Here is a 115,377-nt window from a genome sequence, read left to right as displayed (position 1 = left end):
TGCTGTGCTACAGTGTACTAGATAGCTACGTGCGGCTATTCTAGCACATTTGCTTTCACACTTATCTCTACTGCAATCGCACAATTTCCGAGGGTCGAAAAACTTTCATTATGCTTGCTCGTGCGAGCACTTTAGCAGTGTGCACATCAGCTAAGCGATGGATGCCGTACTCCGGACTCGTGTTAAAGGATTCGCAACTAACAAGCTTCGACCATGATGGTGACACACCGCGAGGGTGTGCAACTTGGGAAGCAGGCGACTTGTTTGTCAGATGTTGCTGCTTGGACCTTCAGTTGTGTCACCAGCAGATACCAATCAGGCATGCTGTTGTCCTCAGTGATCCGCAGCGTGCTAAGTGAGTGCGCTCGTCATGGAACCCCACGGCAGCCACAGTATCTATGCTACACTGCAGACACAGCTACAAACAGTTGTAGTGGCAACCTACATGCATGACAGGGCTGGGTGCGCACTCGTGCTCAAGTGCTCCAGTTTGGCCATGCTATATGGTGTGTACCAGCTTTGGCCTGCACCAGCTTGACGAACGGATAGTAGCCACATCCAAATTGTGCACTTTGCGCAACAGCTGAATACAAATTGAAGTCTGCCAAGGCCATCTAGCCGAGTGTGCACTAGCAAGCGTAAGTCTGGTCCGAACTTAAAAAGATTTGCGTGGTTCAAGGTTAAAATTAAAATTAAATTATGGGGTTTTACGTGCCAAAACCACTTTCTGATTATGAGGCACGCTGTAGTGGAGGGTGAGTACACGGGTGTTTTCGCATTTCGCCTCCATCGAAATGCGGCCGCCGTGGCCGGGATTCGATCTCGTGCTGAGCAGCCCAGCACCATAGCCACTGAGCAACCACGGCGGGTGTGGTTCAAGGTTAGATGACTGTTCAAAACTAAACGAAATTAGTGAGACCTGACGGCTACAACACTGATAAGCAGTGTGGCCAATGTTGCATTAGCAGATGATGGTCGGTAATAGTATGATAGTCATACTTCTGGAAGTACGTAATTTTTTTTGAAATTGGAAACGCTGAAATGCAGATTTTTGCTTACATCAGGCAGTTTATTAAACTGCATCATACACAGTATATTTATTATACTGTGCATATAAAGCGCACTGATCCAAGCACTCTTCTTGATTGATGTCAGCTATTGGCCAATAGAAGCCGTGTTTGGGAATCTGCTACATGAAGAAATATGGCAGCACATAAAGAGTGAGGAGGCTTCTGTTGAAAAGAGAGTGTTTGAGAAAAAGGTGACTTCATGCTCTGCTTGCGAGCTCCATGCGCCATGCACGACAGCAAAATTTGTCTGAAATGTTCACAGCAGCGTATGCTATCTGCAGACTATGTTTTTCACTGACAATATGCACAAGACACACCAACCACACATGCACTTCTTCTACAGTCACACATTGCTTCACGAGTACGCATGCAGGAACACACAGAACACATCCTGCGTGCGGACGGCCCGACCGTTTCATCCGCAAGTTGGTCAAAAAGCAGAAAGGACTCGCATCGTTTTTAGAGTTATGTTGCAACAATGCAGCGTGTTCCACGTCTGTCGTGTCGTCAACGTTTTCGTCATGACGTGCAGCTCTGGCAGACGACACTAACGGTGGAGTGCCCCCTTCAGTCAGCCCAAGAGAGAGTTTTGCTATGAACATCAAGGCAGTGGTTGCACCGCACGCAATTGGAGCTGGACACAATAAACTCATCCAATTTTGTGCAGTCCCTGGTTTGCCAAAATCGATGCACTGTAAATCGTTCAACGCCATAAAGAAAGTGCACCTCACTGCTACAAAGCCAATGGCTGATAACCTGGAGTTGGCTCAGAAAGTAACAGCAAGGGAAGCGGCATCTGCCAATGTAGCTGTTATGTTTGATGGCACTTGGGAGAAATGAGGCCACAAGAGCCATAATGGCATAGGCACAGCCATTTCTGTGGAAATAGGGCTTTAACTAGACTTTGAAGTTTTGTCCAACTACTGCCAGAGTTGCAGTACATGCAAGCCATTTGAAAGCAAAGAGGAGGAAGAAATATGGCAAGCTTTTCAATATGCCAGTGTGCCAAAAAAATGTAGACTGCTCAGCACCTGCCATGGAGACTAATGCTGCTGAGAGGATATGGAAGAGGACTGAGTTCTCCAGTGCTCCACTGAGGTTTGCAACTTTCTCAGCAATGGCAACACCAAGGCTTATACAGCTGTGTCAGCAGCAAAGGTGTGTGGAAGTGTGCCCATCACAAAAGAAGACTGCACCAACCATGTAGCCAAGCGGCTTAGGCTGCCCTATGAGAGCTCAAAATGCCACAAGGATAGAAGCTTACAGATGCAGTCACTCAGAAGCTACAGAGCTACTTTCAAGCATAGAGTTTCCTACAATATACTTAAGGGAACTCTGGCGCTGCAATCATTGAGCCACCATGGGAATGATGGGAAGTACATAGCTTTGTCTCATCTTCGTGCTTGTGGATTCGAACATTCTTGTGGCTTTGTTTGTTATGCTTTATATGCCTTCATTGTCGTAAATTTCAGAGCAATCTATACTCTTCGAAGAGCATTTATTAGAATTTTTCAGGGGACCTTTCGGCATGCGACCCTTCCAAAACATTTCGCGGCTAATCCACTAAGGCAGAGCGCATGCGCTGTCGCTCCATGAAAAAGGTGGATTATTGTATGAAACCACATGCTTTCAAGTAGCCATCACTGTCAACAGAGGAGGCGTGCGTGGGATGTATTGTACAATCTGGGCATCATTCTTCCATTCATGCTCAACACATACCGCCAAGAGCCGTAAGTTTTGTCCAGATGGTGAAGACTCTGGGTGCAAGTTAAAGCGGGCAGAAGCAATAGGTCAGGCAGCCCCAGCACACACTCCGATTCTCGCAAACAGCCAGGGCAAGACAATACCACCCACATACAAAAGGCTAACAGAGGAACGGCTACTGACTCGCTGTGTCAAGGGGGAAACTCAAAATGGTGCAGAATCATTGAACAGTAAGACTTGGCTGTTGTGGCCCAAGACAAGGTTTGCTTTGCGCACAGTTGTGGAGATGGCAACAGCACTCGCTGTCCTGTGGTTTAACCAAGGTCGCAAGGGCTACAAACAAGTCCTACAGGAACTAGGAGTGCTTTCCTCAAAGGAACTAGTTGCGATGAGCTAAGATTGTGACAAGAGAAGGATTTCAACCATGCCAATGAATCTGACAGCAGAGGTAAGGTCTCATCATCACCGTTTAGCTAAGGAGGCTTGTCTTGAGCATGCGGCTCACAAAGACTACGTGGGAACAACATATGGTGCGGTGAAATTCTAAAGCTGTTCACTGGATCTGGATACCCTGGCCTGCATTGTGCGCAATTTTCATGTAGATATCACTGCTACAACAGAAATAGACAAGTGTTATAATTGCCAATCTTGTTTAACAACTTCATATTATGGGCCAAACATGGCTTTGTTTACAAGATTTCATGTACTTATTATGGTCCAATCAAGACCACATTTGGTGTGCATAATTTTTAATATGTGTAGAATGCACTTATCTAGGTTTTAATGCGATCAGATTATTTTTAAGGATGAAACTTTTCAATATACTTGGGCACCAGCCACTGAAAACCAAGCACCAGATATAAAATTCTCTCAAAATGTTGCCTGTCAAGGGAATGACGTTATCTTGCTTATCAGCACTCAGCGGAGTGTTTGGAACAAGAAAAACCAATCTGCATTGCTCTATCATGCGAACTGCTATGTCCAGCAGCTGCACAAACATGCACTGTTTCTCACTTATGCATGGCACTTTGGACATGAAAGCATTGAGCTATCCTAAAACTAAAAACAGATTTGGAATGAGGAGATCAAGCTCTAAGTCACACACAATTTCCATTCACATAGCCTTAATATTTAAAAGAAAAGGTTTGTGAGGAGAATTTCCCCTTGATAAATGTGTGAGAGATGTGCCTAGAGGTACTGGCGAGCGATGACTCGCAGAAAGTTTCCCCGGCGCACGTTGGCAGCTTCTCGTTGAATCTCTTCATTGTTGCTGGCATTGAGCTCAAGCAAGCCCATGCAATGTAGTGCCTTCTGGCGGGACTCTACCTCGCCGCGCCGTGTGTGCAGGTGCACTAGGAACTCGAGCAGTGTTACATCAAACACGTGCTCATAGAGCGAGTCACAGCTGTCCTGGCACTGGCGCTCGTTCAGGGACTTGAATGCTGCACCATAGTCTGGCTCTTCCATCAACTGGCAGAGCAGGGCAGCCTGCAGTGAACCAGTGTATGTTACTAGACAGAGCCTCAGGAACACTGAAATATTAAAGCACCCTACCTACACTAAATTTTTTGAAAACTTCATTAGAACCTTAATCAATAGGCACTCAAGACATAAAAATACTCCCACCGTCTCAATAATAAGACATTATTTTCATTCTCCGAGAACACAAGATATTAATATAGCACTAGATCACTGCTAACGTTGATAAAACAGCCGGTATGCTGTGTATTCAAAGGGAATCAGTGATGTCATTTTGAAGGAGGCAAGTGCTTTCCTAAAATTAAATAAATATAATTATATTACAGAGCATTACGTGCCAATACCATGATAGGAGTATGAGGCATGCTCTAGTGGGGGACTCTGGATTAATTTTGACCTCCTGGGGCTCTTTTGAAATTGTTCCTAAAAGTGGGAATCTGCTCGCTGTGGCTACCATAACTGTCTCATTCACGGTGGCCACAAAATAAGAAACCAGGTGCACACCCAAACTATTCTGTGGAAGAAAAAAGTGATATAGTAGCTTGCCAGGTGGTCTGCCTCCCTAGGACTGCGTGGGCTGAATGGTGGTATGTCATTCTTCTGCTGAGCTCGAGGTTGCAGGTTCGATTCCCAGCTGTGATGACCGCACTTAATAGAGGTAAAATACAAAAACACTTGTGGTGCTTAGATTTAGGTGCACGTTAAAGAATCCCAGGAGGTCAAAATTAATCTGGAGCCTTTCACTACGGTGTCCCTCATAAGACGTTGTGCAGTTTCCGGATGTTAAAACCCACAACTTTTTTCTCTTTTTTTTTTTCTATTGCAGCTTTTGGACTCAAAGTAGGTACAAAGCAGGGGATGCATGCACATGTGCTACTTTCCCATTCTTGCTATGAGTGCATGAAACCAACTTGCCCCCCTCTTAAAGGGCAAGACTGGCCATCTTAAAGGCAGCACTTCAGTCATGCCAGAAACCTACTTGTGAAGTTGTGCCCATTACCAACCATAAGAAATGCACTGGTGTGGAGTGGACTGAATAAATTGTTTTAGACATGCAGAAGGGTGGACAGCTGAACTAGTTGGTATATATTCATAGTACTGATACAATCATTAATGAATTGTTTAACATCTTTGTTTAGAAACAGTCAAACTGCTGACTTTTTGGTGAATTTCTAACCCTGCTAATGAGGCTAATGCTCTCAATAAAGAGTTTTAGCTTGTCCACTTGTTACAAAAATACTGGGTTACAGTAAACATAAACGCCAGTAACAATGCTGGCAGCAACATCTTGTGATGCTACGACTAACAAAATGTGAAACATTTTTTGTGTTACATGGGCATTATCGTGGAAGCAATATGAAGCAACAGGGACTGCATGTTGTCGACTGCATCGCTGCTAATGCTTTTTATCAGCAGATGAGTAGCATATGGCCAGTTACTGCAATAATAACTGCGTGTCCTCTCTGGTTAAACTCAACACCACAAGATGGTGTGACCAACCAGGCTGCTCACGCTTATGCCCTTGGTAACCCAGCATTCTGTAAATGATAATTATATATATACGGAAAAGCTAACACTTTTTAATGCTACTTGGTATGCTTTGATTGCAAAGAAATGTCTTGATACTGTTGTGGGGCACATGTCAGATTTTAGCCTGTTACCTTGAATACATGCAGTAGTATGTTGCATCTGATGAAGGATGTCAGCAGATTTGGCAATATATTAGCAAGTGTGCTCTACTGAAGTGAGGCACCATGTCAGCTGTCATGTGGTCATTTCAGAACACACCATATTCCTACATGACACAGTAACTTCTGTAACATGATAAAACTGTTACCCGCAATATATGGATGTGTGTAGTTTTTGCAAGCTACATTATTGGAGCTTGATGCAATGGAGAGCAAAAAGCAAACACGGAGTACTGAAGGTTTTGCTTGTCAAGTGGCAAGTGTGTAGAAGGTTCCTATAATAAAAACAAATTTTTTGTGGTGCAATTCATGCAATGAAGCACTAAATGATGCACTAAAATCACTAAAGAGCTGGAAGAAGACAAAGTAAATGATACTGTTCCCATATGCTGACAACCCCATTCTATATGCATCAGTTTATACTGGGTCATGTCTGACCAGCTTGTTGATAGCTTTTTAAGTGTCTAGTGCCATATTCCCTAGGTTCCACATGCACAATCTTCTACATAGTCCTTCACTGCTTAAGCCACAACTGTGTTACAAGCAATGTGGATGCAGGGAGCTTACCCAGGCTACTACATCCAGATTTGTGTTTACCAAGCAAAGGATGTATGGAATATTTACACCATACACATATATAGAATGAGGCATGCCATCATGTTGCAAGAATGACCACGTGCAAATGCTAGTGCTATGAAATGTGCAAAGAGTTTAAAGACAAATTCCATGTTTGCGAAAAGGAAAGGGTGTAGCTTAGGTTTAGCTGAAAATAATACCGTACATATATGCAATAATTATTCACTTCCTTTCTATTTCCCAGAATGGATGATAATCTTCAGCAATAAGCTTTCACAAACTCGCCTCAGTGTCATTGTCTTGACTTTTTACAAGTGTCACATACAGCGTTTTCTTGTAATTTTGCTAATTATGCCCACAAGCTAATTTGTGCACTTCACACAAAAAGGATGGCCATCTCGTTTCTCCACACTGCAAATGAAAGCAGTCCTGTCTCATTTCTGCAGCTTGTTGATAACGCTTGGAAGGGAATATTTTTGAATTTCAACAATTAGGCAAATAAACGAGAACAAAGGGGGGGTTAACCGAGGGGCCCAATTTTTATTAGTCACATCATGAGAAGCCAACAAACACTGACACCGAGGACAACATAGGGGAAATCACTTGCGCTTAATAAATGAAGTAAATAAACGATACATTAATGGAAATTAAAGTGGATGAAAAAACAACTAGCCACAGGTGGGAACCAAACCCACAACCTTCGCATTTCGCGTGCGATGCTCTACCAATTGAGCTATTGCGGCACTGTTTCCCCATCCACTTTTCTTGGGTATTTATGTGTCCTAGTAGAACCCTGGGAGTGTTAGCCAGCACCACCCCTCACAGACCTTGGCGGCGGATGTGGAACGTCTTTTTTGCCGCAGGCGTCACGAGAACGTGATCTTTTTTGGGTGAAGGCAACTGGTCAATAAACCCACGCATGCTACCTGAAGGCGTCAATGTTGCCGGATTCGAGACTCTCGTTATGAAATAAACGAGAACAAAGGGGGGGTCAACCAAGGGGCCCGATTTTTATTAGTCATATCATGAGAAGCCAACAAACACTGACACCGAGGACAACATAGGGGAAATTACTTGACTTATTAATTAATTACTTATTTAAACGAAATGCAAAGGTTGTGAGTTCGGTTCCCAGCTGCGGCTTGTTGTTTTTTCATCCACTTTAATTTCCATTAATGTATCGTTTATTTACTTCATTTATTAAGCACAAGTAATTTCCTCTATGTTGTCCTCGGTGTCAGTGTTTGTTGGCTTCTCGTGATATTACTAATAAAAATCGGGCCCCTCGGTTAACCCCCCCCTTTGTTCTCGTTTATTTCATAACGAGGGTCTCGAATCCGGCAACATTGACGCCTTCAGGTAGCATGCGTGGGTTTATTGACCAGTTACCTTCACCCAAAAAAGATCACGTTCTCGTGACGCCTGCGGCAAAAAGGACGTTCCACGTCCGCCGCCAAGGTCTGTGAGTGGTGGTGCTGGCTAACACTCCCAGGGTTCTACTAGGACACATAAATACCCAAGAAAAGTGGATGGGGAAACAGCGCCGCGGTAGCTCAATTGGTAGAGCATCGCACGTGAAATGCGAAGGTTGTGGGTTCGGTTCCCACCTGCGGCTAGTTGTTTTTTCATCCACTTTAATTTCCATTAATGTATCGTTTATTTACTTCATTTATTAAGCACAAGTAATTTCCCCTATGTTGTCCTTGGTGTCAGTGTTTGTTGGCTTCTTACAATTAGGCAAAGTTATACAGTATCAATACTTGTTACTGGGCTAGTTGGTTCATCTTATTATGCAAAGTTAAGATGCTCTTTCCTGTCCTAAAACATTTTTTCTGGCCTTCGTTGCATCTTAACTTTGCGTAATAAGTTATACAGTAAAACCTCGTTATAGTGAAGTTGTAAAAGCTGGAAAAAATCACTACATCAGTACCATTGCTATAGTAGCAGTAGTTCACTATTTTGCCCTTTCTGTAAAAACAATAAAATTTTTCTAAGTACAGTCGATTCTCATTCAAAAGAGTGCAATTTTGTTCTTTATTGAAACACATATTACACATCTTTGGCTATGTCCTTGCATCTAATCATCTGAGCACAAACTTCGCAAAGCTGCTTCTACTTGTCAAGAAGAAACAGAACACTCTGCTTTGACATAATGCACAGTTAACTGGTGCAATGCAATGTGACACTTGTAGGTAAGCACCAGACAGCCTCACAGAGACGGTTTGTGTTGCCTAAGGATGCATGACATAACATGCAAGATGCGGACCAATAGAACGGAATGGCTGCTATCATTCAATGTAGAGACGCTGCCATCAAGCGCATTGCGATAGGAAAGCCCTGATAATTCAAGGCAGCCAGTGCATGCATGAATTGTTGCCGTTACAGAAACCGCGAGTTGAAACTTCTGTGATTGGCACTGTTTACTTCATTATCATCAGGAAGTCAATTTCTTTGTGCCTTCCTTTTTTCTATTTATTATTTTTTCATTATTTGTCATAATTGTCATTCTGAATTATACTAAATAAATGTATTTTATTTTGCATATACATTTCTTCACTGCACCTGTCTTTATAATACCAATGAAAAACTATGTGGATGTCTATGGGAGTGTATTCAGGACGGGCGTTTTTCTTCACTATAGCTATATGGAGGGTCACCAAAACGAAATTTCACTACGAGTACTATTTCACCACATGCTATTTAAAAAGTTAGTGAATAAAAATGTTTTACGTTTAATGGTGCTAAGATCAAAGTAAGTATCAAGGCAGTAAACAGTTTGCATGCCAACCTGTGTGTGACACTGCAACTTGCTACAGCAGTGAGCCATCTTCTTGTACATGACATCATCAGCAAGGGACCTTGGTGGGGGCTGAGTGAAGTAGTCAGTACTCATGAGCAGGGCAGTCAGATACTGCTTCAGTGCTGCTGAATGGTGGCCTTGAGCTGTTACAAGATGGAACAAAAATACGCCATACAGCATGACTTTAACATGAAACACAAAGAAAAGGCCCTCCCACAGGTACAAATGCAATGACAGACACCTGGCCTTAATTACAGGTTGTAATTATTTCAACATAGTGTCACATACCAGCACTTGAAGAACCATACCACTAAATGTGGTTACAGAAGTATGCGGTATGAAGCTAATGCACATGACAAGATTTTCTCTGTCAAGGTTTTTTTTTTTTTCCTTCCATCTGCTTAGCCATGCGCATACATGTGTGCGCGCGCAAGCCCATAAACACACATGCAAACACACACACATACCAGGTTTTTCATTACCACATTTTTAATTCTTTTGAGAAAAATCATGTTTGTTTAGTTCAATGTGAGCACTATCTTGAGATCATTTATTTAAAAATTTGTAATGCCCTATGAACTTGCAAGTTGTGCAGAATAATTTTTACTAAGTTATTATTCTGACCCAGAAATGCTAAACTTATTCTGAGTTCAATGAGAAGCCACTGTAATGTGAAGCCACTAATCTTTCATAACTATTATACTTTATCAGTATTCCAATTTAAATTGTTTTTAGCAAGGAGAAATAAGTACTTTTTAAGTACTCTTTTCTTTAAAGAAAAAATATTTTTTTATATGAAATAAAGTGACATTACAGGCTCTGTAGCTGCGTATACTAGCTGACAAAACTACTTAGCGAAAAAATAAAACAAGCGGTTTGTTAAAATTCTGAGAAAACTGGAAAATATAGGGTTTGTGGTATCAATTATGCAGTGTAATCCAAGTAAAAATAAGCAATATAGAGCATTTTATAGCATGACTTGTTGCTAACTTATCTACAAAGCTTTAAAAAGCAAAATTTGTTCCATGTGAGAAATAAAAAAATTGGCCGACGATTACGCTTCTTAGAAATGCGATCTTTGAGTGCAGCTGCTGCCTTATTTAAACAACAGGCAAGCGCATACAGAACACGCAGTGCTGAACAGAGGCCGTTCTGCATTTCAGATTGTGTAGCACACATCGCGATCCGCCGCGATCCGGCGCTGCGCGGAGAAAGGGGGTGAGAGGATAGGCGAGAACACGTGATCTGGCTTTGGAGGACAAGGGGAAAGCAAGACTCGAATCGCGCGCGAGAGATGGCAGCAGCAGCGTGTGCAGCTAAAACAGCGTGCGAATGATGGCCTAAGTTACGGTGAGGCTGATGGTGACGCGAAACGCGGGAACGTGCGCCAAAGAGCTGCGCTCTAAACTTTGAACTAAACAATCGCAAAGTTGTAATGAGCTTGGGAGTACTCCTGTGCTAGGGGGTTACAATCCCATGCTTCACGTGCCAATGTCCTCAAGTATGACATCCATTGTGCTCTGCAGTGAAGTGGTGGTATGTTGAGCATGGCATAGAGGCAAACTTCAAAAATTCACATCACACTTAAAATATATATCAAAATGAGATGACAGAAATGGAATGCCAACAAATGGACCTATGAAATGCACATTGGGTCGTTTACTCGTACCAGCTCAGTTCGCAAATTGGGTCTGAAAGTGGACTATATCAGACATATTGGTATGTTCGTTTATGCTTTTTAGAAAAAACCTTCTCTGTACTAGTAGAATAAATGTTTACTGTACAGTACAGCTCTAGAGCTCAAGGGTAGTTCAGAGAAATAAGTTCAATAAACAATTCAACAGTAGTTTTGACAGTAAGAAATGGTCAATTTGACAAGTATTCATTAAAATTTGGGACTCTCCAGGAACCCTTCCCTGCCAAAGTTGTCTATAAACACTGCTGCATATTTTATTTATTTATTTATTTATTTATTTGATACCGTCAACCCCGTTCTTGGGGTCATTACAGGGAGGGTGATGTGTCAAGAATACATTATACATAATTTTCATTCTATGTAACATACAAATTCACTGACGCTGTTGGTAGTTAAGAAAACAAGGAGCAAAGAACAGTAGTTTTACAAAGAAAAGTCAACAAAAATGCTTGTAGCAAAATTTAGTACACATCTTCGCAAAAGAAAGTATCTAATGCATTTTCGAAGTCGGCAGACCCCTCGTTGCTCACAACTACATTAGGCCATCTGTTCCACATTTCAATCGTGTCAGGAAAAAAGGAGAAACAAAAAGCATCAGTACATGTTAGATAAGGTTGGATAGCTCTGCTATTGTTTAGACATTCGCGTCTCCTTCCTGGAGGTTGTAGATATACATCCTTGTTTAGTATGTTCGCCCACTCATAATTTTGAAAGGAAACTTTAGCCTATGTTTACGTCTGCATTCCTCCAGAGGCTCTAGTTCACAAGATTTTAACAAGGCTGTAACGGACTCCGTCTCATATTGAAGACAGTCATATCATATATATCAGACATATTGAAGACAAATCTTTTACAGGCAAAAGTTGTACAGTGCTACATACACCAAACTATAACCTTTAGAATAACTTTCTTGCGGCGCTATGCTCTGCATACATCAGCTAGCCTTGAATGTGAAAGAAGTGGCAAGAAAAAACATCACACACACACACAAAAGATGCAACGAAGTTATACTATCTGGGCTAACAAGTAAAAAACATCAACTTCGCAACTAAACAAGCTGAAGATTTTACTGGACATGGGGGTATAAGAACATTCTCTCATTCATTGGCCAAGAATGATTTGCAGTGACAAGAAGCACATTTAGTTCATTTTTGTGGTAAAAGCAAAATGAGGAAAGACTTCTGGTTGCTCATATCTATACCTGCAATACATTTCAGCTATTATATTTGGATTGTCAGAGTTTGCCACTATACGGGAAGCAAGGCACTGCTACTTGTACTGACAGTGTAAACCCTTTCAGTAGGTGATAAAATATGAATTGAAAAAGGCAACATGTTCACAGCACCAATTAGGTATTACACCAGAATTTGAGATACATGGTTTGCCTTGTGCCTTAGCTACGTCATTTTCTGTGCCTTTGAAGTATATCAAAAAGGCTGTGTATTAGTGGCCATAGGACATACCATAGGAGAAGTCTGCCAAAACTTTAACCCATCCAGCATGGGAGTTGTTTGTTGCCAGGCAGTGTTGTAGTGTGGCATGAAACACATCAGTCGCTGTTGACCGACAATAGTTTGACGGGCTGCGTGCACCAAAGAGAAAGCATTCTTAATGATTAAAATCTATAGATCATAAGCAGTCAAAAGAGAGCCTTAACTGAGTTTCTTAAAAATGACAAGTGAAATACTTCACGAGACCCTTTCTCAGTTCATATGCATAACTTTATGTACAAGCCTGTAGGTTTAAAGAATAGTCAGGCTCATAGTATGTGAAATGCTACTTTTACATTGAAAGGTTGCAATCACATACTAGTGGACAACTTTTCTTGGCTACGAAGTGAAGGCTACAGCACCAAATCGCCCCTCCTGCATCGCAGATACAAGTAGTCCAGCAGTTTTGTTCCCATTTTTTCTTACGTGCAAAATAGATCCCAATATTGTTTTTTTTACAGAATATATTTTAAATTATATGTAACATACTCTAGCCAGCTACTGATATTTGGTTGTGTTTTTAGTATGCACTTCCAAATTTTTGCACACGCAAGACTGTCACATGTTTTACGCATTCTTCAAAGGCAAAATGGAGCCTGCGTCTTTTGGTGAGTATTTGACACATGCTGTCTTGCTTGTCAGCTCCCCTGAGAGACAGATGACCAACTTCAGCAACAAAAAAATGTTGAACCACGCAAAATAAGTGTTTCCAGTGTCTATGCAGAAATCAAGCGAATGCATCTGGAAATCACCAATGTTAGCATGCACAAATGAGTGAGCGAGCTGACTTATAAGCTGTGGCGGCAGTATCAACGCGTTATGTACCTTTACATACCAACACGGTATCGGTTATGCATCTTACTCCTAACTGCATCTTATCCACTTTGCATCTTATAATGCATATTATTCCACTTTGGGACTCCAACACAGGCTGCCATTGCTCACTGTTCACAACTCGATACATATCGGTTGTGTTTAACATTGAATAGCTTCAGAAATTCACGCTTACTTCATAATTTGTGCTTTCACTAAAGCAAAGGAGAATGCAAGGTCAGTAAAATCGAAACCAAAAGTGGTCCCGTACTCGCCTGGACTACATTGCGTACAATACATGTACAGAAGCTCTGCCCCTGTAGCTTTTGCTTCACAGTCAAGAAAAGTTGTCCATGAGTATAACAGCATGCCTCTTCCGCAATGAAGTTCCTATGCACTAGCATCTCTCCGCACTGCTGCAAGCAACAATCAACAAGGTGGGAAAGCTATATTGATGCTGTCATAGATTTTCCATTTTAGCAGAGTAAGCTATGCTGATCAAAAGCTATATCTATGGCATGAAAATAAGTTACGAGAGCAGCTGCACCTTTTATATAAAGCATCTATGCATTTCAGCTCTACGCAAACTTGTAAATTTGTCACCAATGTTATACTGAGGTTTTCAACTATGCTGATCATGACCACAGTACGCTCACCTGCTAATCACTGTCGGCCACAGCTGTGGGTACTCCAGGCACACCTCAGACCCACTGTCCTCCTGTAAAACAACTGGCCTCTGATACAACCACTTGGAAACTTTAAGGTACTACTAGTTATGTGCTGCTGCAGTTTACCCTTCATTGTTATTTAACCCCACAATGTCTAATGTATCACTTTGACACGCTGAGTTTGGTACCTCAAAATACTTATTAAAGTGCGCGAAACTTAACGCAAAACCCATAGTGGCATTTTTGTCACGCTCTAATGAAGTTTTTCTCCAGTTCCGGATAGCTCAACAAACCAATTACTATACTAATTTACAACTCAAGATGTCATTTTTTTTTCCTTCGTATGAATGTACTCTACATGGCCACAAATAAAGGTGAACAAGTTGTTTTAATTTTATGTGGTGTGGAATGGTGTTTGAGCTTTGTGGGGTTAAGCATGCACTGTGATGAAAAAGAAAGGAAAAAGAAAACATTAATAAAACTAATACAAATGAAAAAAAAAAATGGTTTTTAGAAACAAAAGCCATATACAAAAGTACAATGTGCCGTGCGCACATTGTTATTGTACTTTTACAGCACTATCAGTGTTATTTGCTTTTTGCCAGCTATCAATATATTTAGTACCAGTTCCTAAGCAAAATGCTTTTACAGCATCAGATTTTGATTACACCACGAGTCTCGCAGTGTCTGCTGCAGGAGACCCGCCATTACCATACGTGCACAATACACGGAGCACAATGTTGAATTGCCACAATGATCACTGGTTGATCCACAAATTGCAACAATGTCCTACAGATAGGCAGCCAACTCTTAGCCATGTCCTTCGGTCAACAACTATCAACTGCGTGTGCCCCTATCAGCATCACCAACATGTTTGAGTTGTAGCTCAGATTAGTGTAAGCTTGCACAATTTAACAGTTTTGTTTTCCAAGACTCATCACTTTTGCTGCCTGCTTGAGTGCCAACAAGTGCATGTGACAATATATATACTGGATAATAATGAATTATTTTGCTTTTAGCAAAATGACGACTGGAAGAGAATGTATGTTTGTGTGCATAGTACAAAAATATAATTACACAGATGAAACAGCTGAAATAATACAGTTGTACCTCCTTATAATGAAGCGCCATCGCACATGAAAATGCCTTCATTATACCCAATATTTGTTATAAGCACACATGCAGATATCATCAAAAAAATATTTCGATCAGGTCTATCTGAAAGAAATGCAAAATGCAAGCTGAATACCTCCGATGGGCCCGCAAAGGGTCTCCTGCAGATTTTGATGAACCAACAACATCTTACCATGCCGATATGAGGCATGTGAACAACAATGAATTATACTTGAACCTCGTTATAACAAAGTTGAAGGGGGAGCCGACATTGCTTTGTTATATCCGTTACTTCCGTTACATCCATTACTGCCATTTACTGCAATACGTGCCCAATGAGGTGCACAACTGTAAACATGGAAATAAGATGACAGCTTTGCGGTCCGCGGAATCGCTACACGGCCACGTATGAAATTAAATTTGAATAAAACAATAAAAGAATCTTTGGCATGTGCAACACTCGACTTAGCACCCGACATGACAACCTTTAGATAGCTTCTGTTCTATTGTGATGGTCTTTCGCATCCGCTTTACACATGGATTGTTGTGGTTGAGCAGCACGTGGCATACAACACAGTGCTCCGCTGTGTGATCGAGGAGGTAAGCAAACTCGTCAAGCGAATAGACCAGTCTTGCTCTACAATGTATTTTACGAATGTACGAATTTTGAACCGCTGCATTGAATGAGTGCCAAACCCCATGGAAAGCGATGTACTCAGCGCACAACTGTTGGGTATTTTTTGGTTTTGGAAGCGAATATCACTCGTCATATCCATTGGCAGGACAATTTTACTTCGTTAAAACGAGGTTTTAAACACATGGATCTCTATGGGGATTTCAAGGGGATTTTAATTTACTTCGTTATATCCTGTTTTGTTATAACGAGGTTAGAGTGTAGATACACACGCTCTGCGCTGTTGCGAGTAGGCGACCATGCATTCGGTGTTATTGTACGGGATTGGCACATTGGCTTGCCGACTGCGGTTCAACCATGTTAAGCCACTGGCCAAAATGTGTATGCTGCCGACCGACATTACAAACATGGAGGGGACAGCACATGAATCCATACTCTGCTACTATGGCCGCCAGTCGAGCCAGTGCATCTGGTCTCACGCTCGATCGCTGATAAGTCTACAAGTGCGAACATATTGGCAGCGAGCTTCCTGGGACGGCTTGTCAACAGCCACTGCACCAGCCGCACTGCATAGGCTGCTAGGCCTAAAAAATTATGGGGTTTTACATGCCAAAACCACTTTCTGATTATGAAGCATGCCGTAGTGGAGGACTCTGGAAATTTCGACCACCTGAGGTTCTTTACCGTGCACCTAAATTTAAGTACATGGGTGTTTTCGCATTTCGCCCCCATCGAAACACGGCCGCCGTAGCCGGGATTCGATTCCGCGACCTCGTGCTCAGCAGCCCAACACCATAGCCACTGAGCAACCACGGCGGGTGGCTGCTAGGCCTAACCAGTGCTGCTTCGCCGGGAGTTGGCAACTAAAGTGGCGATTTTTTGCCAGTCAACATGGCGGCAACTTTGTTGATGGCCACCATGTTTACTGCTTCGCACGGATGGTTCATGCCTGAAACATGGCGTGGCACCCGAAATTTTGGTTACTGCTGCTATAGATTATTGCTAGGGGTAGATGGCGGTGCCACAGGATCGAGCAGGTCTGAAAAATCAGGCACCTGAAAAATTGGTTCGCGACTATATTTCACATTTCTGCTGGCAGAATATATATATTCAGGCACGAAAAAAAAAAAAAAAAAAAAAAAACTTCGCTATAACCGATACCGTTTTGGGTCTTGCATTTTCAGTTCTATTATAGCAGGAGAATACCAACCTTTACATTTACTTCGTTATATCCAATATTTCATTATACTGAGGTTTGACTAATATTGTAGCAAACAGGAACTAATATAAGAGCTTGGTACATAATGGAGAAACAAAGAAAAAAAAAAAAACATCCTGTGAAGCACAGTCTCCAAATGGCATATTTTCCCCACCACCCTATGTTCATAATAAAATGTGCAGCGATTGGAAGGTCTTCCTCAAACTGATAAAGTGGAGGGCAGGAGGTCACTATGCTTTATGAACATTCCTTAACAACTGCTGCACAAAAATTTCATAACGAGGCACTTTCAGCACAAACTCAAAGGCACTGGAATTGAAAGGCTATTTCTAAAGGAGTTCCTTAACGCAGGAATTGCCTAGGAGCATTAATGAAGTGCAGAGGCTACTTCAAGAGGTGGTGCTGCCCTTGGCTAAGCAGAGTGAAGAGTGAACAAGTCAAGGTATGTTGATAATTAAGGGGGTCACTGTTCTTTGCCAAAAATTTATAAACTAGGAAAAACTGTCCAGTTTATGTTTTCTTGAAATCCGTTGTGGTAGTAGAGCATGCCAGAGGGAAAAGACTTACCCTTAAAATATTATATATCCTGGCAAAGCATGACAACAGTATTGTCAAAGCCAAGTTGTCCTTGTTTAGAAACAAGAAAAGAAAAAGGCAGTGAGGAATTAGACATGCCAACACACACAGCCTATCCCTTATCATAAATTTATACTGTAACCTGCACAAGTGTGTGCGTGCAAGCTATAGAGTCAAGCTTCTACCTATGTTGATTGCATTAAATCAAGCCCTTTCTCAGTAAATGCTTTATAATTCAACAAAACTTGCAAGTAGCCAATAAAGGGTCTTTTACTTGTAAATGACGTGGTTGCCATGCCTGTTTAGTTACAATGAACACAAAGAACAGTGTAGAAGCACCATAGCCAACAGATATGCAAAGCAAGATGCCAATAGTGAGCATTGATAGCATACATTTATATACTTGAAAGTCTGCAAGAGAGAATGTTTGAGGTAGTGGGAAGCAACCCACAAACTTTGTGAATGTCTTGCATTTCAATGTGACCTAGTTCATGACCCAGACATTCCAGTACCAGGCAGCTCAAGAGGGACTGTGTGGCAGCCTGTACATGCTTCACCTTTCTTTCATTTGTTAAATTTCTCGCCAGCTCCCAAACAGCCTGAACTAATTTCTTGCATTTTTTGTTATCATTCCAGAAGCCAAGGTTCCGAAATTCGCACAAGATTAATAATATTGAAAGTGTGACTTCATTTTTAAGTCCTTTGTTACCACAGCTATTCAAATCAGTTACAAACGAATTACAATTTTAATCTATGATTTCAGCAAGTTGAAACTGTTTTCAGACATGGAAACCCATGTCACACACCATGGAACACCATCTAATTGTTAGCCCAGGAAACTGGCTTTCTGAATCAGTTGTATTGTGTTGCAGTGAAAATGTGATATCTTTATGTACTAAACTGAAGTGCATACATAGTTGTGAAAAAGGGCGTTGGGTTCACCTTTGACCACATCAGTAAAACAAGTGTGCCACTTGCAATTGCGGTGCATAAACATTGGAGTGTTGTGACCGGCATGCCAGGGCACCCCCTTCTTTTACTATGAAGTGGTGAAATGCTGTGTGTGTCTATTTATAGAACCAGCTAGCCAGTTTTCAGATGGATTAGCCTGTGACCTCACAAAACACAGACAAGGAGGTGGCATGGCAAGCGTAAGAAATACATTGTAGTAAAAAAAGGAAAAGAAGTAACTGCAGTGTGCCACAATCCTCTCATGTATCTTATAAATAGAGGACAGCAACAGGTGTAGCAGACCAAGTAATAAGAACAAAAGCTATTATTGGAGTTGCTTGCACCACAGAGAACTGCCAGTCACCACAGGGTGGTCCAACCTAATACAGAATGCCTAATCTGTATTCAAACAACAATTACTGAAAATCTGCGAGTTCAAATCTCAATGGCAGACACCTGCTTGCGCTAGTAGTACTAGTTCTCACGTTGAATATGCGCTTTCATAATTTAAAAAATAATAATTTAAGTACAAAACAGTCGGTTAAAGACCTCGAATGCAAATCAAAGGCTCCTTTTCACACAGGCCACCCCTGTCTACAAGCATGCGGTAGGCATTGACATGTTTGTAAGCTGGGAAAAAAAAATCCATTCCCCAGTTTCGGAGCCAGTACTCTTGATTATAAAAGTCATAAAAGTCATGGATGAATTGACTCACCTTTAGTTGCTGAAGAAAAGAATGGAATGTATGCCTGGGAAAGAAAAAGCCAGAAAATATTAAGTATGCCAGCCTTCACATGTCTGCCACTGTGAGAAAAATACTATTTCCATTTTATTTATTGCCATAAAGATATCGTCACTGGGAGAAAAGCTGAGGATAACAAACAACATATTGATCACTCCCTGCCTACCTTCATGGTAACTTTACACCGTACTACATCAGTTAGAAAACAAATGCATTCCACAAGTATGAGCTAACAGTGCTATCTGATGAAATCAGTCTTATGCAAGCAGGTTTATTCTTCTAGTATTTAGAAATTATGAGGTTTAACATCTCAAAACAACTCACAGGCTATAAGAGATGCTGTAGTGGGGGCTCATCAACCAACCTGAGTTCTTTAATGTGCACCCTATGCGCAATATAAAAATGTGGTCGCAGTGGCTGGAAGTTAAATCCACGGCCTCATCCTCAGGAGCAGAAGGCGATAGCCAATAAGTCAGTGCAGCATTTGCTCTATTTTAAACTTTTTGAAACAACAAACGTTAGTTTTCGAAATTAAAAACGAAAAACAAAACAATGAATCACGGGAAATAACTGGAAGGCTAATAACACCTAATAACACACTCATCAGAGTTTCCTCTAATCTCTGAAACAATTGATAACCTTTACCTATATTGTAGTTGAACATCTCAATTGATTGCATTGCATTTGTGGGATGCACGCTACTGGTTGTTACTACTGTGCACACAAGCTGGCAGAACCGCAGTCACACACAGCATGTGGCTGGCCACTTGGTCTTTTCCCTGGAATTTTGCCAATGATACTTGAAGTATAGGAAAGTTTTCTTTTTGGTATGACATTGTTTCCCCAAACTGCAGCATACAATGTCACATGTCAATGCGACTGACATTGTCCAGAAAATGATAGAGAAAAACACACGATGAGGCCTTTGCCACAACCTTCGCCCGTAAAGCCATATTCTATACAGTGACTCAGATGAAAGGAAATAATAAAATGAATAATAAAAAGCAGAATCGATGCTCAATGGGACTTATGGCTTTTGATAGACTTCAACTAATCTCCTCTCTCAATAATTCTACACTACTAATGACAAATAAAGCACCTGAAATGCAATCTTGGCAGTTCAAATATGTGCTTAGTTATTATGGCCTCAGCTTAACTCGTAATATGTATGGTTTTGGCAAGCAAAACTCCAGAATACTCTATACTTTATAAGATTCTGCACTATTAAAAAAGAAAATGTGCTCAAAGGGGTTCATGAATGACCTGCGAGAGGTTCAAGTGGTGTATTTAATGTATAAAGGTTTAGATGCAGTGATGTAAGGACTCCCGCCCAAAAGCTGCATAGTGGGCTATGATAAATGGGTACATGTCACAGTGAAGAAATATGGTTTAATTCTGTATGCTTGGGAACCTTACAGCAATAGCAATTAGAGCCTACTGAGCTGCGTTTATGGCACTGGCACCATTCTGTCCTAAAAACTGCGACGATAGGATTATCATGGTTGCTTTTAGCGTTTTGTATTAGCAGCAATAGGCTAAAAGGAATACACCAAAGAAGAAATCCCTTGTCAATTCTGCAAATCCTTTGCATTTCTCCCATTTCCCTAGGAAATACTTGACATGAAATAGTAAAGAAGACTTGAATAACAATAATGGCTGTGCAAGATAGCCTGCATGAAGTATGCTGCTGCACAGTAGCTCTGTGCTCATGATTTAGCATTTGAAGTGAGATTGTGGATGCCTTTAGGGTATGAGTTCAGGATCACCTGAAGGCTTTCACGCAGCCTGGGCTGCTGACTGTATTATTGATAAAACAAATATCAACACTACTCGGCAAAAGGAAATTCTATTTCAGGCGACTGGACAAGTACCTTCATATCTGATGGGCCAGCTACATACAAAGGACAACTTCAACCTGATAGTGAAGTACAGATTGTCTGCATGCCACTGTGTGGTTTAGTGCAAGTGATATTGCATGAATCACTGTGAGTCTTATGATGCTTATTACTGGACTATCACTAGGCAGTTTTAGGTTTTGCATACTAAAAATTAGGGGACGCAAACAAAAGAACGCAAATAGGACATGGGACTTTGGGTGGGCAAAGATGCTTGAGTGCCCTATATTACTAAACTCCCTACTATCACTGCTTGATACTTTGGACGAAGTTGCAAGTTTTTAACCTGTATCGTAACACCATTACGCAGGCACTTTTCCATCCAATTGTAGCAATTTCAGAAATTTCACAAATTGGCATTTCACTTACTTTTCTATCACTTTATCGCTACGGTCGAACCCAGTTGTAACATGTGGCCATCAAAACACACATAACAGTCATGGCACGACGACAACGTACAGTAAGCCTCTGTAAGTGTGAGCCTTGCCTATTAGTTATGGTGAACATACAGGCATTGTAAAGCCTCTTTCACAAGCTGCGATTCAGTCGTGCAGCAATGTGAGTGGGACTTACTGAGCGCATGCTTCGAAGCCTTCATGCAGGAGGCTGTAAAGAGCTGATGGAGAGCACAGAAATGAAACAAAGGGAGGAAAGAAGAAAAGAAAGGAAGAAATGAAAGGAAGAAGAACAGTCAAGCACACCAAGACCTGCGGTAATGTGGAACAGGCACACAATGAAAGAACATCAGAATGGTTGAGAAACAATTCTGATGTGTTCATGAGAAATGTGCACAGACAGAAAGGTTGTTCATGAAGTGCAAGGTTTGCGTGAAGGTAAGCACTACACTGTGACATAGATAAGGGCCTGGAATTGGTGCAGCTTAGCAGAACAGAAACTTGAGCAAATTGCTATTGACTGAATATGATGTACTGAACCGCAATAAATGTGACACAAGATTAAGGAAACACAGACAAAGCACTATAGAGAAATAATGCTTATTTGAAGAAATCAAACACTTATGTAAGCAAAGAATGGCGAGTATGTAGATACAGGATGAACAAAAAAGATAAGACTCATAACATTATCATGTGGCATTTATAAATACAGTTTCACCTTGGCACTGCAATACCAAGGAAGCTGGTTTTATAGGCAATGTCATTTTGTCCACCTGTGAAAGAGTCCCGATGCACCTTAAGCACGGTGGACCAAAAGTACCGTAGCCACAAAGGTGCAAGCGTTTCAAAAAGACATTGGTATTGCCATATTAAGAAAGCTACAATGTAAGGATTCTTTTTTCTGCAGAGTATGAAGTGCAATGAATTTGCCCTGCGGTCTAATATAGTTGCAAAACGGAAAGAAAGAAAGGCTGTCAGACAAAGTATATGAAAAAAATTTGATGCCTGCAGGCATAGTATATAAGATACCCTGATGTGCAGTCGATGCTACATTGGCCAAATAGGGCACTGTGTCAATGAGTCCCTGGGCAAACACAGCTATTCATTGCGCTGCTTCTCCTCCCCATGTTTGAAACTGGAGAAGCATTGCACCATGTGTGGATGTCAGCCACTCTCTGAAAACAAATGTGTTTTCTATTGCCATCTTGACACGAGTACAAGAGAGATCGCAAAAGCATACTTCATTCATTCTAACCGCGACACGTGTGTAAGTCAGACTTCAGCTATCCCTGTGCCAAGATGAAACTACCTTTACAGATGCCACATACCAGTGTTGTGAGTCCCGTTTCTCTTACCTTTTTCATTGTTCTTCTATGTGCATACCCAGCATTCTTTGCATACATAACTGTTTGATTTCTTCCAATAGCCGTTAGTTGTAAGTGTAGCACTTCATCTGTGTGTTTCCTTTATCTTGTCTCATGGCTATCTATCTTGCTACAATACATCATGCTCACACTTGGCGACTGCAAGTTCACTTAAATCTCTGAAATATCCTCAGGGAGCTTGCGCAGTTTATGAGCTGTGATAAAGAACATGTTGCCATATTGCATTAACTTACAGTCATCATTGGGAGTGCGGTGCACAGGCAGTGCAGGACCTCTTTGCATCAAGTACACAGTAACTTTCTTTTAGAGGGGTCCTGAACAACTTTTTATCGAAGTCGAGACATGCATTTGAAGTTACAATAGGCTATTTCAGAAATACCTAGCCAAAAATTTACTTCAATGTGTTCAACAGAAGCAGAGTTATTGGCAATTAAACATCCCCTTCACGGTGACTTCACTCCTTCTTCAATGACTTGCACTGCGAAGGCTACAGCGGAGCTGGGCATGCCCACAATGCTCTGCCTACTGAACTTCACCGTGTCGCCCAGTTCAAAGTTGATTTTGAATGTTCATGTAGATGCCACTGCTTCCAATTTTGGCAACTATGATGGGCCAAACGCAGTTGTCCTCAACAAGCCGCAGTATCTAAGCTGTGTAGCACACCACAGCTACACGCAACAAATTTCAGACAGAAAAAAAGGTAAGGCATTTTCTTTAAACGAGAGTTCGCGACCAAAGATACCCTTTCATGCCATGTCGACGATATCTTCAAAACGGTGGTTTGAAGCAAAGCTCGCGAAGCTCTTATGCCACTCCGCCAATGTGGCTGATGGTCATCCAAAACACGTAGGACAGCCTTATCAGTGGACTGCTCAGGTATCAGCAGTACCGCCACCCACTGTTACTCCCGATACTGTGTGCTCCCTTCTCCCCTGCGCATGGGGGAAGACAGTGCGCATTAAGCCACCATCTTTCTCAGCTAACTCTCGCAGGGATACCGATCACACTTGGACTTTATAGACACCGCGAGGCTTTGGTGTTCAGTGCTATGCCGCTACTCACTTTTATGACTTATTTCCACATGAGGCAGGGCTAATTGGCTATACTACAAACAACAAAGCAACCGTCAATGCAACACACACTCAATGTATGCACATCCGATGAATATGCGAATCAGAATACTTCGATACGAATGTGCAGTACGCTGTACTGACCCCACACTCACCAATTATGAGCAACAAATCAGGCAGCGCACGCCATGAGATTTCTAAGGCCATGACAGATTGAATCCAATACTATCGGTGAAGACGCTATTCCACTTTGGTGGCCACTCTATGTCACGTGTTGTGTGTTTTGAGAAGGGCATTGGCAAGTAACTGCATGTAATTCAACCATTTCACGATCTGCAACCACAGCAGTTTGCATTTGTTGTCTCGGTATTCCTTCGCGGTGGCAGTGATGTTTAATTATATTGAAATCATGTATAAACAGACTTCTTTATATTGAGGTTCAAATTACATGGTGTTTTATGGACAAGAAGTTATAAAATATTAGAGACTATGTTATATTCAGAATTTCATTACATTGAAGTTCGTTATAATGAGGTTTAACAGTAAAAGTGCAGAAGAGCATCAAATCCACCTGCTTTACCGGTGGCAAAGCCATGGTTGTTTTTGTATGTTGCTGGGATCTTACGCATCTGCCAGCCAAGGGTAGTGGCTTCTTGCTAAGTGTAGTGGCTTTCTGTGTGTTTTTCTTTAGTTGTGATGCTACACAGGCAACAATACAACATTATAATTTGTGTAAAAAAATTTACCTTCAGTTGTCAAATGCAGCTTTCACTGCCAATAATTAAGGTGTTTCAATGAAACAACTCTTTGGAGCAACCCAATAAGGTAAACGAGGGGTATTAGAGTGAAAAAATTTGTTTCATGTTTCTTTCAAGTTGGCTGCCCACAGCAGCCAGACAGCCTTATTATAATGGATGACACTGTGCAGCCGCATTGTAACAAGCAGCTCATTTTATAATATCATCCTCCTCATCATCATCATCAGCAGCAGCCTGGTTATGCCCACTGCAGGGCAAAGGCCTCTCCCATACTTCTCCAACTACCCCGGTCGTGTACTAATGGTGGCCATGTTGTCCCTGCAAACTTTTAATAGCACATCAATATAGCAATATAGCAATATAGCAATAAGGAATATAGCACATCACAAATGCAGTGATATCATGGTTGCTCATGAGCTGTAAGTGCATTAGACAGTAATGCTCAGCAAACATGCCTGTCGTGCAGACATATTATTCTGTGTTATGGACACATAATGTAAGACACCCTATAAAATATGTAATCTGACGCTCTTAGGTTGCTATTTAGCCAGACAAGGTCTCACCTGCTTAGTATAGGTGTGGCTGTGTCCTGCTGGGCACCATCTTTGACAGCGGCCGTAGCAGTCCTTTTTTGCTGTTGGCTTTCTGGTGCTAACAGCATTGATAGTACTGCGTAATGGACATGGAGAGACATGATGATTTTAAACTATTGATAAACACGCTGAAATAGTGAATTCTCTTCCCCGTATTGAATACAAACATTTACAAAAGAACTGGCCTTAAGACATTAAATAGAATAGCAAATATTTGTTCCATTTTAAATAAGTTCACGAAGAGTCAGACAGATGCTATATGGTAAACTATGTTTATTAGTCCATCAATATACATAATGCTTTTCACAGCCGAAAGCTCATGCAACTGAGTAGCTTAAAACAATAATTGGTGAACAGTGTCTACATCTGGTGTCCCTGAGACAATAACAGTAAAGAAAGAAAGGAACTACATGTGACAAGATGCACATTGAGAGCTTAGTTCATTATATATTGCTGTAGGCTTTAAAACTACCATTGATATTATACAGAGAAGCAGCTAGACACAAAGCTGAACCTTGTAATAACGAAATCGGCGGGGAATAAGAAAGAATTCACTTTCGCAAGAATTTAGTTGTTGCGAAATGAGACAGCAGAGACAGGTAATGCGTCGAAGAAGAAAACTTTACTGTCAAAATTTCGTTAGCCTACTTTGGGAAGCTTGCTCAAGGATATAGAACCACATTGCCGACAGTACAAAGTGCACCGTATGAGTCAATCACGTTTGCAAGATTTTGCATAACTCGAAATCGGACACAGAGCAACAGCGCTCAATGCATGCAGCAGCATTTCACCAGAGCACGTTATCATCTGTAGGCGCCAATGCGTCTGGTGCCGGTCGCAAGAGTGATCGTATCTTGTATACACCTGAATACAATTGATCAAGATTACGGCCCCTTCATGCAAATCTATGTCCGGCGCCAAATCCGCATGCGATGCCTGTTGGGTGGCACCAAAACCAGAGTTCTTGAAGCAAGGGATGTGTATACCCGGACAATCGCTCAATCACGGTCCGATGTAGGGCACTTCATCCTCCGACCACCATCTCAAGCGCCATAAACAATTCCACGTCGGTGGGACGTGGACTTGCTTATTTTTGCAGCATTTTTCTCACCGAGGCGCACATTACACACTGCACTAGGTGGGCAAAAGCCATTGCCACATGTCAGTAGCAACATGCATGCGATTTCAAACGGGCGATCAACAAACAAGATGGCGGCGATCACATGTTTCCAGTGCACGGGATCGCTTCCGACGCTTGGTTGTTTTTGTAAACAAAAATGGCAGCACCCACATAAGTGTAACGTGGTGCTATTTTACACAATTCTAGCGTAAAGCAATCACATTAGAGCACATTTTGGTGCCTACTAACCTTGCGCGAGTAGGTAATATGCGGGGGTTACATTCCACTTCTGCTTAAAAGCTGACTGGAAAAGGACCCTGATGTACAAAGTAGTACACCAGAGCTCTACAGTTTTTGTTTTTAGCCAAAAGCACTTAACCATTCCTATATATTTTTGTTTCCTATCAGCTGCATTTTCTTTTCACGCTACCTGGTAAGGTGAGAAAAATTAAACAGGAAGGTGAGAGAAACGGATAATTATCAAGAGCACTTACATAGATCCCAGAGCTCTTGGGCAATAGAACGGGTAAACTTGTTTAAGTAGACGTCTTTGCAGACTGCTGCCAGCGCCTTCGACAACTGCAAAGCAATGCACTGTGTTAGCACACGAGCAGCTTGCATGACTAACAAAAATGTGAGCTTAGAAATTGATTGCAATGCAGACTAAAATTTCAACAGGAAATATTCATGTTTAATTCAATTCAACTTGAGTTTATTTCAAGAAAGCTTCCTGGAAATGACCATGGGCTAAAGGCTTTGTTTAACAGCTTGACTAGGCCCATAACTTCCATAAGGCAGCGACAAACTGGCATTTTTAAGTAAAAGAAGTGTATAGAGAAGTCTAGCCAACATATATAAAGTGCCAAATTAATGAAGACACAGAAATGTAGCACACATTCAATACAGTACTAAATAAATGGGAGAGAGAAAGAGAAAAACAAAGGCAGAGAAATTTATACATAGACGCATTGAAAGCCTCTGCAGCTAAATGATCCAAAAATATAGTTAACACATAAAAGTAAACACGAAGATATCCTAGCAACACTGGAGAGTAAATATAAAAGCATTACACAATACTTAAAGCCATGTTACTATATTCTATAGCAAGTTTGAAGCAATGCAACCATAAAGAGAAATGCCAGTTCTAGAAATAAGTTATACCATGCCTTATACCTTATACCATGTTCCTATGTATCACATACAGCCCTTCCTGTTACAATCCCTGATGGGATTCATAGTATCAAGAAATGAAATTAAAGTTAAACCTCGATATAATGAAGTAGGTAAAATCAGCAATTTGTTTCGGCTTATCGAAATTTCGTTGTAGTGAAATTCGACCTTTTATGCAGATAAGTACAGCCGCTGATGGATTTTTCTTACATGAAAAGGGGCTGCAGTATTTTAAAATTATCGGGCAATCTAAGAAGGCAAATTTGAATGAGAAAACAATTTTGATAAATTTGGGAGTTGGCGATGAATGATACGATTTCATGCCATGTACGTCGATGATATCTTCACATCAATGGCACACTTCAAGGCGAAATTTGGATATAACCCGCCCCTGACTTGACTGTTAATTTTCTTAAATTTTCTTGTGCTGGTTATACATGAAAAAATATGGTATCAAGATTTAGGCAGTCAAAAGCTTTACTAAAATAAATAAATAAATAAATAAATAAACTCCATTAAAAGAAATTTCTTTTCAATGTTCTTCGATACTCGTTCTTTTTCAATTATAACACTATTGATTCAGCGCAACAACTTTTCATGTCTACTCATTGGCACATTAACGTTTACAACATCACTATATTTTTGGATTCAAACATTTTAATTCTAACAAAGATGATGAATACTAGAAATTAGTGATACGGCTGTGACTAGTGATGTGAACAGGCAACACAATGCCCTGTGCAGCTCCTTTCATACAGCAAAACATGCTTTGAATATTTAAAGCAGCAAGTCAAGCAAGTGAAAATTACTCTACAAAATATATCCTAATCAAAATTCTGTGGCTAGAATTTCGAAAACTAGAATTTCACAGGAATTCGGTCCAACGGTTGCTTGTCCCATGAGAGCAACTTATAAAGACTTCACACTTCAACCAAGCCTTGGTTTGCATAAACAGTGCTTAAAGTATAGGGCTTTTAGAAGTAGTGAGACATCTCAGTGTCTTCATACACATCATATTAATGTGTATGAAGACACTGAGATGTCTTTATCTATATAACTTAAAGAGTCCCTGCACCACATTTTGAAAGTATGTTAAAAGGTGTTATAAACAAACCATACTAGAAACAAGACAATGCTCTCATGAACACCTAAAACAAGTATTACTTGCGCAAACCAAGGAACAATTAGAAAAGCTTTAAAATTAGCTATGTTTCGCTGCAGTCTTTTCGAATCTTAGTCATCTTTCAATGTATCTGAAGAATCAATAGAGGGCAAGGATTTTTCGCCAGGTTGCTAATTAAGTAAGTAGAAATTATTTGCTTTGGCAAAAACAAGAAACTAATTTGCAATCCTGTCATTCTTCATATCACCTTTTCCTCTATAAAAGAAGATGAAAAACCACTGCTTCGAAAAGCACAAAAATTCAGTCTCCAATCAGTGACTTGTCTACCAATGCTGTAACACCTCCCTCACTGTGCTAGATTGTCTCATCGCTGCAGTTTTGTTGACTGCCTCTAAAATTGCAGTTGCACGCTTTGTTGCACATCTGTGTTTATGAATTCTCCACAGGTGTGGGGAATTATTTGAATGCAGGCTCAAGTGTTATCATTAGCTATTCTAGGTCTGTGTTTTGAAATGTGCAGCATAAATGCTGCATTTTTGTTGCACTTTACACACAAGCTGAATGGAACACCCTTCAACAGTCACAGTGATCAGAATGAATGTGAAATTTTTATGCACTAGTGAAGTCACTGGTTGCAAGGGAGAAGAAATCGATATTAAATTTTACATCAAGTGTTGCAACATGCTGAACTCTGGCAAGTATCCTTAGAGTCCAGTGGACAGCTGCTGGGGCTTTAACAAAAATGCAATGACAAGATATGTGCACTTGCATTAGTAATTGTTGATGCACACACTGAGGCACGAGTATTAGAGCCAGTAGCGAGCAGAGTAGCGAGGAATGCAAGCACTCCTGCAATTGAGAGCCCAGCCATGTAATACAGTTAAACCTTTATATAACAAAGTATATAACTTTTAATAACCTCTTGTCTATATAACACCATGTGCTTAGAACCCCAATATAACGAAGTGTGTTTGTATGCAATTTCAATATAACAAAATTTCACTGCCGCCACAAAGGCATGCCGAGACAATAAATGGAAACTTCCGTGGATGCAGATGGTCAAATGATTGAATTAGAAGTGGCTGCTTGCAAATGAGCAACTGCCGAAGTGGAGTCTCATCGTGTTCCACATAAAGTCCAAGTGTGATAAGATCCTATCACACACTGTGTGCTTTAGGTGTGAGTGAAAATGTGTGAGGGTGAGACAAGAAAGATGGTGATTTCATGAATGATGCCCTCCCACGTGAGCAAAGGGAAGGAAGGAGAGGGGAGCGAGCTGCGTTAACGCAATCAAGCGCGAGCGAGGGGGTAGGGGGTAAGTTGGCGTGCATCTGGATTTCTGGCGCACGTCTCGGCCGTGGCTGCGCATGCTTGTAAGCGCGGCTGATGGCATATGCAGCCGCTGCTGCATGTATAAAGAGTGAGCATGCAGAGACGGCGTGGCACCATGTAAGCTGTCTACCTGCACATTTAGTATTGGAAGTTGCATAATCTCAAGTTTCGGTGACCCGTTGGAGCGAGACGCAGGCGAAGCACAGGCTCCTCGCTGTGGCACTTTTGCCGATTGCGTTGTCCCAGTACGGGCGACGACATCAGCTGCAGGGGTGGAGTGCACACAAAAATGTGGCTGGCTTCGCTTAATTTGTACCGCCGATGTGAAGATATTGTTGACGTATGTGGCATGAAACCGTTATCATTCGTCACTGACTCCCGAATTTATTAAAATGAATTGTTTTGTCATACAAATTTGCTTTTTTCAATTGCCCGGTAATTCAGAAAATTCTGCGGCCCCTTTCCGTCTAAGAAAAACAAATTGGTGACTGTACTTATTTGCATAAAAGGTCGCATTTCGATACAATGAAATTTCAATTAACTAAGCAAATTGCCAATTTTACCGACTTTGTTATATCGAGGTTTAACTGTACCATGCAGTTGTCCCTTCAGCTAAAGCAGGAAATCTATGAAATGTGGTGTTAGATAGGTGGCATTTCAAAACTGCAACATGCTCCACTAAAAGCTACTCCCTCTACTTGCTAACGGGTGTTATGGCACTGCAGTCAGCTCATTTTAGTGGCGATTCTGCATTACAGCTTGATGCGGGAGCACACAAAATATACTTGAGCCAACTTGAACAACGAGCCTTGTTGACGGGTACATATGGCTTAGTTGCTTGAGTTACTCCAGCGTGTAAGCCAAGCGAGAACCTTCGAGTTAAGCAAGCCATTAAGAGCCATTGAGACCCTAAATTGGCCTCGAGCTCCACCACTGGAAAAGCTGGCGCCACCGTCGGCGTGACGTGCTAGGAGGGATCACGTGGACATAGTGGCCGCGTCGGCTGCTTCGGGCGCGCCGAAGCGAGCTGAAAACGAGTTTAAATTCCCTCGTACGCTGCGGTTCTCATTTAGCGGCGAAATTTTCCCGCTTCGAGTGTCTCCTTTACAACGCTTGAAAGCACTACAATAGGTAGTGGCTGCCTTTGAAGGCGCGCGACATGGTAGGCTACTGCTCGGTGCCGCAGGGCCGGACGCACGTAACGGAGGCCGGTGTCAGCCTTATTCACAGGTAGCCGCAGGACAAGAAGCTGTGTGAAGCTTGGCTCGCGAAACGTAAAACCGGCAAACAGTCATTGGCTACAACTCGGGTATGCAGCAAGCACAGACGCGAGGAAGATTTCTGCTACGGCGCCCGGTCTGCGATGTTCTGAAAACGCGCACTGAGACGCACGCCCGAGTCCGCTGCCCGACTAATGTCATGACGGTTTGGTCTATGAACTTGTCGATACTATAGATACTGACAAGTTCAGTGGAGTGGAAAGGCAGCGGTAAGAAGCACATTTAAAGAAAGCATGGCATATGGTCATGTTTATGTTATGAATTAATGCACTGGATTACAAAAAAGGAGCAGCGGGAAATTGCACGCTGAGAACGCCGATAAACATACAGTGCGGCGCAACTCGAGAAATAGTATCGAAAGGTCAAAGAATTTAGAAGACAAAAAAAGATTGAATCGTCGCGACGGCACATCACAGTCCCCGGAGGCGTCGAAGTCTCTACAATGAAATTATTTTTGAACAGCTCTGATAGCGCCCACGCAACAATAGTTGCTTGTATACTGTCAAATGCTCATATTCTGCGGCCTAAAGCTCATGGCACGGTGCGAAAACGCGCGCGCGGAGAAAGCGAAACAGTGCGCGGACAAGCATGCAGACGCGCAGTCGGTCGCTGCGAATCTGCGCGATCGCTGCATTGAGGCTTCATTCTATTACGCTCCATTTAGTTATACAAACACTATAAGAACATATTTCACATAGTTTGCTCTCAGCGTTTACCTACCTTTCACGCAAGAAGCCGGTTCGGGAGACTCCATCGCGGCGACCGCGCGCAGTGGCGTTCACTGTACGTATTCGGTAAGGAGATGGCGGCTGTAAACGATTGTGTGCTTTCAGTTTGCCCAAGATTATTATTTAGACAGTAAGAAACTTCTCTCGTTTCGAAAGTACTTCCAGAAATGTCCGGGAGAGCTCGCGCGTGGTGTTTTCAGTGAGCGCTGACAGCAAAACCTATGAGGAGCGCGCCACGTGATCCCTCATACTACGCCAGCGAGGCGCTTCCGATAGAGGGCGACTCCGTAACTCCTCGCCGCCAATAGTGGCCATAACGTCATACATCAAATACAGAAGAAACACCATGCCACAGGAATGTAGTGTGAGCAGAGCACTGGAGGCAATGGCCCTCTCCTCCATAGCCTCCAACAAGCAAACCAAGGAGCAAGAGCACTTCAAGAAGAGTTGAAGGGTAACCTTTGATTGCCAATAACGTCATTCGTATGTAATGCATTCAAATACTTCTTGCTCGAGGACACTCATAAGGTGATGCCCTTTCATAACAAAAATGTTACAAAACTTCTGTAAAAGAATGTTGCAGGTCTCCTCAAGCATTCTTTCTCCTCTACATACCCTACTGACCAAACATTGAGTGGAATGTTACTCAGATGAGACTATCATGAGCTCACCTCAAATACACCTATTGCTCCTCTCTGCTGTTTCTCAATCTCAGAGAAGACATCCCACTCAGCCAAGTTTATAAGCAGTGTGCAGCACAGTTCAGCCATCTCTTGACATGGTCGATAATCTGAATATAAGAAATAACAATAGTTGGTAAAGCAGGCTACGATGGCTGGAAAAAGTGCAAAGACAATACTAATATATAAAAGACATAACTGCCTTAACAAACTTTACACAAAAATTTCATGGCCAGCCACAATCATCCATGCTTTGCAAGAAAATGTATAATCCTGGAATTATGCAAATGACAGCACAGAAAATATCAAGAGATCCTTGCCAGTGCTAAAGCATTCAAAGTAAGAATAATTAAATTCACATGAAAAGCACAGGGCAGACACAGAGGAGCCACACGTCAAGCAGCTAAGTGGTGCCATCTCACACCCTCCAGTGCTTGACAAAAGGAGTGACTAACTTCTTCTGTTGTGAAGAAGTTAGTTTGAGGTGAAGTTTGAAGTTAGTTTGATTGTGAAGAACCCTGCCTCCTGTTTCAGCCTTAAAACACACACACACATACACTCATGCATACACAGAAACACCCAAATACATGTGTACTACTACATCTTGCTACAACAAGTAACTACATGGTATACAAAAAGGTAAATTAAATATCAATGTTTTAACAAGGTATTGGAAACATATGCAGAAATATGCCCGAAGATGTTCTATGGTACAGCAATACAAGAACACTAAGACTTTGGTCAGCAAATAATAGAAAACAGTGCTTTATTGAAAATCAGATATGTTTTCCAGTGTATGTTCATCTACATATTGAGGTGCAGAGACAAGGCCTAAAGAAGGAGGACAGAAGAAATTAAAAATAATTTTCATCTTCAATTCAGATGTTCAAGATGACATTTGTGACGGGTGCAGAAGAGTAAGGCAAAGCTTGAGAAGGATGCCTATTGTACTAGAGTAAAAAACACAAGTGGACAGCTTGGTGTGCACCATACATTACCTACGTACTGCATGGCCTCAGATGCAGTACATAGGTACATAGGGTCAAAGTCATTAACCAAACGTTTGCATATTCATTTGACATAGGTTTCTAGCCTCTCCACAAGTTGCACAGCGTACCAACATATAGGCTACAGCTACACAAAATGTAGCTACAAAGCAGTAATGGCACAAAGTGGTCACCTTTGTCAGCCTCAGCATAGAACGCAAGTAAGGAGGTGCGAGCCAGTTGAATAAGATCTGTGGGCATGCGGGCATTGGCTGGTAAGGGCAGTGACTCAGCTGCCTGCAGGGCCTCTGTGTAGCGCATCTCAGCCACCAAAAGTGCTGCCAGGCGGCGCCACTGTGGAAGACGCAGTTCCGCCTCCACCGCATGGAACAGCAACAGTGACGGAGCGAACAACTGCAGCAGGAGGAGGAAGACAGGTGATGGCATCCTATACAGACTGCAACTGCACTGAATGGCATATGACTCAACAGGATTAAAGTTTTGCACTTCATGGTTAGTGCTTTATTTCTGCACTAGAGCTGGACTTCATAAGTTATGTGGCCTATATCACTTTTTATGATGAGACAGTGTCCAGCCAATCTGCTCTCTTTGCTCCTTGTGCATACTCATTTGCATACTATGTTGGGCAAAGTTTCACCAAGCTAGGTTCCACCACACTGTACTTTATGCTTCCAATGCTGTTAACTCCAGCAGAGTCATAGAAGGCTCTGGTTTCTTCTGTTTCAGCTCTCCATAAGTAAAATGCTATAGACCAATGTTTACTAAATGCAAGAAGATCACCGGAGTCATGCAAGTATACTGATTAAAGAAGCTCTAGTTAGTTTTCTCACGGCTCTACGCTTATATCATTTTGCATAGCTAGGGACTTGTTTCACCCATTTCTTAAAAATAGCTGCTATATTAGTTATAAGGATTGGATATTTTAGGTTATGGCTCTGTCAAGCAGACTTACGTTAGCAGAAGGTTGGTACAACCCAGTCATGGGCGAGTTTACATCTGTTATTCGAGCTCGTTGTGGTCCAAATTTGAATTATTTTTTTTCCAGCAGGCAAACATGCATACTATATGATAACATAAGCTTAGTAAAAAGTTAATAAAGAACTGAATATAATTCTTTTTTTCTTTTCTTCAAAAGAAATAACTACAGCAGATGTAGAACTAAAGATTTTATTGATCACCTTGAGGGAGCGCAACTCAAGGGCTTTTGCCAGATGGACAAACATGCGGTCTTGCCACTGCTGTGGAAGGCCTCGATGAAACTCCCGCAGGTTTTGAGTTAGCTGCCACTGTGAAAGAAAATTGTCTTTTTAAGTTGAGACACTGCTCTCTGTCATTTGGATAACAGACCCTGTTCTGTGGTACACATCCTATTTATTTTATGCACTGAAAATTTGGTTCAGGGTACAGCTTCTGCTCAGTAATAAGAGAAATCAATCAGGATTTAAATATAGCTGTGATTTCATTCAAAAACATTGGATTTCATCCATCACTGCCACTTCATCACAAACCAAACCCACAGAGACTACAAGCACACCTCTAGATTGCTTTCTAGTTGCAAAAAAAGAAAGAAGAAGAAGAAAACACTGATTACAAGTTGTGAATCCTACTGCCCCTGAATCCATTAAAAGGTTTTTAAGTGCATAAGTCTCGAACATTTGTCTGCATTGATGTTAGTGAAATCTGCAACATGGGGCACAATATGCATCCACAATACTCTAGTCATTTGCTTCATAACTCTCATCACAACACTGCTTGAAAATCCCAACACAAGCTTCACTTGCTGCACAAGCTGCTACAAATAGCTTGCATATGTACAGGCAAATATGTGTGCTTTAAAACCAATTCGTCAGGCCACGTCCATGCACCACGTCGTCCTCACGCCAGCTAATGCAGCGATTAGAAGCAGCAAATATAATGTGAAAGCGCGCTGATGCCATCGCGTCCACTTATTCAGGACTTTGACAAAGGGCCACAAAGCATAGGAAGAGGCAGCACACAGGGTAATACATGCTTGGCTTGATGTCATCACATGTAGCTCTATGCTAGACGGGGCAGCGGGCACAACAGGCCCGCTTCCACTGCCACATTACTGTGTATCAGGGATGCCTGGCATAAAACAATGAGAAACAACATCTGCCTGCCAAGTGTGGCGTCTCTCAAAAAAATTCTTGGCTACACCACTAGTAGGCAGCGCAGTAAATAAAATGATACAGTGGCTTCAGTTTCGTATCAAACACTAGAGCCACAAGCAGTTTCAAACATCATGTTTTTCTAAAAACGAGAAAGACAGAGGAGAAAAAAAAAAAGTGCGTTGAGGGAGGATTGTGACATAGTGAATATAGCATACCGTATTTACTTGAATCTAGGCCCATAGTTCTTTTTTGAATAATCATATACCAAACTCTAGGGTCGGCTTAGATTCGAGGATTTTAAAAAATGCGCCAGTTCTAATTGAAATGGATAAATATGGTGCATAGCTAGCACCATCTAGAAAAATCAGTATCGTAGCCACTACTAGCTGCACCAGTAGCCAACTCAAGTACACGAGCGACGTCGCCATTTTGGCCTGTGTCATATTGGCGTGCGGCATGGCGTAATAAGTGTGGATGCAAAGAGCCAAGTGGGAACAAGACCAAAGCATAGGCAAGGTGCAAGCTGTGTGGCATCTGCTGTCAGATGCACGAACGGGTTATATTAAAACCCATAGAATGCTAGTTCTGAAAAAATGGTTGTGCCAACTTTTCATGCTAACTACTAAGAATTGTTAAATTCAATATGTAAACTTTTAAAGCAAACTACTCAGAATTGTTTCATTCACTATAAGTGCTTGTCCTGAAAGACGATGATGGCAGATGCAGCACGACGCAGGAAATAAGAGGGCACAAGGGTTGGCGGAAGAGAAAAAAAAGCAGAGGACACGAGCGAGCGGGAAGCTGCGGGCACGAAGGCAGATCGAACAAGCCGAGGAGGTTTGTGTAACGAGTCCTGAGAGGGCTACCCGGGTATACCACTGGGCAGCCTCATGACCTTTGTCTGGCTGGTTCCAGTGCTCTCGGAGTTCCAGCACTACCAAGGATCCTGAGCCACCACCCAGCAGCTTGTTACCGCGTCATCACCATCGCCTACCCAACCCAAGCCATCGCCATCACAAATGGTGTGCCAACGAAGATTGAAACCACACATGAGTGAACTCAGTTGGGCTGTATGCCACGACGCCCAGACTTCATGAGTTAGCGGGCAAGTGGCGGGAACGTTGCAGTGTGCCACGTCGTAGGATTTTGCACATTAGAAGACAGTCCTAATTTGTGCTAAGGAATCTTGTTTGTGGCTGTGCAAGAGTGCCGTGTTGTTAATTATAAATCCAACTGTGCAACCAGTCTGATTATCACCTTCGAGTCCTTCCTCACTGCACCTCATGTCAACAAACGTGATGGCCCACATTATTACCACAGCAGGGATCTAGACAAAAACATGTCCAACTTTCTGCCAATGCGCAATAAGTTCAGCTTGGGTACCCGCAAACCATGGTCATATGGTCAACCACAAAAACTTCTGGAGCATGGGATCTATGAAAAAGCTTAATATCCTTGCAATTTCGCCATTCTGCCTGAAATTTAGGTGAGCAATGTGAGCAATATCTATCGCACCTTTGATTCAAGGATCAATTTCCCTTCAGTTTTTCTCAAGCCCGAAATTTAAAAAATGTTTTCAATTGGAGGTTGTGTCGCACACAATATGAATTGACCGTGACTACCATAAAGAGACATATGTAGAGTAATCAAACAAATGCTGCATCAGCAGTTGCCATTGTCTGCCCACCTGTTTCTGTTGACATGTGAGAAAAGAATTCCCCAGCATAAATAAAATTGAATTGTACCTAGTGCAGGTGATGACATGGCAATAACAGTGCTGATTTGACAAAGAGTGCACCCACAGAGTCCGTCTCCTGCTTCTGGGTTAGATAGCACTTATCAGCAAATGCACAACTGAGCATAAAGGTTTACTAAACATGACTTCCACAAAAATTCAATATTACTCCCTACTTTGCCACTCAGCCAGGAATCCAGGTAAGCAATAAATTGGCTATATGGGGGAGTATCCTCCACACCTTTCAACCTGAACACAGACACATCCTCAGCACCCTTCACAAGAAATGCAGATGTGTTGGGTGCATTGATTTTTTTTTCCCAGGTCGTGCATGGATAGATGCTGTAACTAACCAAGAAACTATTTTTCCACTTTTTTTTTTTTCATTCCATAGACTACTGCAACAAAAGCTTCATTTAAGGTGTCATTTCATCAGCAACATTTGAGACAACACACTCACATAAAATGCACCATCTCCACAATTACTCATTGCAAGGTTCTGATGCTTCATTAAATTGAAGTTATTGTTAGCACAAAGTTCTGCAAAAATACTTGAATTGAAGAGCAAGAGAGGTTTTAATGATCAGAAAGAAGGAAAATGCATTTACTAATACTTTAGCAAGTTAACTTATTTCAACACAATCAATAAACTTGAATAAGTTATGACAAAAGCAGTGACAGGTGCACTAAGTACTTTCCCAAGGAGAAAATACATTCAACAGAAATCATAAAGAGATAAAGTAGGAACATACATGCGAGCTTAGTGATGTCAACCGAACGGGAGGTGAAACACCCTGGAGCAATTTGATGTAAGAGAGAATCTCTTCTGGGTCATGTGAAGCCGCAAGTCCACTCTGCATGCTTCCTATATTTGTGGCTGTGTTTTCTGTTCAAAGAAAAATGAGTTCAGTTGCACTTTTCACTCTGCAGACTTCAAGAGAAGGAATAAGAATTATATTAGCAACTCAGAAGGTTCACTGCTTATAGTACGTATACTGTTTACACCTCCGTTGCCTATCTGTTGTGCATACAGGGTAATTCAACTACGTTATTGGAGGTTATCATCCCAAAGTAATATTCTGAATTTTAGTTGGCCAAATAACTTTTAATATATTTATAAATTCCTCAAATGCTCCTGTCAGGGGTATTATATGAAGGGTGGGCTGGTTTATTCAAGAAAAAAATGTCTTCGACAGTGGCCTTGAAGTGCGCCGTTCTGGAGTGGTGCATGGCTTCTTCTGGCAGATCATACCAGTCCTCTGCAGCCTGGACAAAAAGAAAGGGGGGGGGGGGGGGGGGGCAGAGATGCGAAGACGAACGTGCGGGTGGAGGATATACAGCTTTCTTGTGACAGATGCGCTAAGAGCGGCGATGTCCAGACAAGATTGCAAGTTGACTAGCAGCAGAGTGGTGGAAATTGTGATAAAGGCATTGCCTTGCAATTTTGCATCTTAGTTCTAAGTCATGCAGATTACCTCGAAGTTTTAGCTGAGACACGCTGCTGTAGTAGGAGTAATCATTATAAATAAATCTGGCTGCATGGTTTTGAATACATTTGAGTAAGGTAGAAGTCAGATGTAGGCCACAAACTGTGCATGCATATTCTAGTGTGTGCAGTGCAGTAGTTAAGTATGCTAGTAGTTCTACAGGTGGTGAAGAGAGTTTCAAAGAGCGACATAAGTTACCCTGAATGCATATAGCTTCGTTACCTATTTTCGTTATATGCTCTGGCCAAAAAACATCAGGGTTAGGGTGATGCATAGGTATTTCAAAGATTCAACTGGGGAAGTTGGTGCATTGTTTATAACGTATATAAAAGCAGGGTAGAAATGAGGTTGATGGGAAGGGACCAGAGATGTTCTGTTAGTGTTCAGTGTTCAGAGTTGCCTTCACCCAGAGAGATCATGTACTTGTGATGCCTGCGGCAGAAAGGATGTTCCACATCCGCCGCCAAGGTTAGTGAGTGCTGGCGCTGGCTAACACTCCCAAGGTTAGTTCTAGTAGTAACACATAAATGCCCAAGAAAGTCGATGGGGAAACGGTGCCACGGTAGCTCAAATGGTTAGAGCATCGCACGCGTAATGCGAAGATGTGGGGATCGTTCCACACCTGCAAAATTTTTTTTTTCATCCACTTTCATTGTCATTAATTTATCATTTCTTTAATTCAATAAGTAAGTACAAGTAATTTCCCCTATGTTTTCCTTGGTGTCTTTGTTGGCTTCTCATGATTGCACCATTCTTGTATTATGTCCAAGCCATACTGAAGAATATTGTGACCTAGATGAATAGTAGGCAAAATTATATTTAGAATATACATACAGAGAAGTCACAACCAAGATGGCAGAATAACCACAACCACGAACATACTCTTTCGATTGTCCTCTTTGTCATCCTGCTGAGCGTGTTCTTCAGAATGTGGGAATGGCCTGTAACATAGCCCCCAGTAGTCGAAATGCTGTCTCGGCACTTAGACAAGGGAAGGGCTGCAGGCTGAAACGTATGGCTTGAGACGGGACACATGCACGACATCGGTGGGGGGCACTGAAGATGACGAGCGACCATCCAAGGGGGTTATCTCATATGTGACCTCGGTGAGCTGGCGTAAAACCTTGTAAGGCCTGGAGTAGCGGGAAAGAAGTTTCGAAGACAGGCTGACGTGACGGCAAGGGGTCCAAAGAAGGACCAAGGAGCCTGGTTTGAAGTGAACGGTTCTGTGGTGGCCATCGTAACGGGCCTTTCGAGTTAGCTGCAAGACAGAGAGACGGTCCCGTGCGATGTCACGAGCTGTTTGAGCACAAGCAACAGCGTCACAAGCATATTCTATAACAGCATACGGAGCTGATGAAAGTACCGTATAGTGCGGAATATAGGTCGAGGTTTTTTAAAAAAAATATTACTAAAAGTTCACCCCTCGACTTATATACCGGCCCTTGGCACAACATTAATAGTTGTCTGGCAACATGTAGGAGCGCAGACCGACGCGGCCCAACTCGCGGGCGCCGCGCGGTGCACCCGGAGCTCGAAGACAGGGTGGCGGATTTCGTCCGCGAGCATCGTGCCAGATCTTTACCAGTGACAGCAGAACTCATCCGCATCAAAGCTATTGAGATCGCCCGAGAATCCGGACTGCCCCACGAACAATTCAAGGGTTCCATTTATTGGGTTCGTCGCTTCATACGATGCAAGGGATTCGCCCTTTGACGGCGCACATCAATCTGCCAGAAGCTGCCAGAGGCATACGAGGACAAGCTGGTCAAATTCCAGCGCTGTGGCATCCGTCTCCAGCAGCAGCATGGCTACATGTTGGGACAGATCGGCAACGCTGATAAAACGCCGGTGTGGTTCGACATGCCGTCGCCCACCACAGTGTGCGAACACGGCGCAAAGAAGTCAAGCTTCTTTCTACGGGGAACGAGCATTCGCGCTTCACGGTGATGCTCACGTGTACTGCAGACAGCAGAAAACTGCCCCCATACATAATATTCAAGAGGAAGACGCTGCCGAAAGAGGCTTTGCCGGGGGATGTCATTGCGTGAATGAAAAGGGCTATATGGACGAGGCCCTCATGCTCAATTGAATTAAGACCGTCTGGAATCGGCAACCCGGCGCACATGCTTGTCTTGGATGCCTTTCGCGGGCACTTGACCGCAGGTGTGAAGCAGGCACTCCGCGACGGGAGGACGGAACTCGCCGTCATTCCGGGAGGCATGACGTCAACACTTCAGCCACTGGACGTCGTGCTCAACAAGCCCTTTAAAGACCGTGTCCGTGAACAATATAATCAGTGGATGGCCGGCGACAACCCGATGACCCCAACCGACCAGCTGTGCAGGCCGCCTCTCGCCACTGTGGCCACATGGGTGTCGCTGGCTTGGCGCTCGCTGCCTGACGATATGGTGGTGCGGGTATTCAAGAAGTGTTGCATTAGCAACTCCTTGGATGGCACCGAGGATGACATGTTGTGGGACGCAGCCAGTAAAAGCAGTCGTCTTCGGACGAGAGTTCAGACAGCTTTTAAACGCATGAGCAGGTGACGACTCTGGCGGCACCACTAAATAAAACGAAGTTTTGTGCCTTATAATTTTTACGTTGACTTCTTTGCTTCAATGTAAGGGGGTCGACCTATATTCCACGTCGACCTATATTCCACATTATACGGTAGTGTCTCAAAGGGCGACGTGGGGTGGTGGCCAAACAAGAGATAAAAGGGGGAGAAGCGGGCAGTGTCGTGGCGGGGCGAGTTGTATGCGAATGTCACATAAGCCAAACTTTTGTCCCAATCACGGTGACCTACTGAAACATACATAGATAGCATCGTGACGAGCATGCAGTTGAGGCATCCTGCAAGCCCATTAGTCTGCGGGTGGTAGGCAGTGGTTAGCTTGTGATGTATGAAACAAGAGCAAAGAATATCATCAACAACTTGTGAAAGAAAAGACCGACCACGATCTGTCAGCAGCTGCCGTGGAGCACCGTGGTGGAGGATGATGTCATGAAGCAGGAAGTCAGCAACATCCGAGGTGCAACTGGTTGGCAGTGCCCATGGGATGACGTATCGTGTTGCATAGTCAGTAGCTATGGCAATCCACTTGTTCCCCGAAAGAGAGGTCAGAAATGGTCCAACGAGATCAAGGCCAATGCGGTAGAACGGACTAGTTGGAATGTCGATAGGCTGAAGTGGGCAGGCAGGCTGCAAGGACAGGCAGGACTCGCAACCAGCAATGTACCAGGGCACAGAAGGCCTGGCCAAAAGAACCAACACCACACACGCTCGTATGTACAGGATACTCCGAGGTGGCTGGCTGTTGGGGCATCATGGAGCTGATGGAGAAGAGTAGAACAGAGGGTATTAGGTACTACGAGCAGAAGCTCGGGACCGTTGGAGTTGGTATTGCGATAGTAGAGAATATTGTCGGGGAGCACAACCAGCTGGAGGGTTGGGTCGGAGTGATTAGAGTGTAGACGGTTGATAATAGACCGCAAGTTTGCATCACTGAACTGTTGATTCCGTGTATCACTCAAGTCAGAGATGGCGAAGATGCAGGTCAGAATCATGGGCAGTAGAATCGGGAGGGTCCACGGGATGATGTGATAGGCAATCAGCGTCCTAGTGCATGGCACCGGACTAGTAAAATACATGAAAGCTGTATTCTTGAACCTTTAGCGCCCAGCGACCAAGTCGTCCAGTCGGGTCTTTGAAGGACGAGAGCGAGCACAGCGCATGGTGGTCCGTGATGACAATGGTGCGGCCAATCAAGTAGGGTGGAAGTTTTGTGACTGCCCAAACTAGGGCAAGGCATTCGTGTTCAGTGATCGAGAACTGGCGCTCTGAAGGGGAGAGGAGGCAACTGGCTAGGCGATGATGCGGTCTTGGCGTTGTTGCCACTGTGCAAGAACAGCACCGATGCCATGTCCACTGGCGTCGTTTCGTATTTGTGTTGGCACTGTGGAGTCAAAATGCGCCAAGATGGGAGTAGTAGTAAGCAATCTGGTGAGCATGCCAAAGGCATCGGCTTGTTCAGGACCCCATGAAAATGTGATTTCCTTCTTCAGGAGCTGTGTTAGCGGACGGGCAATGCCAGTGAAATTCTTGACAAAACGTAGGAAGCTCTGGACGTATTTAGTCGAATGCGGAACAGGGAACTGCTTCCCGACACAAATTTTGTCGGGATCAGGTTGGACGCCATGAGAACTCAAACAGTACCCTAGGACAGTAATTATACGATGGCCGAATCAGCACTTCGAAGAGTTCAACTGAAGACCAGCATGTCGGTAAACACCAAGCACTACCAATAGGTGAGTCAGTGGCTCTCAAATAATGGTGAATAAACGACCACATCATCTAGATAACAGAGGCATGTCGACCATTTGTAGCCACGAAGCAGAGAGTCCATTATTCTTTCAAACATGAGGGCATTACGTAAGCCAAAAGGCAAAACTTTAAATTGGAAAATACCATCGGGTGTAACAAATGCAGTCTTTTTGCGGTCCAGACCATCGACAGAAATCTGCCGATATCCTGAGTGGAGGTCAATGAATGAGAAGTAGGTAGACCCGCGAAGACAGTCGAGGGCGTCATTAATCCGTGACAGTGGGTAGGCGTCCTTATGCGTGACTTTGTTCAGGTGACGGTGGTTGACACAGAAACGCAAGCTGCCATCCTACCTCTTTACTAGGACGATAAGTGATGCCCAGGGACTGCAGGAAGGTTCAATGACCTTTTTGATGGGCATCTTGTCGACCTCACGCTGAATCACTTGACGGTCAGCATGGGACATGCGATAAGGTCGTCGTCGAATGGGGCTGGCGTCTCCAGTATGAATTCGATAAGTTACAACGGATTTGTGGCCCAATGGACAATCATCAAAGATGTCACAATAGGAAATCAACAGGTGCTGGAGATCGGCACTGTGTGCAATGATGAGGTCAGGCGCTATCATTCTGTCAAAACTGACATCTGCTGAACTGGATGAGCAGGTGGCCATAGCAGAAGACGAAGAATTGTCTGCAGCAAATGCAGAAATGGCATGCTCATCGAAAGAAGGAACATTGGTCAGAGCCATGCCTATTGGGATAATTTGCGCGCACCAGCTAAAGTTTAAATGGGCAGTGAGACTGTGCTATTACTGACAGTAACGAGAGTGTGGGGAATGGTAATATTTTGGGTCAATAGAACATCAGATATTGGAGCCAACAAGTAATCACCATTGGAAATGGAAGGTAGGGAGGTCAAGTTCACGTACATAACAGCCTGAGGTGGCAGCCGAATGTGATCGAAGGAGCACAAACGCGGTTGACGTGTGGGCGGAGCGTCCAAGTGAAGAGGCAGGTCGAGCTGAAGCACACCACTTCCATAATCAAACAGGGCAGAAAGGGCTGACAGAAAGCACAGGTCAAGGATGAGTTCATGGGAGCACTGCTTGAGCACAGCAAGTAGTACAGTTGTGGAAGGGTTGGCGACACTTACGCATACTGAGCATATTCCAAGTACAGGAAGTGTTCCACCATAGGCAACACGGATTGTTGACAACGTGGCTGGTGTGAGGACCCTCTTCAAGCGATGACGAAGCTCCGAACACATCACAGATATCTGTGCACCCGTGTCCACAAGAGCAGCAATGAGTACAGCGTCCACATTAATGTCTATTAGGTTACGTCTAGTCGGCAGTGTGGTCTGAGGATTTTGTGGACAGGTCATTAATGCAGCGTCACCTCCGGGTGCTGCACTGTCTAGTTTTTCCAAAGGCAGACATTTAATCAGCGACGACGGGCGGTGGAGTTGAGGCAAGCTAGATGATGGACAATGTGAGTGGCGAACGGGACTGGTGTCCACGCGGCGATGGTGAGTGTCTCTATGACATGGTGGGAGCATCATTGCTGGTGGCATGCAAATGTGCGAAGTGAGGTTTGAAACGGTCAGAATTGCTCTCAGGGTGATGGTTACGGGCATAGGGCACATGACGAGGCCAGGAAAATGGCTGTTGCAATAGCGGACGATGTGACCTATACGATGGGAGCTAAAGCAAATAGGCCGGTCATCGGCAGTCCTCCATTCAGGTGGATTGTAACAATGTAACGGGGGCCTCGGGCGTTGAGCATAGGTCAGCCGGGCGTGAAGAAGCATCAGCACACACAGAGTGCACACCAGCGTTGGACAGCTCCTGACGAATGATGCCTTGGACGAGTGGTATCATCGGGGACGTAGACTCAAAGACACTGGAGCATCTGGAAAGAGGAGACATGGCCTCAATTTCACCTTGGACATCCATCTTTGTGACATTCTCCGTGGTGAGCGGTACCTGTGGTGCAGGTATGTCTTCACACGACAATGTTGCTGTCATGTTGGGCAGTCACATGAATTGATGGCCGATGCGTCAGCTTTTGGCGTTCTCAAAACGCTTGCACTCCCGTATGATGGAGTCGACCGTGCTGCAGTCCTTTCAAATGAGCAGATTGAATGCATCATCTGCCATCCCTTTTAAAAAATGTCCCACTTTTTCTGAATCCGTCATGCCATCTTCCACTTTGCGACAAACGGCCAGCACGTCCTATACATAAGAAAGATAGGACTCCGTAGATGTTTGTGTGCATGCCACAAGCGCCTTCTTCGCCGCGGCCGTATGACCAATGGCCTTTCCAAACAGGTCATGCATCTTTTGCTTGTAGGAATCCCAACTTACGATTTCAGCTTCACGATTCCTGAACCAGACCTTTGCCAGCATGACCGCATGACCGTATTGTCCCATCGGTTGTTTTTACTTACACACTCTTATAGGGCCAACCAGTCATCAATATCAACGTCATCGGTTCCTGAAAACATGCCTGGATCTCTATGCTGCGCAAGGACAACCGTTGATGTTGCCGCCACTGAGGAAGAGGCCGCCTCTTCTGCCATTGTGGAGAAATCCAAGCGATGGCTGCTGCGGCGCTCCGTAAGAACGAGTTCTTACCCCACACTTCCACCAAAATGTGACGTAGATAAAGGGTAGGCAAAATTATATTTACAATATATATGCAGAGAAGTCACAGCCAAGATAGCAGGATAACCACAACCACGAACAAGTTCTTTTGATCGTCCTCTCTGTCATCCTGCTGAGCATGTTCTTCAGAATCAGGAATGGCCTGTAACAATATTAACAGACTCGATAACATAATTATCAGCGAACAGACTTATGGTAGAGGAAATTCTGGCTGGGAGGTCATTAAGATATATATAAGAACTGAAGTGGGCCCAGAATGGTGGCCTGTGGGACTCCGGAAAGTACAGGAGAGTTAGAACAGCAGTGGTTATTTGAGAACACAAATTGCTGTCGATTAGTTGAAAGGCTACGTATCCATTTATAAACTAGTTTATCAAGATTTATAAGCAAGAGTTTTAACAGTAGCTTGTTATGGGGGACATTGCCAAAGGCTTTCTCATAATCTAAAATCAATGTGTGAACAGGTATGTTAAGGTCAATATTGGAGCTGATGCCGTTAATAAAAATGGGTAATTGTGTTTCACAAGAAAAAGGTTTTAAAAACCCATGCTGAGATGAAGGGAAAAAATTGTTAGCATGTAGGAAAATCATGATATGAGAGAAAAGAATGTTTGCCATTAGTTTAGGACAAACCAAGTGAGAAAAATAGGTCCATAGTTGAGACAAGAAGATGAACCTTTTTTGAGTACTGGAATAATTTTGCCTACTTTCCGATCCAGCAGCACCACTCCAGAAGACAGTGACTCTTGAAATATGGTAGAGAGAATGACACTTCTAACCTCTTTGGGGTTTTTAAGAACTTTGGAGTTAACACGATCTATTCAAGCATAAGATGACAGCTTAATTAAGAGAATCAATTAATTTCATGATACTGTTAGGTTCAAAAACTGTATCTGGCATTACAGTGCAGTGGAAGTCCAAGAAATATGGGAGGTCACCGTGAGGCTCCTTTGAAAATACAGAACGAAAAGTAGCATTATGTTTTGAAGCGACATCTTCGTCAGGAATAGGGACATCATCTTCATCAAACAATGATATTGATTTCTATGGTTTCACATTAAGAACATTTTAAAATTGGCGGAGGGTGTTATGTAGCAATGAGTGTTCAGTCTTATTGGCGAGTTATTGGAAAGTTTTATCAACGAGTTTGTACTTTGCCCAAACAAGTGAGCTGTTAGTTTGTTTAGCAATTCCTTTTGTTGAGACATTTTAGCATGTTATTAAACGTGGGAAAATATGGACGTTCCGTGATAATTATAACAGGAATGTATAGGTTGCAGCATTTTGTCTTTAAATGCACCCAGCTGTCCAGAACTGAACGCCTAGATATCTGGTCCAAAAAAGGGAACACTAAAATTTGTTAATTTTTCGGTAAATGCGGCATAGTTTCCCTGGTCATAAAGCGTGATTTTCTTTTTTACTTTTTTAGGATGTGCAAGTCCTGAATGATACGAACCATGGATTATAACAGCAAGAAAACTTTGTCAGTTTAAACTCATTTAATGTTTCTCTCATCCATCATACATCCAGCATGAAGGTAACTTTAGGTCTCCCTTTTTAAGCTCGGCAGAAAATTACACTACTGTGTTTTCTTCAGAAAATAATAAATATCTATGCTCAATATTTTGAAATGGAAATAATTGAGATGTAAACTTTTCCCAGAACCTTCCTACCTAACATCATCAGTTTTATGAATCAAGCAAACAACTAGCCCACCTAATAGCATTATTTAAGTTTTCCTTTTATGTCATCTCCTGACATGCTATGCCTCCACTCTTGGTGGCATTCCAGTAAAGTTAATAATCTCTTTCATTGTTCCTTTAAGAAATATATAATATATACAGGGTGTCTACCAAGCTGGCATTTCCAAATTCCCCGAGTTTTCCCGGTTTTCCCCGAGTGCGTTTTCAAAATTTCCTGAATGACACAGAACTCTGTTCGATGTCAAGAGGGGCTGACACCATGTCACCTGATGTTGTCACTTTCTAGTAAGCATGTTAAAAAGAACAAGAACGACTTATTCCAGTTTGAATATTAAGCAGTAGAGTTTATTTTATTCAAAAAGAAAACAGAAGGGAGCAGTTAGTAGAACGCACAGCGAATAAAATATATCCGAAAAAAATAGTAAAACTCATTGCAAATCGAGTCGAACATATTCAAATATGAATAAAAAAAGCAGATGCATGCAGAAACAAATATTTTCGAATATCAGCTATTTCTGTCAACTGATAGCGAGCTCAATGATATGAGACCCCGATTTTGCCACAAGTGAGATTCTCTCTCAGCAGCTGGAAAGTCAATCTCAACTGTCTTGACATATTCTCAGCCTGCGCACAACCCCTCAGCGTTGCGTTTCATTGTTTTAAAAAGTTTATTTCGGTTTGGATGAGGGACCAGGGTGTCTACCAAGTTGAGATTTCCAAATTCCCCGAGTTTTCCAGGTTTTCCCTGAGTGCCTTTGCAAAATTTCCTGAGTGACACAGAACTTTGTTTTATGTCAAGACGGGCTGACACCATGTCGCCCGATGCTGTCACTCTCTAGTAAGCATGCTAAAAAAATAAAAAACGACCTAATCATGTTTAAATAGTGACTTAATCTACTTTGAATATTAAGGAGTAGTGTTTATTTTATTCATAAAGAAAAAAAGAAGCGGGGAGTTAGTAACATGCACAGCGAATAAGATATCTTCGAAAAAAAAAAATGATAAATTCCATTGCAAATCGAGTTGAACATTCTCAAATACTAATAAAACGGAGACGCATACAGGAGCAAACTTTTTAGAATATGCGCTATTTCTATAAACGGATAGCAAGCTCATAGGTATGAGGCCCGAACTTTGTCAAAATTGAAATTCTCTCTCAACAGCTGGTAATTGCCAACCTCAACTGTCCTGACATACTCTCAGCCCCCCAGTTTATTTTGGTTTGGATGAGGGACAACTGCATCTCGACATCAGCCAATACTTTGTTTTTTGAGCTCAAGCTCCTTCGAAGAAGCGGCAACATGCTTCCTTTCATGTATTTCTCAATGCATAGGTCCTTTCTGTTGTCATGCTCCTTCCACCGCGCGTTCGCCTGACAGACCTAATGGTGCAGACAAAGCCCTAATGGTGAAACAAGAAATGAAATTGATTTCATACTTTTTGCCAATCCCAGCATAGTGCAGGATGTAGAAGTGATAGGGAGGGTAAAGTGCAGTGATCATAGGTTAGTGAGGGCTAGGATTCACCTCAATTTGAAGAGAGAAAGAGTAAAATTGGTCAAGAAGAAACAGGTCAACCTAGAGGAAGTAAGGGCAAAAGGAGACAAATTCAGGCTGGCACTTGCAAACAAATATGCAGCCTTACAACAGAGAGATGAAGATGACATAGAGCTAATGAATGAAACCGTAACTAGGCTGGCTTCAGAGGCAGCAATTGAAGTGGGAAGCAAGGCACCAAGGCAACCAGTAGGCAAGCTCTCCCAAGTAAAAAAGGACCTAATAAAGAAACGACAAAAAAAGAGTGTCCAACTCAAGAGATAAGATAGAATTCGCAGAACTGTCAAAACTGATCAACAAGGCGAAAATAAGTGATATTCGAAACTATAACATGAGAAAGACTGAAGAAGCCGTAAAAAATGGATGCAGCCTGAAATCAGTGAGAAAGAAACTTGGCATAGGGCAAACCAAGATGTATGCACTAAAAGATAAGCAGGATAATATCATCAGCAATCTCGAAGATATAGTAAAAGCAGCGGAAGAATTCTGTACTGACCTGTGGAGTAACCAGAGGAGTCAGGATACCTCCATTAGAAACAGTAATGAACAGGATACAGAAACTCCTCCTGTCACTAGCAATGAGGTCAGAAGGGCCTTGCAAGACATGAAACGAGGAAGAGCGGCAGGAGAAGATGGAATAAAAGTCAATTTAATCAAAGATGGAGGAGAAATAATGCTTGGAAAACTGGTGGCTCTTTATACCAAGTGTCTATCGACTGCAAGGCTCCCAGAAAACTGGAAGAATGCAAACATTACACTAATCCACGAAAAGGGAGACGTTAAAGAATAACAAAATTACAGGCCCATTAGCTTACTTCCAGTATTATATAAAATATTCACCAAGACAATCTCCAATAGAATAAGGGCGACACTGGACTCAAGTCTACCAAGGGAACAGGCTGGTTTCAGGAAAGGATACTTTACAATTGATCACACATCCTTGTCATTAATCAGGCAATTGAGAATTCCGCAGAGTACAATAAGCCTCTCTATATGGCTTTCATAGATTACGAAAAAGCATTTGATTCAATAGAGATACCAGCAGTCATAGAGGCATTGTGTAATCAAGGAGTACAGACAGCTTACGTAAATACCCTGGAAAATATCTACAGAGATTTCACAGCCACCTTAATTCTACACAAGTAGGAAGATACTTATAAAGAAAGGGGTCAGACAAGGAGACACAATCTCTCCAATGCTATTCACTGTGTGAGTGGAAGAAGTATTTAAGCTATTAAACTGGGAAGGCTTAGGAGTGAGGATCAACGACGAATATCTCAGCAACCTTTGATTTGTTTCAAAAAGAATATCTTAGGCTCACATTCTGTAAACGACTATTCATAACAAAACTGAAAGATAAATTATGTTTAATATTGCCTTTTTAAAAACTGTTTTACCTGTCTCCTATTTCAGTTCTTTCTTAGTGTTAATACCATTCTTAGTGTTATGAGGAACAGTTCAAGGCACAAGCAGAAATGACACCCTACTAGACGTATTTTGTTTTTGATAAATGAATTCCTTCCATGCTTCTTTTCTCCACTCCCGATCACAAATATGTATACATATAACAAATCCATCACAAGGCAAGTTTGGGTATAGTAAGGGTAGGTGAACATTCATAGTTCAGAACACAAATTCAAACTCACACATTATCAGTATTCAAAAATGAACTATGCAATATTTGCGAATACTTCAAACAAATAAAATACTTCACAACAACGGATTGTTAAAATCTGGTTACTGGTCTCCATTTGTTAAGGAAAATATCACAAATTATCAGAAGTGAAACAACGACGAAAGTTTTGCAGAAGCAAAATGAACCATGCAAGCTTTGTATAGGTTTTAGCAGCGGAAGCCTACATGATGGCTGATTTCTACTTGTGGTCTATCATTTAGTGTTTTTGGCAGTGTATACAGTGCATAAGTCCTTGAGTAGCTTCTAGAAAAGCTAGTTATACAGCAGCAATGCAGCCATTCATTCTTGGAAATTTTGTTCACAGCCAGGCTCTAGAAATGTTAAGCTATTTGAGCAGTTTTTTTTAAATGACAATTAGTGATCTTGTGTTTAAAATTGATTCTTTGTCCCTGATAGCTATTGTTTTGCACTAGACAGTACTGGTATGGTACCTAATTATACCAAAATAAATATTCTTGCTTTAAATACATACAGGTCCATTTGAATGTTCGATACTTACTATTCATATTCAATACATATTCGAAAAAGTTGATACTCACCCATCTCCAGTATACAGAATTGCCTAATATGTCGAACCATCTTTATTGCACAAACGTGCTCATTATAACAGGGTTCGACTGTATTCACGAGATGTTAGGCATGAACCATGTCAGAAAAATTTAACGATCATGTGGCATCAAAAATTTAAGGTGTCCTTATACGGTTGACTTCCATTAATTCAAACCTGACGGGACCGATGAAATCAATTGAATTATCCCACAGATGTAATTAAACAAGATGCAGAAACAATGCCCAAACACAGTGATGCTTCAGTTTAACATGCCTCGGATTTAACACACGTACACTTTTTTTGCATCCAAAGTAGAAAACTAACAAAGAAATGACATTAAGGTTCCTAAACAAAGTAGACATCTAACGAGCACTTGATTTTTTAGCAAGAGAAATGAGCAAGGGCCTAATATGTACTATACCACAGCGATCGGGTTCCTAAAGTCAGCTTCGCCGCAGCACACTCGTGTTAGGCGGTAAAGAATACAAATGTTGCGAAGGCGGCTTTGGTTTTGTGTCCGATAGCACCGCATACGCTATTTTCGGCTCAAGTTTATGAAAAAAATAAAGGAAGGGGGGGGGGGGCGCAATACAATGGGGTAATTACCGTAATTAGACATTGTGATCTATGGCTACTGCTTGAAAATCGCCCTATGGCAGGCCTAAAAAAGGCGTTTTCGACAAGAGATTGACATGTGTTCAACACATTCGTTGTCCCCAAGTTTCGCCAAGACAAACGCTGCCACTAAAGGGGTCGCTATAGGGGTCACCATAGGGGTCAGGTGCATGTGTGCTTAGTGGACAAGTTCGAATTATTCGGCAAAGGCCAATTTGAGAATCGAAATAAGGAAAGTTTGGGCCCATGAAAATGCATTGGTGCAGGCTGGGATCTTTGGTAGGGAGCTAATTAATGCAAAACCTCATTAACTGGAGTCAAATTAATGGAAGTCTACTGTATATAAAGAAACACAATGAAGAAATATTCGGTCAAACTAGATTTGATGATTACATGATCGGAATTGCAAAGAGGTCAATCTCAATACTAGAAGAGGTTTGACAAGCTAGAAATGATATAAAAATGACATATGGGTGGCATAGCCACCTCCAAATTCCTATACTAGCTCCTCATGACATCATGGGAAAAAAAATTAATTATGGGATTTTATGTGACAAAACCACAATTTGATTATGAGGCATGCTGTATTCGGGGGCTCCGGAACAATTTGGACCACCTGGGGATTCTTTAACGCGCACTTAGATGTTTTCATGACATCATAGATTTTGGCACCCTGTGATCTGGGGGCTAGGTAGTCATTATTGAAAATTCCACAGAATATGGAATTCATTCTGCGGAAATAACATTTGGCAAACAGCAATACGAGGGAATACTCATCCAGTCTGAATTCTTTTATATATCTTTTACATGCACACTTTCAAAGACCACTAAAATCAACAATTGCTGAAATCTGTGAGCTCACACAAGGGAGCCAATAGAGCCTGCGAATTTGACCAGTTGTTGGCTTCAAATGGCTACTGAAGATGTGCACGTCACAGGGGTAATAATGCTTCCCTTTAGTACCTGTTAGATGTCTAGGGTAAATCTTCGGACATACAAAAACAATGTATTTCATTGCCCAATACTTCAAGAAAGGTACAATTTTTTCGCTTTCTTAACCTCTTAGAGCTGAAAGAAGAAATGTTATAAAATAATGTTTCCACACATCAGCTCGGTACTGTTTGGCATCACAAATACAGAGAATGGCTGCGAGTGCACTTCACAACAAAAAATATGCAGATCCAACCCACAGCTTAGAATCTATGTGAAGTGAACCTTTCATGAAACAGTTAATAAAATGCTATAACTTCGCCCATTTTCTTCCTGCGGCTTTGTCGTAAAGGAAACTTGTGCACGCATGTGTTCTCCCGTTATGCAATGCGACACATGTGGCGATCATATCAAAGAGCTCGTTGGCATTGGCACAATAGAAGTATATGTGTGATTGTGGCATAATGGTTAGAACATTGGGCTGCTGTGCTGAGGGACAGAAGTTCATTCCCATCACCAAGCATGTAATTAAATTTTATTTGTGACAGCAATTATATGGATACTTCAAGCACATTTCTGCTGTTGCCATGGTCGTGATGTTTCGTGTAAAGTCCAAACATGATAACATCGTTGCCGCGCGCTGTATGCTGTATGTGCAAGTGAAAACTTGCAAGGGTCAGCAGATGACAACAGCTCAATCTCACACGTGTGAGGGAGGAAGGCAGGACAGAAGTAAACCCTTTTCCGTCATGCACGAGCCCCAGGGGTGAGGCGAGGGAGGGAAAGAGGGATGGTTTACTGCGTTGGCTGCTACTTACAGCGTGGCTGCGCAGGTGCCGTATCTTGAACGCAATCTGCGACATGGACAAAGTGCGCACCCGCGCAGGCCTCATCTTCAAAGTGATCTGCGATGTTGGTAAAGTGCGCCTAGTGATGCTAGCCTCGTATGCGTTGTGCTTTCTTTGTTTCATTCGCGTTGAAGCGAGAGATAGCATGAAGGTCAATTAGCTCACTGCTGCTGCCGCGACTCCTCACTCCAGCGTTTTGACCGCAAGTTTCCAAAGTCATTGAGTAAGATGTGTTCCTGTTTACCTATGTGCGCGTGACACCACGCTTGTTAATATAGTTAATAAGCGAATGTTTACAAGTTAATACGGCCGATAAAGTTAAATTAAATTATGGGGTTTTACGTGCCAAAACCACTTTCTGATTATGAGGCACGCCGTAGTGGAAGACTCCGGAAATTTCGACCACCTGGGGTTCTTTAACGTGCACCTAAATCTAAGTACACCGGTGTAATCGGATTTCACCCCCATCAGAATGCGGCCGCCGTGGCCGAGATTCGATCCCGCGACCTCGTGCTCAGCAGCCCAACACCATAGCCACTTTCCATAGCATGGAAAGTGCGGCCGATAAAACTACTATTCTTAGTTCATTAAGCTGTCTACTAATTTGCTATCGCAATAGATGCTTCGCCTTTCAGGCAAAACTGTGACTTTTTGTTCAAAGTGTGAGCTATACGACAAGACAGCAGCACCTAGCAGTCACAGTCAGAAAAGTCTAGGAGGATCCGCAAAAAAAAAGCCTTGCTTTGAAACAAGGAAGCCAAAGCACAATATTGATTCACTGACCAGCAAAGAAGACCCTCTCCACAGGAATCTTTGGTGGGATTTCACCTGGCGGGGTCACCTGCTCTGATGGGAAGTACTTGCACATCACACCTGAGCAGGAGAGTGCTTTGGCTACATCCGTTGAGGTATTGCACAAGTACCTGGAACGTGATGCGAAATTAAATGCAACATTACTTGCACATCACGTGTGACATAGCAGGGCAGATCAACCTTTCCCACTATGAAAAGTGCTGCCATTAAGCTGTGGCTAGGTCTCATCAATCAAGAACTGTTGGACTAATGTTCATATGCTTAGACTGGCCATTATGCAATGCAGTTTGCACACTGTTGTGTGAAATCTCTTGGCTGCTTTAATTAAATAAAATGGCATTACTTTTCTTTTCTTTAATTGAAATGAAAAAGAACACAGTCATAGCACAATGATGATGGCTAGTCCTTTTAGACAACATAACTTGAAAAAGCAAATGAAAAGACCAATGTGAATAATATAAATAAAATTGCAGGGGCCTAACAAGCTGTTGCCACCCACAAAACGAACAGCATCTGACATAATGACAAAAACAGGCGAAATGCTGTTCAGAAATGTATACAGAGCTTGGATTAACAATGGCCGAGACAATTACATGAAAAATTACCTGTTATACACAAAGAAAAAGCCCAGTTTAACCTCATTATAATAAATTTGATTATAGCCATACATGGCCTTAACTGTAAATATTTTACTACAGCTTCAGTATATAGGCCTCGTACACTGTGTCAAGCTTCACATGAAGCACCACTGGTCAGAAGCAGTGCCAATGATAGGCTGTTTGTGAATGCACAGTTGCCTTATGAGAGCATGGGGCCTTGCCATGTGGTTGTGAAATCCAGGCAAAAAATAAGAAAATCCTCTGTATTGCTGTTGTAGTTGCCAGAACAGCTACAGAAAGAATGCTGGAAAAGTTCTGCCAATAAAATCCTATGAGTTTCCTTGAAAATCACACAAAAGTGAAAGAGTGCAGCATTGGTTCACAACTGTCTACAAACAATGTTAATAACACCCATTTATCCCAAAACTGTTGAAGGGTATTTGAAACAATTTTTGTTGTACCTAAGAGTACCATCTAAACATAGAGAGTGTCTCATAGAATTGATGGTATGGTATGGTGAACTTTATTGGGTCTCAAAGAATTGTTGCTTATTTTTATTTATTTTCACATACTGCAGCCCTAAGTGGGCTATAGCAGATGTGGTATTACTACAGTATAAGCTTAGAACAAACAAAAGCACCAGGCACAATGCAGAAATTTCGAAAGGCATATTTCCTAATGACAGAATAAATGAACAGACAGATTAAAAACTCATTTAGTTGTAAAACCACTGGTGAAGCCTAATAAGGAATTCTCACAAGCTACACGTGGTTAAACATTACTCTGCTGCTCTCGAGCCATGGAATATACCATGTTCCCATGGCTGTGTCCTTCTTCATTGAGCACAATGTCATGTGGTGACATGTGCGTTGTCTATTTCCAGTTGACATGAACTGAGCGAAGCGAGTGTTCCTGCATCTCTTTCCATGTGCCGTATATTCTTATCTAACAGCCATACTTCTAAATTTGGGCCTAAATATTTCAGAAAAATATCTGTGTTGGCCACACATTCTTTCTTGCACATGCACACATCAGCTGCAGCCCCGCAGTGGTATCTCCATGCAGTACTAAGATACGTAACGGTCTCCCCTTCGGTTGTTATTGCGGTTGATGATCTTTTGGCTGGAACTTGTCAGCTTAGCAGTCAGAATCTTTACAAGACTTGTTTCCCATTGCCCCAGAGTTTGTTAACATTCTTTTAGCATTTAGCTTGGAAATCTCAGCTCTTCATCATGCAACCTTATGCATGGTGTGACATCTGAGTCAGCCTCCGAGGACAGCTTCACCTCTGAACAACGCAGTATTGGCACGGCTCACAGGCATATTGGTCTCCTCTTAGGTTGCTTCCACAGTCTTCGACTAAGCACAAGAAATTCATATCCCAATGCTGCGCAGCTTGTCCTGTAGCAGTGAATGAATACATCTTCAATCACAAAGGATGGCCATAGGCTTTAGTAGGGAGAAGAGAAAGGGCACGTCGATACTAATATTGACCCTGCGGGCCAGCTTCTACAACAAAGTTTCACACTGCAATTAGAGCACTGCATGTGTCACTTGCGCGGAACAGCCAGTCATTAAAGGCCGCAATTTGCCCGTGAAAGGTAGGGCAGATATGCAGAATGTGGGTTCCCAGGACATGCCCATAAATAACACCTTGGGTCCGCTGGTGCGGTATCGACCCACTAGTTGTTCCCTGTGACCCTCACGTCGCCGTCTTCTAGTTGACGGCTAATTGCAACACCGTAGCAGCATGTATTCTTGTGGTGGTATTCTGGGGAAAATAAGAACACCACCACCTGACAAGGAAGTTACGTTCAACCCATCCCGAGCCAGTAGTGCTTCGCAAGCCCTGGAGGAACTCCAATGATATGTGGACCCTCTGTTCTAGTCTGTACGATCTTCTGGAGTTTGGCGATTCCAGAGTTTCAGTGGAGCTCTTCTCTCTTTTACAGAAGTGTGCTTAGGCAGTGTAATTGCCATTCAGAGACCCATGCGGTGGAGGTGCTCCGGCTTTTCAATTTAAAGCTTCACGAGCTTGAAGCATGTGGTGCCGTAACACGCCTTGGAGGCGAGTATAGGTTGCATCATGATTTGGGCGCACAGCGCAGTACCTATGCAATGGTGGACAATGCGCTTGGTCATGTGGAACAGTTGGTGCCACAGCGGTTCAAGGGACTTGAGCCATGTAGTTGCACCACTCTGTTCCTGAAGAGTAATGCTGCTGAGGATGCACATGACTTCGTCGGGCACTTGTTTAATCTCAGTGATAGCAGGGAAAAGCCACCCTTCACATTCCTCCAGCATTCCTGCCAAAAAATGCGCAGACATTCCTCGCGCGAGGGTACATATTTTATTTATTTATTTACTTCAATAACCTAAAGGCGCTAGTCGGCATTACATAGGGGGGGATTTCAGGTGAGTACATACATATCATTTATAAACAATACAAATCGAAGACAAGAATGCTAACAACAAAACAAGAAAAAAGAAACAGCAAGTTGATTTGAACCAAGGTGTCCAGAATGGCATAGTTAAAAAAAAATCAACCAAATCCATTGAAGCCGAGTATAGACCATTTTGTTAAATAGCCATTAAAACACTGATCATATATACAATGGAAAGAACACTGCATATAGCATACAAGACCGTGTATGAAACGAAGACAGGCAGATACGGGTAAGCAATGTTTTTCATTTTGTAGATAGCCCAAGCGTGCCGAGTGAAATATTGAGGGATTTGATATCTCGGCAATGTTGGACGGCAGGGAGTTCCATTCACTTATACACAATGGTAAAGGTGAATTTTGGTATGTGCTTGTGAAATCTATGTATACCATGGTACCCATGGTCTCTGTTTTTCATATATACTGCACACATTGGTGCGCTGAGCTTTCTTCAGTCCGAAACTGCTTGCAACATACGTGGGCACTATCATATTACCGGAGAAGTACCATACCTTTTTCATCACACACCCTTATGTGCTGTGCAACATCCGAGATCGCCTCCAAGCACGGCTCCATCTTAAAACATGTGCACGAGATGAACCAGATTCCAGCTACTCCAGCTCCACAGCTGCATGCCAGTGACGACGAATGGGGTAGCAAAGGAAGCTAAACTAAAGGCTTCCCAAAGTCATTACATCTTGGTTTTTCAAAGCAGATACAAATTTATTTACTTTTTGCTCGTATGTGGGTCATCTCTACAAAATTCAGGTCCATATTTATGGAAAAAAAAGTGGAGCCGTTACATACGAATACAGTCGGCTATGTTCATTTATGAACGTCAATGCATGTCTGTCAACCCTTTTCAGTTTAGTCAAAAAAATATATTTTGCTGTCCAAGTCCCCAGGACCATAAAACCAATCTTAGTTTCAAAGAAAAAAAAATTGCCTTTGGCAAAAAAATGTGAAAGTCTCCACTGAGCTGAAACCGGTTTTTGTAAATTGCGCAAAAATGCGATTCCAATGAAATTCTAGAAAAAAATATTGTAGCTGTGGGTCTGAAAATTTTTGTGACAGGCTGTGAACAGCGTGCATTGACAAAACGGTATTACCTTGCAGCGTTGGTGTTGTTTAAGAACAAAATTTCAAATACGGCACACTGTTCAATAATGCTCCAATTTTAGATCTGTTGCTCACATGTATAATATTCAGAATTTTCAAAATTTCCCAGTACATTGCAAGATATTAGGTTAACAAGTGTGCTAAATATAATTGCCGAGAGTGACATCAGACGCTAACCAAAAATGCTTAAAAGGCAATGTCTCTAAAAATGCAATGTTCTGAAAATCAATTAAAATAAAAGGCCATCTTCGGTTTTCTTTAAGCTCTCCAGAATTAAAGCCAAGCATGTGTCCCAACTCAATCTGCAAAAACATGTTGCATTATTTTTGCAAGATCGGAGTTATAAAGCCAGAAAAGTGGTCAAATTGACGTTAACACCCTAACCACGGAAATGAACGAGCATGTAGCTATAGTTGCCAGGGTCATTATTTTTAGGCCTTGAATGGGTTCTATTGTAGTCAAGAAACAAGAAATTCACTGCAAAAAAACTAAGAGTTGCTTTAAAGTGCAAATTTGTACACCTGCATATTTGTACCTGTCATAGTTTTGTTCCTGGCGAAAAGAATTATTGGAAAACATCTAGAGGTGTACTCGAGTAGGGTTCTCATACGAAACATTTTATTCAGCCCAAACATACACAGGGTGCGAGACAGGCAGTGGAGTGAGAAAAAGAGAGTGGGTCCAGGGAGAAGTACACAGGCACAAATGCCAGCGTGCCCTGAAGCTGTTATGGGTTTTTTGTTCCTGGTGCAGCATCCTTGCTGTTTTGGTTGCACATGGTTGGTGGAGTGTCTCGCACAATGAGTCAGTGGCGGCCGGAGCAACCGTCGTGGAGTGGCCACCACATGGATATGACCACAACGGTACACAACACTTCTCACACCTAATAGTGCAATGATGGGTGCTAACACCCAGTGTGAAGTTTTCCTTGTTATGCCAGTATCACTGAGCATTGAATTTGTTTTGCTGGCCAATATTTATTGATTCTACTGTATAGACCGGGCATGGAAGAAATTCAATAAATGTCTTTCTACGATGCCCTTATTTCGTACTGATTGTTTTTCTCTCATACAGAAATCTTGGGCTGGGGAAGCATTGCTAAGAAATACTTCTGCTTGATACATTTTCATTACGCTCATTACTGCTGGCCATTAGCTGCACCTATTTCAGCAGTAGTTGAACAGCAGCTTTTATTCCCACACTTGCTTCTTTGGAGATTAGGATGTTCTTGCAACAAGCAATTCGTGGTGCTCTGGGTTGTTGCACGTCCACTGCCACAAGTACCAGGACTGAATTTCAGGCATGGGATGGACGCACTGCCAGTTCTTTGTTTTCATTTCCCTGAAGACTTTCAAGTCCGCACTTGGAAGGTGAATCAACATCGCATTGTGTAGTTTTGCGTTTAGATTGTCTACCATATCTTTCCGACCTTAAAAACTGATGTAACGAGCCCACAGAGGTTGTTTAGGGTTGTGTGGTGCTTGACGACGCCCCCAATTCTATCGCAAGCGTTCTTGCCATGCTCTACTGTGGAAAATAGACATTTCACTGAGACGCATTTGGTCCTTGTAAGTTCGTGGAGCTGGTATCTGATCTTGAAACGGTTTGGTGCGCTGTCACTGACATGCGTGACATGTGCATATAATAGAGAAATGTCCTTGAGCCACCTGTGCACCTTTACGACAGCGTAGAATGTGTGGACAGAATCGTGGGTGGTGTCATCACTAAGAGCGCAAGTGTGTCTTCCTTTTCTAGTGGTGATGACACACGTGAATGCGGAAACTTGGGTTTTTTGCCAATGATATGACTGAACTGGTCCTGGCAGGATGACGGTTCAGTTTCCTGCAAAGTCAAAGTGAAGGAGGACGCAACCTTTCTCAAGGGATTGTTTTGCTTCACTTATGGCTTTGACCTGAATGCATCGAATGTACTTATGAGGCACCCATTTTTTTAAGCACTCTTGAAGGTGTCTCACAAAAGCGTCAGGACACATTTCTTTTTTGATATAATCTCCTTTCTCCCAGGTTGCAAACAAAACTTTCTCTTTTTCTGGGACTCCTAGGTCTGTTGCCTTAAGAATTTGAGGTGTCGAGCATGACTCACACCAGCAAAAAACACTGCGAGGATGGCAGGTCACATAGAGTCAGATCACGAAGGTCTTTGATGCTCCTTATCTGAACAGTGGCCATTTCTAAGGCACATGCACTTAGCTTGGCGTTTGCACAGTACGTGCAGATGCAAACTTCGTGAGTCCGATGCCTGTGTAAGGGTGAGCCACTTTAAACACATGAAATGGTTCATGAATGAACCTGGTCAGTAGCCATTTTGAAACATACTCTTTCTTATCTTTAGTGCTGTAGTTCAGTGCCGCCTGGATGTCTTCTGCACTCAGCCTCGTTCTGGTGTAAAGGTCCAGACTTGACCACACCCCAAGGATGTCTCTGTATTTCCTGTAATGCTGGATGAGGCGCCGAGTTGTGAATGGTATCACCTTTTGAATCAGTTGGTGGGAGGGATTCACTGAGAGCAGTGTCAAGAGGCAGAAACGTTCATGGTATGAATTGCAGGAATTGAATGTGTCCCTCAGGTTGCAGAGCCACTCGTGACACGCGTTGCAGGTTTCAGCCGAAGCACCGGGTTCCTTTCTAGTTCTGTACACTGCAGTAAGGCCAGCAGAAATTGCCCTGGAGACAGCAACCTTGATCTCCACCTTCTTGCGCCTGGTGTATGGCTCCTGACAATGTCATTTCACCTTTGTCAGCCTCTTCACAAGTAATATGATTGTTGAGTGAACTTTAGCTCAACAGCAGTTTGCTTAGGAACAAAAATTTCGTCAGGTTCAGACGCATCTGGAAACTCTACAGCGATATGTTTAAAGTGACTATAGCAGTTCTGACACAGAACATTGGTTTCTCGCCGCAGAGAGCTTCTTCTGGCTTCATTAACAAGGTGATATCCAAATTCTTCACATGCCGAAAGTTCAGCTTATACATAATCTTCTTCGCATGCCTGTCCAGATAATCAGCGCAAGACGCTCACCCTTTGAGCTGTACCACTCAGCCATCAATCTCAGGGGAGTAAACGGTGTGCATGTATACTCACATAGGTTCCTCAGTAGAGGACTGCCAGATAGTCTATGAGGGACGGCCATTAAAGCTGCCTTTTGTTGCGACTTCAACCTTTCTAAAGTGTATAGACCAGTCTTCTCTCTCTTTTTATATTTGCCCTTTCCTACAGTGTGGACCAATGCAGTGTTAGAGCTGCATGAGCACCACCTGTACCGCCACGCCCAATCTGCGTAATTAGATTACTGCCATGCCATGTAGTGATAAACATCTGCTATCAGATCCATTCCGAATTTGTATATGCACACTGTTCATAGTGTGCTACCAAATTTTTTCAGACCCTCAGCTACAAGTTTTTTTTTTTTTTGGGGGGGGGGGGGATCTCATTGGAATCTCATTTCCGTGCAATTCGCAAAAACTGGTTCCAGCTCAGTGGAGACTTCCGAACTTCTTTGGCGAAGGCAGAATTCTTTTTCGCAGAACTAAGATTGGTTTCGTGGTCCTGGGGACTCGCACAGTAAAACATATTTTTGGGGGGCAAAATTAAAAGGGGTCGGCAGACATGCACCGACGTTCTTAACTGAACTCACCCAAGTAGTTTTTCTAATTTCTGCAGTGATGATGGCTTCAAAATGAAGCTTAACTGCAAATATTGCATTTTCTACAGTGTGCAGTTGCTGCAGTTTACTCCTTGTACACATATACAGCACAAAAACAAAAGTGCTGGTGTCACTCATATTTCTGTCACTAGAAAAAAAAAGGGCATTGTTGCACCAATGTTTGCACCTCTGCATCTCACTGGCGGCCATAACAACTGAACTACCATATATATTTGTATAAGGGCTGCCCTCATCTACGAGCCGCACTCCCCCTTTGGAGGGCAAAATTTTGGGAAAAAATTCAAAACGTCCTGCCGAAAAGCAAAGTTAGTTCCGTTGCCGCTAGATGATACTAGTTGCTTTTCCGTCGACGCCACTAAGGCCAGCACCACCATGCCATTATTTCTTTGTGTGATGCATCGTCTTGGCTGTGTTGGCAGTGTTTACAGACAGTGCCTCTAGTGAAGGGAGCCCTGTTTGGCTCAATGCTGGTCATAGACAATGGGCCGGCATTTGAGGTTGTTTACTGCAGCGTTATGTCATTTGCGCCTTTCTTACCCTCTGTTACAGTTGAAGACATTTAGTGCAAAACAGTGCAAACAACCTTTAGCGGGCCGTCATAGGCCTGATTCGTGTAAGGACCACACCCAGACAAGATTCTAGAAAAAGAAGTGCAGCCCTTATGTGAGTACATATGGTATTGTTAACCTTTGTCACATCCTTTCTCACCCCCTCTCATTGCTCTGTGTATCCCAACAAGTCTACTAAGAGCCAAGCTTACTGGAAGAGTCCCTTTCTGAAATTATTTTTCTCACTTGTACGCACAAATGCAAGAGTAAATTTAAACGTCCTCAGTAGACAATCTGCATTCTCAGGTGGAAGCGCAGCAGTGGTTTGGGGAAATGCCTATTTTTGTTGCATATGTGTTTTTATTTTTACAGGTACACAAATTACTATGCATACATATACTATTGAAAAAAAGAAAGCTTAATAAAGTGTAACACCTGAAGTAAACCTGTTGACACTGCATGGTAGGCCAATTAGATTACTCACCCATGCTACATAGAACGGGCAGAGGCAAGTGAACACGCAAGGAGAAGCACCACTGCAATCTGCAGCGATGCAGATGTTTAAAACCTAATAAATTACACGGTTTAAGCATAACACTTAAAATTAGCTCTTGATGATTACAAGTACCTACCCTACACACCACCATCAAAATCATTTCAGAGTCTTTTTGATGCTGGTCTATGTGCCTTATGTACTAATACACAACACTTCTTGCTCTTTAATAGCCCCAACAAAGTTCCATTATTTTATAACACTACTGTTCAATAACAATGAGGTTCAAGTGTTTTAAATTATCTGAAACAAAGACAAGCAATGAGAAAAAAAAAGCGTGCTCACATACCCTACGAAATTCCTCAAAAAGTCCATTTGTTTTTCGTTCAGTGTTGGGATAACAGCATTCAATGCCTGGTAAAAAGAAAGAAAGAAAAAAAAGAAAACAGTAAAAAGTTGTCAACAATTTACATTAAAAAGTATAATCACCTTATGAGTAAACACATTTCTATTTTATGGTTTCAAGTGATACCAAAATAAACTAAGAATATTAATGTCATTGAGATTTGTATTGAAACTCAAACTTAAATGGGCCCTGAACTACTTTTTATCGAAGTTGAGGAATGCATTTGAAGTTAAAATAGACTATTTCAGAAATACTTTGCTGCAAGTACTTCAACGCGTTCAGAGAAGCGGAGTTATTGGCAATGAAATGTCGTGTACGATCCCGTTCGCTGCGCTCCCTTTCCTTCCTCAATGCCTTGCATTGCGAAGGTTACGGCGGAGTGGAGAGTGCCCACAACGCTCCGCCTAATGACTGTCACCGTGGCGCACAGTTTAAATATGATTTTGGATGTTCACATAGATGCCACTACCTCGGATTTTGGCATCTACGACGCGCCAAATGTAGCCAAATACGGTTGTCCTCAGCAAGCTGCAGTGTACTCAGCCAGTGAACTTGTTGCAGCACCCCGCAGTGGCCGCGGTATCTACGCTATGTAGCAGACCTTAGCTACGTGAAGCTGCGGTACATATGTGTAGTGCTTGCTTTGTGCATGAACGGGGCTTGAGTGCACACTTGCGCTCATATGCTCTAGGTTGGCTGCGCTACGTGGTGTGGACAGGCTTTGTCCTGCACCAGCTTAATCGATGAATAGTGGCCACATCCAACTTGCACATTTTGAAATACTATCAATAGCTCAATACGAAGTGAAGTCTGCCAAAGCGTCTAACCAGGAGCGGCAAGGAGTGAGCGCACACTGGCAAGCATGAGTATCGTCTCACCTAAAGTTTTGCGTGTCTCGAGGCTAGTTGACCGTTCAAAACTAGTCGAAATTACCGAGGCCCGACGGCTATGACAGCAATAAACAGGGTGGCGAAAGTTTAATTCCCACACAGACGGCCGCGGCCAAGCATGACCAGATGATAGTTGACTTTTTCCCGAAGTAATTATTATTGAAATTCGAAAGCAGATTTTTGCTTACTTCAGCCTGTTTATTAAGCTGCATCAATAAATATACACAGCAACAGCAGCAAGAAGTACCCTGATCCAAACACCCTTCTTGATTAATGTCAGCTATTGGAAAACAGCAGCTGGATATGGGAATTTACTATATTAATAAATGATGCATCCAGAAAAGAGTGAGAAGCAGGCTTCTGTTGAAAAGAGAGCATTTAAGAAAAATGTGATTACATGCTCCGCTTGCAAGCTCCACGCACTGTGAGCGACTGCAAAATTTGCCTGAGATGTTCACAGCAGTGTATGCTATCCAAGAACTGTGTTTTTTCACCAAAACTAAGGGGTAGTTCAGGACCCCTTTATATTTACAAAAAGAGCCACATGTGAGAAAAGCTTGCAATGGCTGGAATGCTAGATGGTGAGTTAGGATGGTAGACAGGCGAGTGTCGGAAGTTATTAATATGTGTCATGTAAAGCAAGGGATATTTTCCTGAGGCTTGCAAAGTTCTTTTCTTCACATGGCAATGATAATTGACTGCTTCCACTAAAACACCTTTAAATGATACCTCCAAATAATGTTGCTCCTATTGAGTAGAATATTGGAAATCACTACTGAACATTTCAGCATGTTCCAGTCACAAATATTGCCCACTAAATAGATGTAAAAACTAATTACCTAATAATGATGACGATGATGATGATAAAGAGAATGGATTATTTCCACAAACAAACATAGGATTGTGGGGTAAATGAGCGGCACAAAGTTACTAAAAGGCAACTTGACAAGCCCTAAACTTCCAGACAGCTGTAGCAGGACAGAAAAATATATTGTGAGCATAGTGTTTGTAAAAACTGTATACGTCACTGACAAGGAAACAGTACGATAAGACATACAATTATGTACAATAATATAATACACAATACAGTCAAAACTCGCAATAACAAAATCCCGAGACAACAAAATTCTCACAACAACGAAATATTTTCATATCCCCGACGAACGCCCATAGGATTATCAAATTATTATCCTATAAACTTGTGTTCTTTTAAAATGGTAGGGCACATTGGTGCATCTTCAGGACAAGGTCTGAATATACTAAACCCCGTTTTTTGGGGAAAGACCACAGCGACTTTTTCTTCAGTGGAGAAACGAAAGCCGTTTTCGGCTACTCATTGTGCTAGTTTATTTAAGAGAATTTGAACTTGTCGTTTACTGGTTACTATGTTAGATCCTCAGCACGCAATTTGTAGAACATCAACGTATAATGAATGCATGAGAGAAGATGGAATTATTTTATTTACGGAGTTCATTTTCACCCCGAACAGAGTTGCGCTTAGTATACATCCCTACATCCCTGTGGCACACCATTTTCCTGGACGAATATGCGTGAAAATGCTGTTCCCAGATGGTCTTAAGATGTTCGATCACACATAAAGTCAGCTAGACATTTGAGCATTTTTCCATGGATCCCTAGATCCACCAGATCTCTTAATATGCCAAATCAGCAAGCGGTGTTGTGCGCCTTTTCATGTTCCAGTCGGACAATGTGATCAGTTGTTGAGCAGTTCTTTTTATAACTGCATTGGTGAATGTCTAGTATATTTTGTGTTTGAAGAATGAATGTCAGTTTTGTATTTAGGATGCTTTCATAGGATTTTGATAAACAGCTTGTGAGGGCAATGGGCCGGTAGCTGCTGGGAGGTGTAGGCGGCTTTCCGGCTTTCAGGAAAGGTACAATGATTGCGGTTTTCCATGATTTTGGTATTATGCCTGTATCCCATATTTTGCTGAAGTCTAACAGAGCTTTTACAGACACAAGTGAAAGGTGACAAACATTGAATAATGAATGCAGTCATGGCCAACTGCCATTTCTTTGCCACGGAAAGTACCCTGTTTAATTCTTGAAGTGCTGGGGTGCATTGTAGGGTTCATTTGATGTCCTTGTTATGGGCAATCTCTGTTTCACTGCAGACTATTTGTACTTTTGAAATGCATCAGAGTAGTTCGCTGAGCTAGAAACATTATCAAAGTGTTCACCTAGTATATCAGCTTGTTCTTGTAGGGTTGTCCGATTGCCTGGAGCTGTAAGTGAAGGCACTGTATAGGATGAACAGTCTCCTCTGAACTTCCTCAGCTGATCCCACGACATTTTTGGATGCGACTGAACTATTCATTGAGCACACACAATTCCTGCCAAGATGACTTTTCCACATGCCTCCAGACATATCGCGATTTCGCTATAGCCTGTTTGAAGTTTATAGTTTACTATTAGTAGGGTACCTTCTCAGGATACCCCAAGCCTTATTTTGCTGTTTCTTTGCTTGTGTACACACCGGTGTCCACCAGGGGTTTAGTTTTTTTCACACAATGTTCGATGATTAGGGTATTGCCTTCTCTGCTGCTGCTATTATGACTGTCATGAGTTTTTCATTCATTTCATCTATGTTGAGTTCTGGTGAAAGGACATCTTCAAGTTTTGCGTCCTCCATACATACAGGACAGTCCATATGCTGTAACATCCAGCGATGTGGTTTAGAGTTTATGGTAGGAAATGTGGACGATAGTTTGATGATTGCCGGCAAATGATCAGTTTCATATGAAGTGTCGAAGACTGCCCACTTAAAATCACTAAAAACAGATGGTCAGATTCAGTGAAAAGTAGTGACGAGAACAGCAAGGGAAGGGAGGAGTCACCCGAACAGAGGGCAGAAAGGCAAAAGAGAAAAGCCTTCGTGGCCAAGAAACCAATAGTTTGCTACAACTGCCAGCAGGGCATATCTCCGCGGGATGCAAAAATCCCAAACTAGTGTTGATGTCACTAACTAGTAACGAGGAAAATCTGAAATTGCTAGAACCGTACATTCGAGACCTCGTGGTAAACGGCAAACCGTGTAGGGTGCTTCGCGACTCGGCAGCCACAATGGACGTGGTGCATCCGTCATACTTTGAGGAAGGCCAGTTCACGGGAGAATGTGCTTGGATAAGGCAAGCCGTGGAAACCTCCAGTGTTTGTCTCCCTGTGGCCAAGATTCGTATCGAAGGACCTTTTGGAGTACTAGACACTGAAGCTGCCGTCTCGGCACATCTCCCGCCTCAGTATCCATATTTGTTTTCTAACAAATCTGAGGATTTGCTACGACGCAGGGGAATCGGCTTTAGTGAAGGGATAGTGCAAGCCTTAACTCGTTCCAAGGCATGGGAGCTCGCGGCCAAGGCAGTGTATGAGTGTCCAGTGGTGGAGGAAACGGGTTTGACGGAGGATTCGTCAACCAGCACCAAACAGGACAGCCCTATAGGGGATAATGCGGAAAGTGCACCAGCTAAAGAAAAGGTCAGGAAAGCAGCAGAGCCTGAAATGTCTCGCGAGGCAGAATGCAGAAAGTTATTGAACGTAAGCCCTGCCACAATGATCGCTGAGCAGGAAATGCATAAGGCACAAAGCAATGCTGAGCATTACTATGACAGGACGGCTCGCATGCGACGCTTTGAACTTGGGGAAAAGGTAATGATCCTGAAACCCTCGTTGAATAGCCAAACTGAGGAGATGCCTGTCGACTTTCCAGAGTTAACAGCAGTGACGGAGGCAAAAGACATTCACGAGACCATTGACAAGTTAGTAGAACAGGCGGAGTTGAATCCCAATCAAAAGGCCGAACTGAAGGAACTCGTGTTTGAATTTAAAGACATATTTTCAAACACACCGGGCAGGACCACTGCGATCGTTCACGATATCGAGTTAACCTCGTCGGACCCAGTTCGTTTGAAAGCTTATCGCGTTTCGCCTCGTCAACGTGAAGTCATGACCGCTGAACTAAACAAGATGTTAGAGCTAGGTGTAATCGAGCCGGAGAGAGTGATTATACCTCGCCTCTTAGTTGAGGTCTCAGGAAAAGAGCCGCGACCATGTATCGACTACCGCAGGCTCAATTTAATCACGAAGGACCAGACTTATCCGATACCGCATATTGAGGAAAGGCTTGAAAAGGTGAGCAGTGCTAATTTCATCTCTACGCTCGATTTAGTCTGAGGGTATGGGCAGGTTCTGTTGACTGAGAGGGCAAGCAGGCTTGCGGTGTTTATTTCCCCAATGGGAACTTTTCATCCGAAAGTCCTGCGCTTTGGATTAAAGAATGTGCCATATTGCTTCTCTAGCCTTGTGGACCAGGTGCTACGAGGAATGGAGGACTTTGCACTTCCCTATCTCGATGACATAGCAATCTTTTCTTCATCACGGGCGGAACATATGCAACACCTGCGAACCGCGCTGTGCCGTCTACGAGAGGTCAACTTAACTGTTAAGGCTCCCAAATGCCAATTAGGGCGCGCGGAGATAGCTTATCTAGGTCATGTAATAGGGCAAGGCCATCGTCGGCCTTCCGAGGTTAAACTGACCGCAATAAACAACTTCCCGCAACCACGCACCAAGCGGGACATCTGATCATTCCTTGGCTTGGCAGGTTATTACGAAAGATATATCCCGCGGTATTCCGAGATTGCGAGTCCTTTAACGGATGCTCTCAGAAAAACAGAACCACAAACGGTAAAGTGGGATGACACAAAAGAAAAGGCTTTTAGTATGCTGAAGAACACACTAACGAGTCAGCCAGCGTTGAACGCGCCCGACTACTCTAAGCCATTCATTCTTCAGTGTGATGCCAGCGACAGGGGTATGGGGGTGGTGCTCTGTGAAAAGAGAGATGACGAGAACGAACACCCTGTACTGTATGCCAGTAGAAAGCTTTCAGTTCGTGAGGAAGCATACAGTGCATCAGAAAAGGAATGCGCCTGCGTAGTATGGGCGGTGCAGAAGCTAGCTTGCTATATCGCCGGTTCAAGGTTCACCATAGAGACTGACCACTGTCCCCTCACATGGCTACAGTCCATGTCTACGAAAAACAGTCGTCTTTTGCGCTGGAGGTTGGCTCTTCAACAGTACAGCTTCTATATTCGCTACAAGAAGGGTAAGCTTAACGGCAATGCCGACGGTTTGAGTCGTTGCCCCTAGAGTAACGAAAGCTTCATGCTCACCTGGGTTTCCGTGGCATTTGTACGTTCGTTCATATGTTTTCCGAAGTGCAGCCGATTGTTAGCTGATTTTAATAACCACATCTTAACGCTTTCAAGAGATGGCTGTTTTTAGTGTTCAGGGGGGGGAGGACGCGCGTAGGGAATGGGAAAGGTGTAGCGGGTTTTCTCTTTGTTTTTTAAAGCCGGGTGTGTCTTGGGGGAGGGTGGGCTTGTGCTCGCTGCTTTGTGGTTGTGGGTCCGGCACTGTTCTGGGGTGATTGCTTGCCCACGCAGGAGACGAAAAGTTGCGAGACCTGCTTGCAAGACCAATTTCACCGGACCGGACCAGGGAGAAAAGTCACAAGAGCGCCACGAGGACTGATGACCACTCTCAGGAATCTACCTGCTACGAACTAAGGGTTCGTCGCCTCTAAGGGGGAATTCTGCTAGCGAAACGCCAATCCCTCGTACAGCGGCTGCTGGCCCCTACACGTTGGGATCTTCCTCCCCCGCCGGAGATGCTGTTAGGGTTAGCGATGGTGGCCACCCACCACCAAGCCCAACAAGCGGACGCTAATAGGTTAGAAGAATACCTGCAGACGCCAGTCATGCATTGCTGCTATAACCTAACATAATGTAAACCAGGGCTGGATAACCACACCAGGTTAACCCTTGCCGATGGGAAACTCGGAAGTGAGAAGAAGTGAAGAGAAGACAGGAAAGATTTGAAAGCAAGGAAGAAAGACGAAGACAGAAGAGGAGGACAGGAAAAGGCGACTGCTGATTTCGCCTGGGTGGGTCAATCCGGGAGTGCCGTCTACATGCAGCCAAGACCAAATGGGTTTGTTGCCTCCGCCGAGGGGCTTTAAAGGTCCAAACACACTGCATCGGCTCAACCCCACAGGATCCCCTTTTTCTCATACACGGCTAAGCCACGCACGGTTAATCGCTGGAGGGTCCAACCCTCATGTGCTTGGGTATGTGGTGTTGCAACACACCAAACACCTGCTGACGCAGACGAATTTTTGAAGGTGAGGATGGGAAACTGTTTGCTTTTTAACTACACCAATACAAAACATTTTTAAATAATTGCTGTAGGAGAAGATTTGTGAAGCAGTTCCTTTTCGCACCCCGGACATTGTGCCTCTTTTTTTAAAAGTTGCTGCTGGGCTTTTTTGAGGCGCTATATGTGACCTAGCTGTTCAGTTGCTATCTGTTGGCCCAGCTGTCCTGCATACTTGATAGCACAGGAAATTATCAAAGATGTGCAAATGTTGAAAAGCACCTATGTCTGTCCTTTATACATTCGCATATCATCGACCCAGGAGTTTCTCGTAGTGTGTTTAGTCAACAAGCCCAAGCATGCATTCTACTTCAATAGCACAATGTGATCCAACATCAGCAGATATTTATACATAGAATTATTGATATACAGAATTACTCTGACCAATACTGAATTCATACTCAGCTGTACTAAAATATATTGCTGTCTTCAAGATGAATACTGTTATTCAAAGAAACAAAACAAAAATGCTGACAAACAGTCACACCAATTTATGATACCAGGAGACAATACTCATGAATATGTAAATGATTTAGTGTGGTGTCACTCACCTCACTAAGGAAGATGATGCAGCCCTTGTCGAGAGAAGCAAAGTTCACCTGAGCCCCGCATACAAACAGTTCCCCGTCGATTACACGACGTACACAGTTGCACAGTGACACCTGTGCAGCCACCTCTGTACTGCAGCCAGCAACAAAAGCAAAAGTGAGATATATATGTGAGCTTAATTTCCCACGAAATGACAGATGACAAAGTATTTTGTTTACATGCTGAGCGAATTTCAATAAGAACATATACAGGGATGTTTAGCAAACAAAGACTGGCCGGCAGCAAGCTTTAACACAACGAAAATGAGAAGGAACTGAATTCACTGAATCAGTTAAGTGAAACGCAAGTCAGTAATTCAAGACGTGCGTGTCAACAGCACACTTAATGCAGATGCTAATATACAATCTGGTAAAGAAGGCTACGCTGCATGAAGACTAGTTGTATATGTTGACAGCACAGTCAACGACCGATAATTTGGACTACACAGGGAATGTAAATAAGTCCGAACTATCGAATGTCCGAAAAAAAAAGAATGTATCCAAAAAAGATTATTTACATTTTAAGGCCCCTATGCAAGGAAGAAGTGGTCGATTCATTGCTGCACGCATTTCCGCTTACGTACAACCAAGTCCACCTGTATTTCTGCCAGTTTTGTGTTGTCTCTTTATGCCAATGCAAGGACTGCAAAGGCTCGAGTCAGATCTGCATGTGAAAGCTCTGGAACTCCCGGCACATCATCACCATCATCCCAGTTAGAGTCGCAGTTTGACCATGGGGAACTTGCTCAATTGTTTTGTCATCGTTCAGTGCGGCCATTGCCTCCTTTGCTAGGTGCCTGCAGAATGGCTCGAGCTCCCAACGTAACGGGCCTGCCCTCAGTTGTGAAGAGGCGTCGTGAGGTGGCGTTCGCAACCGACACTATCATCTCCGATGGCTGGTAATTCAGCGCACGGTGTTTACGTGGTCGGTATCGCAGTGAAACCATGGTCAGCACAATCCTTTGGGTGTGCTTTTTAAAGGTTGGTTGCCTGGCTGTCGAATAGCTGTCGCCTGTAATGCATGTAAACATACGCTGAGCTATGGTTGAGGTTAATGGCCTTCGAGATCAGTGCGCACGCATGAAGATTTCGGAGGCCACAAGAGGTAGTGCCCAGTGGTTCCGCCAGCCACATGTGGTGCTCACGACTGACACTAGTGGATAGGATAAAAAGGAAAGGGTTTGGCAGCTGGTTTTCCGCTCATGCAGCAGGCATGTAGTAAATGAGGCACTGGTTCAGCACATGACGACACCGCGCTGTTGACATCTGCGAAGTCTTCAAATGTAACGGCGTCAGGAATTAGCACACCGCAGCTTATCTGGTCACTAATAATGTCCTCATTTGAGCTTGTTGTGGTAGGCGGCAGTTCAGGCACTTCAGTTGTGAAGCCGGGCTCATTCGGACTGCGACTAGACTCATGCGGAGTCGGACTGTGAGAGCACTGTTGGTGCCATTTGACGTGTACTGTTGACAACCTCCCAATAAAGACTTCTTGGAGCCAGCAGAGCGCTGTCTGGAATGCACAGTAAACAAACAAGCAAGCACAGAATGGTGTAACGCTGTCCAGAAGGCAAATTCGAATTCAACAAAGAAGAGCGGGCCATGCGTGGTGGTGCCGGAATGGATGTGATGATCGCGATGTCGATGCAACCTCACAATTCAGACAAAGCCTCCAAGAATGGCACTTGCAGTTAAATCTCTGAGGCGCAGTGCTGTGACCAAGGCAAGGCTTCAGGGATGATGATGTAGTGTGTAATCTCTGAAGCCACACTTGATGTCTCATCAAGGTTGCCAGAGGAGATAATGGCGGCCAGCATATGCTAGAGCCATGGATGGAGTCTGGATGATCGAATGTAGAGCTCGTGGCTGTCCGAAACATTGGTCGTCTTTACACATTAAATCTATGGGGCCATTGACGGTGCCCCGAAGCTGTCCGAATTACCGAGCATGCCCGGATTATCGGTGTCCGATTTATCGGTCGGCGACTGTATTGTGCCACAAGAAGATCAAAATGAAAAGAAAATGTTACCCAGCCGCAATTTGGTGGACACAGACTTCAGCAAGTTCCCTTTCCCACAGAGGAATTTCTTGCTTCACATTGTCCTCAAGAAGCACAGATACTGTTGCCTGCAGAGAAAATAACATCACCGACAACTCCCATAGTGGATAGCAAAGAACATGAAAATGTCAAAACCATGATGGCAAGCAACAGAAATTAAAAACAACCTACCATATATACTCGATTAAGGCTTTTTCCCAAAGAAATCAAAGGTATTACACAAGGCCAGAAAAATTAGACCACCATGGCCCACCTTCATGTAAGGGCCGCACCTCATTAAGATGACGAAAATAAGTGCGGCTCTAACACGAGTACATATAGCACTTCCCGACTGACTTAGGTACGCAATAAAGATTTCACTGGTCTGATATTAGTCATATATCACTAATGACATCACAATGTTACACAGATACAAAAACAAATGTATATGAAATAAAATAAACAGGGCATGAATAAAAACATCAGGTTACAGCAAGGACTCCAGATCTTAAATATTGAATTTTAGTGCCTTTTGCTAAAGACACAAGCTAAGATAAAACCATACTATTTTCTATTAAAATCTGGCCATTGTACACAACTTGTCCAAGAGCATTAACTACATACAGTTGAACCCATTTATAACAATATTTAGGTGCCTCGAAAATTCCATTGTTATAACGGATAATTGTTATAACTGGGTTGCATGAAAAAATCTAAATAGGGTGATGGCAGAGCTGTTGTGAGAAAACTATAATGGCAGGGAGGCCAGTGCCCCTCCCCACCACCTTCCTCCATCCGGTTGCTGATTGTGTTCACTCGTTAACTGCTTCCTAGGTGCTCCGATCGCGTGTAACAAGCCGCGGCTGTTGGCGTTAAAGAATGGCACTGCTATAACAATTGCAAAGAGGGGTCACGTGTGGAAAGTGATATGCAAGCACTGCCGAGGCATTGCTTTGGTGGCTCCAAAAGGGGCCTTTTAAACATTTCAAGAAGGCTGCCACGGCAGCCTGTGAGCTTGAGAAATCCAGAAGAAACGCTGAGGCGATATCGCCACAAGCACCTCGCCACATACATTTCACTGGCTTGCCCGAGAAAACCCTATGTCTGTCAGCCTTGCATGCTTTACGTAAAGCTTACCAACATCCTTCTCCAAGGCATCCAGGTGCTCCACGTAGTGCAGCAGAAGGTTCCTCATAAAAACGAAGCCCTGGAGAGGCAGAATCATCTGCCGGGCCTCCTGTGAGGACAACGTTGAGGCAGTCTGCCCTACCACGTCATCGCTGCCATCACTATCTGATGCAAGCAAGGTCGCGACGATCGCCTCATCAGTTAGAAGCACTTAGTTTCCAAATCTACAGCCATGCCCTTTTTTTCCACCGGCAACGCCATGCATTGCTGATGATCAGCGGGCGGATCATCCATCTTCCGTTTCGGCGGGGAGAAACCACGTGGCCAGAAACAATTTCGACACAACCAACTATGACGAATGCGAGCGATTAAGCTGTTTGCAGAACTGCACTGAATGAGGAGCCAGCGAGCAACATGCGAGCAACGCAGTTGGCGCGGTCCATTCGAATTTCGGAGGGTGGGGTGGCGTAGAGCTGTGGGCACAACCGAGCTGTGCGTGCAACCCATTTGTGTTCGGAGGGGAGGAAGGGCGATGGGAGAGAGGCACGCGGAGATGGCTAGAAAATGAGCACATGGTAGCTGTTGGAGCAGTGGCCCATCATGCAGCGGCTCGAATTTCTCGTATTCGTTTTTTCTTTTCAAGGATTTTGCATTTCACTACCGTTCGGTTCGGACACCCAGCAGCCGAACTTCATCGTTATAACCAATAATGCAGCATCGGGGCATTGTAGTAAGCGGGTTATTTCACCATGGAAAACATACAAAAGTTGACGGTGCACCAGTTTCTCATTGTTGTAACTGATATATTGTCAAAACCGGTATCGTCATAAGTGGGTTCGACTGTATCAGAGAAAGTAATGATGTGAAGTGTTGTTGTTATTAGCACAACAGCAACTAACAGCAACCAAGAGCACATGCACACACAGTGTTAAACACACATAAAAACAAAGCAAGTCAAAAGCAATAATACACCATAGGAAATTTAACCTCAGCCCAAGCAAGTATCTACTAATATTTCATAAAGAATTCAACAAGAAATTTCATTACAGCATCTTACATCATTTTTAGGATTATAATTTTTTCAGAGACCTTCTAAATTATTCCAACCTTGTACTTCATGGGATTAGGGACAGTGAAGACAACCACTAGATCAGTTTAGATAGGTAGATCATTTCTGAAATAATTTATTTACATTTATTTTCCACAAGAAGTTGTTGATTATTAGTGAAGCAAAACATGTCCAGAAGTCACTTTTGAAATCTGCACCCATCAGTAGTATTAGTATTGGCAACAATATGACATCAAAGATTCCCTAGTATTTATTGCTCATTTGGGATTGCAGAAAAAGCCCACTAAAGTCATTGGGTAGTTTTTTTCGCTTACTTCATAATGCAATTAATTCATTTTTTTTTTTATCTTGAATAACTGCCCAGTCCTGAACAAAAGGCGTCGAAATTTATAATGGCACAAGGAGCTGATGTGTAACTTTCGAGATGGCATCAGCACCAGTTTTTTGTTTTTACATCCCCACTCCCAATTTGTGACTTATCGAACCTTTTTTTTTTTTCATAAGACTGACCTATCTGTAATTACAGAAGTGTAATCTACTGATATAACTTAATACATTATTTTTCCTACTAAACAGAAAAGTAAATTGAGCTATATTAGTAAATTATACTACTACAGCACCAAAAAACCACTATTACCATGAGAAAAGGCTTGATAAGCCAGGAAAGGCACAAAAATGAAAGCCGGATGGTGACACTGCCTTGAAGCTTTTGCACCAGTTCGCTATGATGCCATGGATTTTGACAGCATCTGCACTTGGATCTAGGTAACGGTCTACCGGTAAAAAAAGGACTACATTTCAATTCTGAATGACTCGGCCTAGTAAGCTTCGAGAACTTTCTTTCCATCAAAACAACTTAGATATGAGAAGATAATTTGAAATTTGTGACATCACTCTGATGTACTGGCGCTGGGAATTTGGTACAAAATTCAAGGAATAAAAGTTTGGACTTCAGCATCTCTTCTAGTAACCAATCTATTATTGCAAAATAACTGAAATTAAGAGTTTCGGGAAGAATACTTTATCAGCATAAACTCGTTAAGTGTTTCTCTTTAGTGTTATTTTAATGTATCTTTAAGGTATAAAGGCAATAGGAAGTGTGAATGCTGGGAAATGGCTGTCCAATTTTCTGGACATGGTCCACACATACCATGACATGATTATCAACCCTGTAAAAGATGGAAGTAGCTGTATCTCCCATGATGGGGCACTTTCCCAGCTTTCAAAGTGCCATTTAGCTTACAAGGTTATAGAAAATTTATTTTTATTGTATCAAAACTAAACAGTGAATTTTAATTTTTCATCACTGGTGCACAGTTCCACGATTGCAAAGGTCTTATGAAAATTTTACATATAATGCAAGCAAATAAATAGTGATGAACAGAACACAGACTTTAGCTTCGCAAATAGTGCTTCCTGATAAAGGCCGGGCTATTTTACGGGAGATCTTGAGTCGTGTCCATACAATAGAGAGAAGTGGTAAAAATACAGGAGTCTACATAATGGGGCCATCACTGGACAATGTTGGAAATTTTTGTAATACACTAAGAGGTCAACATTCTACCACACAAAGTTATAAAGAGGGTTTAGTAGTAGCCGAGATAGAAGCAAAGAAATGTCATAAAGCAGTAATACAAGCAGTCTCCCTACAGGGACGCTCTCTCTCCAGATGCCTTGAACAGGACACCCCCAAATGACGTTCCTCCATAGCACATTCTCTGATATCAGAGCCAAGAACCCAACTCCTTCTCTTGTTGTGCAGCACATTTATCAAAGTGGTTCAACAAGTTGCGCAGTTCATGGAAATCCCCGAATGCATGTGGGACTAAGACCATTGCGTACAATGCCATCTTGCTCATGAATAGTGTGGCTATTTTGAGCAGAAGAGTGCACAGGCTTTTGTTCGTATCTTCAGCTGTTTTCGTGACATACATTGGTGCAGAGGCAATCACCACTGTGTGACCTACACAACTGTCTGTCAGCAATGCCCAAACCTGGTGAGGGGCACTGTTAGTCCCACACAGCTGGACTTCTGTGGCATAAGCCTAAGCTGTCAAGTAATGTTAGCATGACAGTTTACAATGTGCAGCTTCAATTCCAATTGAGCACAAGTGCACCACGCATGACTACTGCTTAACATCAATGTATCAAATGTGGATTTCCAGTGGCCCAGAGAAAAAGGTCACCTTGCAGTTGCCATGCAAGGTTGCCTTCAGCTTGTCCAGTGGAGAGGTGGCTTTCTTGGTGGTTGATGGACGGCACGCCACACAGAAGCCCTTTAGTCGCTCCATGTTCAGATGGCACACCAACTTCTTCTTTACCTGTAAAAAAATTACAGGGTCTCTTAAGATCTCTCGTAAGAGGTGAACGGCGAAAGCCTACTCCTTCTCCTCTTATCATTCGCCTCTTTCTCTTTACCTTTTCTCTTTCTTTTCTTTCTTTTAGTCATTACTGCTCACTACTAAGCATTTTTAGTCATTTGTAATCAATTGTGGTCGCTACAAGCCGTCGTAAGACATGTTTGTCATATCATAGTCATTACTAGTCATTACAAGTAATTTCAGCCATTACTGCTCACTACTAAGCATTTTTAGTAATTTGTTATCAATTGTGGCCATTACAAGCCGTCATTAGACATGTTGGTCACATTGTCACGTACGAGTTTGTGTCGCTGTGGACACGAGGACATTGGGAGGTGAAGAGGAGGTTGAAGTGTCTCAAAGATTGGTAGGTGGCGTAACCCTGGCCACTGAGCTACAACCTTGCAACGGTATATATTGGAAATACATATATTTTCTCCCCATAACAATATCATGGTCATCAGTAGCCATTTCAGTCATTACTACTCCCTACTAAGCATTTTTTGTCATTTGTAATCAATTGTGTCATTAAACGCCGTCGTTAGACATGTTCGTCATATCAGTGATCAGCAGTCATTATTAGTTATTACTGGTCATTACTAGGCATTTTTAGTCATTTCTAATCAATTATAGCCGTTACAAGTTGTCGTTAGACATATTGGTCATTTCATAGTTATTACTAGTCATTATAAGTCATTTCAGTCATTATTAGTCATTACTGCTTGCCAGTAAGCATTTTTAGTGATTTCTAATCAATTGTGGTCATTACAACAGTCGTTAGACATATTGGTCATATCGGAGTCATTAGTAGTCATTATTAGTCATTACTAGTCATTATTAACCTCTATCAATCTCTATTATAACATTATCAGTCACTAACTGTCACTATCAATCATTTTTCATTCTTTAAACTGTCTTCATATGGCGTGATGACACTTCGGCGGACACTATGGCGGTCAGTTCTGCTGACACCAACTTCACCATTAGCCTAGAAAGGCTTTTGCTTTAATAACATTGATAATAATAGTGAAAAAGAATAAGTGGTAGTATATGTACTCAAGCAACAATGCAGAGGCTATAACAGATACTGCAGTGCTGAGCTGGCCCGGGGTAATTTACTGACTATTTACTGTGTACTACCCTCTTTCATGCTGTAATAATTCAGGAGTCTGTTGTGATCAGACTCCTGAATGCGCGAGTGCATGGCTTGTGTACACGCCAGTGCTGCAATAATGGATAATGGGTCCTCAGACGGCAACATGGGCAGGCATGCAGCAGTTAGTTACTGAAAATCAACACACTGCTGCAATGTAGCCATGGAAGTTGCAGTAGCTGTTGGTAGATGCTGCATGCTGGCTCGTGATTCTTTCTGGGTCCCAACAGGCAACACTCTGCAGTGGTGGCGGGTGTGCGAGCCATGCACTAACCCATTCTGTTTAGGTTTGATGGTGGCAGTCCAAGGTTCCTTCGCCTGGCATCAGCAATTTTAATGTTAAGCCAATCTACTGGTCTGTATATAATTTATCTGGCTCCTTGCTAGGCATGCATTACCAACATTTAGCTCTATATGTTTGCAAATGAAAAAAAAATGACGCATGAAATTTTTTTTATTCACAAAAACGTTAAAGCTGCTCTGCAGGGAAGTCTTTAAACACACCTTTAGCCAGCTTTCCACGCCTTACAGCCATGTGACACATTTGAATCATTTAATCTTTTTTTGGTGTCCTATGTTACGGGTGCTAGTGTCGCTGTTGCCCCAAGCCAATCTACCTGGGAAAGGCATAGCAGATCGCAAGATAGCCAGTGCTCAGACCTGGTACTTCCCCATAATTTTTTGCCATTTTGTTCAGATACAGCATTTTGGAACCAGTTTTCTGAGGAAATTTTTTCAAAACAAAAGGGGCACACTGGCTGAAGAAAGTTCTGAAGCAGCTTTGGGGTAGAAAATTTCATCAGGGAACATCAAAGGTACAAATGCAGTGTCCAATTGCTTCAATACTGCAGTAGTAAACACTATAAATGCAGAACTTTCTTATGACTTCCTAAACCTAGAGGACCAAAGGGAAGGAAGAACAAGAATGACCTCATGTAACAAAGTTAGGTACAACCCAGCAATATCCATGTCCACACTTTTGTATGTATGCTTGTTCAGCTTCTTGAGCTCTTTAGACATGTACTCCCACCTGTGCTCTACAAACCTGATTTCACATGAGTTGATGTATACCTCTTACGCAGACCTGTTAAGAGACAGAAAGGCAACAATGGCACTACTTTTGTGCAAAATGAAAATATTCATAAGGCATATTAAAATTAAATTATGGGGTTTTATGTGCCAAAACCACTTTCTGATTATGAGGCACGCCGTAGTGGAGGACTCCGGAAATTTCGACCACCTGCGGTTCTTTAACGTGCACCTAGATCTAAGTACACGGGTGTTTTCGCATTTCGCCCCCATCGAAATGCGGCTGCCGGGGCCGGGATTCGATCCCGCGACCTCATGCTCAGCAGCCCAGCACCATAGCCACTGAGCAACCACGGCGGGTTCATAAGGCATATTGTTCACATGCTAGCAATATCAGCAATTCTTGCCATCAATGATAGCAGAACTACATCCTTTACGAACTTGTCTGCATTTAGAAAACCCTATGCATAGCACAGCCATGCTATAAAAAAAAGTGTACTTTTGTCTGGGGGAATGAAGAAATAAATTTTTTATCTACTGTTTGCCAAATGGTTAAAAGTCCTGTACTGCAAGCTTGGAGTGCTATTGACAACACATTCAAGAAAGCACCAGTCATCCATAACAAACTGCAATCCATTACAGCAGTGTCACAATTGAATGCACAAAATTTTGCATTCATGGTCATTTTTAAATAGTTTCATACAGCTGAGGAAAATTTCTTTCGTTCACAAGGAAAATTTCCTCAGCTCCAAGGTACAGATAAAGTAATTAGAGAAACTCTGGTCTCTGTATAAGAACTTATAAAATTGTAAACTGCCGACTGCCACAAGTCTTTGGGACAGCTTAGAAAAGTTCAACAAGGTGTTCAACAAGACATGCCAATGATGAGTATCGTTAATATGAAAGGGTGGTCTGGAGAGGAAATTGCAATGACATCTCTGCATGAAGATGCATTCTCTATTTTGACATAAAAACTAACTAGTAAATGCAACTACACATATAGAGGACCCAACATTAGACCAAAGTACTTTGTTTGTACCTACAGTATTTAGCAATGGCTACTCATAATGCATTCTCCACACTAATCCAGAATAGATTAGATCAAGGACAAGAGACTCAGCTGATGTCTAACCAGATATATCATTTCTATTACCCTCTTGAAAAACTATGTCAGCATCTTTCTTTCTGTCTGACATGGATGCCACATGAAAAGTGCCTAAAGAGTGATCCCGGCTATCAAAAACATTGCATGTTTAAAGATGTAATAAGCCAATCTCAGTACCTCCCTCTGTACGCTTTTAAAAAAGTCCACTTAAAGGGGTCTATGAATGACAGCTGAATGGGTCATGGTTCCTTGACACTCAGAATGTCTGGGAACCACTGCCCTATGTGAGGTCAAGTCTGTATGATCTCTTAAAGAAGCAAATCTATGGCTTTCACCCAGGTCCACCATTAAGTGCTGCCGCCTATACCAGGTGTTTCAGTTAACTTGGAGCAGGATTTAGCTCTAGAGAAATCATACCGACTGCATAGTAGCGGCAGTCGTGTGTACTTACAGCCAGTAGTTTTTTCATCGCGAAGTATTAATTAATTGCTATGAATTAGTGAACTTTTAAATTATTACTTGAATTGCAAACATGTCAAATACAAAGTTGTAGGGCACCTTAAATAACCTCCAAATCAAGCATTTATTTCGTGCTGAAGTGTGCCTGGTTGTTTTTTCGAAGAAAAAACAAAAGCCTGCAAGATACGCGAAATATGAAATATATGCGCACTCGCGCGCCGCTGCTCAAGCACCTCCAAGCAACCTTCGAAAGATATATGGCTGCATTCATTTATCACCGCATCGTACAAGGCTTCATCATGTAGGATGGCTCAAAAGATTTTGCAACCTAACTAGCTTGGTGCGATAAGCGTCAACATCTGCGGACGCAGGAATGTTGCGCTCAATCATGAGGCGTTCGGGATAGCTTTAACCTTCGCCTATCATTACACAAAGCTACAAAAAAAATTCAACCAATGCTAAAAAAAAAAAAAGAACGGTGCACAAAAGAGCACGAAAAAAGAAAAAAGGCAGCTCTCAGAAGAACAGAAAAGAGTTACTCAGGAGTTCATTTAAAAAAGAATAAACCAAAAGCACATAAGGCATCTTAGTCGCCCACAAATAAATATCCAAAGGTGCGACTTGTTTAGCCATTTACCCTTTCTCTCTCTTGAACTCAGGAAAAGAGGCAAAGCAAAGCAGTTTTTTACCTATTTCTATTTTTCTCGCAAGCTCTTTTTATGTAAACATAGGGTGACATCATGAAGGTGCGTTAAACAGTCACATTTTACACCAGTTTTGAGCAGTTATTTTCCACTGCCACTTGTAGCATGTGCTCAAACAGGTCACCGTCTGAACCAATACAGTACTTGCTTCTTTCCAACACTTGTGCTGTTGCAGCTTTGACCAGCAATATTTCAATCTTGCGGCAGGCTCTGCTTATTTTTGCCTTTAGGGCATCCGGTGTGGTAATTTCGCTGCTATACACGCAAACTTTCACATAGCCCTACAAGAAGTAGTCCAGTGGTGTCATGTCCGACAACCGTGCAGGCCAGCGTACAGGTCCGTGCTGGCCAATCCACTCTCCAGGAAAAAGCTTGTCGAGCCACGCTCGAGACTGACTACTACTACGATGAGTACCATTGTGTTGAAACCAGATGTTCCGAAGGTGCACAAGTGGAACGTTGTAACAGACGTCGTTCACAGGGCCCTCGAGGATGTCGTTGACAAAGTGTTGCAACGCTAGTGTGTTGTCAAAAAAAATGGGTCCGATGATGTTGCCATCAAAAATACTGCACCGCACATTAAACGACTACTAGTATTCGTGTCGTGTTTGTGCTAGCCAGTGGGGATTCCTATCACTCCAATAGTGCACGTTGCAAAGATTAACTTGTGCATTTCTGGAAAAATTAGCCTCATCCGTCCAAAACACGCGAGTGAGAAAGACTGGTTCTTCTTCACATTTCATGAAAATCCAATTGGAAAAGTCAAGTCTGTTTTCAAAATCTCGGTCTTAAGTTTTTGATGAAGATGTACATGGTACGGGTGCATATGACCTTCTTTTTAAAATGCTCCACACTGATGACTCTGAGGTTCCGGCCTCCGCATTGGCGTCGCGCACACTACCGTGAGGGTTAGCAGCAAAGAATGCCAAAACATCCGTTTCCGCTTCTTGAACTACTGTCACAGTCCTGTGTCGCTTTCTTGTGGAGCTACCCGTCTCATAAAGTACTTTGTACATTCTAAGGGGAGTCCCAATCGGTCGGCCGAAGTGAACGGACGTGTCGCCGGCGTGCTCCGCAACCACCGAGACTACGCGACCTTCACCGACCGCCCTTGACCGCCCTTGCCTGGGCCGCTTTCGCCGGGAGTCGTATGGGAAGCGGCTTTCTCGCCGTTTCCCACCGACCGCCTTTTCTTCCCGGGACTTTGTTGCCGCTCCCCGCGCCTCTACAGCTCTGAAGCAGTTCCAACGCGGCTGCCCCTGCCGAGGCCATAGCTGCCTTGGCGTGTTTTCTACACCATGAACCAAGAGCGCCAAGCGACCAGCTCTTCCGAGGCCCATGTTCTAAACGGGCATGCAAAGGGCCTTCGGCCAATTCACCGCTCTGTTTCGATGGAGCATTTATCTACCGCAACATCATTTTCCAACGAGCAGAAGACGCAATCGGCGACGGAGAACGCCGCCGCGCGTTCCACAACAACAACGAAGACGACCGAGGTGGATACCGCGGGAGTGGCCGCCGATCCCATCGTCGCCAATTTTCCCTCCCAACAGCGAGAGGTGGACACTCCGACCGGGGAAAGGATGGAGGAAGATGCTGCCCCGAACATTTACGACAACAAAACTGACGACGACACAGGTGGCTGTTGGAAGACAGTCATAAATAAGCGACGCATCCGTCAAACGCGCGCTAAGACGCAACCCTCCGAGAACATCTTGGGCATTTCGGACGCCTCCCAGCCTACCGTACGCAAGCGCATTCGGAATCAGAACCTGCCTCAACTTCCTTTGCACGATGAAAAGATAATTCTGCGGCCTCACGGAGGACTTTGTCTCGATAAGTGGACGCGCCCAGAACTCGCCAGTGCTCTATGGAGTGCAGCCGGCTTGACCACCGAGGATCGTCAGGACATCATATTCCGACTGCGACCTCAGCAGAACTTGGCAATCATCAGCACACCCCTGTCACATGTAGCCGACGCATTGTACAAGGTGAAGGAGCTGAACCTTGGTCAGCGGGTCTATCCCATCACGACATATTTTGCGGCCCCAGACAACTCATGCAAGGGAATTGTTCCTGGCCTTTTGCCCGGTACAATGTCTTCCAAGCTAGTGGATGAGCTTGTGGCTCCTGGAACTCAAATACTTCAAGCACGAATGATGGGTCAAACCAACGTTGCGTTGGTAACATTTGAGGGACTTAAAGTGCCTCGCTACATGCGTTTCTATGGTGCAGAACTCCGCTGCTACCCCCATCGACCCCGCCAACTGGTTTGCAAGATATGTCACAAGCTCGGCCATTGGGCTGATTACTGTCCTACGCCGCAGGTGGTCATTTGCGCGACGTGCGGGACTGACAACCCCACCCCGTCACATCCATGCACCCCACACTGCAGATCCTGTGACGGGACCCACCCTACAGCGGATCCAAACTGCCCGCGGCGTGCTAGGCAGACACTAAACAAAGCTTGGGTGCGGAAAGCTCTCGAGAAAGAGCAGCGTGAACTCCAACCCTCCAGCGACCCGACCACAACCACAGATACGGCGGAGACCCGAACGTCGCGTGCCCCAACGAAGGAGACCAGAAAAGTTCAGTCGGAGACCCGTTTGAGATCCCGTCGCAAGTTCAAGCCTCGGTCCCGATCCCGCGAGGCATCGGTGCGCCTCCCAGAGAAGCGCCCTCCTTCCACATCTTCCCAACAACCCTACAAGAAGGCCCTGCAGACCAACGCCCCAGCCAAGGTGACCCTGGTCCCTTCAGTGGTGCAGCGGACCCCGGAGAAGAAAACAGCAATGGAGGCGCCTCGGGAGGTAGGTCGGGCGGGGGGTCCCCCACAGCTCGCTCCGCTCCGTAAATCTCTCCCTACCCCTTCCCCTATTACCAATTCGTTACCAAATCCCGATCCTCTAATAGAAATAGCCCGCCTACGTCCCGACATGGAGGCGCGCTGTGAGCGCCTGCAAAAACAAATGGACGCGCTGGTGGCAGACATGAGCACTAGTATGCAGGCGGCTCTGGACAGGATAGAACGCCAAATGGAGGCCCCTCAAATAGGGATTACGGAGCAAATGAAATCATGTATAGAGTGCACTTTCACACGCATGCAAGTTCCTGAGCTTAGCGGTAACAATGAAAGCGCGCTTTCCGACCAAGGCTCTCGGCCGCAACCTTCAAATGTGGGCACCCGGCGCCCGCATCCCTATGCACGACCGCCTGCTTCCTCTCGCAATGATGATGACGCCGCGTAACGCGGAGCAACTAGTGGTGTGGCAGTGGAATTGTAGGGGATTCCGCAGAAAACGAGATTCCCTACAGCAGTATATCGCCACATCCATGAACCCTTCCGATGTCATCCTCTTACAGGAAATCAATTGCACCCCTTCTTTATCCGGCTACAACACGCTCTCGGGTGTCTCTCCTCTTGTGGGAGCCTCAGTTTTGAAACATGTTACATGTCGCATGCATACCACTAACATTGACATTCCTCACCAAATATTGGAAATAATTACGCAAGGTAAACGCAGCGAGTGTTTATACTCAATGCATACAGTTCCCCCCGTTCACGAACGCACTGTTTTCAGCACCTACTAACAGAATTTGGTAGGTTTGGACGGGATTGTGTGGTGGCCGGCGACTTTAACACTCCGCATACTGCATGGGGTTATGTTAAATCGCAGGCTAAAGGGACCCGCTTATGGAATGCCATCTGTAACATGATATACACACTGCTTACCGACCCAGAGCACCCCACTCGTATGGGCAACAGCGTATCTCGTGACACATGCCCTGACCTTACCTTCGTGCGCAATACCGGCCCAGTCGTTGCACACGGGCCTTTAGAGGAGCACCTTGGTAGTGACCACTACATTGTAGCGACCACCTTGTCATTACGGGGTGCGCGCAGGCCCGAGCGAAATGTGCGTATAACAGATTGGGCGAAATTCAGGGAACGTCGCCAGGACCCACCTGAGCGCCAAGGGTACGAACGCTGGCTTGACTCTCTCGCACAAGATCTAGAGGCCACCACGAGCACACTGCGCACCACAACCGAGACACCAGACATAGACCCGCATTTACTTCATCTTTGGAACGCCCGCAGAGGGTTGACACGACGATGGAAACGACAACACCTCAACCGCAAACTTAGGAAACGTATAGATCAAATTACACGGGAATCTCAGGAGTATGCAGAGATCCTTACGAGGAATAACTGGCGAGGATTTTGCGATCACCTCTCAGGCACATTGAGCACAGCAAAAACGTGGTCGATTCTTCGCTCACTCACAGATCCCACCACAACAAAGGGAAAAACATTTCAACAGCTGCACATCCTAATGCATGAGTACAGGGACGATGTCTCGACACTCCTCAGAGAGCTAGAGAAGCATTTCATACCCACAGGCCCGCCGCCGCAGTACCCTGACTATCCTTATGTAGGCGAGGCGAACGAATTGCTCGATGCAGACATCACATCTGACGAGGTGCGGGTGGTCCTACAAGACTTACACCGCAACACAGCACCAGGAGCCGACCACATCCGATTCGCCACCCTTCGTAACCTCAGTGACGCGGATATTAACCACCTCACCCATATCTTCAATGATTGCTGGCGCAAGGGCATGCTTCCCCAAGCATGGCGACACGCCGACATCACACTGATCCCCAAACCGGGCAAGCCTGTTAAGGTTGAAAACTTACGACCCATCTCCCTAACATCCTGCATTGGTAAGCTCATGGAGCATGTACTCTTGCGGCGTCTGCAGCCCTTCCTCGAAGAAAAATCATTCTTTTCTAACTCTCAATTCGGATATCGGGCTCATCTGTCTGCCAAAGATGTGCTTTTACAATTGCGGGAGGAGGTCATAGGACCTCCGTCGTCCGCCCAAACGAGAGCACTCATCGCCTTAGACCTAAAAGGGGCATTCGATAATGTTGAACATGACCTCATCCTTCGCAATGTTGCACATTCGCACTGTGGAATTCGTATGTACAACTATATCCGCGCATTTCTTCGAAATCGCACAGCCACCGTAGGAATGGGACCGCATCGATCCGGTATGATTCGCCTTGTAGGACGTGGGACACCCCAGGGCTCAGTTCTTTCCCCTACTCTATTCAATATAGCGCTCGCAGGGCTCCCCCGGCTACTTGACCAGATCCCTGATGTCGCCCACGCTATTTATGCGGACGACATTACTATCTGGTCTACTCGGGGTTCCGACGGAGCCATCCAGGACCGACTGCAGCAAGCAGTCAATACAGTTTCCAAGTACGCGAGAAAATGCGGCTTAAGATGTGCTCCGGAAAAGTCGGAGCTCATAATCATCCGCACCCGGAGCCGTTCCTCTACTCCCCTTATCACTGTGCACGCGGATGGCACGCCGATACCACAGGTTAATCGTGCTCGTATCCTCGGCCTACACGTCCAAGCGGATGGCAGGTCAAACTACACTGTTTCACTTCTATTCAGACAGATTGAGCAAATTCTGGCCATGATCCGGAGGGTCTGCAACAGGCGCTCGGGCCTTCGGGAAGAGGACCTGCTGCGCTTGGTGGAGGCATGCGTGATCAGCCGCCTTACATACCATCTCCCATTTCAGCGGTTGACCCAAGCGCAACAACTTCGCATAGACGCAATGATTCGCAAAGCGACGAAGCTGGCCCATGGCCTCCCGAACTATGCTTCCACACACCGTCTCCTTAAAGGGACACTAACGGTTACTATTAAGTCAACGTGGACTGTTGAAATACCATCACAGAAACCTCGAAACGCTTGTTTCGTGCCAAGGAGAGACCTATTTTAAGAGAAAATGCGTTCCGAAGCGTCCGCGTACCTCTAGCGCAGTTCAAATCGCCCGCCCTCCGATCGAGGAGTACTGACATCATGGTCTCATAGTGATGTTGCGCCATCAGTGAGTAGAACGGCGTCCGCAGATGGCGCTACGGCTTTTCTGCGCAAAACGCAAACGCGCGGCCAGAAACAGAGCCAAGACAGAGCCGACAGGAGAGCGAAAGCGGGAGTATGGTGGCTAGCGGAAGGAGAAACGCGCGACCATGGGGCTCTTGCATTGCCCAGGGGGCGCTGCGAGAAAGGTGCTAAAAAGCGCCCTCTGTCCTAAAATGGGTCGTACCAAGCTCGGTCGTCTGCTTCGGAAAGCACGTTTACAATATGGACCCGCCACTTTCGGTTGTGTTGTAGCACGGCCTGCTGCGTATATCGGGCGCCGCAGATTTTTTCAGGGGTGGCACGCTGCGTAAAGGCAAGAAATTATGCAGTGCCGAATACGTGTACGCCGTTCAAGAATTAGGCGGCGAAGTTTTAGCACGGTGTCAATCGCAAGTGAAGCGCGAGTCGCGTACGAAGTGGAACTTGTGGGGATGCGCGACCGTCGCGCCTCCCCTGATATCTTGTTTTCCCGCATAGCCCCCGTCTCCGTGCGGCGTCGCCGCGTGGGCCGCGGCGGTCGGAGTGGTTGAAGCGCAGTGCGAGAGATGGCGCTAGTGTTGCGCAGCTGCTAACGCCGCCGACAGGCGAGGTTACTCGGGCGCCGAGGGGCAAGGCGCGTGCTCTTTGGGTTCGGGAAGCGAGCGGGAGCGGACGTGCCGCCCGCGCGTGCACCGACCATGCTTCTGCGAGACAGTCTCGCGTGGCCGCCTTCGAACGTGCCACCATTCGCGTGACTGTACACGCGAACGACCAGGCGTTGGGATCCAGCATGGGGCGAACAAAGGTGCAATAAATGCCCTTGTGACTGTTTGCACTACTGTGTTGTCGTTCCTTTGTCCCAAGAGTACGGAGGAGAACCCCATATCTCCCACAAACTACAGGTAAGGTTTGCACGCTAGCTGCTAGATTCAGGCGCGCAAACGCGAGGAAATGCGTGCTATAAATGAATCCACAGCAGCGATAAGCAGACATCATGTGTACAGAACTGCTCGAGCGCACGATCGTACGCGCCGCGACAGCAGCGGTCTTTCGACATGCCGCCAAACGGCGGGCCTCCTGCAATCTTTGTTGACTGCATACCGCTAAACTGATGCAATGCATGTGAGCTCGTACGTGCGAATGGCGCTGCAGCGCGAGCTCGTGCGCTGCTCGCTTGATGTAGCTTTTAATGACAGCGCTCGAACATCGATGTGCTGCAATCAATATTGCCTTGCTGCGCTGCCTCAACGTGCTGGCTTGAGATCAAGGATGGGCGCATTTAACTCTCTTAACCTGTGCTGCTCGTAGAGTAGTAGTGAATTGTCATCGAATGAGCCCGACCATTTGTGCTCATTTGCACACACTTCACCACTTCGCATCGGTCGAATTGTTAATTGTCGCTGTGGCCGGGTCTCGAATCGTGAATTACCAGCCATGCCTGCTGCTATGTCAGTCTGCTGTCGGTACTGTAGGTGCAAAAGACCGAAATTTCGAACACAGATAATCAAGCAAGCTTCAAGACAGGCGAAGCAGTCAGCATGCCACGAAGTTTCGCTTACTCAGCGCGACGAACTGCAGCTATGCAGCGCGCCCGACGCTCCACTTCGTGAGGCCTTGATGGAAAACGGTAGAATCTGATGTTGGGATTCAGGCCTTCTTGTTCATGGCAGCCCACGACGCAGAACTAATGACGGTGACGCCTTTTCGAGGCTGGGCTAGGTCTCTCCAGATCGGCATCACCGATTCCTTCTGCTCCCAGCATTACGTCCCACGGCACACGGAGAGTCCGTTTTCGTTAAACTATAGGCTGCGGCGAGCTCGCAGCGTGGTCGGTGCGGTCTGTGAGAAGTGACGAGCCTTTTCGCACTCGCAACAAGGCATAAAAAAGTGCGAATCGACGCAAAACTCGGCCTAGAAACGTGCTTCGCCACAGCCAGGGCTCAATACGACCCAGATGTCGTTTCCCACACCGCCACCAGGCGCCGCTACTATACCTCAAATTCCAGCGCAAGACGCCCATAAGCCGGTACTTCATTCTATGACGCAAACTTCGACGCTCGTCGCAATGGACCCTGACACCGACAGATTGGCTGGCGATGGTGGGCTCAACTTCAGCGATTTGAGCACCGACGAGCGCGACCTGCTGCTGAGGGCTCGCGCTACCGGCGTCGTTGCGTACTACGACGGCGGCCTCGACACCAGCTCTCCGGAGCGGGAAAGCAACGAGGGCTTCCCACGACATCACATGGACGTGGCATTCTCGCTGCTTGTTCCAAATGCAAGTTTCGCGAGCCAGCAGAACCAGCGCAGCACGACGCGATAACGAAACAACTGAAACTCCAAAGCGCGCGCGGCGCAGAGTCGAGCGAAAACGAAACCTTTCGACACACACACTACTGAAGGGTAACGTCAAAATGTTACTTTTTTTCTTGGAATCGAACAGAAGTAGACAAGTAGCATTTTATTCCGTCTTATAACCTAATGAAATGTTCTTTTTAATACGAGTAGTTGAGTATTAGTAACACAAATTATGAGGAGTGCTTTCGTCATCGGGCTAGTACCGGAATGTCGCTGGGGGGTCTCAAATCGTGTCATGCATTTACCTCAATTTCTCGGTTACTAAAGCTCTGTTCGCGATTATATTGACGCCTTAGACGTTCTAGAACATTGCTCTACCACTTTAACTTGAGTTTCTGGTAACCTTTAGTGTCCCTTTAACTTAGGGACACATAACACGCTAGGCGAGCTGCTAGAGGCACATTGGGTCAGCCATCGCCAGAGCCTCCTACTCACTCCTACTGGCCGCCATCTTCTCACACGGCTAGGATACTCTGTACCACCCGTTGAGTCTGAAACCCGTCCAACGATCTTGTCGTCAGCGATACGCCAAGCACTAAGTATTCATCCATTGCCACGTAATATGCACCCCGAGCATGACAAAGGGCGGCGCAAAGCCCGTGTACGATACATTGGCCGTACGCTTGCAAACATCCCGGAAACACATACTTTATACACGGACACATCACGCACTCAAGAGGGCTATACCTCGGTAGTTTTGGATGGCACCGAATCCTTGAGAGACTCTGCTGCGATGCACAGAACAAATGCTGCTTACGGAGAAATTCTAGGTGTTGCTCTTGCAATTCAATACGCCATCCGTGTTCCTGAGGAAGTGTATATGTTGACGAACTCGCAACAGGCATGCCAGGCGTTCCTATCAGGACACGGCATCCCCAGAGCGGCGCACCAAATTCTCCAACGGATCCCGCAAAATACACCAACCACACCTCCCCGCATCCACTTACTCTGGACCCCTGGTCATACCTCGCTGCCGGGTAACGAATGCGCACATGCGGTTGCCCGAGAAATTTCCCCCCGGGCGACTCGCCGTGGTGAGGCGACTAGTTCAGAGTGGGGGGATCCCTTGCTCCGGTACAAAGACATACTCCGTCATTATACACGCATTCGTCGCACCCATGCCGCACCACCGCCGTCCTTCTCGCGGGAGAAAGCAGTGGCATTACGCTGGTTACAAACCGCAACTTTTCCAAATCTTGTCTCTCTCAATAAATTCTACCCACACTGTTATGCAGATCGTTGCCCTAGCTGTGGCAGCTCGCCCACAATCTTCCACGTCACGATTGAGTGCACTGCAAACCTCTTTCCTCCCTTGCCAACTCTCATTTACCCCCTACGCAACAAAGAGCTGTGGGACGATGCCCTCCGCGACGGACCTCCCGAGGTCCTCCGAGCTGTGATACAACGGGCTCGAAACATCGCCGGAATCATCTTAGGGACCCTGGACTGAGGGTTCCTCCCACACTGCTCTCGCCATTCAAATATTATTAATAAAGACGTTTCCAAGTATTGTTGACAGACTAGGGCATCCTCCACAATGCCACATCCGGAAGAGCTTGGCTGCCTTCCTCTTGTCGTCGTGCGCCACCCCCAGGGCGAGGATCATTTCAGCCTTGTGATCATTCTTGAAGGGCATGACTGTCTTCTTGAAGAGCAAGAAGCTGGTGTGGTACCGTTGAGATCTCCTTTTATTATCTACGCACTGACACGTCAAGGAAAAATTATTTACATAGTTGAGAACAGCATATGCTGGCTGTACAGACCCACCAGAACGCATTAGATGGACATAGCCTGCGCAAGGTTTGTTTCTATCGCTAAAGGGAACAAAAGGAACATACGTTCTGGGCTCACCTATCTAGAGAACAAGATGAGTGCACAAAATTACAGTCCCAAGTGTGCCATCACAGTATTCCGGCTTCGAAATCCCCCCCCTCCCCCCCTCCGGCTCCAATATGCTTATCAATGTGCCGGCAGCGTGTTCTTATGATGCCGCAACCATCACATCGCGTGAAGCCCTGTATCGAGCTGCCACCGCTAGTAAAGCCGTGTATCCATGGCTATTCACTTGGCAGCGCTTGAGTAGTGGCACGCAAGCTCGTATCTATTTCATATTTTGGATGTGTCACGCGCCTTTGTTTTTTCTCGGAAAATCTAACGAGGCAAAGTTGAGCCCGAAACAAATGCTGCATTTGGAGGTTACTTGAGGTGCCCTACAACTCTGTAATTGATATGTTTGTGATTGAAGCAATAATTATAAGTTCACTAATTAAAAGAAATTAATTAATATTTTGAGATGGAAAAGATACTGGCTGTAAGTACAAATGACTACTGCTACTATGCAGTCGGTATGATTTCTCTAGAGCTCATGTGTTTTTTTCGATATCTTGTTCCAAGTTAACTGGGACACCCGGTATATGAACAACACCATTTTGAAGGTTGTGAACTCAAAGGATTAGTGTTTCCCTCGCTTTACTAGTGGTCTACTACAGCTCACCTTTGGATGAAGGGAGAGAGCAGTTTCAAAAAGCTCCCCAGCCCTCTTGTAGTTCTCCTTGAAGAAATGATATGTCCCAAGTTCGTATGATACCTGAAACGGTGAAAAGCATATGATAAGCTGCTTGTACACAAGGTATCGTTGCCATTTATATTGACAATTCCATGAAACACATCCAAAACCAAGAATTGGATGAAACATATTCTGCATGAAAAAAAGAGATGTATTTCTGAGCATCTGAAGCAGGACCAAACAGAGAGAAAAAGAAACCCATCAAAGGTACCACCACAATGCCCAGGCAGCGTCTAAGGCATACACAGGCAGCCAGATGTGTCGTCTATGAGACATGACATGTAGCACTTGCTAAAGGCAATCAATCCAGATGCTATTCTAAAATGCACACCTGTTCCTGGTGAATATAGAAAAAGTCGACTAAAACTAAATTAACAAATATTTTTCTTTGGGCCTAAGTGGCAATAAATCAGAACTAGAAATGGTGAAGAACATCAAGTTTAATGAAGAAATGAACTGCAAACGGAAAGAGCAATAGCACTTCTAATGCTGCCATGAAAGAAAAATGTATCCTTTCTTTCCATTGCTGTCTCAGTAAAGTGGACACAAACATGTAGAACATGCAACCATATGAAAATGAAAGGTCATTGTGCCTACCACTAATTATGTCCCTGAGACATTTTTATGAAAGAAAAAAGGACCATTTCGCACCAAGATGAAGTGCAAAAACTAGTTAGCCACGTTTTTTTTAAAAGTGATAAACTGCATTACAATAAGTTACAAACATGGCTTCCGCAGCATGCAAAATTAACTCTTAGCTATGCAAGCACTGCAACTATAGTTTTTTAATAATTACAAGACACGCATCAATTTAAGAACAGCAGCAGAATGTCAGCACAAAGAATAAGGGCAACCAAGGGTTTCGATTTTTGGTAAGAACCACATGAAATCTCAGAAGCCAAGGAAAGCATAAGATAAAGTGCTTTTATTGAACAGTATAAATATAATTAGTAAAGTTTACAATAAATGTTATACTCTTAATGAAAAGAAAAAAAAGAAATTAAAGTGGAAGACAACTTTGACACCAGCGGGAACCAAATCAATAAACTCCCCTTGATGAACTTGTAGAGGGGCCTAAATGATTTTGGGCCCATGCTTGTGTAACATTGGTCATGAGAAAGAATGTGGCTGGACAGGCTCTCTGAATGTTCTTGGGCCATGCTGCTTCATATTACTAATGAGTAGCAAAGCTCTTATTCAGTGTGGAGTTAGTCTCACTCTATAGTGTTTATCTGTGGGAGCAGTCATCAATGCCAGCTAGTGGTCCGGTGCTGGTCCTACATCGCATGTCCACATTGGGCAAAGGTAAATTAATGTGTAACGTATGTTCTACATCCACCACCATGTAATATATGCAGTGCTGTCTTCGTACATGCACACTCGGCCACAAAATATTGCGGGTCACGAAATCTGAGAAAATGCTCACAACACAGCCTAGTATCCGGATTTACACTCCCTACCAGTATTTGTGAACAATGTTGTGATGTAAGGTTTTAGTGACTACTGTTACAGGCTGCTCAGAAATTGAACGTTTTCCGAGATCTCATGGTCCGTAAACTCTTGTGGTTGACTGTACATAAATACAAGGGAAAGTGAATACAGGAATTGCTGTTGCCGCTGTTTAATTGCCACCGTACTGCATGCATGATGTGGAGGTTCCAAGTTCGGCTCCCATCAGCACCAAAGTTGTCTTTTCCTCTACTTTCATTTCCCTTTTTCTTAATATGAAGTTTATAGCAACTTTAATCATCACCTATAATTAATAAGACAGTTCAATAAGAAAGAAGTTCATTTCCCCTATGCTCTTCTCAGCTTGACTGTCTGTTCACTTCAAGTGATTCAGCTGGAGGCCAGTTTATTATAGGATGACTTCTGTGCTGACAATATAAATAATAAACAATCAAAAAGCTCATTACTATGCTTTGATAACAGAAAATTATAATACTTTCTTTCTTTCCTTCACTAGAAAAAAAAAAAGAATTAGCTTTTGATGTATTCAATGTTTTCTGGCGTCTAGAAGCACCTACTGCTGTAGCAGATAAATTATTGAAAACGTTCACAGCCTCAAATAAATCTTCAAATGGAAAGAAATATAAAGAAATGGAACGAAGTGTACGCCAATTTTACATGTGTTGCACTGGCGCCTTTGAGTATACATGGGTCAGTGCAGCTCAAGCTACAGTTAAGCCTCAATATAACGCAGTCGGTAAAATTAGCGATTTGCTTCTGCATACTGAAATTTTGTTATATTGAAATTAGAACTTTTACGCAAATAAGTACAGTCTATGATGGATTTTTCTTAGCACGGAAGGGATCACAAAATTTTGCAAATTATCGGGCAATCAGAAAAAGGCAATTTGAATGAGAAAGAAAAAATAATTTTGTTGAATTTAAAAGTCAGCGACGAAAGATACGGTTTCATGCTATGTCGGCGACATCTTCAAATCGGCAGTACAAAGTGAAGCCAGCCACACTTTCGTATCAACTCTGCCCCTGTAGCTGATCGTGTTGCCCGCAGTTGGACAACGCTATCATGAAAAGCACCGGCAGCGGGTAGTGAACGCTCCACCTGCCTCTCGCTTCTATGCATCTCCGAAACTTGCGATTACACAACCTCCAGAACTGAACGTGCATGAAGACAGCGCACAATGCCATGCCATCTGAGGTAGCTCAGTCTTTGCAGACGTGGCAGATTACCTCTAAAACAGGGCTGCATATATGATCAGCTACACTGACAGTCGCGCGCAGCCATGGCCGTGCTAGAAAAGAAGACATGCGCCAACATGCCCAGCCCATGCACAATCTTGATCGTGTTAACACAAGCTCGCTCCCCTCCCACCTCACAGAAGTAAAAGGTTACACAACCAGAAGGCAACCGCGTTGCCATAAGGTGCAAAAAAGAAATGTATGGGGAACTTGGTAGTTTGAATGGTTAGGCGCGTATAAAATGTGTACACAAGAAGAGTGAAAAGAAAAGTACAAATGCTGGCATTACTGCTGTCCCTTTCATTTCTCTTCTGTCCATATTTTGTATTGGTGGTGCAAGCTGTACAATTAGCAATGTAAAGCCAGCACCACTGTTCTATATGACAATGCTCACCTGCTACTCGGAGGCATTCATTAAAGGGGTGGGGGGAACTGTTTCAATGCACGTAATGTACTCACGAGAAGAAAAATAATCGCATTCAGCGCGTTCGGCTTGCTCCGCCGGCAGCCGCCTGCTTACATGATGAAAAAAGAAAATGTTTCTTTTCGTGGGAAATGTAATCCACGTAATGATCGCACCCATGAATTTGCGTCACTTCTCTTGACAAGAAAGTGCGATCGTTATGCGACTAAATATAGTATTCATATAAAAACTATCAATTGTTCGACCAGTGCTGGTCCTGTTTTCTTACTCGTGTTTCGTTTGTGTGTGCGCTGCCCAAGAATGGAAACCACTTCTGTTGCATGCGCTAGCAGTGACCAAAGTTCACACGTGCTGAGAACTTGAATATGTGCACGATGCATTGAACATGACCAGAGTTCATTCCTGCGTCACCACTGCACCGATCGATCGAGTTACTGGATACATGCCCGCGTCTTGGTCGCACCGGCATTGATGAAGCAGAAATGATTGCTAATACTTTTAACTTCCGTCTCTAGAGCACTGTTAAAAAAATGGCCAAGCTATTTACATTGCTGCCTCTATTCTATATTGTAGGGGACATACTAGTTAAAGTTATGTGCGCATGTCGTACTTATGCTATGCGGCGATATATTTTGTTTATTTCCGCACAGTGTCGATGGAAGTCCGTTGTCGCCATCAGAGACAACACGGATTTATAGCAAACATTTTGTGGGAAACTGCGAAAACGACTTTAGCTAACACGCATCGTATGTGCCGACGATTTTTCCAGTGGCACATACGATGTCGTTTCCGATTACCTGCTCAGTGTCACTTACATGGCTAAGCAGACGTTGCCCTTTCGCCACATTGCAGCCATGAAAATAATCGTCTAGCGTACCGATCTGCTTAAGAGGAAGCTTTAGCCCGGGCCCAACTCCGATGCAGCCCCTGGACCGATTTTAATTAAATGTGTTGCATTCGAGAGAACAAGGTAAATTCTAGTGACTGTTGGAAGCAGTATTTTGATTTAGGGCCTGAACCTTGTTAAAAACATTTTCAAAAAACGGAAGTTCGATAAATATAGACAAGCAAAGTTCATAAATTAATTGCTCTGCATCAAGAACAGAAATCGCTGTTCTGTAAACAGCAACCATTAGATCAATCAAAGCTGACAAATTCGATATGTCAATTTATATCTTACGTGAATTTGTTACGTTGCTTACAAGGGTTCTGAAAAAGCTGTATTTCGATATGACAGAATTTTTTTAGATTTATGTGTAACCTATCAAATTTGTCCACCGCAGATGTACTATCATATGCAATTCACAGAATTGTGATATCATGTTTCCTTGCTGAGAAACAGAGTTGTAAACTTGATAGTTTCGTTTTCTGAAAATTTTTGATTTTAGCCAATTTTTAATAAAAAATTGAAAACCTAAATCGAAAATTCGAGATGAACAGTCACTCAATTTTAAAGGGAAGCTGAAGAGTCTGTCGAATTCAATAAGACGCTCATATACAGATGCGGGAATCTTACAAACCATGCAGGTAAAATTTTGGGGGAGATTTTTTGCTTAGAGCGACGTAATCGTCGGTTAAAATTTCGCTGTAGCTCCGCCCCGTCGTCAAGCGCCACGCGCTGCTGCTGACGATGCGAGCGGAGACCGTAACCCGCGGCGTAGTGACGTCAGCACTGGTGTTCCGTTCCCTCGCAGTCTCCACGACCGTGCCTGAATGACCCAAAAGATGGGTCATTCAGGCACGGTCAAAAAATGACCCAATACAGTCATGCTTCTTTTTTTTTTATCGGTTCATATGTTCCCGGAAAAACAATTTTTTGATACCATCGTTCAGTACACCCCCAAACTGCAATTGTATAATACAGTTTCCTGCTGCTAGATCCCATGTAAACAAGAAAAGGTGCGAGGCACGTGCAGTTGAGAGATAGAGAAGGAGAGACTGGCTGACAGAGAAGAAGAAAGCTTGCCAACTGCACTGTAACTGTCTAGCACACAACCGACACCTGAACATCTGTCAGCAATATGGAGAACCTTGTGCACGACTCGAGGATTCAAATGTACTGCAGTGAGATGTGTCTGGATGAGCATGCATGTGTCCTCTACAGAAAGTGGGCGATTAGTAGGTGGTAGCCGCAAGCCACAGCAGCTTCCCCGAAATACTCTCGAACTTGTCTCCCACGAATACACCGGTGCAAACCAAGTTACCCATTCCAGTACCATCAAATCTTCACCCGGGACGTTGCATGTCGCACTCACAGGTATCACCACCAACCCAACTATATTGTTATAAACATCTTCACCTATCTGTTTTACAGCGTGGGGGTGTAGCATCATTGGAAGTGTACTGCATGCTTTTAATAGGCGACAGCCCAAACACGGCGCCATTCCCTGCTGCAGGCAGCGCTGAGTGAGAGTCATGTTTCGGGCCGGTGGCATCGTAGGCATCGTATTCCAGCGTAGCAGCTCGATTTCATTTCGGTTTCCACTCATCATCTGAAAACACTACAGAACAGGAAAAAGACACCTCGCGCCTAGAGTGGCTCAGGTCCCACGTCAAAAGTTCCTGTCAAAATGCCTCGCTTGAAGAAGCTTCTGACCCAGGTCGAATTTGAGAAGCACAAACGTAAGCTTGCTGAAGCCGTAAACAAGACAATGTGCATCTGAGACAGCTCGGCCCCCCCCCCCCCCCAGCTTGATGCGCGTCGACCTCTCGTACTGCAACGATTCGTGCAATGCTTCACATTGTGTAGATGTCAACTACAGTTGAGTCTGCCAGATTTTTAGCGACTTCAGATCATACGTTTTCCCAGTTGGTACATTTTTTCTACAATTTTTTTTTCCAGCACGTATGGATGAGGTTCCGCTGTATTTCATAAGTTGGATGGAGCCTGACAAATTCCCTCAGCAACTGGATCAAGTCTGGCAGAAACAACCAAACAAATATGCCTGCTTAAGAGTGCATGCACATATAGCCAGCAAGATATCAATAAATGGTTAGCAGCAGAGTGACCAGTTTAGCTTATTACAATAAAACCTCGTTAAACCGTACCCACTTAAGCAGTAGTTTTGTTTAAAAAGTAGTAAAGTCAAATCCACGACTCAGCAGCCATTGAACATGATGCTCTTTGTATCCGCATAAACCGTACCAGCTTATTGCATACGTATCGGTTAACGAGGTTTCATCGTAAAGCGGATAGGGTCTTACTGCCTTTCAAATACACATGTAAAATTATTTAATTGCTTGAAGCATTTTGGGGGGCTTGCTGGGATTGAGCTATACAAAAAAAAAGAAACTTAAAAAGCATCCCAAAAGCTATCACCATAATTTATCTAAGCAGTGTATGGTTAATTAGTCATCACACCAATTTTTTACTGCTTTCCTTCATGTTTGCAACATAGTCACCCAGATCACTAAATGTGTATGGAAATAGAATTTGTAAAATGAGTCTTTAAATGAAATTGGCTAAAATTTTAAACACATTTGCAGAGGATACACCAGTTGAATTGGTCTATTTTTGAACTAGCTGTTCTGCTTATTTGGCCTTTGTTTTTCTTCTTATTTGGGCCTCGTTCTGAATGTTGGCCTGAATTCACCTGGTTAACACAGTGCGCAGCATCTGAAATGCAGGGATGCACTTTGACAGTGTTCTGCTGTCTTGCAAACCTCTGTATATGACGACCTTGCTTGCACAAGGCAGTTACAATGCAATCGCCTCTCATTTACAGACCTTTGTTTTGTGCGACATATTTCTGCTTATTTTGTTTCCCTTGCATTTTTTTTCTTTCTACTCTGGATGTCTTGGTTTGGTGCTGTTGGCAGCCTTTCTTTTTACACTGTATTTTATTATCTGTGCTTATTCACACCGTATGTGCTGATATTTCCTGTTATTGAAACAGTTGTGTTTTACTGATACTCTTTAAGATTTGCCTTTGACTCAGCACCTCTATGGACACCTCTGAGGTATTTTGAAACAAACAAGCAAGCAAACAAACAAAAATACACAATGGCAATTTGTCAGTTTGGTATATATCTTTCTGCCTGAAAATATTGCATGCAATGATCTTCAGTCATGACACAGGTGTTTGCTTAGCTAAGATACTTTTCTAGTAGTCTAGCTTAATGGCTCCAATGCTATTAAATGTAACAATATGTCTGACAGTTGCTTGCTCATAGGTATACTGGGAGGCATGATTAGCACAACAGGCACATTATATATTATTCTGTGCAATTTGTACCTGAAGAAACAGCACTCAAAGCACACAAAATGAGAACATTTACACTAATGTTCAAGAAAAGCATGAGTAACATTTCCAATGAAACTTCTAAAGACAAGCTCTATTCACCTGACAACACACGTCATCCACAGTGGCCGTTACACCCTTTTCCAAATGATGTTCAGGATCCAATATCTCAGCTTTGACAATAGAAAAACTTTCGTATGCAGGAACTCGTATGCTCAATCCGCCTGTTGTTCGCAGAGACAACAACTTTTCTAGGAATGCCACTGCTTCTTCCAATTCCTCTTCACACTGCAAGCATGTAAACAGCAAGCAAAATCAATACTGTGATTCCTGACAAGCTAAGGATATAAACAATCTTAGATATCTTCCAAAAATTATGTTACCATAATGAGATGACAAAGTCAGGGCACAAGGAGGACATGGCCCACGCATGATTTAAATGAGTAAGTAATCAATACTGTGATTCCTGACAAGCTAAGGATATAAACAATCTTAGATATCTTCCAAAAATTATGTTACCATAATGAGATGACAAAGTCAGGGCACAAGGAGGACATGGCCCACGCATGATTTAAATGAGTAAGGATATAAAAGTTTCAACTTTCAATTCCTTGCTTGTTCTTTTTCTTTGTGTGGGAAAAATGTTGTTGTTTCATGTCCAAATGCTGCACTCGGGACCATTACTGATGCCACAGCAGAGTGGTGATCATGGTGATTTTTCAACACCTGGGCTTCTTCAACTTAAACCTAATGACAAGCATTTGGGCATACCACCCTCATCAGAATGTGGCCACCATAGCTGGCATCTGAGCCCATGTCTTCTTGCTCAGCAGCAGACCGCCGTAGTCACTGCACTTAGAATTACAGAAAAGTCATTGCTATTATGGCAAATAGCATTTTTAACTGAGTTTAAATTTTTCTTCTTAACAAGCTTCTTAAGCTCAAGAGGTTTTATTCTGGAAAAACCTAATGACAAATGTGTTGTCACAAATGATAATGCTCTGTTTAAACTAACATCTGTGAAAAAGTGTTGCTAGTATGTTTTGTGTTCAACCGGTGGTTAACAAGACACATTGAGATCTCATGACACTCAATTTCCTGCTCTGTAAGTAGTGGCTTGTTTTCACTTCGCCCAAGTGTGCATCATGGCAGCTATTCTTCTAAGCTTTGTAAAATCCATGGGCCAGCATTGAAATTCCACACTGCTTCAGTCACATTAGCTTAGAACGTTAGACATATTCAGAAAACAAAATCGTGCTGAAGATAAATATTGTCATAATTACTACACACATGTAGGTCATGTGTTGCAATTCAAAGAAATTTATTGCATGTGCTCAGGAAGAAAACATTTGTAATTAAGTTTTGATGCCCCAGACCCCCTAAGAACTGCTGAGGTCAACCTCTCGTGGGAACTTCAGGCTAAAAATTTACAAAGTTACAAATTTGACCGTTGCATAATGCCTACACAATTTTGCACTGTATGAAAGCTGGTAAGCGACACAATTCTTTCAATTGGTTGTGTGTCATCTCCCAGTTTCTGAATTATAAATTTCTGAATAATAGGGCACCCACCTTTTTTGTAATCGCATCAGCCATTTCTGAAGTTACCACAGTTGGGTCCACTTGCCCAGGGCTGAATAAAAGAAAAATAATTTCTTGCAGTGAGCTACTGTCTCCTAGTTTGCAGGATTTTGTCAAGAATCTAACAGTCACCTCATCCATAACAGGCGCCATGGAGTTCAGTGTACTGAGATTGCAAGATGCCTTTGTGGCACCATTCAAGTGCCATTGGAATAGTGTAGCATAAGGACCTTCTTTTGCCTTGGTTGTGGGCTTGGTTCACAATGTTATCTGCTGGCTTCTCTTATTTCAGTTTGTATTTGCTGCCTGCGGCATAACATTTCTTCACAGTAGCTCAACATACAATATTCAGAACAGATTCAATTTATTATGATTTTAATGCATTAAACAAAGGAGGTCTTTTAACAGATGTCTCTCAATAAACCTTGGCACTGCTAGGACAGCGGATAACATTTTATGTTAAGACTAACCAACAGGGAAACTATTTTTTATATTTTTCATTGCTTTCTGTACAAAGCTCCGAAAAAAGCTCAATTGTAACATTTAGATGTTAAACTTCTTATTGCCATAAAGATATAATATAAAGTATGGAGTTTTTACGTGCCAAAACCTCTTTCTGATTGTGAGGCACACCGTAGTGGGGGACTCTGGAAATTTCGACCACGTGGGGTTCTTTAACGTGCACCTAAATCTAAGTGCATGGGCACATTTCGCCCCCGTCGAAATGCGGCCGCCATGGCCGGGATTTCATCCCGCAACCTCGTGCTTAGCAGCACAACACCATAGCCACTAAGCAACCACGGCGGGTCATAAATATATAATGACAAATTAGATACAAGAAGGTAAATGCCAGAAGCTCCAAGTATGCTCAGATATATTCTTGAACTCAAGAAAATTTCATGTAGTTAAAACCAATCTTTCTGTACTGCCATGTGTGTGTCTTCTGCAGTTACCATTACCACATTTTCCTCTATCTGAAGTTCTACAACGAAAGCCACATGGTAGTTGGTGCTCTTAGGCCCTTTGATGCTCTACCAAGTGGGCAAGACAGCTGCACTCTGTCACTCAAGTTTTAAAGCACCAAGGGAGCTACAGGAACACCACGACGCTGCCCAGGTAGAATGCAGTACCCTGTATGCTTTTGAACATGAACATTACAGAAGTTTCAGCTTTAAAGAGAAATGAAGGTACTGGTAAATAAAAGCAAAACATTCCCACATTTCCTGGGACTAAGTGAAGTATGTTACTATTCCATTGCAGGAAACTAAGCATAGCAGAACCCCAGTACTACCATAAGTACGTAGAGAGTTGCACATAATGGACACAGACACAAGAACGATGGGACACACAAGGCGCAAACTTACAATTTATTCCATCGTTCTTTGTTGTGTCTGTGTCCTTTATGCACAACTTTGTACATGCTTATGGTACACAAACAGGTCCAAATAGATACCTTAGTCTAGTACTACCATCACAGAGATGACAACTTCGTGGCTTTTTATTCGTGTCCCTGACAATGCGCCACAAGAACGAAGTCATAGTGTGGTATGACATAAGGGCACAGTTAAACGATTATGGTTTATACGAACATGTGCACCCTATCAGATGTCCAACCAGACCAATATGTTCCCATCTTATATATTCGACACAGCAGCATACCGTATGCATTTTTCCCAATCTTAACTGTTCAGTGTTCCTTTATTTATTTTTTATTTTTTTTCGCCGACAACACTAAGTACAGCTTGTGCTGCAGGATCAGGTGAAAAACCAATACTGCAACAGCAACTGTACATGCCTATTTGACAGCAAAATATGGCACCTTAGTTTAGTGCATGACATGGAGTAAAGTTTTAAGTGTGTGGCAGTAGTACAGGAGACTTCTTTCATTTACTTACTTCCCAGCCCTGATCCCCTGTACTGTTCTCATTAACGTTCTAATGATATCAATACCAAATACAAAGTTAGTATCCCTCAATAAGCATTTTACAAGGATGATAACATTTTGTTGGACACAACAACATTTGGTCAGAATCAGACTGCTCACGCATAACATGGAATGCAGAAGCTTCTGTAGCAAATTTTAACTTCATGGATGCTTATTTTGCTGTGAATTGAGTTAACACAAGTTTGGTGCACAGCATCATGTGGTGAATTGGCTCAATGGAGGAATATTCACTGTACACCCACACAATCTTAATCCTGCAGGTGCCTGAATGAGGGAAGAGGAGGAAAAGTACTGATCAGAATGACTTAATAGTGGTAATTAGTTGTGGAGAAAAAGAAAAAAACAGTGCATGCCAATGCACACTGCATTACCAGGCCAACCAATATCAGTCTGCACATACAAAATGTTCTGAATATGTCTAGTGAGTGATCCCACAGAACATATGCCCTAATAGTCCAGTAAACTCTTCTACTGCAAGTAGAGTAGAACCACTCTAATGGAGCACCTCATGAGACTGCATGAATAAAAACAAAAGATTAAAAAACCTTGCATCATAATATGCTGTTCCATTGGTTGACTGGGCTAATTAGGTAATTACAAGGAGGAAGTTATGTCAGTAAGAAATACATCAGCAGAATAAATAAACCCTAACTATGCTTTCTGTACACAGATTTCACCTACCAACAACCCTCAATTCTAGAGCATGCACATTTGGGATGGCACAAATATTTTATGAGAACATGAATGATTCGGACTCTGATGTTGCACCTTACACTAGGATATTTAAAGTAGTTCCAAACTTCCTCTGCAGTTCTATTCATACTGGAGAACAATCAGCTGAGAAGAAAAGCAACACAATTAGAATGCAAGCTCATGCATCAACTTCATTTACATAGCAAGTGAATGGACAAACATTAGAAAACCTACGACATGAATATGATTAGACTAACCATGCACCACATTTTTAAAACACAGCAAAAAGAAAGCAGTGAAATAATGCTCAGCCTAAAATGCTGCCTGAAATGGTTGTTGTGAGGGCCCAGCTAACAATCTGGGAGCAGTGCTGGCAGTGCAATTGGCGCGGTCCATTTATGTTTTGGAGGGTGGCGCGGCACAGAGCTATGGCCACAGCCCATTCGTGCTCAGAGGGGTGGAAGGGTGACGGGAGAGATGTGCGCGAGGCTAGCGTGCACCTCTCATGGTGAGAAGCGCGCGGTGGCAATTTGGGTGGCAGGCAATCGTGCAGCAGCTCGCATTTCACTTTTCCTTTTTTCTTTTCAAGGATTTCACATTCCATTAAATTTTGGCACGGACACCCAGCAGCCAGACTTCATCGTTATAACCGATAATGCGGCATGGGGACATTGTAGTAAGTGGGTTATTTCGCATAGAAAACATACAAAACTTGATGGTGCAGCAGCTTTTCATTGTTATAACAGATATATTGTTAAAACCAGTATCGTTATAAGTGAGTTCAACTGTAGTATGTGGAACCAGAAATACTAACTATACAAATTTAAATTACTGCAACCCTGATGCCTTTCTTTTTCCAACGATCATAGCACTGCACCACAGAAGCTTGAGAGCCAAAAATGCTTTGCCACACTGATATGTGTCACCGTGAAATAGTGAAAATGGTATGTGTCACTACGTCACACAACACAACTCACAAATAAAGCCCTCATCTTGTTTAGCTTTGCAAACACAGCTACTCTGTAGCCAGCATGGCATGAGCAGATAATCCTTTTTGTGACAAAAGTAAGCCAACAATGTGTAGAATGGCCGAGCTCGCAAGTCGTTGCTACATGAAATACAAGCACTGCACACAGTCTTAGTAAAAGGACTATTAGAGGAGCACTCACAGCTGAACAGGAATCCCTTTGGCACTCCTAGTAGGCACAGAGGAGCGCACAACAGTGCGTACAACCCAGCGGGACTTGATCATGAAGGCAAAGGCTGCATCAGCATTGGTCAGCCTCTCCTCCTCATTCAGCTCAGAGCAACAAACTGCTTTCTGGAGCTCTGCTATCAACGTCTGTTGCATTGTCAGTGGTAACCTGCAAAAAGTAAACATATTCGACAAGTCGGTCACAGTAGATAACCAGGGAATGACAAGGGGGTAGGATGTGACACATGTATAATGCAGGTTTCATAGGCGAAACTATGTAGCATCTTTTAGAGAAAAAAAGCTTGCCTAGTCTTCATTAACCATCAAATGTCTTGCAAGCACATTCATGCCGGCCCACAATTCGTGCCTGAGCATTTCATTTGTTTAAAGCAATTTAGCTGATAATAGGTAGCAGCAGGCCGACGTCACATTATAAAATGTCTATATTGAGGGCTCATGGCCAGCACAAAAACAAGTTTTGTAAACATGTGAAGCATGACAACCAGGCTTACTTCTGCTCCCAAAGGTCCATGTTCCAACAGAGGAAAGCTATTGCTTTCAGGGCCAGCAACTTAAGAGGCAGTGACTTCCGGTTGCCTGGCTCTTCCTCAGGTGAGCCTGTTATAGTGTCCACATGAAAAAAAAAAAATACTTCTAAAGAGCAATAATTAATTTAGCATTCATTATGCAGTGCTAGGATTTGCTTTTGCATTGTTGCCAAGTGAATTCAATCTACACCAATAATCATGCTTTCGATGGTGTGCACCAAACTTGGAGCAGCATTATTTTCCTAGCACAATGAAATTTCTGGATAAAGCATCTGTCATTTAAATTCTAACAAATCATAATGCATACACTGCATATATGTAATTAAACTTTGAATAGACAGTACATAGGCATGAAAAATATGTTCCAGCAAGGTAATTTAGTATTGCAAGGCACACATTAGCTACATTAACACACCACACCAGAATGTTTTAGTTCAGCAGTGCCAATGTTGATCGATTTCAAGCATAAGCATGCGCAAGATAGTTTGCCCCCCCCCCCCCCCCCTAATGAAAAACCCTGCGCACACCTATGATACCAAGCCTCCATCTACCTGCAATTCCTTTGTATTGTTCATAATGATTTACAGAAACAATTTTTTTTTTTACTAGCCTGAAGACAAATGAAAACAATTTTTTTTTTCCTAAAGCAAGTTGCAAGACTGCTTTGGAACTGTTGAGGTTTCAAGAATTAGAACCACTTAGTTTCTAAGAAACACGCAACCAGCTCTCTGTAAACAAGTGTTTTGCTTTGACCAGAAAATACTTAAAAGACTGAACCAGTAAACTCAACAATACATGCCTAAATAAACTAAATGTTTTATCTCTTCGACTACACATCGGGACACATTGCACATATACGTCCTGTTGAGAGGCAATTAAACTTTATGCAAACAAGCAATACAGATCATCAAGGTAAAATTATAATAAAGGAAGTGATGCATACAATTTCCTGGTTCATTTGGCGTGCCATCTAGGTTGACCATGCCTTGGAGGCCATTAGCCTGTTGCACAGTGCCTCCATTCGGTCCTTGAGATGGTGGCTCAGTTGCATTTGCCAAAAACTGAATAACAAGTTCGTATGGAGGAGGATCTGCAGAAAGGTGACCAATGAATAACCATCACAAGAAACGGCAAAAAATATTCGTCAGTTGAAAGATTTTGGTAAGTCTGCTTTTACAGAATAATCATGGCACTGTCTATACTAAAATTTAAGATATATAAGAACTTAAGCAACAATGACATTACTACATAACAACTTTCATGCTGCCCAAACTTTTCTTAATAAATTACACTTGCTGGCCATACGAGCAACCACTGCAACCACAAAGTATTATGTTGCACTCCATGCTTCTAGTGTGGCATTCAAACACTACAATCGCTTGACATGTACAACCTTGGTTAAGCGGAGCTGCTCACGCTATGTCAATACAATATCTTCTCTGATCATTTTACCTACAGGAATCTGGCCCACTGAAATTTTATGCCATTTCCAACAATTGTTGAATGCTGCTGTTCTCAACCATGCTTTGAACCTTAGTCAGGTTCGAAGCTCCTTGTGTGGCAGTAGTATAAGCTATCTCTTACACTACTGTTACACAAACCGTTTCGATCAGCCCTAAAATCAACCGGCATGGACCCGTTCAAACCACAAAACATGACTGAATACAGAGAAGGAATTAAGCATGCTTGAAAAGTACTGTGCAGCAGCACTCTAAGTGCATGGAAACCGATCTGCATTGGACTCAAGGGTCATTCCACGCCAAATCAAGCAGCATTTTTTCAAACATCACAGAAATAGATTAAGAAATTTCCACGTAGTTGTTGCAGTTCAAAACTCGTTCTCCCCGTTTATCTTTTTGCCAGAAATTTTGTAGCATTTTGGTGCCAATTTATTTTTCCTGCCCAGCTCAGCTAGAAGGCATCAATCAGAATTTTTTTTTTTTTCAGAGGCACATTGTATGATCCAGTCGTTCAAATGGTTGCATGGCGAGACAGTGAAGTGATGCGACTGCCAAAATAGTCAATTTTCCAAACATTATAACACTTAGCATGCTTTTCGCACTGACAAAAGCTAGTAAAATTGCACAGTTTGAATTATTTTCTTGGAATGCAGGAAACTCCAGCAAGCAGGAATTGAATACAGAATAGTAGCCCAGCCGACATAGCACGCCCAAAAAATGTTTTATCCTTTGAAGGTTCAACTGATTATCAGAAAAAAAAAAAAAACTTAAGCTCATTTTTATTTGCAAAAAGGTTCATGTTCAAGGTAAAAAACAAAGTAGCTTTGATATTTGGATTAAAAATATATGCAATACATCACTTGATGATTAAATAGCTTGATATGTCTGCTATGCATGTGAGAAGTTATAAAACGGGGTTCTTTTTTAATTGCGAGAAATAATTTTTTTAAACTTCTGTGTCAGCACTGGCTTTTCTTCAACAGGTGCCCAAACTTGCCGGCCAGGGACGCAGACAACAAAGCTGGCTTTGTGTGCAACACAGATGACAGAGAAACAGTGTAATGGTCTGCGTTTTATTGTCAAGAGTCACACGCTCTAATTCAATGCAGCTTGTCCTTGGTGTGTGCCAGGTGAACCATACAGCCATTGCACATGAAATATCGACGTGTTAAATTCATCATGTATTCCTCCAAAGTTAGAAGATATGTTTCATGCTGTTAATAAAATGAAATATTTGCATTTAAGTAGCCAGTAAATCCAGAAAGAGCACTGATATCATTCACACAAAGCATTTTAAAAGACATGTCACACTGCAATACAGTGCAACATATCGGCATGCACTGCAACATGCAGGACACTTTGTGCCCTGCTCCCTGAACCCAAAGACTCATAAGACGATGGACATAGGAAACACCTTCATAATTAAAACTAAAAGCCTACACGAGCATGAACGAAGTGTTCTGGTGTTGGATGTTACACTGGCTATAAAATTCATATGATCCCTGTTCAGGCTGATGAGCTCAGACATGGTTAACGTCCACTTTTGCATTCATGGGAGGAAAAAAAAATATATGAGTCGAGGCTGCGGCACTTGTTTTCGTGTTAAAAAAAAAAGCCAGTCGCAGCTTGTTGAATAGCTTCTCTGGCTCATTTTATTACCAATCTCTCCTTGCTAGTCGGCAAGGCTTCATATATTTATGCTGTCTGAGTGCATCCACGTACGCACATTTGAAAAAAATGATTTTTCGCGTTTAAGAAATATTACATTTTTGTGACTTCTCACATGCATAGCAGACATGTAGGGCTATGTAATGACGTATTACAAATATTTTTTGGCTGACCACCAAGGAAACTTTTTTTGCCCTTGAACATGACGTTTTTTTGCAAAAAGTTAGAATTTTAGTTTTTCTTTTTTTTTTTTGTTTTTTACAGGTGATCTACTCAACATTTGAATACCACGTCAACCGGGCTACCATTCTATATTTATTTCGTACCTTCTGGATTGTCCTGCATTGTAAAAAGAAAATTCAAACTTTGCAATTTTACTCACTTTTGCCAGTGCACTCGAAATGTTAAAATGTTTCAAAAATTGGGTATTTTGGCAGTCACACCACATCAGTCTTGACATATGCACCATTTGAATGTCTGGATTGCACAATGTCTCTATGAAAAAAAAAAAAATTGATTAGTGCCTTCTAGCTTAGCTGGGCAAGAACAATAAATTTTCGCCAAAATGCTAGAAAATGTCTGGGCAGAAATATAAACAGGGAGAATGAGTTTTGAACTTCAACAAACATGCGGAAATTGTTTCAACAATATCTGTGACGGCTGAAAAAACGCTGGCTGATTTGGTGTGGAATGACGCTCAAGCAGGTTCAAAGTGGCTTTGAGCCGCGTATGACCTAATCAGAAAACGATAACTCTAGATGTACACAAGCAGAGCTTTTCACCCAGAACCTGGTACCCTTGACACATGGCTGCTTCCAAGAGTGCTTGGGTCAATGTAGATCGAACCGCACGCGCATTTCGCGCTGTTACACGCCTAGTTCAAGCACGCTTCACTTTAATTCTGCTATACTCAATCACGCTTCGCGAATCGACCGCGCGCGAGAATTTCATTATAGCTCGACTTATACAGGGTTCTAAAATTTCCGGCTGACAGAGGAGCGACTCATAATTATGACAACAGATCCAGTGAACGAAAGCATCCGGACCGGCCCGAGATTGCTAGCCCACACAAGAGTGAAGTGCAAACAATTATAGTTACTAGGAAACAGCGCACTGCAGTCCACCGTTTCAGAACAGAATGGCTCATTATCACGAGCCTAAATATTAGTGGTGAGGTCATTTTGATAAAGAGCTCTCCACAAAACTAATTTCGCATAAGCCGTCAGTTTCCCGATCCAAAGTTACAACTTGCAGATGAGCCAAGCGGTCCGACGGAAAGTAATTTCGGAGTGGACATGAGCCACAGGCTGCATCGCGCCTTTTGTTATACGCGGACGCCCGTTCTTACTTTAACAATAAAGTACAGAAACATAGTACATGCGTACCTGGTTTTTCCCTCGAGAGGTGCTTTTCAAGTAGGGAATCGTCAAGCAGAAAATCTAGCCAGGTAACTACATGAGAGTTGTTTGGCCTTGAAAACGGCAAAGGATCTTCGCTAACTTCCATTGTACCGCTGAATTCTCGACAGAAACAGCAATAAACAACACGTGCTACTGCACTACTGATGACATATTCGAAAGACCACGCCGGCGTAGCTACTGAACTGGCGATTCCAGCGCCATTAACCGCACTATTGTTGCTTGGCGATAACAATCTCGGAGTCTCGGAAGCACAATGCTTAGCAGACGAAACGGCATCTTAAAATCGGCCGCTTACGCGGCAGTAGCTCCTTCCTGCTGCTGCCGGCAGGCAACGACACAAGTACGGTGTATGGAATGTGGCAGTGTGTCGTCTGTACAGAAAAACAATGGGAGAACTGGGAACGCTTCTGCGATGACGACACTAGTAGGACGCTGCGATCGACCGGCGTGCCTAGCGCGCGAAATTTAAACATCTTGTGCAAATCCCTTTTCATCGGGCAAGGAAGAAAGGGCGCGACGCGACAACACCCTCTACACGAGCGTTTCCTCCTCTCTGGCTTGTGCGATCCGGCGCGACGCTGCTTGAAAGTATTGCTGCCGCGTGCTGCGGAACGATTTCGACATGTTTTAGATCGTACTTTGTGAAATTTACGCAATGTCCGTTCATACAAGGTCATCGAATTAAGATGCCTTTCGGTGCATCGGTAACTACAGTACGCGGAAATATCTCTTGGGGGCGCAAACATGTGACGCGCATTTCAGCCGCGGTGTGTGTGTGTGCTGCTAACTATTTTGCGAATATCGGTCTTAATTCAACGAGGAGAACCGGTGTATCTGTATTGCTAGCACGAAATGATAAATCCGCTCACTATCTGATCGCTTGGCGTAGGGACTAAAACATATAACATAAGAGCTAGCGCATGCTCGTGTACGGCCAACCTAAGGCAACCACGAAACATCTAAGCGGCAGGAGCTGTCAAATAATTGTGATACACCGGCACCGTTCTCACGCATTTAAAGTCTAGTAGGCTTGAAATCACTATATGTCTACGCTAGCCTTCCTGCATAAGGCCGATGGCGCTGCTCAACTCAGCGATATACTGCGGTTGCAATGGTGAACCAGCATGATATATATATATAGGCTATATGTGCGTCGGCATGGCCTTTTTGCCCTGTAATGTCATATGAGAGGGATCGCATAAGAATGCGATGGCTATTTTTGAGGACAAAATTTCCGTAATAGCGAGAGTGCGTCGTAGAGAACGGAACGAACACAACAACACCACCAACAACAACAACAAAAAAAAACGGTTGTCCTTTTCCTCGAAAAAAGAAAAAAAAACGGTCTAACGCCACAATACGACCTCGCATAGTTTGGAGGCCACAACATTTATAGATGTATAAACGTTGATGCCGTATGCTTGGATTATGCGCTGGAAAAGCTGGCGCCACCGTCGGCGTGACGTGCAGGAGGGATCACGTGGACACAGCGGCCGCGTCGGCTGCTTAGGAAGCGCCGAGGCGACCTGAAAACGAAAGTTTAAAGTCCCTCCTGCGCCGCGGTTCTGATTAAGTGGTGAGGCTTTACCGCCTTGGGTGTCTGCTTGACAACATTTGAAAGTACTATAATATGTATTGGCTGCCTTTGGAGGCGTGCAGCATGGTAGGCTACTGCTCGGTGCCGCAGTGCCGGACGTACGCAACGGAGTCCGGTGTCAGCCTTATATTCACACGTAACCGCAGGGCAAGGAGCTGCGTGAAGATTGGCTGGTGAAACTTAGAACCGGCAGACAGCCATCGGCTACAACTCGGGTATGCAGCAAGCACAGACGCGAGGAATATTTCTGCACGGCGCCGGGGCTGCGTGATGTTCGGCGAGTAGTACAAAACGCGCACTGAGACGCTCGCCCGCGACCGCTGTCCGACTAATGTCATGACGCTTTATTAGGTCTATGAACTTGTTGGTACTAGATTCTGGTAAGTTCACTAGAATGGAAAGGGAGCGGTAAGAAGCGCATTAAAAAAAAGGCATGGCATATATGACCATGTTTGTGTTATGAATTAATGCACTGGATTACGAAAAAGAAGCAGAGGGAAATCGCACGCTGAGAAGACCGATAAACATACAGTGCGACGCAACTTGAGAAATAGTATTGAAATGTCCAAGAATGTAGAAGACATGAAAAGATTGAATCGTCACGACGGCACATCACAGTCGCCGTAGGCGTCGAAGTCTTTACAACGAAATTATTTTTAAACAGTTCGGATAGCGTCCACGCAACAATGGCTGCTTGTGTACTGTCAAATGCTAATATTCTGTGGCCCAAAGCTCACGGCACGGTGCGAAAACGCGCTCTCAACGAAAGCGAAACATTGTGCGCGGACATGCATGGAGACGCGCAGTCGGTCGTTGCGAACCCGTTCGATCGCTGCATTAATTAGGCTTCATTCTGTTATGTTCCATTTGGTTATACAGATAGCCCACTATAAGAACATATTTCACATAGTTTGCTCGCAGCGTTTGCGTACCTTTCACGCAAGAAGCCGGTTCGGGAGACTCCATCGCGGCGACCGCACGCAGTGGCGTTCACTGTACGTATTCGATAAAGAGATAGCGTCTGTAAACGATTCTGTGCTTTCAGTTTGCCCAAGGTTACTATATCGACAGTAAAAAGACTTCCCTCGTTTTGAGAGTACCTACATAAATGTCCAGGAGGGCTGCCGCGTGGTGTTTTTATTGAGCGCCGTAAGCGAAACCTAAGAAGTGCGCGCCGCGTGATCCCTCATATACTACGCAAGGGAGGCGCTTCCGACAGATGGCGACTCCGTAACTCCTCGCCGCCAATATAGAACAAACATATCTGTAATCCAGAACTTACCACTGCTTAGGACGCTCGCGCAGTTCGTAAACGGTCGCTTTGCTGGACAAGCTTAATTCACACTGTAAGCTATACTGTTATTACTAACAAAAACTATTTTATTCATGGGTGGAAACCTCATCCACCGAACCTAGTAGTCACGCAATGTAATCTGCAGATAACAGTTTGAACGCTTGTCAAAGTATAACAGCACAGATCCTATCGTAGCAGAACGTCACCCACGCTGTTACGATGATCGCGCGTTGAAGATATATATAGTGGCAATCCACAGGTCACAGTGGTTTCATTGAATGCAACTTGGTTTATTAAGGGAACAAAAAGAAAGGAAGAATGCTCACAGGGAGCAACGCAGGGGCTCAAGTTTATCGCACAGGAACTCGCACATAGCGCCCGTCGAACACGCACACGGTCTCTCGCTCTCACACTCGCACAGCCTCGTCACCGCACGATCGAACGCGCACTCCCTCCGAACAAAGACCCGCCATATATGATCCCACCGCCACTTGACGCGTCTCGGCCGCAGATGGTGGTATACAAGGTCGGGGGCGCTTGCTAGCAGCTTGCTAAATAGCTAGCAGCTTGTTAAATAGCCAACACTCGGCCGTCCTGAAATCCTAACGTCCTCGTTAAGGTAATCGCGCGCGCGCGCACACACACACACACGAAAAAAAAAAAAAACGCTGGCTGTTTTAGGGCATGCAGTCGCGTAGTCTGGCAGGTACTACTCGTTGCCTGCGTGGGCGTCTAACTGCCAGAGGCTCGTCGCACTGATCCTGGCCAAGTTGATGCTCGGATTCATCTGACTCTTCGTCGTCAAAAATAACGTAAAGCGCGAAGGACAAGGACTGCGAAGACGACATACACAGCGCTGACTTCCAACAATATTTAATTGCGTTGCCACA

The 115,377-nt window shown here is 43.5% G+C and overlaps 1 protein-coding gene, 1 non-coding gene and 1 pseudogene across 2 annotated transcripts; 2 read left to right on the top strand and 1 right to left on the bottom strand.

The window, feature by feature from the left end:
* The first annotated feature begins 2,106 nt into the window (after positions 1–2,106).
* On the top strand, positions 2,107–3,767 carry LOC126543324 (uncharacterized; annotated as a pseudogene).
* Positions 3,768–3,865: 98 nt separating this feature from the next.
* Positions 3,866–111,901, bottom strand: IntS8 (integrator complex subunit 8). The gene is made up of 24 exons (XM_050191011.3): positions 111,561–111,901; positions 107,991–108,137; positions 107,012–107,117; positions 106,474–106,668; positions 102,658–102,718; positions 101,188–101,373; positions 93,643–93,735; positions 78,241–78,375; positions 73,849–73,946; positions 71,784–71,913; positions 64,052–64,116; positions 54,786–54,925; positions 38,375–38,508; positions 34,934–35,041; positions 33,929–34,148; positions 32,740–32,858; positions 26,930–27,014; positions 25,286–25,391; positions 19,193–19,226; positions 17,518–17,577; positions 13,973–14,034; positions 12,477–12,595; positions 9,306–9,460; positions 3,866–4,262 (listed from the first exon to the last, which is right to left on the bottom strand). The coding sequence occupies exons 1-24, from the start codon at positions 111,679–111,681 to the stop codon at positions 3,963–3,965; spliced, it is 2,979 nt and encodes a 992-aa protein (XP_050046968.1). The 5' UTR covers positions 111,682–111,901; the 3' UTR covers positions 3,866–3,962.
* On the top strand, positions 8,060–8,132 carry TRNAS-UGA (transfer RNA serine (anticodon UGA)). Its single transcript has one exon. It is a non-coding gene; the product is annotated as a tRNA-Ser (tRNA).
* Positions 111,902–115,377: the final 3,476 nt, after the last annotated feature.

The sequence above is a fragment of the Dermacentor andersoni genome, chromosome 1 (genome assembly GCF_023375885.2).
Source record: "Dermacentor andersoni chromosome 1, qqDerAnde1_hic_scaffold, whole genome shotgun sequence".
Taxonomy (NCBI): Eukaryota; Metazoa; Arthropoda; class Arachnida; order Ixodida; family Ixodidae; genus Dermacentor; species Dermacentor andersoni.
This window is presented reverse-complemented; position numbering and strand designations above follow the sequence as displayed.

Coding starts and splice junctions, on each gene's coding strand:
- IntS8 (XM_050191011.3), bottom strand. CDS start 111,681: ATGGAAGTTAGCGAAGATCCTTTGCCGTTTTCAAGGCCAAACAACTCT. Junction 102,719..106,473: donor AAAGGGATTCCTGTTCAGCT/GTGAGTGCTCCT, acceptor TCTTTTATTCAG/CCCTGGGCAAGTGGACCCAA. Junction 93,736..101,187: donor TGGATGACGTGTGTTGTCAG/GTGAATAGAGCT, acceptor TCACCGTTTCAG/GTATCATACGAACTTGGGAC.